This window comes from Mugil cephalus, chromosome 1, assembly GCF_022458985.1.
Source record: "Mugil cephalus isolate CIBA_MC_2020 chromosome 1, CIBA_Mcephalus_1.1, whole genome shotgun sequence".
Classification (NCBI taxonomy): domain Eukaryota; kingdom Metazoa; phylum Chordata; class Actinopteri; order Mugiliformes; family Mugilidae; genus Mugil; species Mugil cephalus.
In genome coordinates, this window is record NC_061770.1 from 17,828,124 (window position 1) to 17,948,118 (window position 119,995).

General features: G+C 41.6%; 11 protein-coding genes and 1 long non-coding RNA gene across 19 annotated transcripts; 6 read left to right on the forward strand and 6 right to left on the reverse strand.

The window, feature by feature from the left end:
- The first annotated feature begins 2,411 nt into the window (after positions 1-2,411).
- Positions 2,412-17,756, forward strand: gnai3 (guanine nucleotide binding protein (G protein), alpha inhibiting activity polypeptide 3). Its single transcript, XM_047580856.1, has 9 exons — positions 2,412-2,841; positions 10,513-10,555; positions 10,971-11,112; positions 11,212-11,369; positions 12,261-12,389; positions 13,162-13,291; positions 14,218-14,371; positions 15,070-15,281; positions 16,971-17,756. Exons 1-8 carry the CDS (start codon positions 2,724-2,726, stop codon positions 15,258-15,260), a joined length of 1,065 nt encoding a protein of 354 aa, XP_047436812.1. The 5' UTR covers positions 2,412-2,723; the 3' UTR covers positions 15,261-15,281; positions 16,971-17,756.
- A 1,590-nt stretch (positions 17,757-19,346) lies between these two features.
- Positions 19,347-25,613, reverse strand: gnat2 (guanine nucleotide binding protein (G protein), alpha transducing activity polypeptide 2). The gene is made up of 9 exons (XM_047580866.1): positions 25,317-25,613; positions 22,593-22,635; positions 21,989-22,130; positions 21,688-21,845; positions 21,433-21,561; positions 21,212-21,341; positions 20,967-21,120; positions 20,490-20,701; positions 19,347-20,118 (listed from the first exon to the last, which is right to left on the reverse strand). Exons 1-8 carry the CDS (start codon positions 25,420-25,422, stop codon positions 20,511-20,513), a joined length of 1,053 nt encoding a protein of 350 aa, XP_047436822.1. The 5' UTR covers positions 25,423-25,613; the 3' UTR covers positions 19,347-20,118; positions 20,490-20,510.
- An 8,502-nt stretch (positions 25,614-34,115) lies between these two features.
- ampd2b (adenosine monophosphate deaminase 2b) lies at positions 34,116-53,206 on the forward strand. 6 transcript variants are annotated; one of them, XM_047584329.1, is made up of 19 exons: positions 34,116-34,280; positions 34,438-34,629; positions 44,871-44,995; positions 45,082-45,212; positions 45,299-45,367; positions 45,459-45,561; positions 45,694-45,883; positions 46,742-46,883; positions 47,011-47,100; positions 47,187-47,316; positions 47,413-47,607; positions 47,692-47,823; positions 47,939-48,102; positions 49,027-49,153; positions 49,253-49,416; positions 50,242-50,362; positions 50,520-50,693; positions 50,919-51,029; positions 51,216-53,206. In XM_047584329.1, exons 2-19 carry the CDS (start codon positions 34,527-34,529, stop codon positions 51,429-51,431), a joined length of 2,487 nt encoding a protein of 828 aa, XP_047440285.1. In that variant the 5' UTR covers positions 34,116-34,280; positions 34,438-34,526; the 3' UTR covers positions 51,432-53,206. The 6 variants fall into 6 exon arrangements, with proteins under 6 accessions (XP_047440285.1, XP_047440286.1, XP_047440289.1 ...); XM_047584330.1 differs by lacking the exons at positions 34,116-34,280; positions 34,438-34,629 and adding an exon at positions 36,798-37,289; XM_047584333.1 differs by lacking the exons at positions 34,116-34,280; positions 34,438-34,629 and adding an exon at positions 37,286-37,423.
- Positions 53,207-57,766: 4,560 nt separating this feature from the next.
- On the forward strand, positions 57,767-63,145 carry LOC125007623 (glutathione S-transferase Mu 3-like). The gene is made up of 8 exons (XM_047584343.1): positions 57,767-57,925; positions 59,761-59,836; positions 59,928-59,992; positions 60,075-60,156; positions 60,242-60,339; positions 60,422-60,517; positions 62,479-62,589; positions 62,743-63,145. The coding sequence occupies exons 1-8, from the start codon at positions 57,890-57,892 to the stop codon at positions 62,836-62,838; spliced, it is 660 nt and encodes a 219-aa protein (XP_047440299.1). The 5' UTR covers positions 57,767-57,889; the 3' UTR covers positions 62,839-63,145.
- eps8l3b (EPS8-like 3b) lies at positions 63,142-74,864 on the reverse strand. Its single transcript, XM_047584336.1, has 21 exons — positions 74,733-74,864; positions 74,581-74,621; positions 73,667-74,001; positions 73,347-73,462; positions 73,202-73,266; positions 72,956-73,114; positions 71,153-71,302; positions 70,943-71,028; positions 70,735-70,856; positions 70,411-70,637; positions 70,203-70,320; positions 70,034-70,119; positions 69,875-69,949; positions 69,644-69,789; positions 67,596-67,947; positions 67,266-67,303; positions 67,058-67,145; positions 65,684-65,800; positions 65,511-65,599; positions 65,280-65,412; positions 63,142-63,892 (listed from the first exon to the last, which is right to left on the reverse strand). Exons 3-21 carry the CDS (start codon positions 73,945-73,947, stop codon positions 63,860-63,862), a joined length of 2,481 nt encoding a protein of 826 aa, XP_047440292.1. The 5' UTR covers positions 73,948-74,001; positions 74,581-74,621; positions 74,733-74,864; the 3' UTR covers positions 63,142-63,859.
- A 282-nt stretch (positions 74,865-75,146) lies between these two features.
- atp5pb (ATP synthase peripheral stalk-membrane subunit b) lies at positions 75,147-79,981 on the reverse strand. Its single transcript, XM_047571225.1, has 7 exons — positions 79,849-79,981; positions 79,166-79,202; positions 78,909-79,054; positions 78,118-78,281; positions 77,876-78,001; positions 76,265-76,444; positions 75,147-75,397 (listed from the first exon to the last, which is right to left on the reverse strand). Exons 1-7 carry the CDS (start codon positions 79,874-79,876, stop codon positions 75,320-75,322), a joined length of 759 nt encoding a protein of 252 aa, XP_047427181.1. The 5' UTR covers positions 79,877-79,981; the 3' UTR covers positions 75,147-75,319.
- A 1,226-nt stretch (positions 79,982-81,207) lies between these two features.
- On the forward strand, positions 81,208-87,435 carry LOC124997462 (TRAF3-interacting JNK-activating modulator). 2 transcript variants are annotated; one of them, XM_047571170.1, is made up of 14 exons: positions 81,208-81,395; positions 81,912-82,348; positions 82,445-82,589; positions 82,684-82,789; positions 82,878-82,905; positions 83,114-83,143; positions 84,152-84,247; positions 84,983-85,054; positions 85,273-85,413; positions 85,585-85,722; positions 85,804-85,939; positions 86,040-86,185; positions 86,612-86,728; positions 86,948-87,435. In XM_047571170.1, the coding sequence occupies exons 2-14, from the start codon at positions 81,944-81,946 to the stop codon at positions 87,146-87,148; spliced, it is 1,761 nt and encodes a 586-aa protein (XP_047427126.1). In that variant the 5' UTR covers positions 81,208-81,395; positions 81,912-81,943; the 3' UTR covers positions 87,149-87,435. The 2 variants fall into 2 exon arrangements, with proteins under 2 accessions (XP_047427126.1, XP_047427135.1); XM_047571179.1 differs by having other exon boundaries at positions 81,209-81,395; positions 82,445-82,580.
- Positions 85,064-89,246, reverse strand: LOC124997506. Its single transcript, XR_007110979.1, has 4 exons — positions 89,120-89,246; positions 88,501-88,800; positions 88,338-88,422; positions 85,064-85,356 (listed from the first exon to the last, which is right to left on the reverse strand). It is a non-coding gene; the product is annotated as an uncharacterized LOC124997506 (long non-coding RNA).
- Positions 88,523-91,400, forward strand: dnase1l1l (deoxyribonuclease I-like 1-like). The gene is made up of 8 exons (XM_047571211.1): positions 88,523-88,663; positions 88,755-88,843; positions 88,918-89,004; positions 89,083-89,204; positions 90,258-90,370; positions 90,511-90,668; positions 90,953-91,049; positions 91,135-91,400. Exons 1-8 carry the CDS (start codon positions 88,523-88,525, stop codon positions 91,213-91,215), a joined length of 888 nt encoding a protein of 295 aa, XP_047427167.1. The 3' UTR covers positions 91,216-91,400.
- Positions 91,316-94,476, forward strand: si:dkey-183p4.10 (protein starmaker). Its single transcript, XM_047571156.1, has 7 exons — positions 91,316-91,572; positions 91,665-91,840; positions 91,936-93,600; positions 93,682-93,748; positions 93,852-93,921; positions 93,998-94,129; positions 94,211-94,476. The coding sequence occupies exons 2-7, from the start codon at positions 91,801-91,803 to the stop codon at positions 94,325-94,327; spliced, it is 2,091 nt and encodes a 696-aa protein (XP_047427112.1). The 5' UTR covers positions 91,316-91,572; positions 91,665-91,800; the 3' UTR covers positions 94,328-94,476.
- A 5,137-nt stretch (positions 94,477-99,613) lies between these two features.
- Positions 99,614-104,716, reverse strand: LOC124997472. Of its 2 annotated transcripts, none has more exons than XM_047571199.1 (8): positions 104,252-104,716; positions 103,401-103,439; positions 103,008-103,316; positions 101,812-102,120; positions 101,215-101,529; positions 100,951-101,100; positions 100,797-100,870; positions 99,614-100,246 (listed from the first exon to the last, which is right to left on the reverse strand). In XM_047571199.1, exons 1-7 carry the CDS (start codon positions 104,280-104,282, stop codon positions 100,827-100,829), a joined length of 1,197 nt encoding a protein of 398 aa, XP_047427155.1. In that variant the 5' UTR covers positions 104,283-104,716; the 3' UTR covers positions 99,614-100,246; positions 100,797-100,826. The 2 variants fall into 2 exon arrangements, with proteins under 2 accessions (XP_047427155.1, XP_047427146.1); XM_047571190.1 differs by having other exon boundaries at positions 100,788-100,870; positions 104,252-104,712.
- A 5,722-nt stretch (positions 104,717-110,438) lies between these two features.
- On the reverse strand, positions 110,439-118,703 carry slc25a33 (solute carrier family 25 member 33). Its single transcript, XM_047593498.1, has 7 exons — positions 118,479-118,703; positions 116,012-116,185; positions 114,676-114,753; positions 113,198-113,298; positions 112,601-112,667; positions 111,425-111,705; positions 110,439-111,334 (listed from the first exon to the last, which is right to left on the reverse strand). Exons 1-7 carry the CDS (start codon positions 118,517-118,519, stop codon positions 111,135-111,137), a joined length of 942 nt encoding a protein of 313 aa, XP_047449454.1. The 5' UTR covers positions 118,520-118,703; the 3' UTR covers positions 110,439-111,134.
- Between the last annotated feature and the right edge of the window lie 1,292 nt (positions 118,704-119,995).

Sequence of the window (119,995 nt, forward strand, 5' to 3'; positions counted from 1 at the left end):
ATCATGTCTACAGTGCAGAGCAGTCGCTGCGTGCACTGCGCACACATTCGCTCTGTGGATGAGTCTGTCCGTTTATTGTCCTCAAATAAAACATCACTACACACTTCTAAGGGAGAGATGAGATCAGCTGAGATTCCACAAACAGACTCCGAGCCACCAAAAACAGGAAACGGTGTGTGAAAACTCTCGTTCGCATTAACTTGTCACTTACTTCCAAATCCTGGCTCCTCCGAAATCAGCTGTTGCCTTAGTAACCTGATGACAAGCGGCGAGCGGTTTGTTCGGCAGGAGGAGCAGGACGAGGGAGCTGATCGGGAAAGAGGAGCAGAGATTATGTTGTGTTAGAGGTTATGTGTCAGACTCAGCGTGGCTGTAAAAGGCTGCAAATGTTCAGGGACTGGTGATATTTCCCACGCACCTAATTTTCTTATAAGTTGTAACTAAGATAAGAATAAATAAATAAGTAAAACGTCTTTTTTTTAAAAAAGTAAACGCTTGAGCCATACAGAGCTGACTGCGCCAAGGAATCTATAAGCTACATGTAGTGTTCATGCTAGATATTGCAGGTTATATTGCACATGTAGTTAGAATTACACATACATCGATTAGAAGCAGGGGGCTCAGATGGCAGCTGAGTGTCCTGATAGCCCATGAATAAAACGTAAAATGCATTTGTGTCTCCTTCCACAGGGCTGCACGCTGAGCAGGTGGTCTCTGGTATGGAGGTATGATCGTACTGGTCTGGGAGAGGCAGTGAGAAATGGTGAAGTCATCAAGGGAGGGCAGCCGATAGTCTTTTAGCCGACTTTATGACCCTGCTTTGTCAACGTACCACAAGATGATGGAGTACATCAACACACTCTCCATAGTGGAATAGTAGCATCAACCCAGAGATATTTATACACCATTAACAGAGTCTTTTCAAGGTTTCTATGTTTGAAGGTTTTTTTTATTGTCATTTCTAAACAAGAGGTACATGAACGGGATAAATAATAGGCCTACATCCAACAAAGTTCAATAAAGAATAAACTAAAACAGACTAAAACCATCTCATAGCAGACATGGCAAAGTTATTGCACCTGGAACATAGTTATTGAGAGAAGAGTTTGTGAGTCTAACAACTTCTGGAAAGAAGCTTTTGTGTTTTTAATGTTTCTCACTTCTATTTAGAGATAATTGTGTGATCCTAAACATTAATAATTTCTCAAATAGCCAAAAGCAGGAAGACTCAGTGCAGAAAATAAGAGGTCCAAATAGATTTTAAATAATTTGTCATGCAAAATTATTGATGGAATAATTACCCTTTAACTCTTTATAAACTGGGCATTTGAAACTAAATTAATGTCATTTCTAGCCTTACAAATAATTATATATATTTTCTTGATTGTGTTGTCTTGGAAACAAGATGTTAAATTTAGAACTGAGCTGATTTGTTAATTTCTTTAATTAATCTGCTGTCACTTTTCAAGCAAACCTATCAAATAGTCTGTTCAAATGTGAAGCGTTAGCGTATTGTAGTTTAAATAAATACACTCGATAATACTATGTATAATTAGTTGAATGAGAGACTCATATTCGGATTAAATGCCACCTCTTGATCTACTGGACATTTAAAAACCAACTAATATGGCATTTTTGAATAATTATATTACTTTTGCTACATTGCTACTTAGCATTAACTTACAAGTCTTGTTCCTCAACCTCGAAGCTCTCGCGACGTCCAGTAGAGTTTAATTTTAAATTAGAGGTGAACAATTACCAGCTTCGGTCTCTTGGGTGAAGAAAAGCGTGCTTTGCTTGCTTTTCTAGAGGTTTTAATCCTGCCGAACATTAAACGGAGTAATATAATTAACCAAATTAAAATCAAGACCTGTAATTCAGCTCTCGGTCCTCTGGGGGCGCTCTCGCACCACACAAAACGCCGGTGTCTAAATGAGCGTGGACTACAGACAAAAATAAACAAACAAACAAACAAACAAACAAAAAAGCTCCTTGGCTTGTTTGAAATAACACTACGCCTCAGTTGGCGTGTTTCAGAAAGATGTTTATTAACGTGAGCGCGCTTGTGAGCAACACTCACAAACTGAAACCTCATTTCTGGTGTTTAACGATGACTACGTTTCCCATCATCCATCTGTGGCGCGTTGGTTTTCCTGATTCAGCTCCGTTTTCTGGATTTGCAGCTGGATCAGCTGGATGAACGGTCAGCAACACTGCTCAGCAACAGTGATTTTTTTTTTATTTTAGTTATTTATTTATTTTTTAGCTTTTCCTCTAAAATTCAGCACTGATTTTCAGACAATTCCTTATTCTTATAAGTATTTTGTCGTCCCCCCCCCCCCCTTTTTTTTTGTAAAAACTTTTATGATATTGTGATCGTCCCAACTACGACTGCGTTGGATTAAATAATTTTATTTTTCTATTTTGGGATTTATTTTCGCATTTAAATCCCGCATTGATTCACTTGGACGGACCGGGGTGAGCGGATGGGCTGAAGCTGTGTGAGCTCAGCAGCATCAGACTGTGGGTTTAGTTGGATAGAGGCTCCAGTGCCAACGCCTTTTCCCCCCCTCTCTCTCTCTTTCTCTTTCTCTTCCTCTCCTCCGGCTGGGAAACTTCAGCTCACCGACCCAGGAGCTGCTGGACGGCGTTTCCTCTTCAGCTTCGGTCGATGATCTGCTGAAATCACAATCCGACACTTGAGAAGTAGTTTCAGAGTCAAAATGGGCTGCACGATCAGCGCCGAGGACAAAGCTGCGGTGGAGAGGAGTAAGATGATTGATAAAAACATCCGAGAAGACAGAGAGAAATCGTCCAGAGAAGTGAAACTGCTTCTTCTCGGTATGATCTTTATTTCACAGACTCTTTTTTTAATGCATGTCATGACCAGATTGTATGGGTGCTTTTCACTCTTTTACTGGGGGACAGTTTTTCTCTTAGTTTGACTCCGAACACTCCTCCCCTCCTCTTTCTGTTAGTTTAAAGCAGCTGTGGCTCATCATTCGTCCTTGAGAAGTGTGGACTCCGTAGCTGTCTCACTGGTTTACTTTCTAATTGTTGAAAGAGTGCGTGCGGAGACGATCGAGAGCAGTGTGTTGTTGTCATAAAGTGTGTTGTATTGCATGCAGGTCTGTTTAACTTGGCGTCCATAAACTTACGAAATGAGCTGTAGGCAAATCTTGACCCTGGTCATTCTGCTGTGGGTAAACAAAATGAAGAACGCAGGCACAAATAATTTTAATGTAATCAGTACGATCAGTTTATAGCACTTTAAATAAATCATAAAAACGTGACGCGTATTTTAAAATAACTAACTAAGCTGTTGTAATTTTCCCAGGTTAGTTTTACTGCAGGTTTAGTATGGGAAATATCATTATTATTTAATGCTGATTAATCTGGAAATTGTTTCCTCAATAAATCGTTTTGTCTCCCAGAATGAACCTCAAACATGTTCTACTGAGTTCACCATCGCATATGACAAAGAAAAGCAGACAATCTATTAATTAAAGCTTTTATTAGTACAATAACATTTTTGTCAATTAAAGCTGCTGTGCTGAAAAATGGCCTCCCCCTTCTGGCAGTGACACTAATTACACAAATACTTCCTTGCATCGACCTGCGATTTTGGAGCCAGAGTCTATGTTTTCAGTATATGGTGCGAGAGTGGAGCCATGATATCTATTACCTCACTTGCTTTTTCGTTTAATCAATGCTCTATCTCCACCAGTTACAAGGAAATATTGGATTATACGCTGTGAGCAGCGGTTAGCATAGCAAACTTTAACTGAAATGAAACTTGTCCAAAACAAACTTGAACATGCATCAATGTTATATTAACTACCTAAAAAAATGTGAGAAATAATCCTTAGAGAAAGAAAAAATGACGTGAATTTTAGTGTTTCATTTAGGCACAAGTCCCAGCCAAGGCAGCCACAAGGGGGAGCTCTACTTGCTTTGGCTTCACTTTAGAGGAGCTGTTCCATCGTCCAAAATTCATAGAACCATTGCTACATCCATAACTCTCGTTATTTCTCCTTAGACTCCACCATACTCCTAGTTGCTGTGGGTTGCTCACCTCTTCACTTGTGGCAAAGCATTTAAGTCAGTGAACAGTGTGTGGATTTGTTTGGCAGGGTCTATATCTTCAATATCTTTACAGTTTAACTGAACTTATTTTAGAATCGGTTTAGTTGAAGCAGGTGGTTGTTATAACGGACTTCAGGGAGGTTATCATCAGACCTCTTCTAAATGACGTGTCCAGATTTCAACATTATATCATTGTACGTATGTGCACCGACTGCTCGCATATCAACACTCTGTGGGTGTGGACTGCACAGACGTGCCAAGGGGATTAAATTTACTCACTCAGCACTCACCATCACAAAGATATCAAAACTCCTGTTCTTTCCTAATCCTGTTTTGTAACCAGATATGTGTTTATATTGGGGCTGCAACTCATGATTATTTTTGTTATAGATTAGTCTACCTTTCTAAATAATTGTTTTAGTTTCCTATGAAAAGTAATTAAAATTAAAAAAAAAAAAAAAATCAGCTGAAGAGACTAGTATTGATTAGAGCAGCTAACAACATTTATAGTTAATAAGAAATAGAGATTAAAATTCAGAATAAATTAAAATAATCTGAAGCGTCATATAAACTTCTTCTTCTCTGGTATATTGAAGATCAAAAATGGTAACTAGTTATATAATATTTCTGTAAAAGCAGCCCAAAGGCAGCAGCAATACACAAACCGCAGTTCCTGCAATGTCCACTTGAGGCAGTCTCCAAAAGTTAGATGAGTTGGCGATACCCATGTTAAAATGCCCACATTTACAGGAGAAATAAACATCTTTACAGACAGTTTTGGTCTCTGTAGCTACTGGATGACAGGATAATGTCATGCAGTAACTAGTAGTCTTTAATTCCTTCAAAGACTCTTAATGTCAACTGTTGACATTTGCCCATTTTTTAATTAGTCTTTTAGGTGGAGTCAGGAATTGCAAGATGATGACAGGTAGTGATAACCACATTTAGCATCAAAGCCCCTCTTCATGAATCCCATGCGTGACGTCGCATCCGTCTTTATATACAGTCTATGGTGCAGTTTTATAATGCAATGATTTTTTTTATTTTTTTTTCACTTGAACTGTTATAAAACACTGGATATAATAGGGTGGAGGTATTCAGACATGTGCTGCTATTGAAATGCTACAGTAAAACAAATAGATGACTGCAGGTGAAAAGTAACTGTAAATCGATCGGCCAGACAATTTCAGTATGTTGAGCTCTGTCGTAAGTGTTTTCATTTGCCCGGTGTCATTATGTCATGTAATCCGATTAGAGCCGTCCCTGAAGCACGTTACCAGAGTCGATGAGAGCACCGAGAATATAATTAGATGTAGCCTGTGATTCCGAGGGAAGATATAATTTCCTGAAGGCATTGCCGCAGAATGCACTGACGGCATACGCTGTTCACAGTTATGTGTGTGTGCCCCGTCAAGGTCTGTCAAATGTCAATTAATTTACCAATTATGATCACTGAGCAGCCGAATCAAGATGAGCGATGTGAAAGATCTGGGATTTGTTTTGGGTACGACGAGTACAAAATGTCACATAGGACCCTGAAATTAACTTTACAGCGAATTTCAGCGGAAAGATTCGAAACTGGTTTTCCACCGAAGTGCCACTTAACAATTGCTACCAACAGCAGCTAGAGTTACGCTCACACTTGTTGATCGAGATTGAAATCAGCAAAAAAAAAAATTTTGTGCGTGCGAGGTTTCTGATAAAGGCACGTCTCTCACAATATAAATGAGCGTTCCCTTTGAGCTGTTTCCTTAGATATGGCCGTACCAAAACCATGCCAGTAAATGTACTTCCTACAATTCACAACCGACAACAGTGAGGCTATAATTTTTCAAACACCCTTTTGTTGATATACTGTTGTGTGAAAGAGGAATAAATCTTTGTTTTAGGCAATAAAGAGTTCACATTAAGTCACATACATGTGGCTTTTGGATGCACTCGAATCCTTCAAGTAACATGTCACTGTATGGAAACATTCATTTTAAAAATCTTGACCACAGAGATTTTTCCAGGCAGTGCCCTTCAGCCCCCCCTTGTCTGTGCAGGAACAAGAGAGTTATAGGGGAAAAACAAAGAGGAGTTCGGCTGCTGTTCTTTATTCAAAACCACAACGCTTCAGAGCCAGTGCACCCTTCCAATGAAAATGGTCTCCTGATTGACCGCAAACAGTGATTCATAAAGAAAATCAGCATTTGAGATTCTTGTTAAATGAGGCTTGGTTTGGAGTCTGACTCCTGCGTTGGTTTGGACGATCGTGAAAGCCTTTGTAAAGTTGGTTTGTGAATTGGCAGCCGGCCGCGGTTGATCGTCAGCCAAAAAATGCCATGAATGAAAGAACTGGTGGCCGATGGGACGGGGGAAAGGGATCAGCGCGGCTTGTCCTCCGCTATCTCTCTGTGTGATGAGTCGCGTAAATCTCTTTTGCTGCCGACAGATAACCAAAGAATTCACTGATTTAATTCTCGCTGGCCGACCTTCTGGACACATTTCTCTGCAAAATTGATCTACTCAGGATTCCTATCTGGCTGTGAGAATGTGCCCAACCTTTTGGGCAATCAGCAGCGTTAAGACAGTGTATCCTTATTATGAAATGTGCTTCCACCAAGACACCACCATATTTCAAATTCCAGTGCCTGAAAACTCATTCATCCTGTGGTTTCTGATAATTACTTTGGTAACATTAAGCAAAGGGAGGCTCTAGCACCAGTATAAACTCAGCCCAGATGTTTATGGAAATAAGTTCTCACCAGTTGTCTGAGACGTCTAATGTTTAACATATACACATTCTTTTGTGTCTCTTTAATTAAACTCCAGCTCTGAAAAATAGCTGAGTCCACAGTGCGTAAGCAGGTAGCACAGGGGCAAAGCGCCGGTGCCAGTTTGGCCCAGAGGAGAGCGATTGTACTGCAGCCCCCAAAAAGGGGTTTCTTTTCTGAACGTTTAAAGCGATTCACCCATCGTTATGTAGCTGACAGATGGCTGCTAGCAGGCCCTCGGGCCTCTGATTTCTGAGGTAACCCTCTTTGCATCTGCAGTCAAACAACCAGAATATAAAATATTACATGTGCATGAACGGAGCTAGCTCTTCTCACCATCACAACTCGTAAATTTGAAAAGAAAATACCGTCAACAAAGCCGTTCCAGCCTGCTATCAGTATAATTAATTTGCAGGAAGGAAGCAAAGTTGTGTGAAAATTTGGGGAAATCTGTGGAAGTCTGCGTCTGTACGTCAAACAGTCAGACAAAGTCTCTTGTTCCGCTGTTAGTCTCTTTGTGTATTTTGGCCCCTTTAAGCTGAACATTTCAAATATGACAAACAGGGATATGAAGTTTTGATAATATATAATAAAAAGACTTGGTTGTCATGTTGGAGAGTACTCTCCTCGTGTGCTTTCTTGTGGAGTTAGATGGGACAGATACTATATTTTCATGGAAAAATGTAAAAAAAAAAAAAAAAAAATGGAGCCAGAGGACTGGAACCCGTCCAAAGTCAACAAAAAGCCACTGTGGACTATACAGTAAATATACTTTAATCCCCTCTTTACTAAAACTGATGTGTAAAAATGGAATGGAGTTTAAGATTACAGTATAATTTTTTTTTCTCAAATGTTTTCCCTTGGGGTGGGTGCTGTCATAAAGCTGGGCTAGCTCTGTCCCCTTGTTTTCTATCTTTATGCTAAGCTAATCAAAGCAGCTGTTGGTTCTGGCTTCATATTGAATAGACAGATATGAACCATTCCTTCGCCCCTTGGCAGGAAACTAAACAAGTATATTTCCTTAAAAGTCTAAAACTATTCCTTTAATATTTATAGATCTCCCTGAAAAGATCTTCCAAGAAAGGTTATTTATAATTTGTCATCTCCATTTACAGACTGTGAGTTCATTATAATAGAGATTGAAGACATAAGATTTAGAAGAAAAACAAGAAGACAAGAATATTAAAATGAACGGGTGCCGTGTTGGGTGTGGGACACAGGTATTGTTATTGGTTCATGTAAGAGTCATTGACTGATGATATAGACACAGAATCAGTTGAGAAATGACTCAGATATAACTCATCCATGATTCCAGTTATTGGCATCATAGGTTTACGTCACGGCCGTTTATGCCATGAAAGCAAGAAGCCTCTTTGTGCGACAATTTTTCTGGCTGGTTAAAAATAAAAAATAAAAAATCGCCACGAACGTCCTCGCGATCACCTGAATTGATCGTGTCATTAAAGAAGGTCCACTCCCTCTGGTTCTGTTCAGTGGGGAAACAAGAGATCATAAAAGGGAGGAATCATTCAGATCGATGACGAGACACGAGAAGGGTATTTCCAAGATATCACAAAAAGCATGTATTGACGAGTTGAGTTTTCCCCAGTATTTGTTTCTGTGCTGATTGAAAACCGGTTGATGCAGCTCTGGGTTAAATGTATGACAAAAGAAAACAGGCCACCTAGTCTTATTAATCTTTGATCACAGAGCTTGTCGGTGTTGTTACAAGGGGGGAGGGAGTTTAAAAACTGCTGACAGACTCTTTAAATCATAGCGTATGTTGTATTTCACAGCCTCACTGCGCTCTAACACCCAAAACAGCACGGTGTCTGGGACGGTCTCTCCAGTGGAAAAACACTGCCTCAGCCAGAAGCATGACAACTGTTTCCTGTTTTGTTTTTTTTTTTTTTTTTGATTGTTGTAGAAATACTGCAAAGCTTTCTCATGTAAAATTCCTCGCCTGCTCATTTGGGATTATGACGTCGTTCACTGGAGTTGAGGTTTTGAATTCACTTCACGCATCAGTTAATCGTGTGACACAGATGACCAATCTATCTTGTGAAACCCGCATCACTGGCTCATCACATTATTCACTGCTTGCCGTGATGTTCTGAATTATTGCCTCTGAATTATTGCCCTTTTGGAATTGCTTAAGAATACGTGGCTGTGAAAATTATTTATTGTTTATATACTCTTGGATTAAAATATTCACAAGTTACTTTTTTTTATTACCTAAAGAAAAATTGGCAAATATATTATATTATTACTGGCATCCCTGGGAAATTCTATGATTAAAATCTAACATATATATTTGTAGGTCCTGAGGAGGCCATACATGAGTTCTTCGTGAAATCCGACGCTACACAGGACAAAATCTGTCATTTATCACTTTGGGAAAGACTCGCGACCACGGTGAAGATGTACGATGAAAAAAAATAGTCGAGCTGAAACAATAGAGTCTTTATAAAATATTAATTTCTGACGACCACGCACACTGTGAAGAGGATGGTTTGACTGACTCCAAGGAACACAGATGGAGAAGTATTGAGTCTCGGTGTCAGAAAGTCTCCAAAAATACTGTCTTGTGGGTTGATCGGGAGGATTGCCAGTAGAAGAAAAAAAAAAAAACTCTACTGCCATGCAACAACAAATTTAAGCGCCAGACTTTACTCAGGATCAACAGGACTGAGTTATATGACTGGATGAGACCAAAGTAGAGCTTTCTGGCAACTAACATCAAAGCTGGGTTTGGTGTAGACAGAATAATAGCCACAGAGAAAAGCACCTCATACCCTCTGTGACGTGTGGTGGTGGTGGTGGAGCTTTGATGTTGTGGGGCTGTTTTCCTTCCAAAGGCCCTGGACACCTTGTTAAGGTACATGGTGCCATGGACTCCATCAAATAGCTGCAGTGAATGAAAAACATACAGTTTCTGCCTTGAAACTCAAACTGGGCCACGGCTGAATTTTGCAGCGAGGAAATGATCGGAATCACAACTTGTAGGAAATCAGTGAGGCGAAGAGGAGAGTTCACAAGCATAAACCTCAGGCTGAAGGATCAGACCCACTCATCAAACTCAGAGGGGATGCCAGCAACTATAGCACACGTTTAGTGGAAGAATAATGGTTTCATTTAAGTAATTTATGGTTTCTTTAAAAGGTTGGATTCCTACGGATATTTTCAATGTGAGATCATAAGGACAAACACTACAGATATCCTCTTGGATCTCGTGTTTTCCCCATTTTGCTAAAGGGTTTGAATAATTCTGGAGGGCACTGAACACGTTTTACAATCACATGTTATAACCAGGCTTAACGGTAAACATCGATCCCTTCACAGGCTCTGTTGTCTGTATATTTCCTCTGATCGCCATCAAATAGGCAGCTCGTCGATCACTGCAGCGTGCTAGAGAGCACTTTTGTGCTCTGCGTGCGCTCTGCAGAGCCCCACTTTAATGTCCGCCGTGGAAATTTGTCACCGTGCAGCCTTTTTATTGCCAGTTTTGACGTAAACATACCGCACACCGTGTGCATGATTAAATGAGTTTGGATTAAGTTCAGCCGTCATGAAAAGCCGATTTGATCCATTGTCCACGCGAGAGGGGTCTAAACTGTGGCTGCTGTGCTGCTTCCTGGTACGTTGCACTCATGCTGCCCTTCTGTTTCAGGTGCCGGGGAATCGGGGAAGAGCACAATAGTAAAGCAGATGAAGTAAGTTACAAGTTTTGTCCCCGGTGACATTATTTCAAACACCTACTCCACAATAGAGACCTTTTTTTTTGTTATTTTTGTGTTCCACTGATGAGACACAGTCCCTCTTTTGGCTGCAGCCCCGCTGACCTCGTCTTTGTGGAAGCGGGAGCCCCGTTTCGCTGCACTCGGGCAAAAGGAGGAAGCCCCCTTTTTTTTGCCTAACATGTCAAACAATGGCAACAGAGGCCAGTTGTAGCCTGGCAGGACCTGAATAGAGTCTCCCAGTTCCCACATTAGACATGCTGTATTCTCACTGAAGCTCAAATTCCTGCACTAATGACAGCGTTGTGTGAAATTTTCAAAAAATGTAATTTGTCCCACATTTGTTTAAAGCCGCTTGTTCACGCCGTCAGATATTTACGTTTCCTCTTAGGATCATTCACGAAGATGGCTACTCAGAAGAAGAGTGCCGGCAGTACAAGGTGGTGGTGTACAGCAACACCATCCAGTCCATCATGGCCATCATCAAGGCCATGGGCCAGTTAAAGATAGATTTTGTGGATGCTGCACGGGCGGTAAGCCAACTCCCAACCCAGTCTTCATCCGCGTGCACCGTATGAATCCCCACCAGGACAATTTTACAATGCCAACACTGTTATGGATTTTGTTGCCAGGACGATGCCCGCCAGCTGTTCGCCCTGGCGAGCTCAGCGGAGGAAGGGGTGATGTCCGCAGAGCTGACGCGTGTCATTCGGAGGCTGTGGAGCGACGGCGGCGTTCAGGCCTGCTTCGATCGATCACGAGAGTATCAGCTCAATGACTCGGCTGCATAGTGAGAACACACATTTCCTAACTTAAAGAGCTCCACAGAACTACAAAACGGTCAGCGTCAGGATTATAAGAAATAAATAAGGCAGGAGTTCCATGTAATCAATTAAAAATGTGTTTTGTCATCTCGTTTTCCTCCTCAACTGTGACTAAGAGCGGTTTCACTCTTTTCCGGTCTATAAAAATTCCCTAAAGAAAGGAAGGCATGATGCATCTTGTCCTTTTAGGTCATGTGTCAGCTTGTTGCACAGCTGATCGCATTCCTGCGAAAGGAGAGACAAGTAGGAGAAAGTGACAACCAGGAAGTAATCCAGTCCAGTTATTGTAGGAATCACTTGATCTGATTAAAGGGTTGCAGGATTATAAAAGCATCTGATGATGAGGGGGGAAAAAACGCAAAGAGAAGCGGCGCTCGAGTTAAATATAGACGCGCCACGGCGGAGAAGAAGATCAAGGTTTTCTGTTTCTATAGCGTTTATTACACACTCATCCTGAAAGTGAAAAAAAAAAAAAGAAGCTTAGTGTGAAGGACACGATCTTTGTTGTGAAAACAGCCGAGCTGTCACGACTCGAGCTGCGTGCGCTTTGTCCACACTGGTACGAGAGAAACCAGTGGAGTTAGTCTGTTTTTACTCAACCCACAAGGAGCCAGTGTTTATCATCTACAAAAAGATGAGCCCATATTTAGTATCATTCTGTGGCGTCCTTACAAGAGTTTATGCAGAACAGGCCCTCCGTGTGACGGAGTAAGTGCATCATAGAAAGTCTAATTTTACCACACGCTAATAAATGTAGCTGAATGTGCTGCACGTTGTGTTGTGGCTGTAAATGTGAATTGCACAGATCCTCTTCTTATATATATATATATATTTTTTTTTTTGTTTCTGCCCTTCAGCTACCTGAATGACTTGGACAGGATCTGCCAGCCGAACTACATCCCGACTCAGCAGGACGTTTTGCGCACGCGCGTGAAGACCACCGGTATCGTGGAAACGCACTTCACCTTCAAAGATCTCTACTTCAAGTTAGTACATCGACTCTTGAGGGGCCCTGGCCCCAGGTGGGCTGTCGGTGTCGGAAAAACAAATTATTAAGCTGCGCGGGCAGTTGGAGCCCGATTTGGCTGATGTCTGTGTAGATTAAGAGGTAGATTAAGGGATCACAAAAACAATTCAAAAATGGGAAAATCAGTGGCGTAATACAAGCATTTATTTTACGAAAACTAAGCTAACAGGCATAATCATTCCAAATTAGTTACTCCCTGTTTTCGGAATATTGGAAAATGCACCTTTGTTTTCTTACCATCTTTTCCTAATACGTCCCACGTTTTTCAGAACTTGATGTAATTACGTCGCTTTGCTTCATTTGCGTTATTTCATCCAGCCCCTGTACTTATGGATATTGGTGAAACATTAACTGTAATAGCCTCTTTATCCCACCTCCGTGTCCCACATAAACACGCTCAGGTCCTGGAAACGCATAATCACTGGATTGGTGTTGAAGCACGTGAGTGCGCTTATATTTCATTTCTGCGTCCGGCGAACAGCTCGGTATAGATTCAGTTTGCTCCTCCGTGGGGCCTCGGGCAGCAGACGCAGACGTGGGATCACAGAGTGGGGTCACCAGCATGCCGTGTGGATGTGTGGGCGTGCGCGTGTTTGCCCTGGATTTAAGAGCCTCATAAAACAGTACATTTACATTAAAAAAAAAAAAAAAAAAAAAACATATCAGAGAGCAGTCATTTATGTATGCACTTACTGAGACTGTGTGTGTGTGTGTGTGGTGTGTGTCCTCAGGATGTTTGATGTCGGGGGTCAGCGCTCAGAGAGGAAGAAGTGGATCCATTGTTTTGAGGGAGTCACAGCCATAATTTTCTGCGTAGCGCTCAGTGACTATGACCTCGTCTTGGCCGAGGATGAGGAGATGGTAAGTGGTGGGGGTTTGGTTCACTTTCTGTGTTTTTCGTATGTACATGTTTTCTCACATTAACAGCGACTCATCTCAAAGCCAGAACTGTGACAACGAGCAAAGTATTACATCATAGGACTTCAACATGGGGTCCGTGGAGGTACTCCGGGGGGCGGGCAATGTTTTTTGGCTTTAAATACACATTAACATGAATCCAGCATATTTTAGTAAAGGCATAAATGGAGGCAGAAGATGTTATCTTTCAGTCAGCGCCTCACTCATTCAGCGTTACAGGACCTGTCTGAACAGCTCACCGTTTCACAGAGGGCAACACTAGACCTGTCGAGCCCCTATCGCTGCTGAGCCAATCACGAGGCCACATATAAACGCTGTCAGGTTACCCTCAATTGGCCGAGAGCCTGCTCAGTCCTCAGGTGAAATCCCGGCCGCGTGTTGCAATATTAGCAGAAGAGAAGCTAACAGTACATGATATATACTAGTATCTTTACGTCAGGTATGTTTATGTTTATAACAGTTGCACGGCCACCCTCCTGTTGCACATGTTTGAAATAAAAAAATTAATACTTGAATGGCTTAATTTTGAATGCAAAATTATATTAATGTATATCTGTAAATAGCACTAGGCTGAGTCTAATATAGAACACATATAGTAGGTAGGGAGTCCCTAATTAATCTCTCCTTAGCCTGAAAAACGTTGAAGACCCCTGTACTACAGCATGCTCATTTTCAAGTGCATATGTGCGACTTATATGTGCTGCACTGAGCCTTTACTTCACGTCTTTGTGTTTACTGTTTAGTCACCAGCTGTGACGAAATGTGAGGTTTCAGAGCTCTCCACGAAGCATCTAAAATGGAACTCAGCCTGTGACATGTCAAAGTGTCCTGTTATGGTCACGTTCACATACAGTACGTTCTGTCCCCAGAACCGGATGCACGAGAGCATGAAGCTCTTCGACTCCATCTGCAACAACAAGTGGTTCACTCTAACCTCCATCATCCTCTTCCTCAACAAGAAGGACTTGTTTGAAGAGAAGATCAGCAGGAGTCCGCTCAATATCTGCTACCCAGAGTACACTGGTGAGACAGGCATTAGAAGTCTGCTGAACATTTTACACATTACTGATATTGTTGAGTGATCAGAGGAAATGTTTATTTATCAGACCGCTGCATCTGAGCATCGGTTTCCTGTAAATGTGTGGTCGTATTATCTGTGTTTATTTTCCATAGGACTTAGTTTCTGCAGCAGGAGGCACTTTCCAAGTTGCAGTTTGTGTTAAATAAGCTTTGAATATAAGTCCTGTCATTATTACGTGCTTGCTTGAACCACGTTTTTACCAGTTTCGTGTGAATTTCATCCCCATGTAGTAAACCTGTTTTAATTAGTCTCTGTAACTGGTCAATCTTGTTAGATGTGAAATGCAATGGTTTGTGTCTATTTAAACAAAAATAATCATCATCAATGACCTTAAAAGATCATCCATAATTACCTCCGTTTGCTTTTCCACTTTTGGTTTATAAAAAAATGAGCACCAGATGTGTCCCACAGCAGAGGAAGTAAAATCTCGGAAAGAATAACAAATGAGTCCTGCGGTTCACAACAGTGGAAAATATGCTTAAACTGGTCACAGATTAATGGCATCTTAATGGTTTGTTTTGATCTGTTTAAGGCATCATACGTAAGGTTGAGCCTCTCTCTAGTGATCATTAGAAGTTTGTTACATGTGAGTCGCTCTCTCAGATCATTTCTCTGTTTGTAAATGACTGTGATTTTGTAGGTGGACACTCGTATGAGGAGGCCGCCGCTTACATCCAGTGCCAGTTCGAAGACTTGAACAAGCGAAAGGACACCAAGGAGATCTACACCCACTTCACGTGTGCCACAGACACCAAGAATGTGCAGTTTGTGTTTGACGCTGTCACCGACGTCATCATCAAGATCAACCTGAGGGAGATCGGGCTCTACTGAAGTGTCACCCGACCCATGCAGGTCAGCAAGAAGTCAAAATGGGCAGTTTGAAATGCTTTTGATTGTGGCATCTCCACACAGACACAGGAGTCATGTCTCATCATTCATCATTTCACTCTTGATGGCAATTTTAACCTGTTGCCACTTTAGTCCAGAGTGGATTTTAGGATCATAATGTATCAATATAATTTAATAATAACAGAGGGTAACTTTGCAATAAATGAGAAAACACTGATGTCACACTAGTTATATCACAGATATATTAATGATGCATTATTCTGAGTGATGCGAGGGTGTGTGCCACTTTACTGTCATATCATCACTTGATGGAGCTGATCCATCGTTAATACACATGTGCTTTGCTCAATGTGACAGGTAAAAAACGTCTTAATTGCTGGAAAAGGCTCCAGCTGCCCACGACCCTCTCAGGATAAGTGGTATTAGACAATGAATGGATGGATGGTTTCTTTTAGGCATAAAAAAACTACAGTGAGAAATAAAACATTCTTGTTTCTGCCTCACGTTGATATTAATGTGATAAAAACACATTTGTATCAAGCAAATATATATATATACATACAGTGTATATATCTCATCTTATATACCTGTATCTTCTGGTCTAAGAATACCTACATTCAAAATATATGTAGTTGAACAAAACAGACATACAGGGCAAAAAATCTCATTAGGGTCATGATTTGAATTCAAATAATCAGCCACATCCAGGATTTGTCCAGCATCAGCAGTAAAGGATAATGTAAAGAAAAACTGGATAGTTCCTAGACTGTAATAAGCAACTATTGTTAAAAAAGAAAATAATATGAATATATCAATAAGTGATTACCATATCACGGACTTCCGCTTCCAGTTCTTCTTTGACAGTGCACATTTGTGGAAAACGTGGTTAGGCGCTCCCATTTCACCTGGCAACGACGAATACTATTTTCTGATTGGCTGATTGGCCGCTGATGTTTTCTGATTGGCTGATTGGTTGCCGATTGAAGCAGAGCAGCCTGCTTTCACCGGTCAATGGTTCATAGACTAATACTAATCTCTATGTGCGGCGAGTTTTGTCATTTTTCGGGGTGAGAAATGTCTTAAAACAAAGATGATGCCTTTACAGTTTGCGCTAATTTTGGCATGTATTAACTTCCCGTTTCACAGGTTCGAGTTGTCAGAAGTTCGACATTTATATTTCTCTTTGCTAACAGTAAACATCGACAAAGCTAAACAGATAATTTTAGCTTTTCAAAATTTAGGGCCGGATCTACTGAGATCACAATTTGCGTCTACTAATTTGCGTGCGCAATGAGTTTGTACACATTTTTTTGTACGCAAACCTTGAGTAGATCTGGCCCTTAGTCGTTAGTAAACGTTACCTTAAGATGCTAACATAGCTTTTTCTGGATTAGTGACGTTTGTGGAAGACAAATGTTCCTGCTTAATATGTTTCAGATTAAACAGAGGCACGTATTTGATATAGTTTAAGCAGACTTGACCTATTTTATTTATTTATTTATTTTTGGAAGAGGTGTCTCTTATCTTGCTAACTGTGGCCATGCTAAAATTGACATGATAAGTAGAACTTCCGGTGTGTCAAAAGCCATAGAGACATGATTATAAGAGTTTATTTCATCGTTTGACTTATGAATAAATGTCTTAATTATAGTGAGCAGTATCAGCACTTAACTATTTGTCTTTTCCTTGCAGTTATCAGAAGAATCAGGACTTCTGGGATGTCTTGTCTGCAGACGGTGAAATGGAAAGTAGGTGTTAGTAAGGACTAAGCTGGTGGCCATGGTGCATGCAGGATCTCAACTGCACAAAATTTGGGGACCTGCGACTATGATCACCTTTGTCTTAATAGATATTAAGATGATAAGTGCTCTGGGAAGAAGTAAGTGGAGGAGGCTTGTGAAATGATTGCTGTGAGTCCTGACATATTTAAGATCTTTGCCTCGTTCAGGCAGGCAAATCCTCTCAGACGTCTCTCACTTGTTTATAGTTTGTCATCTGCACAAGGACCAAAAACCGACCTGCCTGTTCATCAGATCCACTGCATTTCACAGTAGTTTCACAACTAAAATGTAAATTTTGCTCTGTTGTGTTGCTTCTTCTCCTAGCTGTGAGTCTGTATCACGTTGCTTATATTTGCATTTCTTACATTTTATTTTCATTTTTACCTGCCGTTATGATGTCCCCATTTGGATGTATGAATGCCATAGCGTATGTATGGAGCAGAGTTTGGTGTGAGCAGTTGTATGTACAGTATATAATGTAATCATTTGAGCCTAGTTAGCTAGAGTTTAATGGACTCGGTAGCATCATTGCTGTGTAAGAAGCCTTTCAGTTAAACTAGACCACAATGTACTGAACAATATTTTTATTCTTGAGACACGTCACTGCAAATCAGTTTGTGAGGGGACATCTTGATATTCATGTGTGTGTTGTCTTGTTTTCATTGGACTTTAAATAAGACTAAAAATATTCAAGCAACAGAGGTGAACATGTTTTTCTTTCACAGTTAATATAAAAATCCTGCAGAAAAACATTTAAATATTAAAAACTTGATTGTAGTTGGGTATGGTCAGCAGCCCACACATAAAACCGAGGATGCTTGTTGCTGATATTCTCTCAAGTAGAAGATGGTTTGGGTTTGATTGGTAACTTCCTGCACAGTGATGTCTTGATAGCAACGTTTTCCAAAGGCTAAAAATGTTCATATGTAGCTCACTATGAATTTGAGCTTTTGTATTGGGTTATTTTAATTTTGGTGTTCGTTCTTTTGCCTTAAAATCAAAAACACATTCAAAACTAATCAGATGTTATCTTCTGTGAAAGAATATAAAGATCTCATCCAAACAGTCCATGAAAGGAGGTCATTCAGAGTGGAAACAGTATTTTTAGACTTCAGCAGCACATCTGTATGCAAGAGCTGAGTGCCCAATGTTTTCCAGCTGCTGCACACCGCAGCTCACCAAAACCGTCCTTCCCTGCTGTCTCTAGAAAGGAGTCCAACCACCAAATAAATTCAAGCTACGATCCACATGTTCACTGTCAAGGGCCCGAATCCAAAACTAATGTTCAGTTCACAGGATGTGGCCAGAGGTATTCTGTGTTTTACGATTATCAACAATTTTCACACCGAAATCTTTCCTTTGGAGATATCTGTTCCTGCTGAGGAAGTTTTAAACGGGAAAGAAAAAACGTTTAAATAGGTTTTAGTATAAATTTTAATGGTGTGGCTCACTTATGTGTTATACGTGTTTCTGAATGGAGATCTATAGGAATCTAGGTTCAAATAATTACTTGAATTTGTGTATTATTTGAATAGCTTGATATTGAATGCAGAATAATAATAATATTTATAATTTGCACTAGGCTGAGTTTAATATAGTAGGTGGGGGGTCCCTAATTAATCTTTCCATCAGTTTGGGGGTCCTTGACCTGAAAAACGTTGACCCCTGTTTCACAGAATATCTTCCAGTTATTCTTGTAGGTTTTCTGACAGTATCTCTAATTGTTTAAAGAGACTTTGTGCTTTCAAAAGGGACTTGTTCCTAAAAAGCCTCTGCAATAATCTGACGTAACCACCTGTAAAGGTAATGGGTAAGTTGAAATACTCAATGCACTTAACAGAAGAGAAGCTTGATGATAAAAAGCTGGTTCCTGACAGAAATACGTTGAACTTTTAGGGCTAACAAATGTAAATTAAATTGACTGAATGAAGCTGAACTGCTCACTCACATCTTATGATATAGCTCCTCTTATCAGCCCCAGACATGGTTTACACTCCAAACACCTCGCTTGATGTCTCATTAACACGTCTTACTGTAAATCTCAACTTGCAGAATAATTACCACTTTAATTTGCGCTGCTCTCTCAGTTGGTTTATTGTTAATGAACTTCCACCGGCTGCTGTTTCCCCAATGACCAGAACGAGGAACTTATATAACAGTGGCATTGTCCCCAACAAGTAGCCTGAGGCGACCTGTCAAGTGTTTACAGCCCCGTTTCCCCAATGCAATATATGTGTTGTTCAGTGAATTACAGTTTAACTCTGCGGCACAGACACAAACACACGCGTGAAGTTAATGCATCTTTATTTCATGCCTCTACATGTCATAAGAAAGAATAAACTCGGTAGATTTTCATTCCCCCTTTTTTTTTTTTTTTTAAATACAGCATCTTCCCTCTAATGTTGCCCTCATATATTTCCATAACGTTTTATCTTTCAAAATATAATGAATTACCTACTCTTATGTACAAAGTTTCTCTACCATGTTTGACATTCTGAATTGAATACATCAACACTATTTAGATCAAATACATGTACAATTTGGTTTTGTAATCTGGATACACTGAAAGCGCATACGGAAATATGTGAAATATTTTCTCAGCAACTTTTTACAGTTTAAATATCAAGACCACAGAGACTACTGTACTCAAAAAACAAAAACAAGGTTGCGATGTTGCTATTCAAAATATTAATATTTTCCTCAGATTTATTGTTTTATTCACAACGCAGTAGTCGAAAGAAAGCAGTGAGGATCGAACTATTTCATCTTCTTACATTCGAACCAGCAGTTTTTTGGTGTGAAGACGTACTGTATCTGTAGAAAGCTGTATGTCCACAGCGCCGGTGCGGTGACTCGATAGTTGTTTCCACCCAGCTGGACGTTGCACTGTGTTGCAGGGGTGCGCTGTTGGAGATGGTGAGGTGCTAGGAGCAGTCAAGGACCAGGGCTTGGCATGGAAGCGGTGGCATAGAGACAACGATCTGCAGACCCTCCGTGCTCCATCAGTACACTTCTTAGTTAATGCCAATGTGTGAGGGGTTAAGGTAGGAAAGGACGTTCTGCAAAGTAGAGGAAGTAGGAAATGATCAAACATGTCTGAATCAAGTTTAAGGAATAATCTAAGTCACTTTTTCCTAGTTCAAATTTTCTGCGTCTTTGAAAGGAGCTGATTTTAATCGCGAATCACTCCGGAGACTGTGTTATGCTTCTCATAATCTGCCTCTTCCTCGGTAGTCCCCCATGGGTCTAAACTGCCCGGTTTGAGTTTGTGTTCGCTCATGTTACGGCCAGATGTTGTTGCCTGGCAACGTGGGACGGCCAGACATGATTTGCTGTGTGAGGGTTAAATTGAATTGGCAGGGGTCTGCCTCATCTGGACCCTGTTACTCGGTATCAACACTAGGAGAAATGTGCTGTGGTCGCTGCACACCTCTTTTCACTCCGGAGCTGCTTAGAAAAGACCGCAATCTTTAAGGTTTTCTTTGATGATGATGTCTGTCACGGCGTTGAACACGATCTCGACGTTCTTTGTGTCTGTGGCACAGGTCAAGTGGCAGTAGATTTCTTTCACACCCTTCTTCATGTTCAGCTCCATGAACTGTGTCTTGATGTAGTTGCTGGCATCGTCGTATGTGTTGGGGCCTGAAAGAAATCAGGTCGGAGAACGTTTTTGGGAAGGTTCATAAAAACGTTTTCATTTTGTCTTAGCAATTTAACACTCAAAGAAATATAAACCTTTGTTTCTATTTGTTTTCTAGTCCTATCGACTAATCAATTGGGTTTCAAATTAACACGAGCCTTGTTGGGATGTGGGATCCACTCCCACTGTACGCCTTGGCCAACCACTTGTGTTGCTACCACAAAATGTTCATGCTGCAGAAATAACTCTGAATCAATAACACCTTACCGTCGTAGTCTGGGAAGCAGATGCTCAGGTGAACTTTCTTGATCTTCTCTTCAAAGAGATCCTTCTTGTTGAGGAAAAGCACGATGGAGGTCAGTGCAAAGAATCTGTGGTTGCAGATACTGTTGAATAGATGGAGGGACTCGTGCATGCGGTTCTGAAAGAGAGGATCGCGGAGTTACTCGGCGATGAGTGCTTTTTTTTTTTTTTAATGCTTCGTGATCACACAGCGGGGGGTTCCAACTCACCACTTCGTCGTCCTCTACGAGCACCATGTCGTATGCGCTGAGAGCTCCGCAGAAGATGATGCAGGTCACACCCTCGAAACAATGGATCCACTTCTTTCTCTCTGACCTCTGACCGCCCACGTCAAACATTCTGCTCACCACAGAAAATCAGGGGATCGTTAAGTGTCTGGATGCAACAGCGCTGTAAAGGTTCGGTTAGGGCTTTTCCCCGTGTGCCTCACCTGAAGTGCAACTCTTTGCAGGAGAACTGTTCTTCGATGATACCAGTTGTTTTGACTCGAGATCGCAGCACATCCTGCTCACTGGGGAGGTAGTCTGACTTGCAGATTCTGTCCAGTTCATTGAGGTAGCTGAGGATGCCAGAACAGATGGTACGACAGTCAGCCTTCTCATTTAACACTCATAAGTGGCCTGCCTGTTTAGATTTTCGTGTAAACCCTGGGCTTTATCAGGGCCACCAGAAGACGTGAACTCACTATCCAGCAGAGTCATTGAGCTGGAACTCGGCAGCTCTCTCAAAGCCGGCCTGCACACCAGAGTCTTTCCAGAGCTTCTGGATGCATTCAGCCAGCTCAGGAGGCATTGTCCCTTCTTCAATGGAGTCTGACAAGTTCTGCAGCTTCTGTGCATCCTCCTGTGGTTTGAAGCACAAAAAAACAAAGATGCATCAGCACTGACACAGTACGAGTCCTATTTATAGCATGGTTTTATGTCGCTGAGAATGAACCGGACTAGTTAATCATGTCTGTTGTTCATCGTTTAAGTGTAATACGAGACCTGTCCAGAGGCTGAGCCAAAATCGATGCCAAGCATCTCCATGCCTCTGATGATAGCCAGAGCAGACTGCAGGATGTTGCCATAGATGACGGCTCTAAACTCCATTTGTTCCTCTTTTGTGTAACCACCTTGATGCAGAATCCTGTTCACAGGTAGAAGGAAAGAGGGAAAGCGTTTTTGTTCAGGAAAAAGCTTTGGCACACTTTTCGGCATTGATCCTCCGCTTGGCTTCGAAGATGTATCCACAGTATACGGAGTAGTCCAGACATTTCAGGAAACAAATTAATAGTACTATGAACTCAGTTTGTGAGTTCAGACGGTTCAGATGTGAAGTGGAGTGAGTTCACAGTGCCACCCTGTGGAGTGTTTCTGGCCTCACGTAACTCAGAGTTAAACTTTGCACAAAACAAGTGCTGACAAATCGGTAAGCGGATGTGTGCCCTGTTGACCTTTTGTAAAGGGCTTCACTGGAAGTGAAACAGACAGAGATGAGGGAGCTTTGGCCTGATGGCTGTACGCCTGACCAATGAGATTAAAACAAAAACTTGAATCTGGACTGGGGTTGCTTATCACACAAAAAAACAACACTTATTTTAATACTTACTTCATTTGTTTAACAATGGTGCTTTTCCCTGACTCACCAGCACCTGGAAGAAAAGACAAAGGTTAGTACTGACTGACGATGTCATTTTAAAGGACCTGCAAACCGGCCAAATTCTCAATTAGCATCAGTTTGGACATCAGGTTTTATATAAATGCCTCCATCACAAGAAACCAAACCAGACGCCAATAAAGGATCCCTGACGTTTTTAACATCTCTTATAATCGACTTGGCTATTTCTTCTATGTGAACAGATACAGCTGGACAGACACATGTACTAGTTTATTCAACCAGATTTAAATACATGACACATTCAAACCAAGTCATAAAACATGAACAGAGACGAGGACTAGGCACGGAATAGTAGTCAGATCAGACTGACAAAATATACTAAACGTAAAAGCTAAATATACCAACATATAGTCAAGAAGATTGCAGTTGAGGGGAGGTTTTCAGATTAAAGATTGTTTGTGCGTGTGAGGACAGATTTTGAGTTAATAGGACTCACTTTCATATGGTCTACTTCATACTCGGGGGTTTTGATTCCCAGTTTCATGTGAAGCCTTGTGATGCTTTAATAGAAGACACCACTGTAAACTAGCTAAAGGCCCCGCTAACGCGAACAACGTATTCTCCTCATAACAGAACAACCAAAAAATGTTTGTTTTTTTTTTGTTGCTATGCTATTTGGTATTTTATAATTCATCCCTGTGCATGTCAGAAACCTCAAAGATAATAATGTGGACGGAAATGTGTTTAGGCGACAACTTTTGAACAAAATGACCGTTGTACACTCGTGCGTCATTCAGTGTTGTGTTTTTAGGTATAATTGAGGCCACAGAATCGGATGGCTGAAGTAAAGCTTCCAGGCAGATCAGGCCAGAAGGAGTTTATCACGTCACTTAGTGACCAAAGCTGACTGTCCTGCTCTCACTGGTGCCCCATTAAGCCCCATCCACAGACTTAATGCTGAGCATTTAAACACCTCAAGCCTTCACTCATTTGGCCTCGTGGCCTCGTCCACCCCTGTGAGGGGGGAAAAAAGTCATCGGTTTACCCTGCTAGCAGTCATTAAGCAAGTCAATAACGATCTTGCTTTGCTAATTGCTAAAGCGATGAGCATCATGGGAGCTCCAGAGATTTAATAAGGAGTGCTTTCATTGCCTCTGGGAGTCATCTCCGTCCACCCCCATGCTCAAATCTGCCTTCAGGTCTTGGTGCGTGGTTAAGTTTAAGCTCTGCATGTCTAGCAAACTGCATCACGTTTTCAAATTCGACCGGTGCCAACGTTACAGACAAAATTATTGGTTTGATTTGCATGCATGGTGTAGGTAAATATTCCTTGAACCATGTCAGTTAACACAGTTGCAGATCATCATGTTGTTGTTGTGTTAAATATAGATGCAAAGTGTCAAGACTTGCACCATAATGCATTGAGGCGGTCACCAGTGTTTATTTTAATGGTTTGCATGCATGCAAATAAGCAAACAGCAAGCAGGTTTAGTCTTCTTTGTGTTATTGACTCTATCTTACCGTCATCGCACGGGAAACCGCGGGAGAAACTAATTATCTGTAAATGTAGTAGAAGTAAATATTGGGTCTTTGAATAGTGTTTCAGACACAGAACGCACCGATTCAACAAGTAACGATTAAAACAACCACAGCTATGAGGCGCAATAATGAACTGTTTTAGGTTCGTAATGATGCGACACTGCGAAGGACATATTGTTATAAAGTTAGTGCAGTACAAAACCAGTTTTTACGTTATGTCTGAGTTGAGGTTCAACAAAAACGTCACCAAGTGGATCAGCGCTAAACCTGTTAGCTAATCGGATTGACATATCACTGCTGGGTCACGGTTCACTTAAACCAAAGGCTGTGATCTTTTAAGCAGCAGTGTCCTTCCATCAGAATTGAAAAGTCGTTCTTATTTTTAAGGAACAGTCGAGAAATTAGATATACACAGTCGTTAAATGTTTAATGGCTACAGTGAATAGAACGATTTTAGAATAGATTTCTGCACATTTTTGAGCGTAACGCCGACATTTTTTGGAGCTTTTTCTTTTAAAGAAAATATTTTATACAGACGTGCATGAACAATAGAATGGCCACTATCTCTAAAAATTTGGATTTTTGTTTTTTTGTTACTATTCTACACTATAGATGTATTCCTTAAAAGTTTACAGAGTGTCCTCATCTCTAGACTAAATGCTCCACCTGTAAACATATCTGTCTCATTTCTCTCCGTTGCTGTAATCTAACTAATGCATAAGCCTAAACACGCCGCGTATCTTTTTTTAATAAACTAATGTGGGATTTTATCCAGAAATAAATCATTGGCACGTGCTGCAAATCCACTGTGCATATTGCGTCTTACATCTTAACAAGCAGATGTTCTGAGCAGCTTAACGCCACCTCAGAGGAAAATCAATCAATGTTACAAGTGTGTTAGTTTGTCAGTTTAGGTAACAAAATGTTACATAGATTAGTTTCCAGGTTCCATGGTGAAAATTCACAGGTTCGTCAATAAAACTGGCCCAACATACATTTTACATGTACTGACTGTCGGCTCACTGCAAGACTCCTGATTCATTTTACAGACTAGAACCTGCACAGAAAGTTTTCTTCAGTCACTGATAAGAAAGTTTGAATTTAGTCTGAACTGAATTTTGTAAAATTAAAACCCGCGGATCTAAAAACTACGAATCCGCTCGAGAATCCACTTACCAAGCAATAATAGCTTGACTGTTTTAGACTCCTTATCAGCATCCTCCTGGAGTTGTTTTTCTAACTCCTTCGACTTTTTGTCCTCGGCGCTGGCTCCTGCACCCATGCTTTCTTCCTCCGCAAACTCAAGATCCTCGAGGATGGAAATTTTGACGGTTCTGTGTGAGCAGCTGCCGAGAATCTGGGTGCAGCACTAATCGTGCTGAAAGGCGATTTCCGAGCGGAAGGAGATTGGGAGGGAGGTGCTTGAGCTCTCCTGTCCCCTTTCGATTAGATCGGGTCCTTGCAAGGATCAAATCAGTTTACCAGCTCGCCATGAGAGATTCCTTCCTTTAATTCCTTGTGCTTAAACCCTGACTTAGGAGGTGCTTCTTCCTGATTGGCCAGTCAATCCAATTAGTCTGATGAGGGCAATAGTGAATGATGTAAAGCAAAGTAGAAAATAGACACTCTATATACTGGGGGGGATGTGAAAACCATTGATTTCAAAGTTTTTAAAGCTTGATTTGATTTGAGGTGGATATACGCATTCACATACTGTGTCCACACAACAAGTGGACTTCGCACAGACAAAGTTTGACGAGACAAGGATCCTACTTTGATAAAAACCCCGTCATTTTGAGTGAATGCGTGGGTGTCCGAGTGCAGACGTTGCTCTTTTCATCGACGTTGTATTTTCTGCCTGTTGCACTCTTGACTTTGGTGTCGGTCACATGGACAAAGCAGGGAGAGAGGCATTAAGGTCTTGTAAACTTCTTACAGTTAAGACGTTTAAATCCCAGGTGGTGTGGCCCCTGCCAAATAAAGCAACTGTCGCTGCGCTGTGCCATTCAAGGGGGAGGGGGGGGCTGTCATCGATAATAAGACCTGAATGTGAATCGCAACATGATCTTAGACACTTAAAAGCCCCCGAAAAATACAATTATGAAGAGGAAGTGTGATGTTTCGTGAGCACGCTGTCGCAGGAGTGGACGAATTGATCTGAGAACATCTTGTGTGGTTAATGAGTGGAGGTCAGTGGGCCTCGTCTGTCCCCGCCCTGTGTGAATTACAAGTTAGACCAAGGTACTATACCTGCAGTTACTAATTCATGTTAAAGTGTTGTCCTGAAAAACGCAGCAGAACAGAGTGTTCATTTTTTATTTTTTTTTTGTATTGTGCAATGTGCCTACATAGATGGATGGATGGATACCTTATTCATCTCTATGAGGAATTCACATTTCCAGCAGTTTGACAAGAATGGTAAACACAGGCATGCAGGTTAAGGAAAAAAAAATGCATTAAATTATATAAAATATAAAAATACAAAAAATACAAAAGGTGTTTGTATGTGATAAGGTGCATGTGTACGGTGAGGTGCATTTGTTGCACACAAAAATACAGGTATATGAGTTTGTTAACAACCGGATACTCGCCTGTAATTGGATGAATTCATTTTCCTCATGTTTTTTTCTTCCAAGTAGTGGTAATCGAACGACCCTTCTTAAAAAAAATGGAGTTGAAACTACGTGGGGACAGATGTTGAGACAACATGAGAAATTGACGTCTCAGTCCAACTCTGCTGTTTGTAGGTTTTTCAATTTTATATAGATGGCCTCTTTCTTATCCTTCAGGTGGAGGTGGACACTTCTTCACAGAGTTCTGACCTGAAGGACTTCCCCTCTTGTGGTTTTTATATTGTGTCCGCAGTTTCCCCTGTGAAGATGAATCCAGTTTTCCCATTCTGATACAAAAAAAAATCCTAAATAATCCGCCAAATAATTACAGATCCATGTAATAAAAAGTCCTTTAAACACTCGTATGTACTGGAGCCAATAAGGGGCGACGGTAGCTCCGTTATTGCGTCTGCTGATTCTTTGATTCCCCTGCTTCAAACATCAGAAACCCCTTCAAGCTTCAACACACATGGAGGTACATTAATACCACCAGTATGGTATATGATGACAAGTATGTTGATATAGAAATGTCTCCTAATAAGTGTAATTGATTAACAGCACTAAATCGACATCTACATCACTTCATGAAATTAATCAAATAAAAGGCAAACCAGGGCTGGTCTGACTACATGAAAATCACACCTTCATCTGTGGGTTTGTTGTATGTGGAGCAGGTTTGGCCGTTCCTTTAGTCAGCCAGACAGTCAAAGATCGAGTTTTAGTGACGTCAGGGTCAAATAGGCTCAGCAGGCAGCTAAAGGATTGACAGAGTGAAAAAAAAAAAAAAAAAAAAAAACGTGTGACGCATGAATGATAGCAAAAATAGACAGAAAACCTTAAAGGAAAGTTTCAGACAGGATGTCAGATTCATAAAGTGTTTGTTTTATTTAATTAATTGTCAAAGTGAAAATGATATCTGTCCAATTAGTGCGTAGTTTTTTAATCAGTAGATTTGTAAATATTAAAAAGCAACTCCAGTTATAAACACAATTGGCATCTTTTTCCTTGTCACGCTGCCTCAGCATCATGTCACAGCTCACAGTTCTGCCCCAAAATACTGAGCGCTGCTCTCCTCATGTAGCACTGCCCGCCCGCAGCAGCGTGTTTGAGGGCTAAATCCTCTGGAGGCGTCCAAGCGGGCTAATCGCAGGAGCGCATCTAGCAATGGCGGCCAATCCCATTAGGCTGTGGATGGTATTGCCCCGCTTTGTGTTCAGTCCCTGCGTCTCTGATCTGTTGACGAGATTACTGGCAGAGCCTCAGATCAACCGAGAGACAGCGGCTTAACACATCTTCTTTTTGGTGTGATTTAAGGCAGAGTAACACACTAGTGTTTTACCAGTGTTGTGTGTAATGTCTGGGTTGGTCGAGTCAGAGGCTACGCTGACAACAGTTGTTAATAATTGTCGCTCGTTTTATAGGCGGCCGTGCACAAGAGTGTGTTAATTATCCTGCTTACACCTGAGGCTGGACTGAACAAAAAGCAAGATGGCTGACCGGATCAGAGCTGTGTGCGAAACCACCTGCTTGCCCCTAAAACTCACAGACATGTCATTTGTTTTTGATGGATACGGTTCAATCTTCGTCACTTTTCGGCACCGGTTGTGAAATTCTCCGCGAGCTCAATTACAAGCGGTTCCCAACCCGCTGATGAGCTCATGTGATTAAAGCCTGCGAGGTTTTACTCAAGTCTGCAAAATAAATAAGCGCGCTCCTTCCGCTGACGCATGGGGGTGGACCTCGGTGACGCCACAGTGTAGACTATACACACAGCACGCTGTGATACTCTGTAAATCCTCTCACATCCTCGGCTACTTTTAACTACACATACAACACAAAGCTAAATATGTTTGATGCGGTGATTTATTCATCCCTAAACATCATCTGGTTATATAGCTTCACTGACACACGCACCGAAATAATCCATTTGCTAATGTCAGTCGCTTAGATTAAGTTGTTACCTCACATGAACAGCTTCAAACCTACAGCGGCTAGAAATTCAATGCAAATGAAAAGATGATAAGGAAAAAAAGGAAATATCAAAACATGGTCCCCAAACTACGGAAGCCCTAAGCGGACATGATTTCGCATTATTATTTGATTATTTTTTTCAGTATCTCAGTATATTTAACTTGAGAGTTCCATCATGCTGACTGGTGGATCCCCTTAACTCTATAACGTAGTAAAATAATGTAAGGTTGTGATTTAAAGGTGCCTAATGTAACAGGTCTACTGTGAGGTTAGCCATTGGTTTCGTGCTTTAATCTTTGCTAGATAACGAATAAGTTTCTGGAGATCTCGAGAAAACAAAGCTTTGTTTTCCTAAAATAACAAGATTAATAACTTCAGCTATCAAGAAAACAAAACTTTGTGTCTTGAGAAAACGGGAAATAAACTCGTTATTATGGGAAAACGGACAAAATATTATGTACGACTGCATGGCCGCTTAGGGCTTCCGTACTAAACCCTTCCCGTTTGATAAACCTCCTCCTCCCTGAACTCCTAACTCATCCCACTGACCTCATATTTCCCACGATCACTTGTTTCGATATTTCTCGCCACACTCTCCTGCCTTTGCGCAATATTTAGTGCTGTCGATTCAGGAAGTTTAAGACAAATCAGGAATAGATGACAGAGATAACAGAACGGGAATGTCGCAGTTTAGATGTTAGTTAAGTAGGAAAAGAATAAAAATGTGTGTGAAAAGAAAAGATACAAACAACAAAAATAACAAATAAATAAACAGACCAATAAATATCAATTGCTACCCACGTCCCAGTCAAGTTACTAATACAGACCAAGGCGGGCGAGTGACGGACTACCATTAAGATAAGAGCTGCTTAGCGTAATCAATTAGTTGCCTCCAGTGCAGGTAAAACTTTCTAGGGCAGCCTCTAAGTCCGAACTTTATTTTCTCCAATTTGAGCAAAAAATAAGACGTCATACAACCAGGCTTTGATGGTGGCAAAAGCTATGACATGATATGTAACAGCTGTGGTACGAAGTGCTTCTGGAGCTACAACAAAGACGGCCATACAGGAGGTCGGGTCCATTTTAACCCTCCTACTATCCTCCAATATTAACACATTTTACAAAATCAAACACATTTTACCCTCAAGAAAATGATTTACATTAACTTGTTGACCAAGTTTTTGTGTCAGGCACTTTGTTTATTGATGACTACATAAATAATCCCTTGCTACCAGTGAGTTGACCTTTCCTCTACTGTTATTTTTTGAATGATGAACATTGATTGGGGTCAAATTGACCCCAAGGCTCATAGGAGGTTTAGCCTAGTATGTTGGAAATGGACTTAAACACAGATTGCTAGAAGAACCAGAACTTGTGTGATAGATTTCATGGGGTCTGGGAACACCCATCGCATGCTGCTTTAGGGCTCTCTGGGTAAATCTTTAGGAGTTTATCTTTCCTATAGTACTTTGAATTGGATAAGAGAAAGTTTACAGTGGTCGGGGCTTTATTCCGGAAATCTTTGTGAATGACTGTTTGTAATTCATTTTTCCCCAATCAGTTTTAGTCTCGTTTGCTTTTAGTCGTCGCTAATTCATTAATTGGTGTCAGAAGGTTGTATAGGGGTTTTTGCCTTTAGAATTAAAACCATGACACTGAGGGGTGGGGCTTGAGGGAATTTGCACGAGTGGGTTCTTGTGAAGTCCCGAAGCTGAAAACATCAAGGTCTGAGCTTTGCAGATCAAAGGCAGAACGTAATTCATTGCAATTTGCAAATTCTCCGTCTATGTAAAGATGTATGTATGTTTTTTGAGCATTTCTAATAATAATCCCATGGGTTTATTTTCATTTTAGCATTGCACTCATAAATGAATGATGTTTAAATGATTTTGCTTCGTAGAATTAGGGTGAATTATCTGTATTTCTGAGATAAAACATTCAAAAGGCACAAATAATTAGGTTTAGACTAATTTTTAAATTGTCACTTCTCATTCTCAAGTCTTGGGGTTCAGCTCCATGTCCCGTTTCTGTCTTTTCATCACTCCACGACTGTGACACAGGCTGTGTTACGATGGTGGCATCATTACTGAGAGCGCTTAGAGTCCAAATTCTCCGTCAATGCCGTCATCAGTGGCTACACGGGTAGATGTGTCTTTGCCGTACGGATGAAAAACCGAGCCTCCAAGGTCAACGTATGTTTTGCTGCTGCTGCTGGAGAGGGATTAACAGACAGATTAACTCCAGTGTGTAAGTCATGAAAAGAAGTCAGGCTGCACAAGGGTGGAATTAAGGTGATTTTATTCATGGACCCAGGACATCAGAGTCCCAGTCCCCATTCATGACGCTACTTTGATGTCCTTAGCTGTTTGTTAAGCCTCCATCAGAGAACTGAAAGACCCTCATCTTCATCTGCTCTGAATATATTAGGAGTAAAATAAAATATTGCACGATACATTTTGCATAAAACCATAGATGGTACTTATTCTAACAATTTCAGTCATAAAATAATATTATTGGACCTTATTACAATCGTGAATCATCACACTATAAACTGGGAATTCATAAAATTTTCATCTTAAAGAATAAGATGAAGACAAATTGATATATTTTTGTCCCAATTTGGATGAACTATCTGCCTCTCAGAGTAAACAACACAAGCAGATCCAGACTTTTTTTTGGCCTCAGCTGAAAGCAGAATTGTTAAAAATGGTGTTGTTCACACATTAAAATATTTCTAACGCTCTGACTATCCCTGTGAGGAAAAGCTCAGGGTCTTATCGAGAAGGGAAAGACGTGTGGCACCTCCAGCGACTTGTGTAGATTGAGCCATTCGTCCAAACTGGATCTCAAGGCCGAGACGCTATCGATCAAGGAAGCTGCCAAGACACCAAATACATTGTCTCTGACAGAGGTGTTTATTGTCGCACATGAATTTTACGAAAATGGCCTTTAGGGCAAATGGGCAGGAAAGAAGAAAATCTGTCTTGAGAAAAAAAAAAAAGTACCTAAATAAAACATAGCTGCTGACGGGAAAATGGATGCTGTCAGGCTTCTGCGAGATGCCTGAAGGTTGGCAGGTGACAAATCACCTTCAAATCACAACGTTAACCCTTTAGAGGGCACTCGGTGAAATACTTTCAACCATAGACTGTTATTGTAGGGCATAAAAAAGGCTTTAATTTTCATGTGGAAAATCAAGATGAATGACTTTACCATTGACCTTAAGTGGTCAACAAGTGTAATCATGTATTCAGACCATTAGAACATAAGTTCTGCTTCAGACAAAATACACATTTTCACATTAGACACTTCTTCGTGGTACCTAATACATCCGGAGGTGGATCTTGAAGACCAGATTTAACCTGAGAATGTTTCTTTGATCTTTGCTGATTGGCTGGTTGAACACACCACATGCTTCTAAACCTCACTGAGAGGCACAGGGACGTAATTTAACATGTGTGCTGAAGTTACCAAATATGGTTCCTTGCAGCACAAAGTTAAACACGCCTAAAAAAAACCAGATAAAATCCCAAAGTCACTTCAATCCAAGTGATGACGATGATCTAAATCTAAAGAGAGATATTTGACTGAATCTTAGCAATTTTCCACGCAGAGACAAACAGAATATAGATGTATATAAAGTAAATCCAACATTGTTTCATGTTTAAATTTTTCAAAAAGGAATATTTTTCACATTATTTTTCAAGGAAGACAAAAAAGCAATGCAGACCTTCTATACTGACAACACTCGCTGAGGCATGAGTTGACCTTCAGTCAGTTTCACTACTTCCTCGTACCACAGGAGGGAGCTGGCTCCACACTCCTGCACCACTCTCTTCAGTCTGGAACGATTTACAGGCACAATCTAAAAAAAATATATATACAGAAAGCATCATCATGTTTTACTTCTACATTTATTTTAGCCAGAAGGGGAATAAATACATTATTTTGGAGCTGAATAGAGAGTTTCTGTCATGACATGTTGTTTTTCATGCCAGATCAAGGTCTATTTGCATGTTTATGTAAAGCCCCATAAATCTTATGCAGAGGAAAGAAGGATATTACACTGATTTATGTTTGTGTCCTCATTTGCATTTGTTATAGTCTTGATATAATGGTGTGAATTTGTACACATCCTGCATTATTATCGAGTTCTGTCAGTGAACAGTTAATGTTCCTTTCCTCTGTTTATAGATTTCTTTCTGTTTTTCCAGTGTATAACATATCAACAAGTGTATTCTACGGTATGATTATTATTATGATCCAGTTCATCTTTCAATCTCTTCCCATCTTTGAGGTTCAGCTACCTAGCGAGTTGTTTTCTGAGAATACGTCGTACTACGCCACAGGCTGCTTTCATACTGCTGTCATTTCTAATCACACGGCCTCTCCGTCTTCTGAGAGATGGAAGTTGTAATAATCAAACGACGGTAATAAATGTGGCGATACAGTTTCCGCGTCGCGAGTCGCACCAGACTCATCATTCAGAGCCAGTCTGAGAGCAAAGATGGAAGAATTGAGTCATACTGAAAATAAATGAATAAGAAACTATTGTCATAATCTCATCATGATTATGATATTTTATAAAGAAAACCTCACTTTGACATTTGTGGCTTTAAGTAAAATGTCTCCACAAACACCAATACCATACACTTACTTACTAAAACATTAGATACAGTGAAAATATATTCATATTCTTTTATAATAGCCCTGCACTAAATCCTCCTTTATGACTCTTACAATGTTCAGATTAAGGCGAAACCGTATCAGAAAGGTAATATTTCAACTGCATTATCATTTTGGAGGATGCAGTTGTTGGTGCGGTTAAACAGGATTGAAGGTATTTCTAGTATTTATCCTAGAACGCTGATTAAAATGTTCAAACTGGCTCAATATCACTAAAAACCACAGCCTACAAAGCGAAAAACAGATCCCTCTGTTATTTAAACTGAATGCTGAATACTTTAACCGTCATGAAGATGAGATTCAGAGCAGGCCTGTTAAATTACAGTACATTAGCCTTTCGCTTGTGTACCTAATGGACTTGCTAATGAGAGAATGTCAGCAGGCGATCCTTTAACTTTTCATCCACCGCTTAAAATTTCCATTCGCCCCCCTCCTCCCCTCTTGCAGCTACAAATTACATTTAGTTCACACCTCAGCTCGCATTAGCATCAGCGCGTAAAAGCACAAACACTTTTGTCACACTTGTTCGTAAAAATGTCGCCACAACTTTTCTCCCCACTGGTTTGCCCACGCACAGATTTGTGGTTGTCATGGCAACAGCAGAACTGCGCTCTGCTGCCGCCGCTGTGTGTGTGTGTGTGTTTGTGTTTTTTTTTTTGTGTCCTGTGTGTGCATTTGTGTGTGTTTGTGTGTGTGTTTGCGCATGGTGGGGAGGGTCTCCATCGCAGCCCCAGCCTCCGTCGGTGCTGCAGCTGTTCGTGGAGCAGCACAGGAGCGTTTTGGTGGAGGGGGGGGCGGGGCCTGTTTCGCTGCAGAGGGATGCTGTGCAGCCCCACGTTGGACCAACCAGTCTGGAAATCCCTGCTCGCAGGCACGTAGCACACACACACACACACACACACACTCACTAACACACTTACGCTGACTGCAATCAAACTCCCTCAAGCGCCCAGCATCTGCGCTACATTTATCTCCCTCCGCTCCTGTTTGGCTTCTGTTATTTTTCTCTTGTGCTTCTCCATCCGTAGCCTTTCCACGCTCCGTCGTCTGAAGCTCTGACTCACTCTGCTCTCCTTTTTCCCGTCCGAGTGGAGCTGAGCCCACGCGACCCGGGAACATGTCCTCCAACCTGCCCTCTGTGACCGGAGGCACCGGGGCCAAAAGCAAGCCCCTCTCTCCTTTTAGGAAGCGGGGCAGCCTGCAGTACACAGCGAGCACAGGTGAGTGGATGGAGGGAAGGAGGGAAGGAAGGAAGGAGTCTGGGGGAGGGAGGAATAATCACACATGGACTGAGCTCCAGGATGTTTACCTCATCTTTATGTGAAATCAGATTTTTGGATTATTTATTTAAGAGGATTGGTGACAGGGAACACTCATAAAAACAGGATCCAGGGTGAATTACTTTTTCCCTGAAAGTAGTTGGGGCAAAACAAACCTGTTGATTAGACAGACAGCGGAGGAGAGGATGAGTTATGGCATTCATACCCTGCAGAGTTAATGCTCGTGCACTCGGGTTTCCTTTCACAGTTTATTTTCAGAGTTGGCATAAGTTAATTTGCAGTCGCTGCTGTATCAAACAGTTTGGACGTAGCGTAACTCCTTGTTGTCATTTTTTTCCTGTTATTATTAAAGGATTAGGTGCTCCTTTACAAACTAGGGACACCCTTTCAAAAATGAAAGTTTGTCCATAAATGAGAACAGGCACAAATAAATGTGGTGCAGTTGTTTTCCATTCGCTCTCGTGGGAGTGCAAGGCCTCGAGAGAATCTGTAGGTTGCTACCTCCGTACCTGATCCCCTCCTGAATGCGAGGATTAGCCTCCACTCTGATGTGCGCACACGCTGGTCAGCCTTTCATCTGAGCTACAAAGAGTGTGGAATCACCAGATGATAAAACACCAGCTGTTTCTCTTCGTTCGGCGGCAGCTCTCACTTGAACCCTTTCTGGAAATGCAAAACATTCGGTTCGTGGCCACATCACGCAAACGCAGAACAGCTGCAGACAACAACTTCAGGTCTCATCATTAGAAGAAATTACCGTGCAATTAAATATGTCTCGTTTGGAGCTGAGTTCAAGTCTTCGAGCCTTTATATTTCATTGTGCAAGAAAAGTATGCAAATGTGGTGAGGTAATTTCAGCCTAGGAGCCACAAGAATGAACATACTTATTTCTTTATATTATGGATATTTTTTTTATAGTACTAGAATTACCTAATGCAGGCACATTATTTTCAAAAAAAAAAATCATATATCTTTAAAGATCTCCTACACAAAGGTCATATCACCACTTTAACAGTGACGTGCTATGACATTACGGTGACAGTCACAGATTGATTTTCTTTACCCCCTGACTCTAAATGCAGCAGTAGGAGGTCTCGGTGAATCACCAGCCCTTCAATCAGCATGCTCTCCGTAATTACCCTCACTTATAGCTCATAGCCGACCGTGGTGTTACAAAAATTGCTTTTGTGCGTCAAGAAATAACCGATCAGAGGGAGTGTGAACAGTGCTCAGATCCAATTGTGAACCCTCCAGGCTTTGATTCGAGAAGTCTTTGCAGAAGCACGTCAGGGTAGCGTCATTTTACGTTGTTAAAGCACCGCGAGAGAGAACCGTCTGAGTAAGCAAACATGGCATTTACGTGACTCATCTTCTTTTGTCTTTTCCAAAGGGCGTTAGTGTACTTCGTGGCCGATCCGTGTGAATAGCGATACATGCAGCGAGAAGATGCTGCAGATTTTAGACTATTGGATTATTTCGGTACTCGTCGGTACTCAGGTGATCTTTAGATTGTTTCTGCTGCCCATAACAGGATCGTAAAGTAAAGACTGTGTGACACTTTTCCTGTCACTGGTCTGTCTTAACAGTTGTTTCAAATGACACTTTGCTCGCTGGGGGAGGTTGGGCCTGTTAGAGACCTTTACAAACAATCATCAATCAACTAGCACAGCGGAGAGGAGTGCAGCTGGATCTAATCAGCACGAAATGAGTTTCAGTCCCTCACCGCTTATCGTCATTTAAAGGCTGTGGAACCCCTGTGCGCACACACACACACACTCACACACACACACACACATATATGTATTGTTTGTGGGGCATGCAGTGGGCTATGCAGTTATTGTGTAGAGGTGCTGCGGCACATTCTCCATATACGGCCGGCGCTTGCGGGGTTTGCGGCGAGAACCTCAGCAGAGAACAGCCGTGGGCGAATCACTTCTCTGGCTGTGAAAAAGGTAGTTTTGAGATTAGAGCGACGCCCACTCACCAGTTTGCCTATTCTGTGCCTGGTGCTTATTTTGCACTTGCTGAACCATTTTAAAAACAGCGCCAACGACAATACATTTATGTAGCGGTGGGTAGCGGCCGGCAGATTAGTCATAATTGATTAGTTATCTCAATGTGCAACACAACAGCTGTCGGATAAACGCAGCGGCGTCGACAATATGGCCTCAGCGCGGAGCGTCATTGGGGGTACGCGTGGAAGTGACCCATAAGCAACATAAAACGTGGGATACCTGCTGCAGCTTGACTAACTCAGAGAGGCCATTCACGCTCTACCGGAGGCCGACAACGGACCTTTGAACACGTTGTACTTTGCCCACAGCTTGTTCACGCCTCTTCTGATTGTATCACACCTTCCCATCACTACACACATGTCACAGTAAACGTCATCAACAAACGCAGTGCGGGATCTTGCAGTGAAGAGTAATTTGTCATATTTTGTTTAATGATTGACCGAGACCCACCTCAACACACCTTCCACTGATAACCCTTCAGCCGCTCTCCTCTCGCGTGCCTCTACGGGCGTGTAGTCGTTTATATCCGCGCTGCTCCTCTGAACCAACATCTGGATTGGCCACGCATGGACCTGTGCCCTGAAGGTGGGACCTCCTTTCTTGTTGTATCGTTTGCTCGAATTTGGTGGTGTGGTGATGCAGTGGGTATGTTGCACAAATGACCGAGCCTGGGGTTTGAACAGAACGTCAGCCCGTGGAGAGCCGGCTTAGATTGAGAGGTACAGTGCATGTTGCTTCAGATACAGTTTAGATTACAGAAAATGTCTAAATGTTGTGGGGCGTGGTCTGATTGGTCGTTTTATTTAATGGTAAGAAATTAAATGAACTTCCTTAGGTACATTTTACTACATTGCCACTACTACATGCTGCAGTGACGAGCTTATCAATGAATCACTTCTGAGAGAATATAACAGGAGATAGTGAAGTAAATAAGCGTAATTTATGTATTAATCAGTACTGAAAATAACCGCACTACATCTGTGGTTACTTTGAAAACTGACATTCATTCATTCTTTCATTCATTTCAGTCAATGCCAAAGATAACTTGCCCAACAAATCAATTTAAAACACGTCTGAACTGAAATGACAACTGTTATTCTTCTTAACTGGAGTCAAACTAAAAAATATGATTTACGTGTCAGTGCAGCGATGATAATCCACTAATGTAATTTGTTTTTACATAGCAGCGTAAAAGCCCTGAATGTGCGTAGATGGGTGTTTTTCAGGCCTCTGCAGCCTCGTAAGGTCGGCGTCTGACTGTTTGCGATGCTGCGTTCGACCATCAGAGGGAGTCTGATTTGAATAAATGAAGCTACACCGGTGCATCTGTTCTGCGTTCCTCTCTTGGCCCGAGCGATTTGATTGTGGGGCACTTGAAAGCAATTTTGAATCGGAGTGCTTTTGAAAAAACATCACAACAATTTAGCCTTGAGAGGAAGAGTGGCAATTTGCTCAGAGTCGTGCTGACTCCTCTGCGTGCTGGATTTCTGTTTCCTGTACAGACTTCTGTTGTTCGCAGAATTTAAGGTTGCACACTTTACGTTTTTCTTTCAGCCTTTCGTGACCTTATCTGATAGTTTGGAAAGACAGAAAGTCGGCTGGGTTGGAGAGAGGTGACGGCCTGGAGCGACGGGACTGCAGCTCATAAATGTTTGTTCCTGTCAAGGTTACACATTTCTTCTTATTGGCAACAATTAAACACGAAAGACCAGACCTGCTGTAATGGTGCTCGTTCCTCCGTGGCATTTAACGCCACTGATGCTCAAATATCATTAGCAACCTCGAGCCACGCTATTGCAGTGGGAGTCATGCTGTGATGAGAAGTGCAATTTACTTTGACTCACCTCACAAGCCATTCTGCCGCTGTAAACACTCAAGAACCGAACCCACGACCGAAAATATCACTTTGTGCGACATTCACCGACACCTACAATGCCCAGGAGAACATTGCACACTCAGATATTATTCAGAATGAAGTCAGATATTACAGTAAGAAGCTCTGACGCTTTACTGATCCGGTCTGTTCTGCTTAAAAAGATTTGTAACATGAACACAGGCTATCATTGTCAGACTTATCTGAGAGACGAGTATGAAAACAGCATTCTCACACACTGGAGTGTTGGAAAAGGTAACGATTTCTTATTCAGCTTTTAAACAGAGTTGAACTCTAGGCAGTGTGGCGCAACAGAAGATAAGATAGTCAGAGCAAACACTCTACACAGTGATGTTGATTGAACTTAAAGGCCACATCAGCATCTTCTAACGCTTTCCGAGAGGCTCCCCGGCAACGGGGGCGTTTGACGTCTTTGGGAGCGTGTTTCAAAATCTTTTGTGGCTTAATTAAAAGGTCAGGAGGTTTGTTTTTGGAGGATAACTCAGGTAAATGTCCATATCATCCTCATCTGGGTGATTGTAATAGAATTTAGGTTGGTGGGGACGCGCACACATACCCAGGAGGTAAAGTGCAGCCCTGTCAAACCTCTCTGTAATAATTAACTTTTTTTTTTTTTTTTTTTGGCACCGTTAAATCCTGCAGCTGTTTGTGTTATCCAGAGCACGTTGACATTCACTACAACAGCATAGTAAGAAAAGAAAGAGCTGCAACTTGGGCAACATGCACAGAACGAGCACAATGAAGGATTTCATAAGATTTTACTATTATGAAACCAGGTCGTGGAATTGCAGCGTCTCTCTCTCTCTCTCTGTTATTGTTGCATTATTTCAGCATCATGCACTTGTGTGTTTATAGCACTGAAGGACATGTTCCAGAAATGTCTGCTGCAGCTGTAATGGGGACGACGTGCTGGCTCTTTAATTTCATTCACGTGAGAGGGGATGGAGGCAAGGTCTGTTTATTAGACATCTCCGCACTCTGGTCTGCTACTACTCAGCAGAGGCAAAAAAAAAAAAAAAAAAAAAGACCATGACATCTCAAACCTTACAGCTGAGGCAGCAGCATTTTATTCACGCACACGCAGAGATGACACAAACATCCCGAACACATGGTCCCCTCGGCGAACGAACGGCGCGGAGGATGAAGTGGACGAGAGAGGGGTGCTGTTAGAAAGAGTCGCTGTGGGAGAATCCACGTGGTCTGGTGATGTGCGTCCTCGCCCCCCCTGCCTCCTCGCTCTCCTGTGGTACATTCCAGATAGATGTCAGAGGCATTTAAATGAGGAGGATCAGCTCCAGAGGCAGCTAGTGCAGCGACAGCTGGCCTGAACCAGGAGACAGACAGAGCAGAGGGGGGTCACACACTGGGATGTGAGGGGGAGTTCATGGATCTGCTGGACCAGCTCTTTGTATGTATGACAGGGACAGATTAAGGGAGTAGAGGAGATGACTGTTTACTCTGTGAGTGTGCGGCGCCTGTATGTGTGTGTGTGTGTGTGTCTATTTTTGCCAGTTTTGACATTCGAGTGAATGTTTGAAGTGCTCCTGTCTTGTTTCTCTCCATCCTTCCCTCCCTGACATCCTGTTTACCCCATCCTGAAAGGCCAACAGACACCATCCTGGGCCATTTGCTGTTTGGCATGCTCTCTCTCCCTCCCTCTGTCTTTCTCTCTATCCTCCCTTGGGCCTGCTAGCTGCTGGTTAACTCAGGCTCTGAGGAGACAGGTACGCTCCACTGCCCTCATCCCTGACAATAAGCACAAGTAACGCTCTCCCCTCTAACCCCCCCCTCTTCTCCCCTTTCCTTCCCCCTCTTTCACAATCACGGCCACTCTCCTCTGCCCGTCCCCTGACGGCTTTGTGTAACAGCCCTGAGCAGCCCTGCCTTCGGTTTTGCTGAGGAGAATATGTGTCGATTGATTGTCCCAAAACAAGCTTTCTCATGTCCTTTTGAAAGTGCTGTAAAGGTGCAACTTAGCACAAAAGAATAAGCCTGCGTCGACGAAAGGCACTACACCTGCACCTATTGGCGGAACAGGTTGAAGTGGTTTCCAAGGCTAGCGCGGAGCCCGTGTTGTTTTTAAGTTTAGATTTTTGTGAGAAGGCTGAGAAAAGTAAAAGAAAACAAACACCGCCCTGCAGACGTGTACTTAAAGCGCTGCATCTTCTCTGGGCAGAGGATGACTTTTATTGACCGTCTTGAGAGGTGTCAGCTGAGTCAGAAGCTGACGGAGGAGGCATCCTTTAGAGGAGCCGAAGAGCCCGCAGTGTTTTTTACCTGCTGTGCGGTCGCTTTGTGTTTTGGATGTGGAAGGATAATGAGAGGATAAATTATTGTTTGGTTCTGTTGGAGCGTGTGGTCGCAGCATTTTGACTTTTTAAGTTCAGCTATATTGAAGTTTCACATTATTTGCACGGTGCTTTTTACAGAGTTGTGGGAGAAAACTGATTAAAACAAGAGTTTGACATCGAACCTTCATTTTTTTTCTTGACACTGTTTTGGAAACAAACTTTGAGAAACTGGTAAGACCTATAATCTTATTTCTTTTTGGGGTTTTTTATTGTGGTTAAACCATAACATTAAATTTAAAAGACTTTAAACAATTTTATTCTGCACAAATCCTTATAACTACTGGATTTAATGCATGGATTTTTGCACCAAAACATTTTTGCTAAGTACATTTAAGTACTTAGGCCACCCGATCCGTCTTGAAGCTTTTCAGACGAACCTCCTGCGTTTGTTTGTATTCTGCATTCCCTGGTGATCCTGCCCTCTCAGCAGCACATGTAACAGTAGAGAACATACGTCTTTCTCTGTGAGACACGGAGGCTGTGACTCATCTGGGACTTTAGTGGGTGCAGGTAGACGGCTGTTGATGAAGCATTAACCACTTTGTGGTAAAAAAAAAAAACAAACAAAAAAAACAAAACAGAGAGAGGCGGACATAGAAAGTGGTTAGAAAGTGTTACGCTGAATTGTTTAGTTTGGTCAAACAGCGTTGGCCCACATGAGGAAGAAATGAGCAGATCTGTAGATGAATTTCCACAGGATGTCTGTTGACCTCGCACCCTACTCTGGTCTGTAGGCTTTGAGTGACTTTCCACTTGTCATTGCAAGTCCCCCCCCCGGGGACCTGTTACCCCGCTCCATCCGTTTCAAGCGAGACCGGAGTTGGGACTCTCCATACATGCTACTGAAATATGCATGCGGTGGAAGTCTCTCTGCAAGCTGATACTGATACATCTGACCTTATTCTGAGGCCCGGTGGCAATATGAAGCGATGAGCTGCGAGGGATGTGTGTCGCGTTGTCTTTTATATTTGACGTGTTTTTCTGTGAGACATCTGGTGCCCGCCTGGAGATGGCTTTAAACCTATTTCACCTCGTGTTGTACGAGGCTGCATTCCTGCGATCCTGCCTCGATTAGATCAATAAAACTTTCAGTCAACTAGATTATGTGACCGAGGGAAACATGACTGACTTTAATTTCTGAGTGCTTTGCTCTGCAACTATGGGGGGGGGGTGAGTTGTTACATAACCATAAATGCTACTGATCCAAATATAGCCGCCATTAGGGGATTAGCTCCGGGTCCGGTAGGCTCGGCTAGGCTCAGCTCCGCTGCGTCCCAGCGTGCATGTCTTTGCCACAGGTCGCTTCTTGCCCTCCGCACCAGTGTCCACTGCCATCACGACCATTTGATACGCTCCGAACTGACGGCACGTTTGCTTAAAGGCAGCATCCCAGGCAGCCGTTGCATCACACAGACGTCTTCTTCCCAATGGCAGGAGAGCATCAGTCTGTGGCCGGAGTATGAGGACAGTTTAGCATCGCGGCATGTTTTTTTTTTTTTTGTTGTTTTTATTGACTCCAACTTGCTCTGGGTAGAGGGAAGTTACTTTTATACATATACTTTCATAAAATCAATTAGTCTGTTAATGATTTGTTTGGAAAAACGCATGAAAAATCCTCATTGTACTTTAGGAATGTTTCTATTAAGCTGTGAATCTTCCCAGTTTAGACTCTGGAACTGTTTGTTATTTACTGTTTGTCAAGGTAAATAATCAGTTCACGCTTTTAATAATAAAGTCACTAATTGAAGACGATGCACATCAGGTATTCTAGGTTATTTCAGTTGTTTTCAATCAAATTCACAGACTAACTAATTCACTTTTCTTCCTTTATCACTAGCAGAGTTCAGTTTTTATTTGTTTAGTCTTACATTTGCCCCAAACGTTATTTAGAAGAAGATTTCGCTCAAGCCTCAAGCTCAGTATTTGGTTATTAGAGAATAAAACATGAGCCCACTTGAATATTCGTACACATTTTGAGTTCTCCCAGTGATTTTAGGATGAGACTCTGTGTATGTTTTGACATCGCTGCCATGTGTCGCAGGCAAACGTGTCCTCCGTGTTGAGTGGGATGTGTTGATTGGGCCGTGTTAAGCAGAAGGTGCTGAACGCGTGGTGAGCTTCGGTTACGGCCCGGGCCAATTATTTTGCCGTCGTCCCTCTAAAGCAGCCATTCTGTGTTCACTTTAATGACGTCTTAATCAGCCCAGTTAATTGGTCTCGTGGGTCCGGATTGCGATTCCCACAGAGAAGACGCGCTACTAGACGTGCTGCGTTAAATAAATCAGACTTCAGTCGAGGTATCGCGCTGCGTACCCTCCTCTGACCTTCTTGGGTGTATGGTCTATAAATATCAGCAGGCCCATTGACACTCAGGATTAAATATTCACAAGGATGAATATTTCAGTGGCAGGTACATAGTTTCAAAGGAAAGATGAATATCTGTCTAAATTTACACCCCGGGGAGGTGGAGGAGGTCAGCCGCGAAGGCACCGTCTCTACTGACCTCTCTGTTTTTTTTTTTTTTCCCCTCATCGCTGTTAACAGCCTCCATCACCACTCATAGCCGTCCTTGTCCCAAGTACTTTTTTTTCCCCGCCCCTTTGTTTTTCCGTCCTTCCATGACAACCGGGTTTGTTTAAAACTTGAGTCTTGCTGTGGCAACAATGGATTGTATTAGCCGGTGTATGTGCCGATGGGCTCTCCACCTGAATGCTCCATTGTGTCTGAAGACACAAACAAACGGGGACAACAAGCTTCTGCATTCTGTACAGTCTGTGGAAAAGCTACATGTGATAATGTGAAGAAACTTTTTTTTTTGCTATTTTCAAGGTTGGTACAGCGATCAGCCAAAATATAATGACCAGTGACAAGGGAATAACATTGACCATCTTGTAAAAATACAATGTTCTGCTGGGAAACTTTTTGGACCTGGAATTCTTGTGGATGTTACTTAGACATGTAGCACCCACCCAGACCAGACCAGAGACCCCCGCCCCATAGCAATGACACACAGAATGCAGCCTGACACAGACACACACTCAAAATGGTTTAGGAACAACACAAAAAACATGAAAAACAGCAGAAGGTGTTGACATGGCCTTTAAATTCACTAGATCCCAAAATGAAAGTATCTGTGGGATGATGCACAGAGGCCCCTCCACTAACAATATTGTATTGTATTTTCAGACTCCACAGTGACACCCTCACAAAGCCCATGTCCATTCTCTGATGAGTCACAACTGCTTTAGGAGGCACAAGGGAGACTTACACGATATTAGGAAGGATGGTCGTAATGTTATGGCTGATCGCTGTTGCAAGAAACCCAGATTGATGACATCACCTAACTGAAATAGTCAGTGGAGGATATTGTGGTTGTGTAGCTCTGTTAAGTACATGTGCAAGATAATCTATAACTGATGGATTTCACGGAATCAGAGCCTTATAACTCTCTCTGTCTTAAAGAAGCGTACACTGAGCTAATAACCTCTGTTACATACTCAAACGCATATTAAATTGCTCACATTTAAAACAATAAATCTTTAAACCGAGCTGAACCTCATTATTCAAATTAGATGAAGCGATGTGTAAAGTAAACCTCCACTCTGCGTTGTGGTAAATAATAGTAAATGTAGTGCAGCAGTAGAACATATGAGGGCCAGTCGCTAACATACCAAGCACCAGTATTTATGTAACGTTTTAGCTAACATTAGACACCATGAGACACTGGTCATACCAAACCAAATATGGCTGTAGGTGCAAAATTCCAGAGTGCATTGAACTGATTGATGGTGCATATTTCTCTGATGGGCTTTTTGTGCCCTCATTAATAAAGAATAAGGCATCTCTGTATAAAACATTGTTATTACAAAAGAGAAACTCCTTGACACTGAAATGCTGCTTTCTCCTCCTCTTTATCTGCAGTCGATCTCCGTGGTGCGCGCCACCTACTCACTTCCCAGCATTCCCTGCCTGGGATCCCCGTGGCCTTGAAACAATCCATTGACCTGCGAACTTCCATGGATGGGAAATACAAGGAGATCGCCGAGGTCAGCGCTCCGTCGTTGCGCCGAGTCGTTGACCTGGCGGATTTATTTTTGAACTTTCTGGTAACTTTGTGCTTGTCCTCGTGAAGGAGCTGTTCTCCCGCAGCCTGGCCGAGAGTGAGATGCGGAGCGCCCCCTACGAGTTCCCGGAGGACAGCCCCATCGAGCAGCTGGAGGAGAGACGCCAGCGCCTAGAGCGACAGATCAGCCAGGATGTCAAGTAAGTGAGGGAACGGGGCGAACGCGCCGCGTTTGTGGCGCCGCGCGCTGATGATCCCAAAGTGAACTCAGCCTCTCCGTCCCCAGGTTCGAACCCGACATCCTCCTGAGAGCCAAGCAGGAGTTCATGAAGACTGACAGCGCCACAGACCTCGAGTTAGTCCGTCTCCTTACTTCTACTGAATGTTGGGAACTTTAACCTACCAGAATAAAAGGCATTTTACGTGTTTTATTGATCAAATGTTAGATACATGAAGGAGCAGAGCCAAATGCCCGACCTGCAAGAGAGAGACGTGGTCCCAGAGAGAGAGTACCAGCGAGTCAGCATTTCAGGAGAGGAAAAGTGCGGGGTAAGTCAGCGGAGCAGTCGCTGCAGCGAGAAGCAGCACAGATTTTCTTTTGTGCTATTTCTCACAGTCTAATAACACCTCCTCTCCCACGAAGGCTTCATTTGCATTAATGCTATTGTTTTATCCAACAAGGTACCGTTCACAGATCTGTTGGATGCCGCCAAATGTGTGGTGAAGGCTCTGTTCATCAGACAGAAGTACATGGGCCTGTCGCTGCAGAGCTTCTGCAGGACCACCGCTCGTTACCTGCAGGAGCTGAGCGAGAGGCCTCTGGACTTAGACATCTATGAGGAGGAGATGCCAGAGACCTCATCCACCGCAGGTATACACGTCACATACATGAGCGAGTCTCCTAAAAAAAGGAAGCGGCGTCTCGAAATTCCCCCTTTTCTCCAGGTTCCAAACTTTTAGCATTTATTGCTTTTCTTAGTTTTCTGTCCTTGTAAATAGAGGTCGACCTGAGCCGATGTTAGGAGCTGATTCTGCTTTTTCTCCCTCCATTTACATGATAAAAATGACACAATCATGACAAAGTGTCAAGTCTCAATTTAACCGAAAGCATAAACATTTGCAGAACTCAAAGAATATTTAATGCTGTTATGCATAGAAAGAGGTAGAGCACAAGCAGTAGAGTAGCAGTAGAGTACTAGAGACAGTAAAATAAATTAAATAAATCGCCAAAAACTGTTTTTTTCTTATTAGTGTGAGAGTGGATGTAAATCGTCTGTAAATCTTGTATCGTGTATCGGCCGATACCGCGATACCAGTCACAAAAAACGCAAATATCTGCCCGATATATCGGTCGATCTCTGCTTGTAAACGTAGTGGATTTTGGACAGTTGGTCGGGCCAAACAATCCCATGCACAATAAGACGCCCTCAAATCAGACACACGGGTCCTTCAACGAGGCGAAAACACAAATCAAAACAATAACCGTTAATCATCTTAGCAGCGCTTTCTTCCCACTCTCTCTCTCACTTAAAAACTGCTAATCTGAAGGGCGCTGTCGTGTGCAGTCCTCTCGCATCAGTGCGTACCCGGGCGCACCCACAGATTTCACCATCCATCTGTTACGCTCCTGTGAACATGCTGCCGCAACGCTGGGGCTGTCGAAGTCAGACCTTTAGCTGCATGTGCGCGCCCATCTCGTGACACGGTGCGACGTTCTGTCTCCTCTCAGATGGCACGGTGCACCCGCCTGTTTCTGAAACGCACCCCTACGAGAACCAGGACGTTGCCAGCTTGCCCCCCGATATGGGGTACGGCTGCAAGATGGTGGACGGCGTCGTGCACGTGTACACGGCGAGGAACGTTATGGACAAGTGAGATATTTGTGATATCCCCCCTCCCTCCTCCTCGGTGTGATGAGATGCTGGTCTGTTTTTAGACTGCGTTCACACGTTTCTTTGGCAGCGTTTTCGAGTCTTTTGGTTCTTCTGTTGCTAACAGGAGCACAGAGCTGGACCTGCCGTATCCAGACCTGCAGGAGTACATCGCTGATATGAACGTCATGATGGCCCTCATCATCAACGGGCCGGTGTAAGCTCGAGTTGACTTAAAAAAATACATTAAAAGAGCACCATCTGCCACAGAAGGTGCCCACTATCTGCTCTTTTTCTACACAGAAAGTCCTTCTGCTATCGCCGTCTGCAGTACCTCAGCTCCAAATTTCAGATGCACATCCTGCTGAATGAGATGAAAGAGCTGGCAGCGCAGAAAAAAGTCCCACATCGAGACTTTTACAACATCCGTAAGGTGAACTTGAGAGCCTTTTATTTTTCTCTGCTTCATCTTCATTATTTGTTGCATAACAGAACGAGGCAATTTACATATTATTTTCCCGTTTCGCAGGTTGACACACACATTCATGCTTCATCCTGTATGAACCAGAAGCACCTCCTGCGTTTCATAAAGAGGGCCATGAAGAAGTATCCTAAAGATATCGTGCACGTGGAGAGGGGCAAGGGTCAGACGCTCATGGAGGTGTTCGAGAGCATGAACCTGACGGCCTTCGACTTGAGCGTTGACACCTTGGACATGCATGCAGTGAGTAGTCTGGACAGTTTTGGAAAAGAAAAGACAAAAAGTTCATAAGAAACTGAGACTTTTTCTTTTTTTTTTTTTTTGCAGGACCGAAACACTTTCCATCGATTCGACAAGTTCAACGCCAAATACAATCCCATTGGGGAGTCCATCCTGAGAGAGATCTTCATCAAGACAGACAACTACATCGAGGGGAAATACTTTGGTCACATTATTAAGGTGATACCTAAATGCACCAACAACCTACACCTGGCAGTGTGTTTTGTGTTTTTTTTTTTTGGTCCATGCAGGGTGACTGCGCCCTCTGGTGACAGTTTGTGTCTCTGCTCTTCAGGAGGTGATGGCCGACCTGGAGGAGAGCAAGTACCAGAACGTGGAGCTCAGACTGTCCATCTACGGACGCTCCAGAGACGAGTGGGACAAACTGGCCAAGTGGGCCGTCAAGCATAAGGTCCACTCCAATAACGTCCGTTGGCTTGTCCAAGTGCCACGACTCTTGTGAGTGATGAAATGTGACTACATTGCATTTTCATTTATTAAAAAACTAATACAAATGAAGAGTCGACTTTAGGGCAACTAACCCCCTCTAGTGTATTTACACTCATTATCTCTCAGTATTGTCCTTGTGCTTGAATTTTATGCCACTTTATTCTCCTACTCCTAAAGAAAGTCTCTTATTTTACTGCCCTTAATTTGCAGTATTTGACTAAACTTTCTAGTTATTTATGAAAATACATATTTGAAATAAAAGGACACGCACATAGTTTATAAAATACAAAGCAGTTCTATGAATTAGTCCAAACCTTTCCACAACAACACAACATTAAACAGCCTAAGCCTCCAGGGTTAGATAATAGCAGTTATTACTGTAATATAGAGGAAATTATTACTGTGTCATTTAATTTGTTTGTTTTTTTTTTTACACTGAGATAAAACTAAATTAAATGTTTGAAGATAATAATTTAATTTGAATATAAAAGCCGTGCCTGCAGGAGCCCCCGCGTGATTTGTTGCTGAAGCTCCTGCTTTACTTTATTTAATTAATGAGATTATGTGAATTCTTTATAGAGAGATAGGGTTTGTTTTGACACACTGAAATTAAAAAGCAAAATATTGCCTGCAAAATAACTGGTCTTCTGTTGCCTTTTCATGTGCAGATAATAAGGATTTTCAAGCTCATGCGTCACCAAAAGACAAACTCAGAGTGACACTGCAGTGACACGGCCTAATTATTTTGTACTGTCTAACTCAAAACGTTGAAAACTGAATATTTTCTGGTGACTTTGTCTCAGAGAGTTACACACAGCCATGACTAAGGATTTTTTTTTTAAATACATGTAACTCACATGCATAAAATAAAAACTAGACAGACAACATAACATCAATAAAGCCCTTGATTTATTTTTCACTCTCTCTTCAAAGTGACGTTTACCACACAAAGAAGCAACTGTGCAACTTCCAAGAAATGCTGGAGAATGTCTTCATGCCTCTGTTTGAGGTCACGGTCGACCCCCGCAGCCACCCGGAGCTGCACCTCTTCCTCCAGGACGTAAGGAACCCTAGCGGCGTAATTATCTGCATCGTTCAAAAAAGACCGCCTTCAGTCCCGAGCGGGTTTGATCAGATCTTCTCTTGATTCCTCGCGCAGGTTGTGGGTTTTGACAGCGTGGATGATGAATCAAAACCAGAGCAACACATCTTCAACCTGGACAGTCCGCTGCCAGTCAACTGGACAGAGGAGGACAACCCGCCCTATTCCTACTACCTCTACTATACGTATGCAAACATGACGGTGCTGAATCACCTGCGCAGGTACGTCACCTCCTTTATTCAACCTGCTGCCATAACCTGCTTTATGTTCACACTGACCGGCCCCAACGGAACAGAAACAGAACAAAGACCTGTTCATATAGGCGTATTAATCAGCTGATAATTTTATTATCACACACATTTGGTAAAACTTTTAACTTAAATGTGAACACAAGCTTAGTGAAAATACAAAACATTAGATAACTGTAGTTATAATCTGCTTCAAGGTTTCTTTAATTGTTTAAACACAGAGAACGACTTCCGTCATTACTTTTATTTACATTCGTACTTTCTTTTAGTTACTTTTCATTATTTTTTGTTACTCATTACTTTGTTACTGTTCCTTTTTTTTAACTTATGTCACTCGTTGCTTTTCATTAGTTTTCGTCACTAGTTTGTCACTTGTTACTTTTCGTTACTAAACCTTATGTTGCTTTTTTGTCACTTGTTACTTTTTGTTTCTCTACTTTTCATTACTTTTTGTTATTTTTCATAACTTTATGACACTCGGTAGTACAATTTAGAACATGTTAAAAAAAACTCAAATAGAGTTCTTTAGCGTGGTTATAGGCAATTGCAGATAGGTGTGTCATACGAATAGAGTTCACTTATTAGTCTTGTTGCGTTGCATTGCAAATCTAAATGCCAAACGCATATTATAAATATATCATATTTCAAACCATACACTCTTGGAGTCCTCTTCTGTATTTTATATCTGTTTTATATGCGGTAACAGAGTAACATCAGTGGGTTTACATTTACTTGCTGAGCCCAACAAAGCTGAGCTCACTGCCTGTTTTGTTGTGTCTTTGGTTTTTTCCGTTCCAGACAGCGGGGCTTTAACACACTCGTCCTCCGTCCTCACTGCGGGGAGGCAGGGCCGATCCATCACCTGGTGTCTGGTTTCATGCTGTCAGAGAATATCTCCCACGGGCTGCTGCTCAGAAAGGTGTGCACCCAGTATCACAGCAGCTGTTTATTTCACACACACACACACACACACACACACGGGAGAGCTTTTCTTTCCTTGGTACTTCCTTATTAGCTCCTGTAAGTGACGGCTGCTGTATTACTGTGACTCAACGTGATGCCTTGTGTTCGTCCAGGCTCCCGTGCTGCAGTACCTGTACTACCTGGCCCAGATAGGCATCGCCATGTCTCCTCTCAGCAATAACAGTCTGTTCCTCAGCTACCATCGTAACCCTCTGCCGGAGTACCTGTCCAGAGGCCTCATGGTCTCTCTGTCTACTGATGACCCGCTGCAGTTTCACTTCACCAAGGTCAGTCAAACGTTTTTTACTGCTCACTTTAAACGACCAGTGTGTGGGAAATAGAGCCATCTAGTGGTGTGTTTGCAGATCACAACTAATACAAGAGGCCCAACTCCTTCCTATGCAGACATGTCTTGATTAATATTCTCAAATCCTACACACTTGTCATTTAATTTACTGTGATTTGGGTTCAGTGTAAATACTATATACTATGCTGTGTGTGTTTTAACGTAGGAGCCCCTGATGGAAGAATACAGCATTGCTGCTCAAGTGTGGAAACTGAGCTCCTGTGACATGTGTGAGCTGTCCAGAAACAGTGTACTGATGAGTGGATTCTCACACAAGGTATCACCTGACATTACAGCACATTGCAGATCTATCGATCTATCTATCTATCTATCTGTCTATCTACTGTTGCAGATTATTTCCTGAAATCCTAATTCCCCGCACAATTATAACGAATTACAAAACCAGAATAATGTACAGGTGTTAAAGAAACCCCTAATTTCACTGAGCTCTCCTCTGGATCAGGTGAAGAGCTACTGGCTCGGCCCAAACTACTTCAAGGAGGGGCAGGAGGGCAACGACATACGGCGCACCAACGTTCCCGACATCCGCGTGGCGTACCGCTACGAGACCATGGTCGAGGAGCTGAATCTGATCACGCAGGCCATCCGCACAGACGAGCTGGAGACCATCGAGGAGGAGGGGAGTCTGTGCATGGGAGCCGTGCAGGCGGAGAAGTGAACGTGCAAGCGCAGCACAACAAGTCTCGCCACATTCCCCGTTTTTCCACATCAGGACATTGTACAGATTTGCACAGAAAACATATCACGTGTGTGAAAAGAGGAAAGCTGTGGTAAGATTTACAACTGTGGCAATATGAAAGAGGACCTACAATCTGTGTACCTGAGCTGGTGACTTCCTTTAGTTTCTCTGAGTCGTCCTTGGTTTAATTTGAATGGTGAATTTCATATTGTCTCTTGATCGTTTGTTTTGGGAATTATTATATTTTCATATTTTGTGACTGTTTATGTCGGCGTTCATGTGCAATGTGTGTATTTCCTGTGAATCATCAATCAGTCATTGAATCATTCAAAACATTTTCACATGAAAAGTTTCACCCATTATTTTTATTTATTTATTTTTTTTTTTTAAAGCCACTGGATCCAACACTGACTGATTAAAGAAAGACCTGGAACAGTTTTATAAAGAGATGAACCTCTAACATCCACATGGGGGCGCAGTTGAGGCAGCGTTGAGGACACTGAGGTCATGGTTGTGCTTTCTTCTCCCGCAGTTTGGGGATTTTTGGCATTTTGACCGGATTGAAGCACTTTTAATCGACAGCGTGCACGTTTTACAAACTGATTAAATTCGGAGTAATGATAACACAGAATTTTATTTTTTCGGTGCATCCTTGAAAGTTTCCTTGGAAGCTTTCTTTAGTTTGGTGCTAAAAAAAACAAGTTTAGTTAGTTATTTGCTGCAACTAGTTATAGCAGAAATGCACAAGTTAAAACTTAGCACGGCTGTCATGCAAACATCTAAGACATTTAAGACGTTACAAAAAGTGTAACTCTTAGCTCAGTTTGAATCTGACTTGGTAAAGCTACAGCTAATGTTATACTTGATTACTATATATAAACATGAGCAAAAATCTAATTAAAAACTGTTGTAGGCTGGGAACAGTTTATGGTGTCATGCTTGCGAGAGATTTAAATTGGTGCTTCAGATGTTTACAATTAATACGAGATTTACACATTAGTAATAAGGTAATTAGATAAGTGCACCTTGATCTAATAAATATAATGGTTTGTAATAATTAACTACTTCTGTGCAGAAAACTCTTCTGAAGATGTGGTCCAATTTGAACAGAATATAAATGCAGTTTCAGGCGGAGTTGAGGTGGAATGATGAGTTCGGTGTTTCTAAAATCCTGGCGACTGTTGACTATATCACGACGCTTTGCTGCGATGTCGGCTCCCTGTTCACGGTTGACACATTCAGTTCCTCATGCTGTACGACTGGAAGAAGAATCTCCAGCTTCAGTGTTGCTGCAGTGTTTGTGTTGTTGTTTTCTCCCCCCCCCAGTCTTTCCAGTGTTTCTGTGGCGTTGCATGAGGAGACATTGGTATTTGTTCCAGGTTTGTTCGCTTGTCTCTTATTATTCTCGCTCCTGTTTTGTGACTCTGGTACCATCTGTCCTTTACAGATATATTTCATGTACATTCTGAGTAATAGTACAGTGTGTGATGCATGATGATCTGTTCCTTCCGTTTTTCACTCCTTGCACAAGTTCAACCAGTGCCAAATACATGAAAGAAAATAATCTTTTTGACTTCTGGAAGCTAACCAGCCCTTTTCAAACTCCTGCCTTCAGTTCGGGTCCTGGTGTCATCAGTAGGGCTCGTTGTTGCTGCTCAAAAGCACTATGTGTCCTCCCAGAGAATTGTATGTGCTACTTGTGAAATATTATTTAATGCCATGTGTGTCAGAAATAAATATTATTCATGTTGGGAGTTTTTTCTTTTTTTTCTTTTAAGCCTATACGTCTTAGAGAGCAAACGAACGTTGAAAAACCACGCGGTATAAAACTATGAATAAGAAACTGTGGGTCAGCACTTGATAATCACAAGGGGCTCTGTGGGAGTACGTGTGAGTGAGAAAGAAAGAGAAGTGAAACAAAGAGTGCACTGTGCTCATATTCTGCTCATTATATCCTCTGATGTGGGCCAAAGTAAGAGCTGGAATTTTAACATGAATCTCAGACCAATTACAAACCTTTTGGCTACAATGCTCTCTGTACATATACTGCTGGACGTTTTGCATTTATTCAAATACACTCGTTGGCTACACAACCTCTCTTGTAAGTTAACAAACAGCATTTCTGTTTTTTTCAGCTGTGTGACAGAATCTGAAGAGGAAGTACACAAACTCAATATGATGACTAAGGCTACGGTACAACTGAGAGCGTAGGAAAAAGCCAGTGGCGGGACTTTTTAATCTATTTTGTTTTTTGTTTTTTTTCCTGTGAACCCTTGCTAAAGGTGAAACTGTACGCATATCACCCCATAGCTTAGTTCTTGTTATTTTAGATATCATTTAGGTGTGTCGAGGACAGGTCTAGACCTGCAAAATGATCTGGTTTAATGTTTTCAAATACAATAAATGCTCTGTGTTAAAGTGCAGTATCATGGACTTGGTCGGTCTGTCTGAGGTTTTGATCCAATTTGGATCATTTTAAATACAAATGATACCTAATCTGGCTGTATATTATATCATATGTGTTTGTCTTCTTTGTTCAACACTGGTAGTCTATATATAGGGTGAGAGGGACATTTTTTTTTTAACTAAACACAAAAACTAAGGAAATTATTTCTTTGTTGTAACAATGCTTCTTGGCAATAGATCTCTATCTCTAATAGAGATGTTACTCTTGGTGCTTGCTGCTATTGGTTCAGCAATAAGGCCCTTAATAAGAAATAAAGACACAATCTCCCAAATGTGAATTCCCTTACGTTTGTGCTAGGTTTATATCACTGAGTGTATAAACAGGTTAGAAAATGGGCAGGACGAGGCTATGTGTTGGGTAGGGCGAAGTTAGGAGGTGGGTGGGGCTGAACTTGGTGAACTGGTGAATTTTCATCTCATCTTCCGTACCGCTTAATCATTCACTAGGGTCGCGGGGCCTATTCCAGCTGGCATCGGGCGAGAGGTGGGGTACGCTCACACCTAGGGTCAATTTAGAGTCTGAACTGGTAATTTATTGTATATAAATATGGACGTGGTCCCCACTTCCTTGCATTGCCTAAACTCGCGCTATTTGGTTTTCCCGGGTACACAGGTAGCGTCATACTGCGAGTTTGGAGCCAGAGTCTACATGGAGCCACATTATCAATGACCCAACTACTTCTGCCAGACTTTCTTGCATTTTGGTTTAATTAATTCTACACTCTGCTCTACCTCCACCATTTACAACTAAATATTGGATTGTACACTGTACTTATTTTTTCTTTTTTTTTCAACAACTCTCATGGTCCAATGGGACTGCTTTAGAAACAGTTGGCATGGCAACTTGTAGTCGCCATTATGTCAATGAAACAAACAAAAAATTGGCACTTCAACATGCATCAATATTATATTTACTACTTGACTGAAACCATCTTTGAAAAAAAAAAAATTTGACGTGTTTCATTTCAGCCCAAGTCCCATCTACCAACATGGAGGAAGTGGAGCTTATGACCTATAATGCAGTCAGCCACCAGGGGGAGCTCTACTTTGCTTTGGCTTCACTTAACAGAGGAGCAGTTCCTTTCCACATATGGTTGGGATGCGTCCCCCTCCATAGTCCTCAAATATGACAATGACTCATGGCCTAGTGGGATATCCGCATGGTAACTTTATTTTTCTTTGTGTATTTTACATTAGTGGTGACTAGCATATTTATTTTATTATTATCCAGACACTTTAAGCTGTTCTCTTTAAATATTAAATGCCACACAAATGGTAGTATTAACTGGTTGGTTTTGGTAATGCATATCTTGTCAAAATGCACGATATTTAGATTATTAGCAGCTAAAATGTTTCTAGCTTTGTGAGTGCACGCATGTCAAATGTTCAAGCAGTGAAAGATCCTAAACTTGAATCATTAGTATGCAACAATGGGGAATCTTCTTCAGCCACCGGAGACTAAAGCAAATCTTAAAAGTAGTTTTTTGTGTGTGACCACAACAAAATAACACAAATAAAACTGGTATTAGCTAAATATTATAAAGAAAAGGGGACACACAGATACGATCTGTCTCCTGGTGTCCTTAGTCATGCATGGAGTTGAGAAGTACGTTCCTGGAAATAACGTTAAAACGGGGAGGTTGAGATTTTTTAATATAAGGACTCCCTCTTCAGAGGGTACTCCCAACTATGGGAGAAAAATATTCGATTTTTTATGAGAATAAACCAGACAAACCTTGGTGGAGCTGGTGGAGAAGTTTCTGGACTCCTCCTCCTCCTCTTGACTGCCATCGTGTCCTTGGGCAAACTCTCGTCCTGATGGCAGGCCAGCATCTTGATTGGCAGCCTTACAGTCAAAACAGCCTCAAAAAATAAATGATAAAGCACTTTGTAGGCATTGTGTAAGCGCAGTCCAGAGACTTTGCCCATGATTTTACCTGTTCCATTTTAATAGTTTCACAATATCAGATTTATTTATGGCGTAGTCCAGAGTACCATGACATGATCAAAGCACTTCAACAAATGCTAAGTCATGTTATTGACGCAATAAAGTGATCGTAATGTGATCAGAGCAATGCTACGAATGCTAAGTCATGTTATGGACGCAATAAACCTAGAAAAACTGGGTCTACACTGCTGTTTATTTACTAATAGATCAGTGCAGCTACACAATTTGCCTTCATGCAATGACTGGCATTTTCTGGAGAGCAGTGAAATCTGTGCCACATCTTTGTTCTTACAAACCTTTTCAATAAATTCTTAAAGAATTAAAGAGGCACTAGGAACAAGGCAGCGACGAGGGGACACTTTTTATTTACAAAATGCAGTGTTTGAAATGTTAGCAAATGGAGACCTCTGAGCAAAAAAAGTCATCTGACAATCAACTTGATTTTTAAAACTTGTAGCTATTGCAGGCCTCAAACAATTAACGTACTTGTCCCTGTGCAACTAATCAGTGAACTGACTCTGAACAGCTGTATTCCCCCTTAAAAACTACTGCTTGTGTGTGTATATAAATATATGTAGAAAAATATGTATTTGAGTCATCAAATAGCGTAGTCCAGAGTATGTTGAAGTGATCAAAGCACTTCAACAAATGCTGAGTCATGCTATGGATGCAATAAACTGATTGCAATGTGTTCAAAGCACTTCAACAAATGCTGAGTCATGCTATGGATGCAATAAACTGATTGTAATGTGTTCAAAGCACTTCAACGAATGCTAAGTCATGTTATGGACGCAATAAACCAAAATTATGCCTACACTTGCTGTTTGAGGTCTGTTTGTACCTCCTAACATCTCAGTGCAGTACACAATTTGCCTTCATATGCTTGCAATGATTGACTTTTTGTGGGGAACAGTGGGATCAGTGCCACAGAGCTGCCATTTTTGTTCTTACATAATTCCCATAAATCTCCATGTATTTGGAGAAGAACAGAAGTTGCTACCAAAAAAAAAAAAAAGGGTCACACACTCTAATATTTCATTGACCGCCTTTAGCTTTTTAGTGTCTGTGGCATTGTTTTAATAAGCTCCTGCTATGTCACAAGATTTATATTTAGCCAGTGCTGGATTCATTTTTCACCAAGATCTTGTATTGATGATGGCAGAGTCTGACCATTGCACAAAGTCTCCTCCAGCACATCCCAAAGATTCTCAATGGGGTTAAGGTTTGGACTCAGTGGTGTCTTATGCTCCCTGAACCACTCTTTCACAGTTTGAGCCAGATAAATCCTGGCATGGTCATCTTGGCATAGGCCCGTGCCATCAGGGAAGAAAAAAAAAATCCATTGATGGAATAATCTGGTCATTCAGTATATTCAGGTCATCAGATGACCTCATTCTTTGGGCTTAATGTTGCAACCCCAGATCATAGCACTGTCCCTACATGCTTGTACAGTAGATAGTAGGCATCACTACCCTGATCCTCCATCACAATGGTTCGTCACTATCCTTCCAGTTTTTAATAAGGTCTTGGACAGTTCTTAACCCAGTTTTAGTGGTTTCTGTTTCAGTAGCCTTAGATTTTTTTTTTCTGCTCGATGCATGCCAATGATTTGTCCCTTCTCAAACAGACTAACATCTTCTCCAGGACCACAGGATGTGTCTTTTCACATGGTTGTTTAAGAAATTAGAAGTCATTCATTGCATCAGTTGGGGTTAAATAACTTGTTGTCGTGTGAAAGTTAGTCACTCATGCAGTAGGAGGGTCGTACCGGTTTGGTTAGTGAAATCCAGGTGGAGATTTTGGAGATATGAACTGGTTCACATTGTTCAACTATAGCCCGTCCCCGGAAAACAAACATCACACACCAGACGCGCGCCAAGCTCGTCCACGTAATGAGGCGGATCCATTGATTGTATATAAGAGGGGGGGCAGTCTGCGCAGACCGTACCACTTTTCTCTCCGTCTCCGCAGCCGGTCCACTTTTTTTTTTCCTGACACACTCACACTCAAAAACTGCTTCAAAATGACAATGACACTGGCCTATTGGGATATCCGCGGGGTAAGTTTATTTTCTATTTGACTTTTTTATGTTTTATTTTTGGAGAACTAACCACTTAGATCCTGGTTTCTGCAGCGCTACGAGACCCCGGCTTTGACCGCCCACCTTTACTTTGACTTAACGTTAACCCACTAACGTTGAGATTAAAGTTTTATTTATGTAACGCTATAAATATACGTGATATACAACCGACAAAAATGTGTGTGTGGCTGTTATATAACACGCTATAAAAAATACCCTGCAGCTCAAACCCTTTTATTATTACTACCAGTGCCGTTTGAAGCTACTAGCGTGTTTATTTATTATCCAGACACTTTAAGCAGTTCTCTTTATATTATTCAATGCTACACAAATAGCGTTAACGGGATGTTTTTTTGCAATGCATATCCTGTCAACACGTTCTCATAAAACCAAATGGCTAGCACGATATTTAAATTTTTAGCAGCTATAATGTTTCTAGCTTTGCGAGTGCTGCACCCAGGTCAAATGTTCAAGCGGTGAAAGATCCTAAACTACTGTGCAACAATGGGGAATCAATCTCCTGCAGCCACCAGAGACAAAAGCTGCTGTTTGTATGCGAGTGTCCAAGTAACCATGCATAAATTTGATATGCACAGATTAAGATGCATCAGTGCAACTACACGATTTGCCTTAATTTGTATGTTTACAGCTCATTTATTGACTTTTTGTGGAGAACGTGGGACCTGTGCCACGCAGCCGCCATCTTTGTTTTTCCATACTTTCCCTGATAAATTCTTGTTCATAATTCTTTGAGCTGTTTGTATCTGCCTCGAGAAGAGACTGGAGAGACGGATGTGTTTTTGAATGACGCGAAAGACTGAGCAGTTTGCTGTAGGAGGTAACCACCTGTGGGAGGTAACCATCTCCCACAGAAAGGGAGAGTCACTGCCATACAAATGCATGGAGAGAGTTAAAGGTGATCCAAGGTGATCTTATATGCTGCTTTTTCATTACAACTACAATTGCGCAAAACTTATTATTATTACATTACATATTACAATAAAAAAACTGGTAATCGAATTTTTTTAAATTTATTTCAAAAGTGCAATGGGTGAAACACTGCCCCGAATCCAAGGCAAACTAGGAACGAGGCAGAAATAAGAGGAGACTCTTTATTTTCCAAAATCCAGTGTAAACACAGTTGAGCAAAAAATAATTTGGCGATCAACCGACCACTTGTATCTATCGTGGGCCTCAAACACTTGAGATACTTCTCTTTGAACAATTAATCAAGGTGACTCTGAATCGGCTGTGAAAAACAGATGTATTCCCCCTTAAAATCTTACTGTTTGTGTATGTATGTGTGTGTATATAGCAAAATTTGTACTTGAGTCATAGAGCGAGTTTAATAGCCATCAGCTCTCTGTGTATACCTTAGACCACAGGTGTCAAACATGTGGCCCGCGGGCCAAAAGCGGCCCGCCATAGGGTCCGATCAGGCCCGCTGGATGAATTTGCAAAGTGCAAAAATTACATTGAAGACATTTACTGCAAATTTTGCAAATTTTCCAATAAAAATAACTACTTTTCCTACGTTTCACACAATTTTAGTAAGAGCTGTGGACATCTGGTTGTTCATAAAAGATTTTGTAATATTGCAGTTCATTAAATGTGAACACTTTCATAATGTACTTCTTTGTGCTAAAACAAAGGGAAACATTTGAAGTTGTCATTATTTGAAGGTCTGGCCCCTTGAGATCATATCGTTCTGTACGTGGCCCCTGAACTAACAAGAGTTTGACACCCCTGCTTTAGACCCATTTCCTGATCTCTTATTTATTTTATTATTTTATTTATTTTTTTTTTTTACACAGTTTGCCCAGCCTATCCGCCTCATGCTGGAGTACACTGGTACCAAGTACGAGGAGAAGTTCTACGTCTGCGGTGAAGGTAACTTGCCCATTAACCTTTTAAGCTGACGTTTTGTTGTTTTTTAACTAAACACTTGTTCATTAATTTTATCCACATTTCTCTCGCACAGCTCCAGACTATGACAAGAGCTGCTGGTTTGACGTAAAATTCAAACTGGGCTTGGACTTTCCCAATGTAAGCCGTTTAAATTTCATTTATATGTGAAGCAGCTGAGTTTAAACCTAATAATGACGCCGTGATTCACATCCCGACACAGCTGCCTTACCTGTTGGATGGAGACAAGAAGGTCGTGCAGAGCAATGCCATCATGAGATACATCGCTCGCAAGAGCAATTTGTGTAAGTATTGTTAGTTTTTTGGTCTTTGTTTTTCCCATTATTTCAAAGTATTTCTACTTGCAAAGAAACTCTGGTCTGATAACAGGTGGAGAGACTGAGGATGAGAAGATCAGAGTAGACATCCTGGAGAACCAGGTCGTGGACTTCAGAGGGGGCTTTGTGAGAATGTGCTACACCGATGTGGTGAGTATTTAGCCGAGTGTCATTTCATGTCTTTTAACGCGTTTGAATCACCACTGAAGCCCCTCTGTTGGTCTGACACCAGGACAAGTTGAAGCCAGGATACCTTGAGGCGCTGCCAGCTTCCCTGAAGCAGTTCTCAGATTTCCTGGGAGAGAGGAAGTGGTTTGCCGGTGACAAGGTACGTCACACAGCAAACATAGGAGTCGTCACATGTTGGTTAATCATTAGCTACGTTTACATGGACAATGTTTAACTCATTCTGACCAGAGATCCCGATTTAATTGTTTATATGTAATAACATGAGTTAATAAAATGAAAATGCAGCTTTGGGAATCTTCTCAAACACTTGCTACCTACATGTTTTCGTCCTTCGTGCAAATTCATCACATGAGGTTTACCCCACGTGGAACAAACGCTTCATAGTTATTACCTGCCTTTATGCCATGGTCTGGGTGAATCCTCGATTCTGATTGGCTGCGGGGTGTACGTTAAAAAGACACCCATAAAGACTTTCCTGTCAAATTGCCTGATGACGGTTCCAAATCACTGCGTAAATCATTTTGTCACCGTGGCAACAGAAAAAAAAAATGAGTGATTTTATAGTTAACTGTAACCTATTTAGTGAATTTGATCATTTTGAGGACGCAGCTGAAGAGAAAGAGAGAAGGGAATATGAAAAGAAGAATGAGATGCAACACAAGGAGGTGACACCGGAGGAACTGGACAATTTAGAGGATGATAAGGATGAGATTAACGCAAAGCAAACCACGAAATGGGCAGTTAAAACACTTAGAGACTTCCTGTGTTGCTTACCCTCTTGCTTGATTTCCTTTCTACACATTAAATGATTAGAGTGAATGGTGGATAATATTTCTTGCACTAAAAAAACGATTTAGGAAACTATCCGCCGGACACACACGCGGTAACGAGTGCACTGACCTTCTTTGTATCACGTAATGTAACGTTAAGCAATCATCTCACTTCCCCTCCGCTGATTAACAACAGCTGCGGCCGATCGAGCTGCTGGTTCTACCATAGACATGTGGGTTCTACTGTGCGGCCACAGCAGGTTTCCCTGGCAACGCTTGCAGACGGGAGATGTTGAATAGTCTGCTCGGCCGCTTCTTGTGAAAAACTTGTCATTTAAAGAGTAAAAAACAACATTAACGTATTAATAATGGACCTAATATTTATTTATTTCGCGGTGTCCGTTTTCAAAAAATGAATGGACTTCGCGGAAGCAGCCGTCCTCCGCTCTGCGTCGTCCATGCATTTCTGATAATGAACACCTCATCCGGCGTTACCCCTTAGGTATTTACCCATTCAATGGATTATTAAAGGTTTACACCACCTCTGTCTATATGATTGAAAAATCTGGGGGTTAGTCTGTTACATGAGGCATATTATGTATATTATATATTCCAATTGGCCTATTAATCTGATTAATAGCTAAGCACATGATGTCTATGTAAAGGTGGCCATTTATTCATCTGCCTTAATCAATTTTATTTTACGTCCACTGTGTTAATACAGTTTATAGCATCCATCAGTTGAGGATATAAATCTTTAATGTGATCAGACGTCACAGTATTCAACCTCTGTTTAAAACAACTTAAAACAATGTTTTCATTTTGGAGGCTGTGGTTTGCAGTACTAATAATTACTAATAATTATTGTGTATTATGTTATTCAGACACATTTCCATAATTTTGACAACCCTGTATTAGTAAATTACTAAATAACAAACACTTGTGTTTAGTTAATACAGTTTAACAGCTCCACAAAGTACATCCTCCAAAATGACCATACAGTTCAATTACTACCGTTTTGATGCCGCTTCAACATAAAGATGTAGTAGATATTTGCTAGTTCACACAGTAGTTCCGGTAGAAACATTAGTATCGGGGTGTTTCAGCCTCTAAGTAGCCCACAGTTGATTTTATTAAAGTTGCTGCAAGCTGAGAAGTGAACCAGACAAAATCTGTGGGCTGTAAAAACCTACATACTTCACTGAGCTTTAAAGCTGTATGGACCCTTTACTACTTATAACCTCTTGTCTGATTTGTCCACATTGATCAGCTTTAAAGTCTTGTCTGGGTCATCACCGTGCTTATTATAACGTTAACTTAACCTTTACAGATCACTTTTGTGGACTTCATGATCTACGAGGTGTTGGATCAGCACAGGATGTTTCATCCTCCATGTCTGGATGAGTTCAAGAACCTCAAAGATTTCCACCACCGTTTTGAGGTGAGAACGCTCGACAACACGCCGTGCATTCACTACTGAACGTTGCATCCAGGAAATAGAGAGTTGTGTACTTCTTCCTGTCTGTTCTCTTGATGTATTGTTCATGAAACTCATCAGATAACTTGTGTATTCACTGTGTATCGTCCGTCGTAGGCTCTGGATAAGATCGCTGCCTACTTGAAGTCAAGCAGATTCATCAAAGGTCCGGTCAACAACAGGATGGCCAAATGGGGAAACAAGAAGGAGTGAAGAAGAAGTACATTCCTGCCTTAAAGAAATAATGCACAGAACAAAACTTGCCAAGGTTCAATTGACATAATAACGAGTTAATTTAAGCCTAGATGAAAATTGGTCTTTGCTATTGTCTTTTTTTATAAGTTGTTAATGATGTGATTGTGTAGGTTTAACACAGTCCAACATTTCTTTTAGTTTCAGAGCTGTCTAAAGAACAAACTGGCAATTCTTTTATACTGATTTGTACTTTATTTCTGTTTTCATCACATCCTGTAAAATCAATCCCAGCTGATTTAATAAAAGAAAAGAGAAATGATATAAACATGAAGTAGTTCTTTGTATTTCAGACATTTCTTACAATGACACAAAAAAACACTGTGGATAATAAGAGTGAAAAGCTATTGGGTTCATATTTGCATAAATACTGATTAGCCATAACATTATGACCACCTGGTCAAGTGAATCGCACTGATCATTTTGTTATCATGGCTCCTGTCAAAAGTAAATGTTGAAAACAGGACAAATGGAAAAGTAAGCGACTTTGACAAGGTGTGTGTGTATACAAAAATTTGTTGTATTACAGTGTTATTAACCTTCAGGTGGTGGTACATATCAAAGTAACATCCACATAAATTCCAGGCCCACGTTTCCCACAACATTGCATCTTCATGAGAGCTTTCAGCATTCTTCACTTCACCGCTTGGTGGTTTTAATGTTGTGGCTGATAGGTGTGTTTAATCACAGTTTGGGAAAACGGCACAATTTATTTTATATAAACACAAGTACATTATATGCAAACAAAATTGCAAATTGATTTACACTTGATTTGATACACTTAGAAACTGCTTATAAATTACACAACATGTAGGCATTTCACTCTGAACATGGTTTATCTTAAATAAAATCAATCAGCATTTAATGTAAGTAAGTACCGTAAATTCAATTCATGCTGAAAGTAAAAGATCAGTTTTAACTGCAATGATAAAAGATGTTGATTCATGGATGAGCGGAGTCGGAAGCACCGGCGCCGTGGTCGTTAGTATTGGCTGTACTGGGGTTCACTGGCCAGCTGCAGGAAGAGGAAGAAACATTACTGATGAGCTTTAATCCGTTGCGTGTGTGATTTGATCATAGACAGTATAAAAAAAATGGACTGGAAGTGTTTCTCTTCTAAAGTGAAACCAAATATTAGAGAGAGTCTGGAAAGCTAGTGAATGGACCGTCTGAGCTATCCCGCCATGCTGATTGGTTCTGAGCTGGTCACGTGTTTCACGGGCGCCATGTTGGATACATTTAACGGGGGGGGGGAATCTCCACCGTTTCCCCAGTGAACAAAAGAAAGAAGATTAAAAGAAAGAACTGGATGTCAGCTGATTTCTACCTATTATGTGAGGTAAATGTCAGTTAACGTTTGTTAAGATTTTATATGGGACAAATAAACTCAGACCATCATTGATGTGTAACTTGAACTCATAAACGCCCGACACCGCTTTACAAATGAATCAAGTTTCAAGTTAAGCTTTATGCTAGCCTTGTACTAGCTAGTTATCTAGTCTAAAGGCTTAGAAAATAGCAGCTGCCGTCATATATACTGTGAAACCCATGTGTGCATGTAATTTATGTCCATGTAAATTTGACACGTGACTTTGCCCCGGTTACTACTAAGTTATTATGGCTAATGGGCTAACGTTATAATGATAACACTAATAATAATATTAGTTTCATTTTTAAATTTCTGAGTATTTATAGTTTTTCTGAGTAATTTCATACTTTTAACGCCGATGGATGAACACGGGAGACTGAGGAGAAGGTAAACAGCTCCGTGACTGATGAGGCAATTGAGCTACAAAGCATTTAACAGGCTCACTGAAGTGATTTGTAAGTAAGATGCCGCTGGGATGTTTAAGTGAGGGCCTTTTACATATTGACATACGTTGGCAATAACATTTATAGGCCCATTAATGATGAAAATACGTGATTTATTTCAGCATAGGACGTCTGCCCCATAGGGTTACACTGTAGAGTCTTCCCTTCGATGTATCTAACATGGCGCCCATGATTTGAGTTGGCCAGACTCTCTAATAAAATTCAGTACAGCTCTGAAGCCAAAGCAGGTAGAGCTCCCCCTGGTGGCTGACTGCAGCATAGGTCAAAAACTCCACCTCCCCCATGTTAGTGGATGGGATTTGGGCCAAGGATGGTTTCCATCATTTTAGGTAGTTAATATAATGTTGGTGTATGGTGAAGTTTTTGTACAATTTTCGTTTTAGTTATTTGACGCCATAGAAGAAGTTTTAAAAATAAGTACACTGTGGAATCCAACACCGTACTGCGCAGACTTCTCTAAATTCTCAAGATGGCGCCGCCCGTATCCCCAGGAAACTAGCATCAGTTTGACCATTGCAAGGAAAAATTGTCCATATTTATACAGTCTATGGATTTGAGCTTTTACTTACTGCGGCTGTTGACTTAATGCCCTGGAGGTGGAAGAAGACCTTGTCTCCCTCCTCTGGACACACCGCCATTATTTCCTCTTTGCTCATACCCAGAAGCAGTTGTCCCGTCAGTACTCCGAGGCTAGAGATGGTGCTGTTACAAAGGGAAAAAAACAAAGAGCATCTAAATGAATCCACACAATGCAAGTCATTGTTTACAGAGCAAACATCACGAGGCTCAGAGTCACCCACATTCTGGAGAACCCCTTGGATTCCAGCCAGGCTCTCACATCGCCAGCGCTGGAGTTCACGTCCAGAGTCACCTGGCCACGATTGTCCCACTGTGACAAAGAGGAAATAAATAATGTTCACAGGTGAAATCTGTTGGGTAGTTACTCAGCAGAGCTGCATCCCACTTAGCTTACCGATGGAGCCTCCATGGGTCTGGTACCCGAGACCGGCTCCAAGATGTTGTGAGGGACGTTGCCCTCCTCATTGTGTTGGTTGCGAACAGTCCACCATTGGTTGGTCTTCCTAACCACCTGTAAAACAACAAAAACAAGCCAAAGATCTCTAGTTTGTTGATGTTAATACTCACAGTGACACAGGACACAACTTGATGTACAGGTGCATGTCAATTAATTAAAAATATCATCAAAAAAGTTTATGTCAGCATTTCAATTCAGAAAGTGACTCAGAGATCATATGGATGCATTACACACATTATGATATGTTACAAGTGTTTCTCTTAATTTTGATGATTTTGTCTTAAAGCTAATTAAAAACCTAAATTTAGTATATGAGCAAATTTGAATATTGCGATAAAGTTAAATATTGTAGACTCATGGTGTCACACGCTCATCAGCTAATTAACTCAGAACACCTGCAAAGGCTTCATGAGCCTTTAAATGGTCTCTGACGAGCTCTGTGGAGATGCTGATGTCGTTTTCCAGCAGCATGCTCCCAAAAGAACCAATAATTAACTCACCTACACCCCACAGAGAATCTATGTGGCTTGTAAAGAGGAAGATGAGAGACGTCAGAGCCATCAATGCAGACGAGCTGCTGAGGTCCGCTAATCAAAGCAACCTCAGAAGAGCCACAGGCCCCAATGAATGTAGTAAATGATGCACATGGAGCCCAGAACTAGAACTGGGTGCATACAATGTACATGGGCAACAGTAGGCCAATATTATATATATATATATAGTAATATATTATATATATATATATATATATATATATATATATATTATATTAAAAATCAATTTTTAATTGGTCTTATGTAATATTCAATCTTTTTTGCTGAGATAAATCATTAGCTGTGTGCCATAATCACCCAAATTAAAGTACATAAACTCTTGCAATGTATCATTCTGTGTGTAAAGAATCTATATAATGTGTGAGTTACACTTGCATCAGCTGCCGTCTCAACTTTCTATCAGACTGAGACAATTATGTATTCTAGATTCAATATTGTCACATGTAGTAGTTACATGTAGTTTCTATTTTAACATTTCAGTCAATTTAAGGACACCAGTCGACCACATTTGTAGTTTGTTTTTCTCTGTTGTGGAGTCAAACAAAGTTTTGTAATTTGATTTGACCATTGATCTCATGTCACAATGCAGGTGGACCACCTGTTTTATTCCTTCTTCTTTAACCTTTTTTCCAGTGTAACACAAAGGCTTGTAAAACTGTGATACAACTGCAGACAATCTTTACACCGAGTCGGACAGTGCAGGAATAAATCTTTCATCCCTGAGATCGATGGCTATCGTAGATGTTTGCCACCTCACCTCGACCACCTCGTCCTTCATCACGGTCAGCTCCTGGTTGTTCCTGGCCCTGAAGTCGTACATGGCGCGCACCTGTGTCAGCGGCTCGCTGGAGCGGTCACAGAATAAAAAAAAACGTGACCGGAGTGAAGCGCAGTGCGCCACGGAAAACACGTTTGGTTCAGTGGTGATAATGGAGCCATGTTTATTGACGTGTAATGATGCTTACTTTGTTGGCAGAGGGCTGTGTAGTCCGTCGGTCTGAGACTGCAACGGATATTGAGAACAGTCAGGCCTTTTTCAGTAGTGACAGTCTGATAATGGGGTTAATCATTTGCATTATATTTTGTATTACAGGAAAACTACATTAACAACAACAGGATAGGCTTGTCAGGTACACAGTAACTCTGATTGAGCACTAGAGATAAATTGCTACACACTTCTAAAGCTCTTGAGATCAAAGCAAAACAGCTGGGCATTGAAGCCGTGCTAAAGGAGGTGAATGGTGTAGTGCTCCAGATTTGAGCTACACCTATCTGTCAGGTGAGTATATTTCTACCTCATTTGGTTGGTGTGCAGATGACCTGGACTGGTAGTTCTGGGCGTTGTCATTTGGCCTGCTGGGGTGGCCAAGAGGCAAGTACGGGTTGTTGGCGCCCCTGTTCTCGTACGGCATCTGGGAAGGTCTGCGAGCGGGTGGGCTGTGAGGGGTGGGGGAAAGTCTGCGAGGGGGTGGGGAAGGTCTGCGAATGACTGGGCTTTGAGGGATGGGGGAAGGTCTGCGGGAGGCTGGCTGATGAGGCGGGGGTGAAGGTCTGCGAAGGGGTGGGGAAGGTCTATTAGTGGGTGGTTGAGGCTGCGAGTTTTGGTATGGGACGTAGATAGGGACGTCGTCAGTGGGCCATTTAGACCTGTGAAGAAGCAGGAAAACAGACAAACAGAAGTTGATCATCTGATACAGTATTAAGTTATTTCATCACGATAAATGTCTATAGCAACGTTCTTCAGGCCAAGGACCCCAAACTGAAGGAAAGATTAAATAGGGACCTCCTACCTACTATATGTGTTCTATATTAAACTCAGACATTGAAATTTGCGGGGGGGAAATAAAAAAATATATAAAAATGTTTAATCAACCAAAGATTTTGCGACCTTCCTGCAGTACCTCTGCAGACCCCTAGGGGTTTCAGACCCCCTGTTGAAGATCAATTATCTATACCAGTGATTCCCAACCACTGTGCCACAGCACAGTAGTGTGCCGTGGGAAATTATCCAATTTCACTTAATGGGTCAGAAAATTATTATTTATTTATTGTAAATAATTAATGTTTGTTCATCTTTGTTATATCATTGTCATATAGTTATAGGAAGAACAATTAAATCATCTTCCACGAGATGGCAGAATTGAGATATTTAACCTGTCTATTCACCTGCTGCCATTTGAACAATATAATAAGTCGCTTGGAGTGAGACAGCGGTGATAGCAATGGATAAATACTGTAAAAGAAATAGTACTCAAACCAAACAGGGTCCTGGGGAAAATTCTAACCCAGATGAAGTTCCTAGCCTGAGTAGTGGTCAGAAGAAAGCAAAAAATGTGAGCTCGAGACAATAAAATGAAAGCTATCTTGCTTTCGGAATTACTTCTAAGCAACCGAGCCGACTCTGTTATGCTTAGTGTGTGGTGAACCGTGGTTTCAAGCGAACTTAAACACCATCTCCCAACAATATCATTGCATTGCAGGTGCATGATCATTATTTCATTGTACGTTTTGTGGCATTTTTATTTGGTGATATGCTGTGGGATTTTTCAAATGTAAAATAGCCACGGCTCAAGAAAAGGTTGGGAAACACTGGTCTATGCAGTAAGCATAATGTTACAGCCTGCAGAGAGGGACTGAACTGAAAGTAAGGAAAATCTGACTCGTCTGTCCACAAAGGCTAAAGGCTAAAGTCCGCTAATTAACACATAAAACAGGTTTCCTGGCAGTAATGTCTGCAGCTACATGTTTTTATATCTGGCTACTGCTTTCACATATAAGAGAAGACAGAGATAGATGTGTCCCAGTTTTTTAACAGAATTTAGTACTTTGTCGCTCTTACGTAAAAAATCGTTGGGTTAACGGGTTTGTGGGGAAAATTCCTTTCGTTTCTACTAAAATGTGACTTAATTTTGCTGATACAATATTCAAATATCACATTCATTTGTCTCTAAAAGTACGTATCCTCAAGTCTGTGATTAAAATATTAAATATTTTGTCGTTGGATAAGGTATAAATAGTCGTTGGTCTTCCAGCACAAAGATAAAAACACATTGATACGTATTAGTAAAATTTGGATGAATTAAATCAAAATATCCTACGCAGTATTTCCTTGTTGTCCATTAGTAACTATTCCTGTTTACCATGTTTTCCATATGTCATGAATGCAGCATTAACTCTGAGCCATATTCGCCCTTAGAGGCACAACGTCCCAAGTCAGGGCGTGCCAGGACAGATATAGGTGCACTTACAGTCAGATGGTCAGGATGGGCATGAGAATGTCACGGGTTTTACCAAACTTTATTGACTTTCGTAACCGTCAGAGGATTCTTAATGGCTGCCCCACCTGGAGATGGTCCAGCTGTTGCCCAGAGACTGCCAGAACTGCATCTCATCTGGGTTGAGTTCCTGGTTGAGCATCATCTTGGCGGAGTCTGTCAGCAGGGGGGAGACCACGGTGGAAGGCAGGTCCGGAGGATACCGAGAAACCATCTGTGGGAAAAAGAACAATATTTAGAACTTGCCGAGGACAGCAGAGCAATCGTGATGGAAATTAGTGGGAGCCAGAGGAGCTTACCGCACGTAGAGCAGAGAAGAAGATGTGGACAAACTCCGAAGCACTGGGGTTTGACAGTGACCCCTCCAGCTGGCTCTGTAATACAGTCAAGAGTTGTTTTTTTTATCCAGTGTTTTCAGCTTACATTCATGTAATTTTTCTAACTGGACCAATATTTACCAGCAGGTTGAATCCATATTTAATTTTCTGTAGACAGGAGGTGTATTCTACCCAAGATGGTAGAGCAGCAACTGTAGGTGGTATGACTAAAACCAAGACACAAACATGCTGTAAATACCATCTTTACATCTAGGTGATCACTCTACAGTAGCTACATGAAGGTTCTTACCAAGTCTCGTAGATTTTGTCTTTTTCATGTTCATCCCTGGTTGTGGACCTGGGTTTACAGCGGGGTTCAGTTTATCCAGGAAGAGCTCCAAGTCTTGGACAATTTGATTAAAAACATCCTGGGGAAGAGAAAAAAAGCTAGTAGTAAAAGTCTCTAAAACACAGGCATACCAGAACATTTTAGGATTTTATCCACAGCCGGAAATTACCGTGTTCTTCTGTATTTCTGGCAAATCAGGAGGAACCTCAGGGCTGTTTCGGGCATCATACAAGTCAGAATGCTGCATCCTTTCTTGTGGATATTGTTGCTGAGATGGAACATGTTGCTGAGGTGGAAAATTTTGCTGAGGTGGAAAATTTTGCTGAGGTGGAACATTTTGCTGAGGTGGATAATGTTTCTGAGGCGGAGTATATGGCCGAGGTGGAAACGTGTCGTCTAGTCAGAAACAAAGAAAATCATTTCTTAAATAAATAACTATAAACTAAGAATACAAAAGTCCTACAAATATCAGAATAGATTGAAGAGTCTCTACCGGCCCACGTTGGGGGCACAATTTCCTGTGGCGTTGGACTCCAACTTGGCTGCAGAGGAGGCGGCGCTTTTGCCTTGAACCTTCCTGGATTCTGTTGTCCATTTACATTATTAAGATCGGTCCTGAAAACATCAACAGGCAGTGGTTAATAAATCCAAGCCTTGATTTCTACATCTGCCCTCGCCATGTTTGTAGTTTATCACTGCACCTGTTGTCAGGCGGCTCTTTTTGTGGCTCTGGGTCTTCGTCTTCTTTGTCCAAGTCGTTATCCAGTTCAATCTTAAGGAGCTCTGCCTGGTAAGACAGACCCACTTTTAATCAAATTCATCCATGCCGTTGCGACTCTACACACACCCTCTGTTCTCCTTTGTTTCAGGAAGATAAGCTCTTTTATGATTCTGTTGACATTGGGACTCACCCCGGTCTCCTCGCACTGGAACATCATGACCTGGGCCTGACGTTTCTTGCGTTTCTGCACACTTAGTATGAGCAGAGAGTTGTAGGCACAGCTGTCCAACACAGCTTTGGTTTGGGAGATGGAAGTCAAAGGCACCGCGTCCAGCTCCGACTGCACAGTCACGATCATTCAGTTAATATTAATCATTACTGAACGCATTTACGCACAGACAAAAGGTGAATGCTTGTTTCCGACTAGGCAAAGGTCGGCGACTATAAAAAAAAAAAAAAAAAATTAAAGGTACGGAAATACTTCAAACACAAGAACAAAGGCAGAGAGGTTATAAATTGTCTTAAATGATCCCAATAAAACAAAACAATATATAAACAAGTAAAAAATACAAGATAATATATGTACCATTATATATAGTCAGAAGTAATATGTGCAAAATATTCTGCGTTTGCATTTTTAATCTCTCCAAGGTATTTGGGATCAGTAGGACCTATAAAAATAAACATCAACTTTCAACAGGAACTCATAGATTTTAGAAAAAAACAAACAAAAAATAACAATGTCCTCATATGTTGACACTGGGGCTATTTCATTATTTATATTATAACATAAAAGTCACCAATGTGTGACAAAATATAAAACAGTTTATTTTAATACCTGAACGTGGCTGAGCAAAACCAAAATTATGAACGATGAAGTGCCAACGTCCTCAAATGAGTGGTTGATAATTAGTGAAGTTGTAGGTATTGATAAAATTTGTTAAATTTGCAGGTCATATCAAACTAGAAATGTAAGTTTTAACTGTACAATTTGATGGGGTTTTGTTCCTCGTCCACTTTTGTCCTGTGATCGTCTGTAGAATGAATCCAATGAAATGCCTGCTATCATGTTTTTACCAACTAGTGTATTGATCCTTTGCTACCACTAGACCAGGACATTTTTCACACCAAGGACCCCAAACTGATAGAGAGATTAAGTAGGGACGCCCTACCTATTATATGTGTTAAACTCAGCCTAGTGCTATTCATAAATATACATTATTATTATTATTATTATTATTATTATTATTATTATTATCATTTTGCATTCAGTATTAAGCTATTCCCCATCCGTTTACTAAAATATGTTGTATTCATGTTAATGTGTATTTAAAGAACTTTAAATTTTTGAGGGAAAATTAAAAGAAATATATAAAAAATGTCTAATCAACCAAAGTCTTTGCGACTCCATTGCAGTATCTCCACAGACCCACTGTTGGAGACCTATGTACTAGAGGACAGACTAAACATCCACTAACGAGGACAGCGGGTTTCAATGAAGCAGAATAAGCTGCAATAAAACCTAAAACTTAATGTCCCCATATGAGGACGCAGGGTCACAGGAGGTTAAATATTAAGTCATACTTAACAACCTGCAATTTTCCTTTCAACTTTCTGGAAAGACCTGTCCAGTTTCAACAAGACGCAATTTACATTTATCCTGCATTTTATCCTTTAGAGATAAAATTAGAGACATATTTTAATGAAGATATTTATCCAAATTTGTATATATAAACTACTACTACTACTACAGATGGCAGATTGCACTCGGCTCCCAAGCCTTTCTTTTCTTTCCTTCTCTGTTTGGTTATGTGTTTTGCGTTATGACCATGTGGTGGTGCGTGAGCTGCTTTAGTTAGACGCCGAAGAACTTGACACGTCCTCCATCTAAAACCACATCCAACACCTCTGGGATGAACTTGAGCCAAGATCCACACTCTGTAAACTTTTGTGAATTTCTCATTCTTTTATCCTTCTAGAAACATCTACCAACCTTAGTCTCGATGTCAGTGAGCAGGAGATATTCTCCCTGAACCTCCATGATCATCTCCTGAGGCCACAGACGACCTTTGGCATCCAGCCTCTTGAGCTTGGCCAGACAGTCCTCTATCGTCTTCAGCTCCTTGCCATCCAGGTTACACGTGAACACATGCTGTGGTGACAATGAGGAGGAAATGTGACGGACGATCTAAAAAGATGCACTGTTATTAATGCACATGTAGACTTCACGCTCCGTTACCTCCACTCTGGCGTGAAGATTGTCTAGTTTTTTGTTCAGCTCCTCCGTGTACTCCCTTCTCTGCACTGTGGTAAACAACATCTGTAAACAACTCACAGAAACGAGCGTGAAACTAGACAATGGGATTTTGTACATGTCAACATACAGTATATGGCTCTCCCAGTAGGTCTGGCCACGGTGGCTCTCGGCAGGTAGGTAGGCTTGAAGCCATCACCTAGGAAAGGCATTTTCTTTTGAGAGAAATCATCCAGTGAGAAACCCCTGAAAAAAAAAAATCATTTGAAAACCTTATCAAACAGGTAGAGTGGGGTGCAAGAACCTTGGGTCACATTCACCAACATGTTGTTCTGGAGATAAGCTATCCACAGTCCACAAATCAGCTGCAGTTACTACATGTTTTATCTCTTCTTGGGTGTGAACAGGAATGACTGTGTCATAAAGATGTGAACGTGAACAGAAAATAACCTTGGGGTTGGGGACGGGGAGTTGAAGCCGCCGCCGCTGCTGCCGAAGCCCCCGCCACTGCTGCCGAAGCCGCCTCCGAAGCCCCCGCCACTGCTGCCGAAGCCGCCTCCGAAGCCCCCGCCACTGCTGCCGAAGCCGCCTCCACTGCTGCCGAAGCCGCCTCCGAAGCCCCCGCCACTGCTGCCGAAGCCGCCTCCACTGCCGCCGAAGCCGCCTCCACTGCTGCCGAAGCCACTGCTGCCGAAGCCGCCACCACCGCCGTAGCCGCTGCCACCGTACATAATTCTTTTAAGCCTTTGTTTTTAACTCGAGAATCACTTGGAAGCCGGTACGACCTGAAAGAAAAAGACGTTTACAGCATTTTTAATATTTTACCAGGTCGAGTAGATTCACATAATGTTTACACAGTTGGGATATTTACAAATGATTAGACTGAGCAAACCAAACAGTTTTCTCAGATCAGTAAAATCAAGGATTTCAATCAGCATTTTAGGGTGGCTAATAATCAGCAAACCTTCTTCTCTATAAGCGAAACTGGCAAAGTCAGATTTCTACCTGTGCTGCACTGCATGTAAATCATTTCTTATTATCTCATGTCAAACTCGTTGCTTTAAAACTGAACTCGAATACAAGCAGGGGAGACAATAAAGCCCGAGAGCTCAAGGCCCAGTGAATCAGCGACAAAAACTGTTATAAAAATAAAGTTGAATTACCTAAAAGTTTCAATAATAATTTAACTTTATCTTTATCTCATGATCAGCAGTATTAATATTTAGCCTTAGCACGTGATCCTGTTTAGTCTGTTGAGTGTCTAAAGGCATAAAATCTACCAGTTTTAGTACAATATATAAGAGTAAGTAAATTTTCACAGCATTAGTTTATATTAGATTCAAACTTTTAAAATGATCACATACCTCCTGGTTGCAATGTCAGATGTACAGCAAGATGAAGTTTCCTGGCAACAACAACCCAATTTCTGTAAGTGTATTTCCCTTTAAAAACTGGATATTTATGTATCTTCCTTCAGTTATAGTTGCAGGATTTTTACTCCAAACCCAGTTATTACCTTTCAGCTCAGCTCCAGTGACATCGTCGCCTTCTCTCAAAAGGATTTTCTACCAGCACCTCTCATGGCGAAAAAGAATTTTCTCACTGAGAAAATCTCCTCGACTTCCTCTTGAAAGGCTCAAAGTGCATCGCGCCAATGGGAGTGACATTTGAGGAGGGGTGGCCTGATTTGTCATTTGATTTGAGGTGTGATGGAAAACCGCGCAGGCTAGTTATGAGTCCAAAGGTTTAGAAATGCTTTACAGTGCCAGTAGAATGAACAAAGGTCTTAAGAGCTGCAAAAAATTTTAGTTGACTTATGTAAGCATGTCACGAAAGAGGACTCTCATAAAATATATAATAAAATATTGGCAGCACGAATATAACAAAGACTACACACACACTCAACACTGAAGAAAGACAAACAACCAGGTTACGTTGAATAAGAGAACCATTTATTTTACCGTCGGCTGACGTGTAAATACTGTACACACCCATAATATTGACAGAGACAATCTTTAAGGAGGAAATAGTCTATTCTGTAAAGAAAAGTGGGTCTCGTCTTGGGACAACGATGAGAGCAGCCTCCTCTGGAGCCAGGTCAGTTCAGGCCGTGGCTTTGGCCTGGGTTGCCTTGGCCAGCGCCTTCAGGTCTGTGATGCATTTAGCGATGCTCTCCTTCTCCTGAAAAAGATAAAATAAATAAATAAATAAATATGAAAGTCTGATTCATAAAGGACAGTAAAGAACAGGGGCTGAAGGTCGGCACAACACAGAGTGATTTATTTTGTGAAATATATATATTCCATTGTCAAATCTTTCAGTGTGCCATAAATACCGTATTTACTGACAGAGATTGTAAAAACTCCTCTGCAATTAGTAACTATCATTTATGGTGCGGTGTCACCTACGATAACGTGAATATGAAGAACGTCACGTTTGTTTGTTCAGTATTTCTTTCCATTACATGCGACCATGTATTGTTTTAGATTTGAAACGTTATGAAGACTAGTGCTGATTAGATGGTGAATAAAGAGTGAACCTGCTGAAGCATCGTCAACGCGTGGCTGTGTGCTCCAGCTATTCATCCCTGAAATGTTTTTGACAGTGGCAGTTTGCATCGGATCAGCCACTTGTAGCCTCCAACACCTGACGGACTACACACATTATCTAACTACACATTGTGTGTATGTAGTCAGTCGTAAACCCATTTTACTAGCAGGAGTTAAGGCAACAGAACATAAATACCTGACCAGTGACTGAATGCAACACCTCAATCAGAATTGCAGCAATGAAATAGAACAACTATCTGTTAAACACTGGCAGGGGAAGTAATATGAATCCTCTCCAAGTGCCTGGCAGGAGGGTGTGGCTGATAAGATAAGCAGCAATATTTGGATTTTATGTTATGATATTATTTCATTGACATTCTTTTCTTATTTTTTAACAAGAAAAATTACCTCACGGATGGTTATTATCTCTCAGGGACTTGTAGTTTGCACATGTACCAACACCTTAAAAATACATTGCTGCAAAGGAAAGGGCAGTGACCTGCTGAGGAGTGATGCTGCCGACGACATTCTTCTCCACCCAGCTGACCATGTGCTCCTGCTCCATGCGGCGGTGGAGATGCTGCAGGGCAATCTGATAGTCCAAGCGCCTCTTTACCTCGTTGGTCACCATATGTAGCCTCTCCCTGTAGTTGGTCTCCAGCAGCATGGCCACGTTGTTCTGGGGAGTCAAGGGGAGACAGTGGCAATCGTTATGCTGCTGTAGAATTATTTTAAAATCTTTACGGAGAAACTTTGAAATATAAATATATATTCTTCTGGTGGCATGGACATCGTGTTTCAGTTAACAATACTTTGTTAATTTCTTTTGTTGGTTTACTTTGTACATAAATGATGTATTGTAAATATGTTGGAGTTAGCATTTCATGCTAAATTTCACAGTCCCCAAACAACAAACATTTAAAAGGGTAACACAGTATAATACAAAAGACCAATATAAAACGCTTAAAAAGCTCCTGGATCAAGACAATATCTTAGGGCAGTTTGGACTGTTTTGATCTTATGTCGATGTAGAATTAACAAGAACGGTTTTCAGACATGTATCAAGCACTTTCAGTGTCTTATGGCTGATTTATAGTACTATAGTACTTGGCGCTGTGGCTTTTTTGGAAGTCGGTTTAATTTATGTATCCACTTCCTGCTTCACCGTCAACAATGGCAACTGAAACTTTCACAGAGATTTCGACAAAGACGAGTCCCACAAATGTTTGCGTCTCCAAACCTCTTCAGTTAACCTTTCCTCCATTCGTTCCATCTTTGACACAAAAAACACGCGCAGTAGCTTCTGCCTCAACTTAATGCATAAGTCTGGATTAGATGGAGTTGATACTGCAGCTAGTTTGCAACGCCAACAGAGACGTATGCCCAAAAGAAGCAGCAACATATTTCACATTGGAAGAAAAAAAAAACAAAAAAAAAACACACCGACCGTTTAATATAATGAAAGATTTGAATTTCAAACAGCTTATAAGATATGTGCCAATATCACAACAATGACTTTTTCTTGAAACTAGTTGAAGAAATTAATTTAAAAATAAATAAAAATAAATCACACTTCATGCTAATGGAAATATTGACTTTTTTTGTATTATTAGCTTTACGTGACCAGCTTAGTGCCAATATTATCTTTTCTCTTTTAAATCAGTAACTGAGACTAAATCCACAGAAATCCTCCCAAAAAGCTTCCAAAAACTGTCCAATACCGTGACTGTACTGAGGAGAACTACAGATATTTTTAAGTTGGACCATCATCCAGAGTTTTTATTTTCTTAACTGCAATTTGTATAAAGTTAACAAATTAATTTGTTGCATTACTTCTGAATGATCTTGACTTGATTTTTAGTGTCTAAAATCTTTACCCGTCACTTTTAACACATATTGGATGGGTAGCTGTAAATTGTGTTTACTTGTTTTGTTAATTAGATATTTTGTTCATTCTCCAGCTATGTTGCAGCAGTTTACACATGTCGCCTGTAGATGCTGATAACTACCGTGTCAGTTTCTCTCCAAGAGTAGGTATGAGGGAAGAGGTAAATTATTATTATGATTAAATATATGGGGAAATATGAACGTGAAGGTGAAAGCCATTTACCCTCTTGGCGTCAAACAGCGCTGCTCTTCCCTCGACTCTCCACTGCTCCTTCTTCTCATCCTCAATGGCCTGAGCCAAGTTGGTCATGGCGAGATCCTTCACCTCCTGAGCCTTGGCCACTTTGTCCTGTGGGGTGAAAAAAAAAGATAGAATGAAATGTAACAGTGATTAGAAAGGACAAATAACAAATCATCTGTGTGCAATTCAACACTACTCCGCCGTGTCGATGCACGACAGCCTACCTCGTTCAGTTTGTCAGCGAAAGCTGCAACACTTGGGCCGAATTTCTTGATACCATAGATGATGATGGAACCCATGGAGAGGAGAGCGAAGGTCTCGTGGTTAATGACGTAGATTTCCTTGGACAGCATGTAGAGGAGGAGGCCAGTACCCAGCACATAGGGTCCTGTAGAGGAAAGGAAGTACACAATTTCCATCAGGAATAATTTCTTTAAGTAATGTAACAATGACGTTAAGATTCAAATCTCTATCACCGTCCTTAAACACTGAGATGACGTTCCACCAGTTATTGGCAATGAGGTGCAGATGTTCGTTTCAGTGAGGGACAGGAGGACACTGGACAAACTGTTCTCTATCATGGACAATCAGTCGACTTCACTGGACTATCAAGGGGCAGCAGAGCTCATTCTCTAATGGACTGATCCAGATCCAGGTGCAGGACTTGTTTCATAGTTTACTATATCCAGCTGTATAACAACTCCATGTTATTCATGTTACTGCACATAATTGTACCTTATTAATTCTTCTTTTGTAAAAAATATGTGTTTACTACTGTCTCCATTTCTCATACATTTATTATTTTTTCATATACTAGATTTTTACTTATATTTTATTTCATCTTTTTACTTGTGATTCTCAGCAGTGTTTTTTTATATGCAACTAAGCTACTGTGACCACGTCGTTTCTCTTGTGGATCAATTAAATTCGTCCAAGTCTAAGGACGATGCTGCCGTCTGTAGTAAGAGAACTAACTTAACTCTAAAGTTTTGTGTCTGGATGAGAGGCTACAAACCTGTGACTCCTGTTTTGGGGTACAAGAGCTGGAAAATCTCCTCTGGGAAGATGCCATGGCGGACTTTGCCTCCCTTCTCTGGCAGAGGGGGCACTGGGGCCAGACTCCGGGATGATGTGTGAAGGGAGTGAGAAGCGTGGACCAGACTGTGGAAGAGCAGATTATTAAGAGATTTGACAAGGTCAAACTAGAAGGTACACAGTTGTCATTAAAACAAACAAACCACATAATAAAAAAATATGTTTAAAGACACATACCCAGCTCCGAAGGAGCCACTGCCTTTGAGGGCACCGGCTGCAAACCAACAGAGAACAGTGCTTTAAAAACAAAGCTTGAACCAATGCTTAAATTAATACATGTTTCAGCTGTTTATGCGCATGTTTTCCCATAGTGCACCTGAAAACTTGACAACTGTAATGTGCAAAGCCACGGTTAAAAGAAGGGACTGTTAGCCCTGCGATAGCATAATATACCTAATAAGAGCAGCTAATAGCTGAAATTTTAAAGTTTATCACACTCTGTGAATCCATCACAATAAACCACACTTAGTGTATATTGTGATTCTTTACTAGAAAGGTGAAGGGTGATGCTAGCTGTCAATAAGGTGACATTAGCTAGCGTAGCTTCAGTTCGCTGCAGCCAAATACCAGCGATATCTGATATAAACACATTTAAACGACTCTTTATTCAATGTTATATTCAAAACCACTCAACACAAATGTATACCCAATGAGCAAGCTGCAGTTTCCAAGCGGAACCTGGACTTAAATCGGTACCCGCTAGTCGGCTTTAGCATTAGCATGTCTCATTCAATGTGCGGCCTTCACGTTACCCTTCAGCTTCACAGCCCCGCTAAACCTTTATTTCTCCCGCTGGACAGTTTGTTAATTTCAGGGATGAACTTGTTTTAAAGTGGGCTAATAAAATACGCAGTACGTACCTGAGACAAAAACGAGCCTGGACAGCATGTTTGAGAGGTCAGGTGGCAACTTCTTGCTGTGTCCTTCTGCAAAGAGACACAAAGATGGTGGACACACGAGAACTCCCTACGAAACAACGCGGGACTTGAGCTGGTCGTTAAATAAAGTAGCCACTAGATGTCGCTGTACGCAATCATACAACAGAGGCGGTGGACTGAAATATATAATCTGTCTTACAGTATTTACAATACAGTCTTCTGTCTCCAAGAAGTTTCAACCTCATCCACACCTTGAGTCTGGAGCCTCTGACTGATAATGGGCTGTTAGAGCATCATTCATAAGGAAAGAGGACAGGGACAAACAGTCCCCCACCTTCAACAAGAGGCAGCCGTTAGTGGAAATTAGTTGCACCAGTTTCTGGTCAAGCAAGTTTCTGATGGGTTCTTACCCACAGTTCTCTATTTAAACCTCAAACTTTACACCAGTCCCTTAAAAGTGAAGAAGCAACTCGGACGAAAGGCAAAATATCTTCTCAGAACTCAACAAGTCTTTTGCTTTTGCTTTTTTTTTTAACACTTTTGGGATAATCATACAATGTTTTACTGCCCTGAAAGTGAATTTAAATTAATAGGAGTGATTAAAACGTTAATGGATGGAAATTGAGGTTACATCCGATGCTAAGGTTTGTTGTCTCAAGTTAATTCATCTTTAAAAGGCGAATAACATTACAACCACTGAAGTGAATAAGAATGACCATTAAGTGTTCTGCTGGGAAACCTTTGGACCTGGCTTAGACATGTACGACCAACCTAGACCAGACCAGGCACCCCCACCCCATAGCAATGACACTCCTTAATGGCAGCAGCCATCCCCAGCAGGATGCAGCCTGACACAGACACACACACACAGACACAAAAAAAAGCACATGGTGTTGACATGGCCTCCAAATTCACTAGATTCCAATCTGATCTCTCCGCTCAACTCTTAAAGGCCCTCAGAAGGTCCATGTCCATTCTCTGATGAGTCACAACTGCTTTGGAGGCTCAAGGGAGACCCACACAATATTAGGAAGGTGGTCATAATGTTATGCTTGGTCAGTATAAATACAGGCATGCACACCAAATGCGAACGATAAAGGCTGCCCAAGCTCTTCTTCATCTTTTCCACCTTCATCAGTCATTAACCTGCCTTAATGAGACATGAGGTCGCTGTTATTCAAGTTTCTGAATGATGGCTGCAGAGCTCTCTCACTCTCTCTCTCTCTCTCTCTGTCTCTCTTCCAAGTGGTGTATTTTATCCCAGACTGCACACAGAGGAAACTGTCTGAGTCTGTCTGTAATCTTGGGGCCCACCCGTGCGTGGCATCAGTTTGATGCGAGTGGCTAGTGAGATAGAGGAACATATGACGCTGTGGTTCCCTTCACTTCCTGTAAAATTATGCTCAACAGAAACAGCTACATGTGAAACACTGAAAAGCCCTGACACTATTTCTGAAGAGTGTGAAAATGGATGACTTCTCAAAAAACCTCACGAAGAGTTTTCCCCGCTGAATGAAATGGCTCAGACGGTAAGCTTTGGCATGGTCTCCATTTTGTCTTCGAGTTACCTTGTTGCTTTTTCCCTCCATAACTTGTATCTGCAGTATCCAGGGCCTAGTCTGCCGGCGACAACTCACTCAGCGTTAAAGTAGCATTTGATACAATACAGCGGCTACTGCAGGTGCTTCAGCCTGCACAGTTTTCAGAGAAAACACCGATCAACAAATGATCCTAAATGCCAGATACACTCCTAAGGCTTTTCATTTCGCTTTGCAAATGAAAAGCCTTGCAAATCTGCTAATTTGGAGCTCAGCTTATGATCTGTAAGTTGAGCTCCAATTAGGTCGTTTGTTTAAATCAGTAAAGTTGATTAGTATTTGAAGAATGCACGTTTATAACACCACCAAGTTGAATCAAATTACAACCTTGATACGGTTTTTGCAAGACTTGAAAATCTTTTATTCATTTCTTAGGAAATGGTGCGAGTTCTAGCCTACTGTTATGATTATTATAATCAGTGATGCTCTTGTCTTTGGTCTTCGTAGGCTTGAGGCGTACAAAAGCTAGAGGAGCTGCCATGGACATCCTGGACTACCGTGGGATACTTCTCAAACCAGAGAACGAGTTTGACCGATTAGTGGAGATCAGAGCACAGAAACGCGAGTATTTACGAGGACGCAACAACGTGACTTCATGTCGGAGCCCCCCGAGAGATCTTGACACAAGACAGATAAAGAATGAACTAAAGGAAAAGCGACAGCAGGAGTTTCTAAGGAGGAGATCCGTGAGCCCTGAGCCATGCGGCCCGAAGTCTTCGAGAAAGCGCTCGCCAAAGACCTTTTCACAACATTACAGTGCGAGCATCAAGTTTGACAAACTGTACACAAATACGCGAAATACTACCTCTGCAAATGGACGTCCGGGAATGATTTTAACACCAAACACCAGCGCGACCGAAGATCCAACAACCAGCAGCAAATGGGTAAAACATGCCTCATCTTTATTTGAGCAGCTGCATCAGCTGATCCAGTTGGGAATAAAAACCTGTATCTTCTTTTGTCTCCTCACATTTCCTCAGGCGTCATTACTGTCAGAGAAGTTAACATGGATGAGGGAAGAGAGAGACCACACAAAGAAGCAGGCATCTGCCTCCACACCAGTGATAAAGGAAACAAGCCAGCACAGACTGGAGACCACATATAAAAATAATAGCGGTATGAATGGTTAGACTCTTTCCAATGCCTCTGGAGCAGGGACTGTCAACTTCAACGCTCCATCTTTCATTCTAATAACGCTCCTTATTTCTTCTGGTAATAGGTCAAAAGACAAGCATCAGAACTGGAAAGGTTCAACAAAAATCACCCCTGCAAAAAGAAGCTATTATTCCAAAGAAGATAATGATAGAGGCCACTGCACAGACAGAGTGAGTTTTAATTAAAATCTCCCTGAAGTTTAAATGTCTTGATTTAAAAGAGAATCAGCTGTGATCCATGTTTTTCTCCTCCACACAGGTCTGGTCTCGTCACAATCAAGGAATCAGTAAGTTTCAAGAACTGTGGCTGTTTTCGCTGACAGTGTTAAATCACAAGGGTCTGGTTTAGATAATTTCAGGGGAAACATGTGTCACATCCCTAGAATCTACCACAGAGTTTTTAATCTGATGCCGGTGTTTTTTGAAAGGTCGACTTTTATGTAAACTGCACATACTAACTGTTGTTCCTGTCTCTTTTTTTCTCCATCTTAACAGGATATTCAGAGATTAGCCGACTACTTGCAGGTAAAGCAATACAATGTAACTTAAGCAACATAAAACACTGCATTGTTAGTTCAGTAAATGAAAAGTAGATTCTGCCTGTCCTTTTCCCACACTATAATACCTTTTTCTGTTTTCCATTATCCCATAATTGTGGCTGAAGCTGCATTGTGGCTAGCATGTGGAAGTTAATGCTAGCTGGATTTTATCTTTAAGATGCTGCTTTATTTGTTAAATCATTAATCATTAGTATTTCCAATTATGCAGTTTGTTGAGCAACATTTACACAGTTTTGTGTTGTGACTATATATATTAATATACTTGGTTTGGTATGAGCACTTAATAGCATGTGGTTGGCTAATGTTAGCAAACGTCTTCTCCGCTGTTACACTGTGTTTTACTTCATCTGTCGTTATCTCAATATGTTGCTCATAGATACAGAAGATGTTTTTAAGTAAAAGTAGCACATTTGTAATGTGTCTTTATACTCTGGAGTCCAGAGTCTTTTTTTTGTTGTGTATGCGCAGCTAGCTAGCATGTGGTAGCCAATTTTAGCAAAACCTGTGTACGTGATCATACTTGAGTTTTTTTTTTTTTTTTCATTATGACTAACAACATGTTAGAAACTCACCACACTATTTGTGTCATGTTTGTATATTGGTGCTAATTTGTTCGATATTCAGTCTTCATGATATTTTTTTTATGGTTAACCTATATTTTACAAACCTGCCATTTTCCCACTAGTAGATGTTCATGAGCAAATTAGTGTTTGTGAATTCTAAAGCTACTGCCTTGTGCATGAACAGCAGCTAGCATGTTTTGGCGACTGTTAGCTGTGTTTACAATGCTCCACTCTGGTTGCTATGACTGTCGCTACGTACCAGCAGTAAAGTTCTCTGAAGCACTCCAAGAACCTCATAACTTATTTACGAGCGTTATTCATTTTAAACATCCGGTTTATACATTAACGGGAGACATAAGTTGACCTTTGGTAGTTGTGGCATTTATCTTTTCTGTTGCTTTATCTGTCAGGAAGCCCTGTGGAGAGAGGAGGCGGCAAAGAAGAAGCTGGCAGCCCTCCAGAAGTCCATGTCAGACCTGCAGAACTCCTCAAACAAGATATGGACTGTAAGACTCTCTGCCATGAATGCACAGTCTTTTTACTACATCATCATGTTACACATCAGACCCCATTGCATTGCAGCTTCCAGATACATACGTAGTTCTCATTTTAAAAAAGCCATGTTGCTGCATCGCTTGGCTGAGGTTACGACGTTTCTGTGACACAGCCTTGTAGCCAACGCTGTATGGCAGCTGTTGCCTCAGGAAGGCCTGTGCAGCCTGTGGTTTGGAGCTTCCTGCTTCCGCACCAGTCTATACTGCATAGGACGATGCAAGCTGTCGTTCTCAGACAGGAAGGGCGTGCCATTCAGAAGCGAACTATAGGTGCTATGCATCCTCATTAGCACTCTTTTAGGTAACTTTGACTGTAGTGAATGAAGGGTTGTTGTTGTTGCCGTTTCCCTACTTTGTTTATTGTTTTTATGTGGGTTTAAGAGCTGATGATTAATAATTTATTTCATTCCAACATTTTAAGCTTCTCTTCTGTAAAAATTGGTTCTCACCAAGGTATGGTATAACTAGTCGCCTTATATATTTATTATTTTCCACAATCTTAGCCAGGCTGTGTTGCAGCCCATTATGATCTGTCTTGAGGATCACTGATTCTGCAAGTTCCCCTTTGTGCACCTGTGCGTGCAGACTGTGAAGCAGCAGACTGTCAGATTTTGGTACATGAACTATTAATTTTCCATCTCTAGGTTACAGCGTGACAGTCATTCATTTCCTTTCTAACCCACACAGTCTCGCTGCAGTGAAGATCTGCTTACAAACAAGATCAAGTCTCTGGAGGCACAGCTGCAAGTTTGCCTGCAGGTAAGCAGCAGAAACTTAGCAGGAAGAGAGATTTGAATCACGCATTAACGTGTTCGTTTTTTTAACTTTATTTCTTAGCAACTATATATTGAGTATTATCCCGGCAATGTGCTGCTGAACAGTGAAACTAATAATGGCTGCGCTTGTCTGTGGTTTTGGTTTGCTTCTCACCTTAAAATCGTTGGTAGATGTAACTCGGCAGTGTTATGTCCCTGCAGAAGTTTCCGAAAGATGGTGTGAAGAAACTGGTCGTCCAGATGGAGAAGCAGAGGCTGGTGTATGAGGAGAAGGCCTTGGTTGCCCTGCAGAAGGCCACACAGGACAAGACAGAGGCTCTCAACAAGGCTGAGACACTGCAGGTCAAACATATCATAAATAAAAAGCGACCACGTTTCTTTTTTTTTATGATCTAACTACAGAGATAGTATCTCAATGATGTTCAGACTTGGGTGTGACCTGACGGCTAAATCAATACTGTGACACTGTTTCAGCTACATTTTTTTTGACACATATTTATTTTTTGCCTAAAGGAAGCTTTAATTACATCAAAGGCAGAGGCACTGAGGTGGCAAAGTCTTTATGAGGAGCTGAAGCAGAGTGCTATACAACTCAGGGAGAACCAACACCTCAGCAATGAACAGCTGCAACAGCTGCACAGCCAAGTGGAGGTACGGTATATTGCGACAATGTGCACGGTGACAGGTTTGCATGTAAATGGCTGTGGAGAAACATGAGTGTGCCTTGTGCAGCTGTCCAGAGCCAGAGAGGACGAGCTGAGGGAGGAAGTGGTGTCATTAAGGCAAGAAAGGCAGGATCTACAGTACAACATCTGCCTGCTGCAAGAGGACAACCAGACTCTAAGACAAGAAATGGAGCACCTTAGAGGCACGTTATATTTTGTTAAGGGTCATAAGAGCCAATCTTTGGTTTACATGGAAGTAATTTCAACAAGGCACGTTTATTTAATACGCTTCCTGTTTCCTAGATGGCGGTGACGAGGTCCAGGACTTCATGAAGCAGGACTTCATGATGTCAGAGGAAGCAGATTTACGACCGACTCCGCAGAGGGAGTCTCAGCTGGAGGAGCTGCTCCGTCAGGTTCAGGATAAACTCCAGCTCAAAGAGACGGAGGTAAAGTGGAGGAGCGTGGCAGTAAACCGCAGCGCATTCACGGGCCTCACGTTCAGTTTGATGCAGAACTAAGTTAAAGCACAAACGTGTCACAAAATCTGACAACTGTGAGTGTTTACATTTACAGAGAGTGTGCAGAGAGTGATGCATCATGTACCAAAAGGAAATGCGCATTAAGGATGCACAGTTGAATGGACTGCTATCTCAGCTGTTTTAAATGAAAGCTGAGCACCGTAACCTTCATGACGTTAGGATTTAGTGCATGACTATGATCACACACACATATATATATATGTAGCTCATTTGACACCTCTGACTATAGATATATTTACAAACGCACCTGCACTGTAAATGTGTTTGGAGTGCAGCTATGTGTAATATAATTTATGTTCTTGTTCCATATGGTGTGTGTGTGTTTGTGCGCAGTGTGAGGAGCTGCAGACAGAGCTGCATGCTATAGAGCAGGAGTGTCAGTCCAGCCAGGCCCGTCTGTCGCAGTGCAGAGAAGAACTCCGGCAACTCAGCCACCACCGCAGGAGAACAGTGAGTGGTTTGTGTGTGACTGTGTGTGCGTGTGTGTGTGTGTGTGCAATTAGGGAAATCTGAGACTTCATGCCCTTGAAGCTCTCATTTGCCCTCTCATTGTCAAACACTTTGCTTCGTCGTTGCTGCACCACGTCAGGAATTTTAAACCCGCTCATACGTACGTGACGAAGCGGGACTCAGATATTTGTCTCGTCTCTGTTTTTTTTTTTTTTTTAGACGCCGTGTCGTTCCTGGTGGAGGGCGTTCGTTTTCTTCCTTCTGCTCCTGGCTGTAGCGGGGGTTGCCATGCTGTGGTCCTGGCATCCTCCTTTCAGGGAGCAAGTTGAAGACCTGTACTCGGACATAGAGACGCGCATCGAAGACTATCTCATGGAAATGGCCTCTCCTCAAAACTCGGGCTGCTTTAGACCGATATGATAATGTCACCGCTCAGGAATGTTGTTTGTTGTTGCTTTTGTTTTTATTTTTTAAAAAAAGATATTTTCATATAATGTATTTAGTTTTTATTTTCTATGTGTCATAGGTTTTTAGACTAAACTCAAAGTTCGTGTGATGTGATGAAAATAAAACCATTCCGAGAAATGAATGAATTAAAATATTGAAATAGAAAAGTAGGGTTAAAGCTAAATTTGTGTATTTGTACTGTAAATGGTTTATTTGAACAGCAGCACCATCTTGAAATATTAAAAATTCATATATTTTGATTGATGGACTTTATTTGAATGCACTCTGTGATGTGGTGGTGGAGAGGGGGGAAGGCACACATTAGTTTTTAAAGATACATTTACAGTAATATGAGCGTTTATTAGATTTAATCATAAGAAATGAGACACCCATAACACGCCTACTGACCTCTACGTAGTAGTTATTCATTTAAGGGAATGAATCAGAGGACATTAAGAAGGTCGATAATCTCAGTACCTCAGATTATATCTAAACCAAATCCTACAGCTGAAATGTGTGAACTGGGAAAATGTTACAAGCGTTATATGTTTTATACAAATAATTAATTATTTTTCATTAACAGACCCACTATAAAATGGGTTTTTACATAGTTTACCATATTTATATTTTACGTCTTATATTTTCTTATATTATCTTAATTGAAATAACAGTTTTGCTTGTCTTTTACTGACGGCTGTCTCCTTTAACCTGGAGCTATAAAGTACTCCACATAATTTAGTTTTTTTTTTTAATCGATAAAATGCATTAAAAGCGAAAGGGTTTATTGAGTGGATCCAGATAATGACAGAAAAAAAAAATCTACAAACTGACACCAGAGGGATAATTCTCCGCATTGTCTTGGTAAATAATGTGATCACACTGTGTGGTAACTACCAGCTGCTCTTGCTAAAGGCGCCAGAATTATACGTAGCGAACCCAAATGTTCATGAAACCGACAGACATGGCCGCCTCCATTGTCTCATCGCACTCAAACTTGGAGACAGAACAAAGCTGAGTTGGGAGTCATTGTTCATCGTATTCATTGGTTTTAAACCGTTCCAGATAAACCTCCATTCTCAACAGGCACTGACACAGCACATCCAACGCACACACACACACACACACACACACACACACGTGTATGTCATTCACCCACGTTTACCTGCATGTTCCCTAAATCCACCGCTGGACACAGAAGAGATGCGTCTCCGCTGGCCTGAGATCAGTCTCCTACTGTGTCGGCTCCTCTGAAGGTAAGAGACAGACGGGTGTTTGTAACACGTTTCACGACACGTCGACTCTTTCTAAACTCTTGTTGTACTCACAGAGCACACACTTTTCTGCAAGATGAGGACCGTGGCGCTGCTGTTTGTTGCGGCGCTGTGTGCGCTGAACGTCGCATCCGCTCTGAAAATCTGCGCCTTCAATGTCCAGAGCTTTGGAGAGTCAAAGGCGAGCAACAAGAAGGTTATGGGCGTTCTACTGAAGGTAAACCGATGTATGCCGATGGCAGCAACTGAAGCGACACAAGACCACACACGGCTCAAAGGAGCTAACTGTCCCCGCTTTGGCTCCCTAGATTCTCTCTAGGTGCGACTTGTGTCTTATCCAGGAGGTCCGAGACTCTAAAGGAGAAGCAATAAAAGCTTTGGTTAAAGATCTAAACAGGTAAAAGCGCCGTTTACTAGCATCCGCCCAACATCAGCTTGGACTTTAATGCCGTTCGTGTCGTTGCCTGGCAGATTTGACAGGTCCAACTCCTATTCTTACGTGGAAAGCGAAAGGCTCGGAAGGAAGACCTACAAGGAGCAGTACGTCTACATTTACAGGTGAAACACAAGCCGCACCAAACAAACACAACCCGTTCATTTGAACAGACACGACAGCTCTTATGTCGTTATCTCCAGGAACAACGTGCTGGAGGTCAAAGAGCAGTATCAGTACCCTAAACTAGAAGGAGAGGGGACCAATGAGACCGACGTTTTCTCCAGGGGACCTTTCATCGTCCGCTTTCACTCCCCGACTACATGTAAGACATTCAAATGGAAAGACAGGTGTGGATTTAAACAGGACATGATTAGGTTATGTCTTGATTATCTGGCCACAAAGTCAGCAAATTAAGGCTTCATTAAAACAAATAAACCTGGAAAACATATACCGTGAGTGCGGTACACTGGCTGCTGACAAAAAAAAAAAAAAAGAAGCTACAGAGGGTGATAAGAAATGACCGCTGCCATCCAGGACAGAAATTATTCTCTCCTGATTTCTGGAAAATGATACAATAGCTTAAGGACACGCACAAACAGGCTTAAAAAACGTTTCTATCTGTGGACGGTGATTAATCCAGATCTGCTGTACTTCACTTATGCTACATTATTCACATTTTCTATTACTGATTGAAACCTCATGTTTGAATAAGGTCTGTATTTGGCACTTTCCATGCACAATTACAATAAACCACATCTATCTATCAAGAGCTTTTTAAAGTGGACTCTAGTGAGTGAACGCAGCGTTAAATCTGAGTCAGCACAGATCTGCAGTAGAGGTGAGTTGCTGCAGTATCTTACAGCGGCAGAGGTCTTTAAACTCTGCCAACCCATCCGTCAGATTCAGGAGAGTTTCCACCAATTAATGTCATCCGCTCGTCAGAACCTGCCTGCCACTACCTGTCACAAAGGAAATGTGGCTCTTGGTACCCGAGGTAGTTTAAGATATACTTTTATATTTCCTGAACTCCTGAACACAAAAGACTTAACTGAGTTTCCTTAAAGTTGCTTCTTTAGTTCAGTGCCAAACATACAGTTCAGGACTGGTGTAGATGAGCGGCTAAACATTTTCAAGAAAACTCGTTTGAACTTGTTTCAGCTTAATACTATAGGTGACAAAACAATATCAACAACAAACTTAATAATTGTGTGAATAAATTAATCACGGATCAGTACGAGTGTTAAGATGTAAACAAAGTCCTGCAGCCAGAGTGAACCTGTGCAAACAATAAGGAACAAGGAAACAAGGAAATTAATAACTTGTTTTTTCTTTATCACACTATAACTATGATCAGATTTGTTTGTTTTTTTTCCAGTGTTGAAGGATTTTGTCCTGATAGGGCAGCACACATGTCCAAAAACGGCCATGAAAGAGATCGATGAGCTGTACACCGTCTTCAAATGGATTTACAAGAAGTGGAAGACTGATGTAGGTTGAACCGCCCCATCATCTTAATCACAAGTTTATTTTTTGCCCGGCTCAGTCATATATCTCTCCTCCCATATGATTCGTGAGTAATTTCGTGTTGCTGAACTTCCCTTTTTGCTTTCCTTTTTGTTCACGGGCAGAATGTGATGATCCTGGGCGACCTGAACGCCGGCTGCAGCTACGTCACCGTCAAGGGCTGGAGGGCCGTGCGCTTAAGGAGCGACCCCAAATTTCGCTGGCTGATCGGGGATGAGCAGGACACCACCGTCCGGGAGAAGACGCACTGTGCCTACGACAGGTCAGAGAAAAAAAACTGTTGTGTTTCGTGATGCAAATGACACGAGCCCAGGCCATGAAATAGAGGACTGTGCACAAAGATGGTTGTGGTGCCTAAAGTTGTGCTCCGATATGGATGTGAATACCCTCAAATTAAAGCTGAGAGTCTGCACTTTAAGCCTCTATTCATTATATAACCATAATATAACCAGTCCATATAAGGGCCTGACTTTGACGACACCGTCGCACATATTCTGATCACCCTAAGTGCTTTTCTTTGAACACGTCAATCCTATTTTCCAACAGGATCATCGTTCACGGACGGGAGATTACTTCCAGCATAGTGCCAGGTTCAGCTCAGCCCTTCAACTTTAAAGAAAATTTCCACCTCACTGAGTCGGAGGTAAGGCTGCCAAATAAATGCATGTTCTTAGTTCAGTTTGATACGTAACACGGTATTAATTCTGGTCTTTTTAATGGCGTTTTAGGCTCTTGAGGTGAGTGATCATTTTCCCGTAGAAGTTGACCTGAAGCCCAACCACCGCTACCTCCTGCGCAATGAGCTGTAGACCACTCAAGACTATTTGTTTTTATCTGATTTGAATTAATGAAATGAATCACAGCATCCGACAGAATGTTTACTGGTATTTATGGTTATTTTATAATGACTCTCAACTCATCATCAAAGTGGCGTTCATCTCAGTTATGTAAGACACCAATAAAACACGAGCTGCTTCAGCTTGAAGGAACAGAGCGTACGACTGCTGCAGTTTATATTGTGCATCTGAAACCAAAACCACATCAAAGCTGACATCATTTCTGGAGCTCTTGAAGGTACGTTCCTGCACAAGAGACGAAATAATACTTTTGCAATTTCCCCTTTTTGGAGAAACCAGAGAAATTGACACGCGTCTTAATCTTTTATGGTGAGTTCGCGCCGTGGCAGGTGTTTGCCATCACACGTCCAACCTTGTGTTTTAGTTTTTAATGTATAGTTTATGCGCCGTCTGTTTGACAGGAAGCCATTTGCAGCGACAACAACAGACGAGAGTCACTTCGTGCCATCTTCCTTTTTGAGAGAGGAGAGCGCAATGCAGTAAAGTTTGCCTCAATATAGCTCTTAAAATAACTTTTTGATTTGTCTGTTTGCAAAGATGGAAGGTTTTTCTGACCTCCTTGCTGATGCGTTTTCAGGTAAGAAACACATTTTGGTACTTTTGTGGTGTTTTTTTTTTTTTTTTTTTTTTTTTTTTTTTATCTTTTCACAAAGCATGTTGGTGTTGTTACAGAGGCATCTGTTCCGTCGTTCCCTGATGGAGATCTAGACTTTGAAAATCTGAACTTTGATGAAAGGTCTGAGGAAGATCAGACAGAGGAGTTAACAGCAAAGCAAGAGGAGGCTGTGTTCCAGGAAGCAACTGGTGTTTTGTTTGGGGAGGAAGCTGAAGACATGGCTGAAAATGTTTATGCAGAGCAGACGGTTGAGGCAGGCGATGATTTTAAAAGCGCAGGGGTCGGTGTTGGGAGCGAATCCCCGGAGGAGGGCTACACGAGTTCAGATGGAGACCCTGACGAGGAAGATTCTGTCTCCTCTGAAGAGGATGAGGATGAGGATGAGGATGTGGGAAGAGCAGAGAAACCAGGGGATTTGCTTATGTCAGTCCGCTGCAGTGACGACGATAATAAAGAGGACAGGATCTTTGCTGAGGAACGACCTCTAACCCCGCAGGGCGCTGAAATCCCTCAAGCTGGAAACAAGGAGCAAGGTGAAGCTGAGAGCGATGAGGAGGTGTCCTATTTTGAGAGGGTCCCTGAACGTGGGACGAATGGGACGACGGTTAAAGGCGCCGGGACTGAAGAGGATGAGCAGGAAAGCGAAGAAGAGGGGCAAGATGACTCATCTGATCCCGAGTGCGAGGAGGGCATGAAAATCGACGAAGAAGAAACCGTGGCTCCTTCTCAGGGCTTTGAGAAGGAGGTTGAAAGTCCGTGCAAGGATGATCCCCCAGAACCCAGTTTGGAGTTTCCCTGCTTATCCTTGCAGAATCTGGAGGATCTCATTGCGGAAGTTGACGGTGAGGAATGTGTGGAGAAAATGAAGGAGTTCTCAGGAGAGGAGCACCAGGAGGCAGGTGAGACTTTTGCAGATTACCCGTCAGACTTTTCGTCCTGTGAATATGTAGAAGACAGAAGGAAAAATCATGAAAGCGAGCCGTATGCCTTGCCTTGTTCACCTGGATGTGGCCCATTTAGACGGCAGAACGAGGGTGGGGAAAAAGTTGAGGACACAGACGACACAGAAGATGGGTTTTTGTACAGCCTAGATTTAGAGAAGGATGTTCATAAGATGGACACTGACGTGGCAGGTAGAGAAGAGCACAGGGTAACACTGACTAGAGAGGAGACGGTCGAGAGCGACTCTTACAGCTCCAGTGACGACGAGGTCTGTGATAGGAGGACCCGCGAGGAAGATAATGATCTTGAAAACAACAATCAACTGGATGGCGCTCAGCGTTACGAGGGAAGCTACGCGGCGTTCTCCAGGTGGAGCAACTCTGACGACCGCCGCGTCACAGACAACGGAGCGGGTCTCGCAGATTACATGAGCTGGGATTTCAACGTGTTAAAAACTGATACCTTCCTGTCCGAGTACCTGGAAACCACAGAAGACACAAGTAAGACAGAGGCAGCTCCTTTAGAGCGTCCGGCAGAAGACGTCAACAGCTACTCTGTGGTGCAGAGAGAAGACACCAAAACCACAAGCCCCTCCGACAGAGGATCTCTCGACGACAGCTTCTTCTTCAACACTGAAATCGAGGCCTCAGGCATCACTGAGCTCGGGCAGCTGGGGGACGACGAGTACGAAGACGAGAGGAACTGGGACCAGGAGAAGGAGAGGATCGAGGCTTTCTACAAGTTCTATAATGACAGTGATGAGGAAAATGGAAGAGAAGGTGAGATCCGATGCACGATGTAAATCAGATAATGTCATAAATATAACAAATTCATCTGTTTGCATTTGTGTGTGTATTCAGAGAGGCACCCTAAAGTACAGTTTTGTACAGATCCACTGTCTCAAGTCATTCACTATGAAACGGAGAGGTAAGCCATGACCCTGGTGCGCATTAAACATGATGTCTGTTGAATAATAACTTCAGCTAGAGGCAATACAGAACTAACCAAAGCCTGTTTCCTCTTTTCTCAGCAGTGACACGGATTCACTCACTAGCTCCACTGACAGGGAGGAAGACTTGAGCTCTGCTGAAGCATCTGATGTGAGGAAATGATCATTTGCATGTGGAGACACACACATAAACAGAAACACTACTTAACTGATGTGTCTGTGCCCAGGAACCGAGAGTGCTCAATGACATCGTGCAGACGAAACCAGCCTGTGATCCCCCAAAGGCCGCGGAGCCGCCAGCGAGTCCTCCGGACCTCACACAAACACAAACCTCCCAAACATGTACAAGAAAAAACAAGGTGTGCGATCAGAGGCCTTTAATGAGCATCCACTTTGGTTGAATTATCGTTACCCGACTGACCCGTCGTTTGTTCCTACAGTGTCTAAACGCGCTGAAGCTGATCCTGAAGACGGGCGTGGTGACGGTGATGGGACTGCTGGTGTACTGGCTGGCCACAGACCAAGCCGACTGGCTCAGCCAAGTTTTCTACTTTTAGGGCCGTAGCTCTGGTGAAAGATAAACAGCTAAGATTATACTGGTTTGTAAAGAACATGGTGTAAAGATCTCTACATTCATACTTGTACACAAACATTTGTTGTTACCTTTAAAATGTGCTTAATAAATACCTATCTTTGTTTAAAATGACACTGATGTACTTTCATGGACTATAGATAAGACATATTCCTAACTGCAGACAAAAAAAAAGGAAAACAAAGGCACAGAGTAACATCTCCTGGACAGTAATATTGGAGCATTAGTCGTATACCATTGTGGATGGTTATACGACTGGATATTTTAAGAAGTTATATGTTAAATTAGTAAAACAAAAAATAAAAAACAGGGTTAATTTTGACAGTTAACTGTAAAATAAAAACTAAAATACTGCTAAATGTTAATGAATCAGTAAAACTAATGTTTGCCTCTTGTTCTGCTGCATCACAGTTAATTAGTCACTATAGTTAGGCCTGTTACTATAGAAACAAAGTACAGAAAAATGACAGAAAATTATCTTATCTTATCTTATACTTACATTACTGTTTTGTTTTGTTTTTTTTTAAAAAAAGTGTAAAAAACGTCCTCCAATTCTGTTAGCCCTACTGTTAGCTTATCCGTGGTTTCTGTAAGTATTACTATTCTCCCGCTGGTGGCGCTACTTCATTTCCTGAAACAAGAACGGACGAAACCATAACAAACCACAAAAGAAGGGCAACAACAACGGCTTAAACGGAAATGATGTCAGCTTAAGTAGAGGTGCGCTTGTTTTTAAAACTTGCCTAAATAAATGTGGGCGAGGCTTATGTGTGCTATGCACGTTCCCGAGCTAACGTTCAACTCCGCGGATCATCGTTCGTACCCGCGCGACAAAACGAACTCTCCGCGTTGAGAGGCGTTATGGCTGGTTTCTTTTTTTAAGGGAATCCGAAACTAAAGCTTAACCGAAACTAGAACAAAGTAAACAAAGAACACAAGGGGATATTGTAAAAAGATAAATCGGGTTAAAATGACTTCGCTACAAAACAAGTCCGCGGAGGAAATCAGCGAGCTGCTCGATGAATACGGGATAAAGCACGGCCCTGTGGTCGGTGAGTCACTCATACTCTGTTTACTTTGCGCCCGTTTTTTGAATCGGTTTTCGTGTCAGCTAACTTCACAGGCCTCCGCTAGTCTATGTGAAGTGAAACCTCTAGTTATGGACCAAAGTATACAGTTTTCTGTCTATCCGTGTTTATATATAATGTACGTGTTTGGTACCTTTTCTGTTCACAGAGTCCACCAGAAGTCTGTATGTGAAGAAGCTGAAAGAGGCCATGGCCAAAGAGAAAAAAGCTAAACCCTCACCGGACAAAACCTACTACAGAGAAGAGGGTAAATCAGTGTCATGTGTAATTTATAGTGTACACTGTAGCCTCAGTAGTTATGACCAATAAATGATGCTCAAACCATGTGGTGTCCGTTTAAATCGAGGAAAACTGCACTTATTTAGCTATTATAACAATATTTCTACACTCAGCTTTTATTAGATGTATGATACCATAGTATTCAAGTATGGAGCATGGAAATGACTTAAACAACCAATCAAATGTGTTTCTGTATTTAGTCATGCATCAGTGTAGGACTTTTTTTCGACCTACGTGTTAACAAAGTTGGAAATCATGAACATTTAGGCACAGAAGTAAAGAAAACATACAAAATATGTTAAAATAAAAAGGATGCATGAAAGTAAAAAACAATAAGACGTTATTAAAGTGTTTGTACTTGGTCATACAAAAAGAAGGAAAATCAGAGACCCAGAATGGCAAATTAATTAAGGGTGGGTTCCTCTAATGAGGAACAGAAACATAATAGGCCAGATTGCAAATGAAGCGGTAATAAATGGACGTACGGATTTAAGACTTGACTAAATGTAATTTAAGACCTACAATGTAAAATATGCTTATATTTAAGACTTTTTAAGGCTTTCAATTGGGATTATCAAATTTTAGACTTTTTAAAACTCTGCAGAAACGCCAGGTGTATATGTGAACCCGGCTTGACGTTTAACGGGGTGTTTGTGTTTTCCTTCAGAGGATGAAGTCACCTATGTTTACAGGACACCGGTAAGTATCTCTTTCCACACTCTTTCATTTACACATTTAGTGTCTCGTCTGACTTTTATCTTAATGTGTAATGCAGAGTTTATATTTGATTGGGCTGGATACATCAGTTCATGTGTACCAACAATGGTTATCACTAAAAGAAATGACATGGAAATATTTAACAAAGAGCAAAAATCTTCTCCTCAAAAACAAAATTCAAAAACAAACAAACTCCAGAGGACAAGCTGTTACAGAAAATGAATGAATGAAATTCTGTATTTGTGTCAAGTATTTCAGCCTCAACAATAAAAAGTTAGCTGTAATTATAAAACCCAAGATTGCAGAGGACTAAGTACTATTTTTTTCATTACTAAACACTAGAGCCAGAAATGGAGGTCAGTCTAACTTTGCAGCAGCAACTTAAAGTTCATTGTCAGCTCAGTTTGTTGTTTAAATCCAGGCTGTTTCGGTATTTTAGTTCTCATCATGTTTCATTCCAACTTTGCAGATCAGAAGCGACGGCGCAGGAGACAGGTCAGTTTTGCTACATTATGCTCAAACATCAGTGTCTTTTCTGCTGTTTCCGTCCTCACTCTAACTGCTGGTTGTCTCGTCTCGCCAGTGGGACGTACATGAGGTCAAGACAAGATTGGGCTGAGGCAGACTCCTATGAACAGGAGTAAGTTACAGTCGTAACACGTCAAATGTTGCTACAGTTGTTGAGGGGCGTACGCAAACCCTCACACATGTACTTGTTATGTTTCTCTCAGCAGTAGATCCTACTCAACGACGTACTCAAGACCCAGGACCGAATACAGAGGAAGGGATTTCGTTGATGAGTAAGTGTCTTTTGTGTAAAGTCTTGCAAGCGAAACAAGTTATGATGCAAATTTTCGTTTTAAGATGGGGGTTATAAGTCTGTTCAAAAAGTCTGTTTTAATATGTTGTTGTGTAGGCATCCACTACACACACGGTCTCTCGGATAAGACTAAACTTCTGTTTGTTGTAGTGTTATTTATTATTAATGTATTGGTTGCTCTCTTTTTCTTAAGTCCAAATTACTGGTTTAGATAATACACCGATCAGCCACCACATTATGACCACTGACAGTAGAAGTAAATAACGTTGACCATCTTGTGACAATTCAGTGTTCTGCTGGGAAACTTTTGGGTCCGGCATTTCATTTATGTGGATGTTACTTTGATGCGTACCACCAATTTCATGCACCGTGGTGTCATGTGTTTCCCACATAACAACTCATAGGCACTCGTCCGTCCGTCAGACCAGGCCACCTTCCTTCTTCCACCGCTCAGTCGTCTTGTTCTGACGTTCACATGTCTCCATTGTAGACCTTTCTGCGTTAGACAGGGTCTGCAGCTACACAGCCTCATGCAAAACTGTGATGCATTGTATCCTGACACCTTTCAGTCAGAACCAGCATCAACTTCCTCAGCAATCTGAGCTACAGTAGCTCATCTGTTGGCTCAGACCACACGGCTTAGTCTGGTCCTCACAGTTTGTCCCTTGTCAAAGTCCCTCAAATCCTTCCACTTTTCCCTCCATCTAAAATATCCCTCCTACTGAAGCGCGGTCATAATGTTTTGGCTGATCAGTGTGTATGACGTACTGTTAAGCAGTCATGATCGAGTTGTATATTTAATAGTAAATATTACTTCTACATTTTAGGACACTTCTCTAAAATACTACATACAGTAATTAAGTTTAACTTTAAATGCAGTATTTAAACGTAATTGTATTTTTATTGAGGTTTCTTTTTACTAAAGAATCTAAATACCTGTTTCAGTCTCTAAAAACATTTCGGTAAAATGTTACCAAAGCCAGTTTGCGATGAAGGATTTAAACCGTCTGCCGTTTTATTATAATCCTCATTCAACTCACTTCTAGGCCCACCATGTACGACACGCCGTCCGCCTACAGAACTTCCTATTTGCAATCCACGCCCATGAAATCCAGTCCAGGTGCTCCCAAGGAAGAAAAGTCGTCTCGCCTCGTCCCACTCTGGGTTCAGTTCATCTTCTTCCTGGCTGTGGCAGTCTTCCTTTACTTAGTTTTTTCCAACATGGAGACAAATGAACCCTTCAAATTACAATGAGTTTATCTTTTACTCTCACCAAAGCTCATTTTACTTCATTCTGCATTTTTAGTTTGATGAATGTTCCTTAAGTGATCTTTTTTTAAGACATTGCTGACATTGTGGTTTATGCACTATTTGTATATGTCATGGTTTATTTTCTAGCGCACCAGCTAGAATCAAAGAAGATGCTAGAAACACATAACTCCCTCTTGCCTGCGTAAACTCCATAGTACTATGATGAGCTAACGTCAGTCATACTTACAGTGAATCCATCTTCACACCAACACTAGACAGCATACATTCATTTCTTAGACTGTTGTCTAGATTTTAAACGTCACGAAGAGAATTTCAACAGATTTCAACAAGATTTGTTGTCTTTTCCTTATATATATATATATATATATATATATATATATATATTAAAAAAAAATGTTTATAGACCATCTTTTAAAACAAAAACTTCCAGACTCGTGGGACTCCAAGTTCTCATGGATCTCAAAAGATGTTGATCTGTTTAGCATCCAAGTTATTTTTCTGTTCCTTGGGAGGAAGGTGTCTAAGAGCCTGTGTTTCACTGTGTATTGCTAATATGATGATCAACCAAATCTTTTACATAATCTTGGGGATAGACTGGTGCTTCAATTTTTAAGACTTAAAGACTACATTAAAGTATATTTCGGGGACCTTTCAGGACAAGTGCCTCAGTGTTTTTGTAGGAGTAATTGGAAGATTATTGTTAATCTCTTTCTGTGTTAAGGTTGACGCGGTTTCGTGTAAAGTCTGCACTCGACATGCTGTAATGACATGTTTTGTAAGATTATTTCACACTTATTTTACTACAGCCTGTACGTCCTGCACACTGTTGTGATTTCTTGTTTTTTTTTTTTTTTAATCACAGGTTCATATAAAAGAGCTTCTATATGTAAACGTTTGACGTCTCCAGTAATTTATTCAGGAACAAAATCTTTTTAAATGTGATATAAGTAATCGTATCAAAATAAACAGAGCACTTTATGCACGTTAAAACCTTTTCCTGTCTTGAGGTTAGATCTGGTGCTATGAATCAGTGTGTAGTTATGTCTGTAGACGGTCTAACGACACACAAAACCCATTAAACCCAGAGGCGCCAACACCAGCAGCATTTTAATTAACTACAGCGTTTATGTACACATTTTAGTGCATTATTATTATTATACATACCGTTAATGACATAAGATGCATAGTAGTGTTAGACATAAAATACAAAAAAAGAAGAAAAAAAAACATCCTCGAATCTTAAGGATCATTGATCTGTGGGCGAGTACAGTATTAGCTGGTGGAGCCTGTCATTAGTGTCGCCTGTTAATAAATACAAAACAATACTTTTAAGTGAGAACTAGTGTCACAGTCTTCCACACTGTGAAGCTGGGGTCATGGCAGTAGCCACGTCTGAGTGGATCTTAAGTCCAGCTTGAACCATTAAACGAACTAAAAATAGTGTCCGCTGTGTAACCGTCTCCTGATGCTTACATCGACACAATGCAGCTTTTGACAGCCAATCATATCCACCGTTTTCCAGCAGTAACGTTAGCCTGAAGTTTGGTAATGAATGAATACTGCAGTAGAGTCTTAGGTCAATCAAAGGAGATTTAGAGTAAAACTGTTCCTCATCCACTGATCACGGCTTCCAGCTGACACCTTTTCCAGAAGTGTGGTGGATGACCGACGGCCGAGCGGTTTGGCAGCGTCACTCCTCTCCCGCCGTCTAAATCCATGGAGAACACAGTGTGAGCCCTCGCACTGTCCACACACACACACACACACACACACACACACACACACACACCTGTACTTCTGCTGAAAAGAGGAAACGAATGCCTTAAATGAAACAACTGAGTATTATAATATCTAAATAAATCACACCTCCATGGAAGCTTTTAATGCTCATCAACACAGAGGGTATGTGAGGTCTTCATGAGAACAGATCTTGTTGAAGTCATCTAATTCTCATCTGATCTCATCTTCTACTACCGCTTATCCTCACTAGGGCGAGATCATCTAATTTAATTACAAAAATAAATACACAACTAGGACAAGGAAGCATCACTAAAACAGTCCATTAGCTTTAGAAGTCACATAATTGGTTTAGCCTGGAAGTCGCCTATGTGCAGTCAGCTGATTATAGACTACACACTCATGTACCAGGAAGGTCTGACATTTAGTGACTCAGTAACAAGACAAAAAAAAAAAGATGAATGAAACACGTGCACTTCCAGGGAGCACAAATATTTTTTATTGGCACTGACCTCCGGTACCTGTAGGTTATCTGTTGCCTGCATCCTCGGTCATAGCTTGTTAATAGATAAGGCAACATACGTGTTGTCCACACCTGTACACGGAGGCACATGTTTCAGTCTGAGCGCATCACACACATTGTCTGAAGCTTTAAAAGGTTTCTGAGGCACTTACAGGTTCTGGTCTCTCGCTCCAGCTCAGACGGCTTCTTCTCTTTGTTGCACAGCACCTTGGCCACGATGATTATGATGATGACGGCAACAATAAATGTCAGGCCAGACACAAGCCAGCTGATCACCATCGGACTCAGCACCGGATCCGGGTCTGGAGTGAGAGGAGTTATCTGTCAGTTTACTAATTGGTGAAATTTAATGTATAGAACGCAAACAAAAAAACAAAACAAAACTCTATATTAAAACATTCAGATTCCTGTCCCACCTCTGACGGCTACAGGCAGGGGTTGGCTTTCTCTGGAGACGAAGGTGCGTCCACCCATTTGGACCCGATACAGGCAGTAGTAGTAGCCCTCGTTGGAGCGCTGGGCATTCGGGAAGGTGAATGTGACCGACGGGGTGAGGGCGGGCAGAGACTGGCGCACTGTGCCGTTGGAGCGGATCAGACGCAGCTGGAAGGAACCCCCGGGGTACTGCTGCGTCGTGGAGCAGGTGATATTAAAACTGTGGCCTTTAATGACGGAACCGGCCGGGGCCTCAGCGGACGTGTTGTACCAGTGTTGGGGAGTGAAGAGCTCCACTGTCGACGGAAAAAAAATAAATAAAAGGAATGCAATATGGTATTCAAGGCTATACATCACGAAACTTTCTAAAAAAAAAAATGAGATGGTGATTTATATTAGTGATCTGGGCGTTCATATAATTAATCTGATCTTCTCTGGGAGGTTGATGGAAGGTCATCTTTCGTCACACGCACGTCAGCACAGATGAATTAAGATTGTACAACAGAATAATACGTATGTGTGTACGGGCGGCGGTGAATTTGAGAGATTATGGACTAGACAAAGCAGCTATGACTCACCCACAGTGATGTTGATGGAGTTGCTAGGTGGAGAGCTGAGCAGCTCGGAGGGGAAGTCGCCCTTGATCCTGTACCGACAACTATAGCTGCCCTGGTGGAAAGTCTCTATGTCGGACAGAGTGAGCTCCACTCTCGTCTGGACCTGGTCCGCCCTCTGCGTGACCAGCGGGGTGGACACTCCGTGCTGGTACAGGTGAAAGTCACTGAGGTGGTGACCCAGCAGCACACTGCAGCTAAAACGAACAGCCTCCCCGGGAGAGAACACAGTGTGAGGTGACAGCAGGGTGAGTGTGGGCACCAAAAGGGCACCTGTGAGTCAAAGAGAGTCAAAATGTGAGAGGGGAAATGAACTTCACTTATCGGGCTGACATTGCGGTTTCTACCATCTATATTTCAGGAAACAAACTAAACTGCTTTGATATACTGCAAATATAGACTTAGACAGACTTTAATAATCCACAAGGGATGAGTATCCTAAGCATTTACTAAGTATGCCGCCTATTTAAATGGAACCAGTGATGACTCCAGCAGCAATGTCTTCTACTTTCACTGGTATAAATAGTCACTCAAACAGAACAGTCTCTATCGGATGACACAATTCTCAAAAATTTTGGTAACAGTCAGCATTATGTAAAGTCTTTTATTCCTTCTGCTATGAAGCTTTTAAACATAGACAATATTATGGTTTTATCCATTTATCTATTATCACATCCATGGGATTTTTACTACTGATTGAATCAATCTTAAGGAGCACCTATTCTTATGATCAATTATTATTTGCCCATGCACTTATTGTTTCCTTGGCTCGCTTGTTTGTTTATTGGATTTGTTCACTATGTATGCGATGCATGCAGAAAAGCTGCAAATGAATTGCCCTGTTGGGATAAATTAAGTTCTCTGAATGCAAAATCCGATTTATATCACCCACCGAATTGCCCTTGTTTGGATTTGGCTGCGAGGAAACTGCAAGTCAATAACCAATAAACACAACTTCAACACGGGATTGGAAAAGTTTTTGTGTTGAGTATAATGGCAGTATTAGTGTCTGAAAGATGGATAGCTAAGCAGGTGACACCGGTATCCATTAAGGAAACACCAAGGCAGGGTTAAATGTATTGTTGCACGCGAAACCAAGACAGCTAAACCCAGGCACTGCTCCTCCAGAGATTAATCACCTCAGCACGGGGCGGTCTTACCTGAGCATTTCACACCTGCGTCATTCTCATGGGTGCAGTAGGAGTTAGTGTTGAGGACGACGGCACAGCGCGTCAGACTGGATTCGTGTCCGGAGCACTGGACGTGATGCAGCCAGATCGTTCCACTGCCTGCGCCGAACCCCGCGCCGCGAACGGCGGATTCAGCGAAGCCGCAGCCCAGCTCCAGACACACCACGTCAGCCTCCCGGAGGTCCCAGCCATGGTCGCACACGGTCCCCCACTGGTCGTGGCCGCGCACCTCAACTCTGCCGGAGCAATTGTTATGTCCATCCACTAGTCGGACCCCTCCTGTGGGTCAGACACATTTAAGTCAGACACAAGTGCAGGAAAAGGTTGTGGATGCATTGGCTTGATATCAATCAACACTCTTACCAAAAGCAGTCACTCCATCCCACAGCGCACCTAAAAGGCCTGTAAGGAAAAAAAAAAGAAGAAAAAAGTTGTGACCAGCCTCAAATCCATTCAGAATGTCATCTGCACCTACTTAGAGCAAACTATTTACATCTGTATTGCGTACACAATGGATGTCTTCTCCATCAGGACGCTCAGTACAAACTGATCTAAAGAAGTGTTGATTCAATTTCCTGTGATCATCCAGAAGTAGTGCAGGACTATTGGATTACAATCGGTTTGTTTTCACCAGTGGTGCCTAATGTTTCGAAGGACGTAGGTTGTGGTGTTATTAAACAAGATTGAATTAAACACTTAAGAGTTTCTGTTATGTAGTGTAGCCCACCGACTAAAATAAAAAAGAAGCATGCAACAAGAGGATTTATCTAATGTACCCAATGCTTTGGCAAGTGAGTGTGTGGTATTAAACCCGTAGTGAGTGAGCTAAACACCTCTTAAAAATCCATTTTATGACCTTCAGTGGGATTAAACTCTAATGATTTTTTTTTTAGCTAGACTGAGCCGGTTACAACGGAGTGCAAAATTAATCAAATTGCAGCTTAACAACTGGTCCATTTTTAAAGTTACATAATAAATTTTCGTTCGTGCATACAAAGTAGTAATGGAGTGCTAAAGTAAGTTCAGATGATTCCTGTGCAGCTTCAGCTGCAACTTCAGCCACTTACAACTAGCCCCCAAGTAGCCACCTAGGGCTAGCCACCTACAACTAGCCACCTAGAGCTAACCCCCACAACTAGCCACCTACAGCAAGTAGCCACCTACAGCAAGTAGCCACCTGGAGCTAGCTTTGAAGCTAACCGTTAGTAGCTTACCTGTCAGAAGGATGTGGAGGAATCTCAGCATCGTTGCCCTCAGCCTCCCATCAGACGGCAGGCAGTGAAGGGAGTCCGTGGTGGTGGTGGTGGTGTTGATGGTGGTGGTGACAGTATCTCAAAGACATCACTAAATCTAGGCTAACTTAACTACCTGAAAAATCCGAAAAAACGCCAAAGCGGAGACGAGCTAACGGCTTTTGCTAGCGGCGGTTAAATTAAAAACATGGCCGACTAACGAGGGAGCTGATTCGCTGTCGAGCAATTCATCCACATAAAAAAGTGATGAAGCTGGAGTGGAGTGAAGACGAGTCCGGGGTGGGTGTCGCGGTGACTTGGTGTCCGCTGAGGCTGTTTACCGCTGCTACACGCCGCCAGGCCGCCGTACTCACGTCACCACCAGGAACTTATCCAGCAGCAGAGCCCTTCTCCTGGCATCAGCCAGAGGTCAGCACCATCCACAGAGCTGCGTTTAAACCTGTGTGCAGACGAGACACATAAACCCCTGAGCTTCCTCATCCCATTCCTCTGTCCATGCACTGAAACAACTATGTGCAATAATACTAATAAATACATGTGCTTATATTTAAATGGTATGTTTAAATATTTAAATGCCATATAATAATGTAAAAATGCAAAATGTTAACTGCACATAGTTTTGAACCACCACTACTCACAGATTTTTATTTTTATTTTGCACTGTTGTCGCTCTTTTGCACTGACATGCATGTCATACAGTCATATTACCAGTCTAACATTTGCACTTGCAACTGTGTGTGTATGTGTATGTACTGTGTGTGTGTCTATGCATGTTGTGGATTTTTTTTCCCCAATGTTGCTCCTATTCTATTCTATTCTATTCTATTCTATTCTATTCTATTCTATTCTATTCAGTCTGCACCAAGGGCGTAGCTAGAAACCCTGGGTCTGTTACCTCAGAAGGTTACACACGCCTCAATTACATAAACCACTGCAGTATAGTTGTGTCATATGCATCATCCTTTGAGGAACCTCTACAGGTGAAAGGTCTCCTGTGCTAATTTAGAGGCAGCTACATGAATGCACACATTTGCAGAATAACCCCTTTCTTTGCTCTTAATTACGTTGAAAATACAAAGGTATGCTAAAGCCTGGGTAAACTTTTTATACATTAACATAAGTTCATATATTCGAAGCATGACCAGACGGCATTGCTCACTGTCAAAATACATTTTAGTTCGGGTGGCACACACAGTCCAGTTTAACATCAAGCGGGTCAGACCTGTAGACCAATAGCATAATAACCTATAAGTAACGACAACTCCAGATTTTTTCCATTTATGCCATTTTTTTTTCTTTTACGCAAAGACGAACAAGTGGATTAGGAGAATGTTTACATTTAACAAACTATCCTTCAAAAAAAAATCTGTTTAAAGATAATTTGGGCCCATTGTTTGCCGTTTAGTCCTGGGTCCTGGGTCTCACTGTTGTGCTCTGTCCACTTCTTTGACTAAAGCAGTGGACAAATTAAGGTTACCAGTTATTTCCATTGAAAAATTGCAGTCTTCTATGTGATGTTAGACATAGTAAGATTAGTAAGTAAGTAAGTATGTAAGATTTGACCCTCTGGTGGGCCGCTTTTGGTCCACAGGCCACATGTTTGACACCTGTCCCTTCACTGAAAACATGTAGACTTGGGTTTTCACAATTCCTCTCATTTTATCTGGCAAATATCCACAGTTTTAGATTGGTTAGGATTATTACTTTATTTTAAAACTGTGAAATAGAATACAATAATAGCATGAAGCAGAGAAATGTATTTATGTTATTCAGTTTCAATACAGTTCAATTTTGTTTACATAGCGTTAATAACAATACAAATTGTCTCAAGACGCTTTGCAAAATCCAGTATGAAACCTCCAGAGGAAGCATAAAGGCGACAGAGGCAAAGGCACCTTGAGCAGAGCCCAGCTGAGTCCCATTTTCCTAAGGCCGGCCGGGCAGAGACAGAAACGAGATATATATATTTTTTTTATTAGTTTTATTCTTTTTTCTGCCTCTTTTCATTTCAGATTCATGAAGGCTGTGCTATAAATCAAAGTTCGGACAGCTGCTAAGGTTCAAGGTCGAGATGTTGCTGACCAGTGATACTGATGACATGCGCGGCGGTATATTTAGATGCCTCGTGACATCGTGGCTTATTTTTAAAAAATATAGTATTTGCAAAGTAATTAAGCCTGCTAAAAAGTGTCCTCCGACATGTGGCGGAGTAAAGCGGAAACAGGACCGCAGACATCCTGACCAGGGAAAATAAATTTGAGTAAAACACACTTGTGCCGTGTTTAATTTGGGTCAAATATTTCAGGTTGCCTTCCAAAAGCTTCTTGAGGCTGCAGCACATCATGCAGATGGAGTCAGGCTATCCGTTAGCATCTGTGGCTTTTCCCAAAAAACAAATTCATTTAAAACAAAGGCCACTGGACTTGTCAGGGTTTTCTTGAGGATGCTTCAGTTCTAATCTTAATGACTGGTGGTGGGGTTGACATCTATGAGTGGTACTCACCTGACATGACTAGGGTCTGCCAACGACCAGATTCTTGATCCTGCTTTGTGTTTTTGTGCTTGAATAGGATAACCTATTCGTAACCTGAATGACTGAGAACCTTCACAGACATCTATGACCCTACTCTTTCTGGTGTGTCCTGCACCGTTGGCAGTAGTCGGACCTCTGTCAGCAGCTTTTCAGCCGATGCAGCACGCTGAATCTGTGGCTGAACTAGACGGTCGTTAGCTTAGCAAAGCAGTGCACAGACACATAAGTAAACAAAATTAGGAGGTTAAAAGGGCACACAGAAGGCTCTACTAGTTGTATCTTGATCCAATGTGAACATTCAAGTAGACAAATATTTTCACAGAAACCTGATCATCTAGAATCAATATTGAGACTCGATTGGACTACGACTGGTTGTAGCTAGCTGGAGGTAGCTATTCCACTTTCCTGGCAACTTGAACTGACTTTACAGTTACTTACAACCATTTTGCCCTAGTTTTGAAAGTATGCTCGGGACGTCAGTGTTCATTTGAAAGTCAGGTTTGCAAGCAAGCTTTAATTTCTTGCTCCACGTCATTATATCCACATAATCATGTCCCTCAGTATGACTCCGCCTGCTCCACGGTTTGGACTGTGTCGTTCTTTTTTTATTTCCTGCAGACATAAGTGTGGTTCATGTTGTTTCATGAGACCAGAAGCGAAAACCCATAATTAGTTTTTTATTTTTTTTAATGGTGGCTTTGGATCAGTGTCGCTTCCTTGTTAAGCCGTCTTTCAGGTTATGCTAATGAAGGATTGGTTGTGCTGTGGCTAGACATATTATTATACCTCTTTATACCTCTTTTCTCGTAAGTATCGTCCCACGCTCCCTTGCTGTTGTTCTGGTATTGATTGTACTTTTATTTTACTTTTTTTGTTTGTTAAGTTCTTGATTGATTAGTTTTTTCCATGATGTCAAACAAAAAGGCGTGGAGTTTGAAGGTAGGCCACACGCACACCTCCTGTTGACTCAAATTATGTCAAAAGCGATTACTCAACAGACTTCAGCTGTATATACATACTTAAAAGAAATACATTTTATTTATCTACACACTAGAGCTGGGAGCGTCTGGTGACTCAGTGTTTCTTGCTCAAGGACATTCTTTCTTCTTTTATCATTAAATATGATTTATTTATTTATTTATTTTAAATATAAATCGGGGTTTTAAAGGCCGGATTATCTCCACTGTGGTTATCTCCCAGAATATTTATGATGGTTGACATCTGTAATTGTAGAGCTAAAAGGCCTTTTAAAGGTTTTATAAGTTTAGCACCGCACTGACTCACAGTGGACTGCCGGAAATGTCCAAATGGACCAGTTTGACAGGGGACATTTTATGTCGGCTCATCATACATAAGTCATCCTTTTGAAAACACTCCCTATTTCACGTAAACTGCTTAACTCGGTCATGTATTGAACCTGCTACTAATAGACAATAGATGAAGCAGAGCCAACATTTTTTCAACAAGTAGAGCCAGAGGTGTCATTATTTTTTATTCATGTTCCTCTTTCTTCTCAAAAAAACTGGTGTTTTAAAGTTCAACTCAGGCACGGACAGTTTTATTATGCAGGTGTCTAAAGCAGACTCTAGCACTCAGCCTGAAGCAACAATGACGAGTGGGTAACAATGTCTGGTTCACTCTATTCCACACGTACTGTTTTGTTTTTTGTTTTTTTGTTTTTTTTGAGCCTAGAAGTTATTCTTTCTTATAACTAACATATAAAGCGTAAATACATTGTTCCAACGGATAGAAGGTAAATAACCACTATAATTACCACTTATAAACCCATGGCACGTCCTAAAACAACACTGAAACGAAAGTAACTGGAGTTGTTTGTTTTTCTTGAATACACTTTGTCAGTCATCCAAATAGTTGTATCAGCTGAGGTGACAAAAAAAGTCCTGACAAAACACACAAGTCCAGCTACCTTTCTCTCAGCTTTGTTTTAGGGTTATCCTGTGTAGATTTCAGGAAGTGGAAATAAGAACATCTTCCCATTTACTGTAAAACCCCTCAGTCTTCAGCCTGTTCATTCCGGTTGCAAAGGATGCGAATCAACAAAGAGACTTTAACGGGACGTTTTTTTTTTGTTTTTTTTTTTAAATGCTGATTCATGTCTGAGTTCCTCGACTGACTAATACCTCGAGGCACAATTTCCATTTCCTCAGTTTCCTGGTCTCAGATGACCGAGCCGGTTTGCGGTCCGTCCTGTTCTGTTTTGAGAAGTGAAATTTTAAGGCCAAAGCACGAGGGCTCAGGAACGAAAAAGCGCTAAAAACAAAACCGCACAATCAGCAATGTGTGTGGTAGCACTTGGCCAATTCTACAAAGAACAGGGACAAATTGTTTTGTTTGTTTGTTTGTTTGTTTATACACCGATCAGCCACAACATTAAAACCACTGACAGGAGAAATCAATTACATTGACCATCTTGTAACAATTAAATGATCTGCAGGGAAACGTTTGGGCCTGGCTTTTGTGTGGATGTTACTCAGGCATGATGCAGTCTGACACACAGAGAAAAACTGTTTAGGAACGACTCAAAAAAAAACATGAATAATTCACTAGATTCCAAACTGATCATGCATCTGTGGGATGATCCACAGAGGCTCCTCCCCTTAACCTTTAGGTCCCAAAGGCCCCCCCACTAAGAAGATCCTGTTGCAGACACAACTGTTTTGGAGGCACAAGAGTGACCTACACAATATAAGGAAGGTGGTCATAATGTTATGCCTGATTGATCTATGTGTAAAAACGCAACTGGACTCGTTTCCCCCATTCATACTTTCAGGTTCCAGTTTCTGTCCATCAGTGGGTCATCAGAGGTTAATCTGAACAACACACTCTATTTTTGTATCTGGTACCACCCACAAGTGTTGCTAATAAAAACTAAAACTCAGATAAGTCACTGGGATGAATCACCTTCAAGAAACCTCACTGAGTCCAGCCGCTTTTGGTTTAATTTTGTATTTGGGGATTTCCAAAGAAAAAGAAGCACATTTACTTTCTCCTCAAAGAATCTTTTCTTTAGGGATTCAGTCTAAAACGACTTTGATAGGAATGACTTTTTTTAGGAGTCGGAGGAAGACATGCTGGTCGACATGGCTGCAGGTGATGCAGGCATTACTTAACATAAGTGAAAGCAAACGTCTTGATGTTTAGTCATACTACAAACAGACAACCTTATGTTTAAGTAAAACTTCGAGGGAGGCTGTAGTTTACATGGCACACAGGAGAATTAGCATAGACAAACCACCTCTACTCGTTTGAATGTTCCACCGAACATGCAAACTTCGTCTCTTACATTCTAAGTTATTCATCTCTATAGAGTAAGCATCATGTTCTATACTGACGACTTTATCCTGGTTGTCCCATGAACAAGGTTGAAGGACACCGACCGAGACACTACCCTTTTTCTAATTCTGCTTTAAAACTAATCGCTTGAGAGCCGCTTACTTCTTCATTGTCTTCATTTACCTTAGCAAACTTTGAGTAAAGCTACCGTTGTGCTGCACTTATGCTTTTAAATGCGCTTTAAAAGTAAAACTGACATTATCCATAAACAAGAAAGGCACACTTGCATATAAATAAATTCATCTGGCATCAAACTCAATCTGATGTGGATATCCGATGCATTTTATTGAACCACTGGTCAATTAAGCATCCAAGTTCTCACTGTAATGTAAAAGGTGACCATCTTTTTCCACAAAGAAAACATACAGATAAGTCCGTAAAATAATATATATTTATATATATTACTGAAAAATATGATAAATTCTTCTGTAACGCAAACTTTAAATCCAGCAGACTGTATTTGTCAAACTATAACAGAAAGTCTCTCGTCCGTGTCGGCATTTCAACACAAAGAACAGCACTATTATGAGCACTGCTGCTGAATTACATCCCTTCATTAACTAATCGAGTGAACCTGCCCAGTAGTGCGTGTGTGTACGATACATTTAACCACTGATAAAAAGGAAACAAACATTATCGTAAAATAACGAAACAAAAATAATTTAGTTAACTTAAAACTAGTCCTCTAAGAAGATGACCTTTTTCACAGGCTTGGAGTTTCACACGTACCATGAATTCTTGCTCTTATTTTGGTGAACTCCTAACATGCATTCGATAAAATAATGAATTTAGCTCTTTGGATAACAGTACAACCTGTTCTTCATTAGTTCCGTCGTAACGGCCTCTGACGAACCACATAAATGTACGCACCGGTTTTATTTCTTTTTTCCCCCCAAAAGTCTTTTGCCCAGTGTGGTATCTATTACTCGTCAGGGAGTCCCCCCCAATGTTCAGACTTCATTTAGATTCTCCCAGCAGGTGGACGATGAGTTCATATGTGGAGAGGACGATGGCTGTGTTAGGGATCTGTCTGATCAGCTGTGGAATGAGTCCTCTATAAAACGCCGCGTATCCTTCCTCCACCGCTATCAACCTCCCCGTCTGGAAGAAATACTTGTACTTGCTGCCTTCCTCGCGCAGCCGTGTCCGGATGACCTCTGCGGAGACACGAAAGGAGACATTTAAAAATCAGACGTTAAGTCACCGTGCTGCAAGAGGAACGCGAACGGCAGATTGCGTGTGTTTACCGTGTGGGTAGGCTATGCAGGACGCACAACCCTTTGAAAAAGCAGCTGCCATCATCAGGCCCAGGAAGTCCGACGCTCCCTTCTCGTTTTCACTTTTCGACGATGTGAACTGGCTCTTGGCCAAGTGTTTCTTCAGCGTCTCGTAGATGAGGAAGCAGATCATGGTCTCCGAAATGCCAGCGTAGGACGCGGTGAGGCCGCGGTAGAAGCCTCGGATTCCTTCGGTGTTGTAAACGTAGCGGGCGCACTGCAGTGCGTTCATCTTCTTCTCTCCTCTGGCTCTGAAAAATTAAAAAAAAAAAGAAAAAGCTTATTAGTGATCAAAGTTACATATAGTGGGAGGTTAAACTATTATTTTATGTGTTTTTTTCATGTTTTTTTTGCAAAATAAAACTGATATTTCTGAAATTCCGATAAAGTACATTTGTGCTTTGTACGTATTTTCATTGAAAGGCGTTTTGCAAATGAGCTGCAACTCTCTTAATGTCTCATCCTGCAATATCCCACTGGTCTTGCAAACTGTCGTAACGTGAGACTTCACTGGTCACATGTCCCCCTGCCTTATCTCTGGTGACGGGGAAATGTGGAAAAAGTGTTTCCATTGCACTTTTGGGATAGACTTTTGTAATAAAAGCGTAAAAATGTTTTTTTTTTTTTTTTTTTTTGCACATTTCTAGGACTACAGGAAACGCAGCGTCTGAGTATTCCAGGACACGAGAGGTTAAACATTTAAGATCAACAAGTGGTTCTAACTGTGAAAACAAAACATGTGGTGTTCCTGGTGTTTCCTGATTGGTTACACCTTAACAGACTGCTGTTTGTGATTATACAATCATTTCCCCTTCCCGATTCCAAGAGACACCATTTGCTGCCGCGGGGCATGGGTGGGTTCTTCTAAGACCGGGTGAACAGACACGTTCCTGTGATACCACATGACACTGGTGCCCTGTACTTGCTAATGTAAATATAGACTCCAGGACAGTGCGTCAGCAGCGCTGTGTATTTATGGAGCCAGGTCACACACACACACACACACACACACACACACACAGAGACTGCAGGAGCCAAGGACAGTACTGGGCAGGTAGAGGCCCTCGCCCCAGGAATACCCCCTAAAATAAGCTGAAGATTACTTTACACCAATCTAAAAGTAGAATGATCTGAGAGTGTTCATACTTTTTCTCCAGCTGCATCCTGGTCTTGACCATCCAGATGGGGTTCATCAGGGAGTTGGTGACGAACGCTGAGGACGAGGAACAAAAATATTATTATTTTTCAGTTTATATTCAGTTTCATAGTTATATGCTAAATGTTGCTCATAATGAAGGTGAAAGGAAAATATAACATGAGAACGTAGACATTTAGGAACACGTTCCAATAAAACAACTGTGGACTTAATCTCGTCGTTATTGAGGTTGTGATATTCAGCATAAATATTAATAAATAAATAAATAAATAACTGAGAGCTGCTACACTTTAGTATTTAATCCAATCCGGTTTAAGGGCACCACAAAGTACAACCTCTAAAATGATTATACTGAGCTGAACGTGGTAACACTTATGAGCCAAGACTGTTACATTAAAAAAAAAATGCATTTGTTTTCACTAGTGCACTCAATGAACTGCAATAAGTTAATAAACAAATTCTTTATCTTAGTTTCTTTTATGCTGGCACAGTGTGAAGTGGCAGGAAGATATTTTTTGCACGCCACTGGACTTGTATAGCTATCACGTGTGTGTGTGTGCGTGAAGACTAAACAATAAAACACTCACCTGCAACACCAGCAGAAGACATGTGCACCAAACCACTATTGGGGACCAACAGTCCATTGAACATCTCTTTAGATTTCGAGTATGCAGCAAAGTAAATGGCCCTGAAACACAGAAGACAAACGGTTAAGAACGCTACACACGGGAGAAGCTTTAAATTAATAGGTCAAATAGGAACATAGCGTCAAAGTTTGACTGTGGTTTTATTATAGCTCTGTTTAATGGCTTCATTTGGGCCTTTGACATCCAGATCATGAGTGTATCCAGAGTCTGTTCCCCGCGTGCCTGTTTTCTCTCTCAGCGTGGCTTCTGGAACAGACGCCACCAGAATGAGGCTGAATAAGCACCACAGCTATGAATGTGAGCCTGCCCAGGTTGGCCCGTGAAATGGAGAGACAGTGGAATTACTGGGAAAAGGATAACGCTGCTGCTGCTGCTACTAATTAACCACAGAGGCGTACTGCATATGTAACCTATAACCAGTTTCCAGTTTAACCGAGTCTAAAAGTCCAATCAATATTTTATGACATGTATTTGGACAATTAATCTCATGGCTATTGTACTGCAGTATAGTAGAGTGTGCTTACAGATAAGGGAACAGGAAAAAGCCTTTCTAAATTCAGGACAAAGGGTCAATCTGAAACCTTTGTTATGGTCTCATTATTACAGTCACTTGCCAGTTCACCGGGTACGTTGATTAAAAAGTATTCCAGTAAAAAAATAAAAAAATAAAAAATCTAAATCCTTAAACAGCATCACAAAGGAGGTGATTCAACCGGATGATCATTTTTGTTTGTGGTGCTTTTAAACTGGATTTAAATCAAAGTGTTTCTATTATTTAGCCTATCCCACTGACTAAAACGGGATTGTCAAAATAATAAAGACATGCGTGACTACAATATCACAGCCTGCACAATGAAAACAACTCTCCCTGCTATTTATAACAAATACCGAAAACCATAACCTTCACAAAGATCAGCTCTGGCGCATTTGTTTTCGTTTGATGCACCTAATGATGAACTGGCACGTCCCAGTGCGCGACCATTATCACTGACACATTTACTTTTCATCGCTTGTTTGTCTCCGGGTTTAAACAAATGCAGTGGTCTAATCGCGTCGACAGCCGCGTATGCGGGGCTGGGGAGGAAGCTGTTGCCGTGACAACGACTTCCTGTTTATACAGCTATCAAAAGTTAAAAATAAAAATACAGTCTCCTCCTGTTTGTTTCCTTTGGTCAGAGGCCGTGATGGAGCGTCCACCACCTTTTCCTCCTTCAATTTCATCGTCTCCTTTTGCCTTTGCGTTGTGTATTTTGTTGGAATACAACGTTGTCTCGGTGGACGTTAACACTCAGACAGACAAGTGAGAGACATGTAATCTCGAGACTGTGGAAACGACAATAGTTCCAGATGGAGGGCAGATGCTCAACCCCTGACGCTGTTCAGCAAACGTGAAGTGTAAACACTTGAAATCAATGTACCTCGAAGGGGCAACGCCAACAAGGTTCGGCCCCAGTCCACGGAAAAGAGATCTTGGTCCCTCCTTCTCAAGAATTGATCTGAAACAAAAAGCAAAAAAATCCACCAATCACTCACATCATCAGTCACAATGAAATATTTTATTTTACTTTATTAGTACATGCAGGATGTTCCCAAGCTTTAGTGGGGGAATCAATGTGACAGTTCACTCCTGCAATCGTCTGAAGTATTTCACCAGCCCTGATAACTTGAGCTGTTTTCTACATTGAACCCGGTCCCCGGGGTAGCGCTTGCCTTGTCACGTCAGCCACATCCCCAGAGTTTTTTTTAACCCTTTGTAGGCAGTGACCTTCGTTCTTTGCATGACACTCTCAAGCCAAGCGAAGACGGACTGTGCAGCTGCAGTTTCACTTGGTCTCTGTAATGCACACCTCACACAACAGTCCACGTTCACATTCCCCTTCTCTCTCACGGATACCCGACACCTCTTCTTAAACAATGACGAGTTTAAAGACACAATAATGACATTTTTTTTAGGTCAAAACAATGACCGGTCTCAAGGTTTCGATGACCTGAGAAGGAGATTAAGGCTAATGTACACAGACACAACCCCGTCTCTCGTGGCTTTGAAAAGTGTCATTGAATCAGAATATTTTATTAATCTTTCAATGAAATAGTTTTGTCACAAGAATAAAGATAAAAATAAACATAAGATCTGAGCTAGTGGGAAAAAAATGTGCTCAGGCATATTTAACATTTAACATTTACAGCCTAGAACGTCAGCAGACACCAGTCAAGACCGGTTCAGTCTGTGGATCCTCGTCCTCCGAGTGTAATATAACCCTGACACAGCACCCTGGCTAAAATCTTCAGGGGCTGCTCCTAGTCTTTCCTGCACAGTCACGTAGGGGCTTCGTTCACGCACAGATTCGTTTCATCCACATCACGTATCCTCACCAGACCTGGTAGAAAAGCACGGACTGTGTTGACCCAAACAGCTGGTTAAAGACACTAAATATCAGAATACTGTGCACGTAATACTCACTTTATGTAAGACGGGATTACACAAGTTCAAAAACTATGCAGGAGAAATCAAATGACAAGAAGAACAGGATGGTTTTTGTGGGTAAAACACCAGTCTGCGCCAACAACAGTCACTAACGCGCCATTATACCAGCCCCTACATGTTAACCCTAATAAACAGCGGAGTGCACCAGATGTCAGGGGAGAACACTTTGTCTCCAAGGGTGCAGGCAGGAGAATACAAACATCTCAGGGCACAGCCCACATGACACGCGGCAGTAATGTTTGCCTCACAACAAGCAACAAAAGTCTTACCGTAGGACCTGCAGCAGCCCAGGGGTAACGGTCCCTGGTCGGATAACGCCGGCGCCGCTGAGGGTGCCCAGCTGCACCTGGAAGACGGGCCGGAGGGTGAGGCCGGATGACTGCAACCGCGTCTTCAACACCTCCAGGGGGCAGGTCACGATGGCTCCCACCGTCCCACTACATCTGTGGGTTCAAAACAAACAAAATTAGGATTATGGGCTTCGGGATGTTTGAAGGTCTGAACACAAATACAGATGATATCGTTACCGCTGTCGGGTGTAGCGAGGCTCTAGTTTTGGCAACAGACATACTGAGGAGAGTTTTTTTTCCCACCATAATAAAGCTGAAGAGTTACTGGCTGCGTGCAACGAACAATTATGGTCAAAGACTGGACTCGCTCTCACTCAGCAGAGAGTTAATCCAACACATCTGGTAAACAGGCTATTCTCACTCAGACACTCTCATTATGTTTGGAACGTACTATTTGCCCGAAGACAGAATGGTTTTTAGACAGTATTTTCCCCATTTCCAAACAGACAGTTCATTTATTTGGTTCTGTGCAGTTTCCACTAGTACACATTAACCAGCATACCCTTGTCGGTGACGAGCTTAGAAGTCTGGAACAGATTACGCTAAGTCCCTGTACTCTGTCTTGTCTGAAGGACAGAGTCAAACATCTTCTTAGCAAAAGTAACACCTGACCTATTTGTCCAACTCACCGTCCACGGTATGTTTATATTTTAATACTGTTATATTTTTTCGAACCTGCATGTCCCTGTGTTCCCATCCTTCTATCTATCTATCTATCTATCTATCTATCTATCTATCTATCTATCTATCTATCTATCTATCTATCTATCATCCATCAACCTTAAATTTTTTTTTCAAAGGCAGGAGAAATTGCGTCGACAAAGTGCGTTTTACAGATAACAAATCCAATGTGACCTGTAAATAAACATGCAGCCAGGTGTGTGCGTTTGTTGCGACCATGACCGCTGACATGAAACCCAGGAAGAAATAGGTGAAATGGCATTTGGGGAGGGGGGGGGGCTCCAAAAACAATTACACAGTGTAAATTTAACACAGGTGTAGCATGACCAGAGGCTGACAAACAGGCGCAGCTGGTTGTCTGTCTCGATGTGAGCTTGAAACATAATTGTTTTATGTACAGATGACCAGAGAAGTAACGTAAGTAGACTTTTCGTGTATCTACAGTTTAATCGAGTATTTTATCTTTTTGTTCCGACTCCCTTTTTTACTTTTACTCCCTACATTTGTAAACAAATATCTGTACTTGCACGAGACGAGACACGCAAGCACCCCTGAAAAATTACAAGGTATGTCTATGATGTGACAAAAAGAAATCGGCACAATAGTGGAAAGCGTGCGGTTTAAACATAACATTTTATCTCTCTCTCCTAAAGTACAGAGAGAAAGTGGGGGCTTGTTCAGTCCACAAGGAGGGACAAAGGACAGATAGATGTTGTCTCTTAAGCAGGGTCACCTATCTTTATTGACCTTCCTATCTTTAAGGTTGTTTTTGCACTTATTGCTCCTACCTCACCTTCTCATTTAACATTTAAAAACCAAATGACAGCTTTGTGACACAGTAGTTTGTCATTAAATCACCCCTTGGAGACTCTCCCGTGAGTCACAGTCCACCTCTCTTTAACATTTCAAGGGTAAAATGGCGTCATTTAAACGAGCCAGTGATGTTAAAATGTGACCTTAGCATTAAGTGAATGCCACCCAGCTGCTCGCTAGACTGCGGACCGGGGTTTAGAAATAACCCCCCCCCCCCTCAGCTGGTGTGGTGGTGGGCTGGCATGGTGCATGATCCATATGAACAACCTCAGCGTTACATAACAGGACATCACATCTCTCTGGTCTCATGACCGCGACGCACACGGACACCGCCGCCACCAGCCTCGGCCAACTCTCAATATCGCAACACACTGGCGGTGCCACTTTTAAAAGCCATTACTTAAAAATAACACAGCCTCTCGAAATGCAGATACGAGCTTCCTCAAACACAAAAAAAAAAAAACTAGCTAGCAACCCCCACGTCCAGTTCGTTAGCTATCAGGCTGTTAGCACGCTTCCGCTAAGGCTATAGCCTTAGCATTATCTTCTTAAAAGACGTAACAGACGCCAGAGGAGGGGTAATTAGTTCAAGCCCCCCCACACTGAAGTTGGTTTTCCTACATTTATATTACACAATGAATGAGTAAAAAAAAAATGCTGAATATCACAGGAGGAACATTGCGTCCGAGCACAGTCCAAAGATCGTGCTATGCTAACACGCGCCAGCTTACGTTTCCCCGTGTGAACATACCGACTGAATTATCTGTAAATACGGGGTCAAATGTTCTGAAACGCGGTTTTCTAAGCATGGGTTAGCTCTAATAACCCCTGAGATATTAATAGGTGGTTTAAAACGGATACTCATAATAACGTGTTTAATAATGTGACTCACCCGCCGGCGAATAGATGCAGCAGCGTGTCTCTCTGTGCCATCTTTTCCTCTTTTTTTTTTTCCTTTTCTCTTTTGAATCAAACAGACACCATATTATTCTAATCAAGGAGCGGATAGAATTGCGTTTGGATAACAATAAGCTAATTCAATGGTCCCGGTGATCTCGCTGTTGTGTGTGTGTGTAGCCGGCTTCTCGGAGCTGTCAGGGCCGGACTGAGGAGGAGGGGGGACCTGAAGAGCTTCTCGGCCGACGTCAGGGGGCCGGACGGGGGTGTTGTCCCTGACGTAGCACGCGGACTCGTCACCACCCTGTTCCTTTTTCGAGTTCTTGCACAAGAGCCAAAAGAAAAAACCCACAACAAAACAACAAGTCTTTGACGACAGAGTCTCCGCTGACCTTCAGGAGTTTCTGTGAAAAATAAAAAACCGGACCTTAGCTTAACCCTTTATAGGCCGCTCCGTTGAAAATACTTGGAAATCTTACATTTCAACCCCCCAGACTTTTATCAGAGGACGCTGGGAGACTGTGTTACTTTGTGGGTTTTTTCTTTTCTTTTTCTTTTTTTCATTGAGAAAATCAAGATGTAGTAGCTTTTTTGAACCAATCAGAGCTCTGTACATGAGTTGTGTTTGAATAAATGCTGCATGCAATGTGTAATTTTCTTCTGATTTCATTGATAAAACTCATTACAGGATTCAACCGACAAAACTAACACATTCTCTCAAAATAAAAAGAATTCAGGAGATCTCATTCTTATTTTTTTTTTTTAACTGTGTGCCAACTTTGACTATTTAAGAAAAATACAACTTAGGGTGACTGACTTTTGTGATAGGAAGTCTTGGCTTGGAGATCAAGCTCTAAAATGTTCATGAACAGCATTCAATTTACTTTTGGTATGTCCTAAATAGGACATTTTATTTATTTATTTATTTTATTTTATTTATTTATTTTTTTTTTTGCAAAAAGGCTGGAATGATAAGAGATTAACATATTTGATTCCTTGCCCCTAAGTGGTAAACAAATGTAAACATGTATTTAGTCCAGGGGAGATCCTATAGGCTGAGAGCTTTAAAGGTGCTTTAATGCCAAACTAGTGTGTCACAAAGCTGTCATTTGGTTTAAAAAAAAAAAAAAAAAAAGAAAGAAAAGAAATTGCATTTAAATGAGAAGATGAAATAGGAACAACAAGTGCAAAACAAACGTAAAGTCACATATTTCCATTATTGTGACAACCGTGTTTTAGTCACAGGGATAGGCTAAATGCCGGAAACACTGTAGTGTTTAGTTCATCCAGTGTAGGTACACCATAAACCACATCCTGCAAAATGATCATCTAATGCAGTTTCAACATGAACCCGGAATTAGGACAGTCACAAGGGAGGATTTAATCCAGGACTCATTTGTTTTCATTAGTGTTCCTAATGAACTGGCAAGTGAGTCTATGTACTTCCTGCTTATGCATAAATACTTCTTACTGTAAATACAGCTATATGTACAGCATAAGTAGATGTATTCT

Coding starts and splice junctions, on each gene's coding strand:
- eps8l3b (XM_047584336.1), bottom strand. CDS start 73,947: ATGTACGGTGGCAGCGGCTACGGCGGTGGTGGCGGCTTCGGCAGCAGT. Junction 67,304..67,595: donor CTGCACACCAACCAAATGAG/GTAGAAATATAC, acceptor TATCCGTTGCAG/TCTCAGACCGACGGACTACA. Junction 65,600..65,683: donor GACCCATGGAGGCTCCATCG/GTAAGCTAAGTG, acceptor TCTTTGTCACAG/TGGGACAATCGTGGCCAGGT.
- slc25a33 (XM_047593498.1), bottom strand. CDS start 118,519: ATGGCACAGAGAGACACGCTGCTGCATCTATTCGCCGGCGG. Junction 113,299..114,675: donor GTTGGCGTTGCCCCTTCGAG/GTACATTGATTT, acceptor TCTGTGTTTCAG/GGCCATTTACTTTGCTGCAT. Junction 111,706..112,600: donor AGGATGCAGCTGGAGAAAAA/GTATGAACACTC, acceptor TTAATTTTTCAG/AGCCAGAGGAGAGAAGAAGA.
- LOC125007623 (XM_047584343.1), top strand. CDS start 57,890: ATGACAATGACACTGGCCTATTGGGATATCCGCGGG. Junction 57,926..59,760: donor CCTATTGGGATATCCGCGGG/GTAAGTTTATTT, acceptor TTTTTTACACAG/TTTGCCCAGCCTATCCGCCT. Junction 60,157..60,241: donor CGCTCGCAAGAGCAATTTGT/GTAAGTATTGTT, acceptor GTCTGATAACAG/GTGGAGAGACTGAGGATGAG.
- dnase1l1l (XM_047571211.1), top strand. CDS start 88,523: ATGAGGACCGTGGCGCTGCTGTTTGTTGCGGCGCTGTGTGCGCTGAAC. Junction 88,844..88,917: donor TTGGTTAAAGATCTAAACAG/GTAAAAGCGCCG, acceptor GTTGCCTGGCAG/ATTTGACAGGTCCAACTCCT. Junction 89,205..90,257: donor CTTTCACTCCCCGACTACAT/GTAAGACATTCA, acceptor TTTTTTTTCCAG/TGTTGAAGGATTTTGTCCTG.
- si:dkey-183p4.10 (XM_047571156.1), top strand. CDS start 91,801: ATGGAAGGTTTTTCTGACCTCCTTGCTGATGCGTTTTCAG. Junction 91,841..91,935: donor CCTTGCTGATGCGTTTTCAG/GTAAGAAACACA, acceptor GTGTTGTTACAG/AGGCATCTGTTCCGTCGTTC. Junction 93,922..93,997: donor GCTCTGCTGAAGCATCTGAT/GTGAGGAAATGA, acceptor GTCTGTGCCCAG/GAACCGAGAGTGCTCAATGA.
- gnai3 (XM_047580856.1), top strand. CDS start 2,724: ATGGGCTGCACGATCAGCGCCGAGGACAAAGCTGCGGTGGAGAGGAGT. Junction 10,556..10,970: donor ACAATAGTAAAGCAGATGAA/GTAAGTTACAAG, acceptor GTTTCCTCTTAG/GATCATTCACGAAGATGGCT. Junction 12,390..13,161: donor TTCAAAGATCTCTACTTCAA/GTTAGTACATCG, acceptor GTGTGTCCTCAG/GATGTTTGATGTCGGGGGTC.
- LOC124997472 (XM_047571199.1), bottom strand. CDS start 104,282: ATGCTGAGATTCCTCCACATCCTTCTGACAG. Junction 102,121..103,007: donor CGCAGGTGTGAAATGCTCAG/GTAAGACCGCCC, acceptor TTTGACTCACAG/GTGCCCTTTTGGTGCCCACA. Junction 101,101..101,214: donor CCTGCCTGTAGCCGTCAGAG/GTGGGACAGGAA, acceptor CTCTCACTCCAG/ACCCGGATCCGGTGCTGAGT.
- LOC124997462 (XM_047571170.1), top strand. CDS start 81,944: ATGGACATCCTGGACTACCGTGGGATACTTCTCAAACCAGAGAACGAG. Junction 82,790..82,877: donor GAGGCCACTGCACAGACAGA/GTGAGTTTTAAT, acceptor TCCTCCACACAG/GTCTGGTCTCGTCACAATCA. Junction 84,248..84,982: donor CCTCAAACAAGATATGGACT/GTAAGACTCTCT, acceptor TAACCCACACAG/TCTCGCTGCAGTGAAGATCT.
- gnat2 (XM_047580866.1), bottom strand. CDS start 25,422: ATGGGTGCAGGAGCCAGCGCCGAGGACAAAAAGTCGAAGGAGTTAGAA. Junction 22,636..25,316: donor AGTCAAGCTATTATTGCTTG/GTAAGTGGATTC, acceptor CTTTTCTTCCAG/GTGCTGGTGAGTCAGGGAAA. Junction 20,702..20,966: donor CTGCTTCCCAGACTACGACG/GTAAGGTGTTAT, acceptor GATTTCTTTCAG/GCCCCAACACATACGACGAT.
- atp5pb (XM_047571225.1), bottom strand. CDS start 79,876: ATGCTGTCCAGGCTCGTTTTTGTCTCAG. Junction 79,055..79,165: donor AGTGGCTCCTTCGGAGCTGG/GTATGTGTCTTT, acceptor GCTCTTCCACAG/TCTGGTCCACGCTTCTCACT. Junction 78,282..78,908: donor CCCCAAAACAGGAGTCACAG/GTTTGTAGCCTC, acceptor TTTCCTCTACAG/GACCCTATGTGCTGGGTACT.
- ampd2b (XM_047584329.1), top strand. CDS start 34,527: ATGTCCTCCAACCTGCCCTCTGTGACCGGAGGCACCGGGGCCAAAAGC. Junction 45,368..45,458: donor GACAGCGCCACAGACCTCGA/GTTAGTCCGTCT, acceptor ATCAAATGTTAG/ATACATGAAGGAGCAGAGCC. Junction 47,824..47,938: donor ACTTTGGTCACATTATTAAG/GTGATACCTAAA, acceptor TCTGCTCTTCAG/GAGGTGATGGCCGACCTGGA.